The following is a 144,179-nucleotide window of genomic DNA, read 5'->3' on the forward strand; positions in this document are numbered from 1 at the left end:
GGGATTATAAAGCTTGCCATCAGCAGCCAGAGTCAGAGAGAGCACCATTGGTCTTGCTCTCTATGGAGGGGGGTAGATGGCACTCTTTGTCCCATCCATAGACTGTGTATAGCTGGACAGAGCATCGTCTCTCAAAAGTAAAGCCACCACAGGTCGGGCGCCCCCTGCTGTTCAGTTGCAGAAAGCAGTGTAACCCCACCCATCACCATAGGTTTCAATGGCAAAACAGACAACTTTCAATCATTATTTAAATGCAACAGCTAGTGTAACCTCTGCTTATATTGTTACATTTTTATATCCCTACAGAATTTGTATTTTAACACGTTATTCAGCTCTATTCAAAAAGGTGTGGTTATTGTAAAAGTGTTGGTTTGTGCTGGTTTACACCTAGCCGGGGTGGGACCAAAGACTGTATGGGTGGCTTTTTAACAGTCTTTGGTCCCATCACTCCCAATATGATGTTGGTCAGCACAGGCTTCTTTTAACTCATGTATCATAACTGGGGTACAGCGCTTTCCTCCAAGCTAGTTGATCACTATCCAGTGATACTACATCAGCAGCAGTTTGAAAAGAGATGGTGGCTGGCTTCACATGTATCATAGGAGGCATGTTCTAGCCATGTTTAGTAATAGAAAAGAATAATTGGCCTTCCAAATGTAGGAGAAAAGGGGGTAAAGTAACAAATACATTATTTTAAAAATATCATATATACACATATGACTAATAATACAGCTCTACCACCATGAATACTGTATGTTATAATTCTATATTTAATTATATTTAGCAGGACTCCCATCCAGATCTAGTTTTAGTGAATGGAAGTACATTTCAATCTTTTGTTTAAATGTTGTGAACATTTTGTCTATTTTAAGAGATTTGCTCCAGGGATTTTTCCATTCAGCCACTCCAGGCCAATTCTGTATCATGTTCTCCCTGTATCCTGTAACCTTTAGTTTAGGTTGTTTACTGCAAGAGACTGTGAACTTAGCCTCACTGGGCAGATGGCCAGCATGCAACACGTACGCCATCAATGAGCTCAGTTATCCAAATAAGGACGTAACAATTAAGCTGCACTTGACACATTGAAGCACGGTGTGTATAAGCTTATGAGACCATGGCTCGTTTTTTTTTTAATACTGAATTTTCGGTACTTTTATATACCTGAATGTTTAAATAACAATTAAAAGTATAATTATTTTTATTGCATTCTACGAAATGACACAAAGAAAAAATTATATTTAATGAAATGTCATGTTTATTTCCATTATATGCACATCCATTACATATACAATGGAAAATATGGAAAGATTTTATTCCCAAAATATTAACTCTCTTTCAGTCATTAAGGAGTTAAAAGTTTAGTAAAAAAAAAAAAAAAAATCTAAAACACACATCAAATCCAAATACACACACAAAATATGGTCCTTAAAGGCTTGCAAGGTATATGTTGAACAGTACATTCAGTGTATGTGGTTCTTTTCTGAAATAAGAGGCACAGAATTTAAACAATGGAAACAAAATCCATGTTATTTCAATGGATTTAATACATAAATTGAATCATTGCAAGCTGAACAATAAAAGGCTGCTGAAAGCTTACGAAACCTTAAGGCCTTCTAACACCCATCCAAACGCTTGAGAAAAAGGCTAAAGATGGGCGTGCTGCATATTTACATTCTTGCTGAGCAAGAACATTATACAGAATATGGAAGAATAAACTCACAAGCAAGAAACAGCGGTTTTGAAAAAGATCAAACTGTAAATGCCTGAAGTGTTTTCAGTCATGAAAGTAATGAGGTTATGGATAATGAATTACCACATTCAAATCCCCTTCAACAGAGCAATACGCCAGGGATGGCCTGGCTGACTTGGCAACAACGTGTAGTGGAACACCACTCCTGATACACAGTATTACACTGAGGGTTGTTCCAGACACAATATCATTTTCACTCAATACTTCTTACTTATCTGATTTTTCAGTATGAGAACACTGTCAACGCCAATGCCCTTGTATAGGACAACATAACACCATCACCTCACATGAACCCAAGGAGGGTGCTCTGATCTGGCCTCTGAATATGGTCCTCTTTTCTTCTAAGCACTGGTTATAGATAGCTGATCTATTTGTGACTCCGACAGAGTGTGGAGAGGATGAAACGGATACAGTTCCCTTGAACATGACTAGAACGTGACCTAAAACCAAGGTTAATAGCGTCTTAACACACATGGACCAACATCGATTTTGCTTCATATAGTCGTACACATACACAGTCTTTCACAGCTTCTACTGTGAATGATGAAACCTCCTTGTTCCATGTAGGAGTAACTTTAACTGGAACTCTCCTACAAGACAGAAATGCTACTCTGGAAGGTCGGGAGATCCTCACCAACCCAGGAGCTTAGAATCCAAGATGGCTGTACAGCACGTCAACTAATATATGTAAATGTAGTAGTATTGTACAGAATATTAGCACTTCTATCTACTATTGCATTAATAAATCAGTGGTACACACAGCACTCCCCAACTGTCCACTGTCTACATAATAATGTGTCCAATGCTAACAATGATAATTTGCTAGCTAATTTTTTTCATGCTTAACGCCCCTGTTTAACTCTGACATTCGACATCCAAGGTAAATCAAATTCTGGATTATTAAACAATAGCTTAATCTGACCACCCAATTTCAATCACTAAAAAAAGTGATCTAGCTATGTTGCTTCATCCAAAAACAGCACGTTTTGAGCTTTTTCCCAACCGAAGGTGAATCATTTGACACTAATTGCTTAGTCAACATTATTAATTACTAACAACAACAACAAAAGCAATGTTTGCTTTATCTTAACCTGCTGGAACTACTTTTCATGGAGGAAGAATTTAGTAAAATTGAAAAACACACATTTAAACTAGCATTTGCATCGTCTATTGCAAAACTTAGCTGTGAACTCCTTACAAATGACCAAATCACAGCTATGATGCTGCCACAATCTGCTATTACACGTGCCCTCTCCCTTTCTCTCTCTTGTATTCTTCTGGTGGGCTTTTCTTCATATAAATCTCCGATTCTATCTTTGCGTCCCTTTCTTTCCATACTGTCGCAAAGCTGATTTGCACATGGACCTCCTATAATAATACTGACTCTGGTTCCTGCCCTTAAGGGCCCGCTGCTCTCCATCTGCTGTCTAACAAAGTTAGCAGCTCAGTCAGGCTCTTCCTCACACTAACCTCTGCACATCTGGCCCTTTCGTAACGCACTACCGGAGCTTAAAGAGCTTCAAGTGGTCACATTTGGCTTTCTCACACTCCTGAATGCTTGGTCTACAGGTAACACTGTGATACTGAAGGTAGTTTCCTCAATTCTCAAACCAAAACAAAACCTAAAAAAAAAAAGTAAAGGAAAAACTTCATGAGTTGATTATGGTGTGGAGGAAAAAAAGCCATTGCATGCGATAACTAGAGCTACAAGGCTTCACAGTGAGCGTCCGGCTTCACAAGAGCACTGCGTAACTCTCACTGGTCCCAGTGCCAGAGTGCCAGCTCCAGGACTTCTATTCTTCTTAGTTCATCCAGAAGGCTCCAGGCTGCTGATGGCTCTTCACTTGGCCAGTCGGAACACAGCCAGGTCGAGCGGCTCTTTGCTGGGCACGCACCAGTCGTCAGCCCCCTGGCTCACGGTGTAGTTCCGCAGGGCAGTCTTGTTGTACACTGGGAGTCTCTCTACTGAGTCGGTGGATAACGCCTGAGGAAAAAAAAACAACCCCAAGTTATTCATGCAAGGCACAAAAGCAAGCCAACACATTCATAAAAGACTAAGGTTTATGTAATTGCTCTGGTACAATAAGGTAAGAGCACAGCTCTGGTAAGTGATTAACATTTCTTTCTATTCTTTTCTTAGGCCTCCATTCAGATGTTATTTTGCTCTGAGGCTCAGTGAAGTAGCGAATTCTCATATTGCAGTCAATACCACATTTGTGTTTGACAAAATAGAAGAAAAATATATGTTATTATAAGTTAAATTTCATTAAAAAAGTAGTGCTGTGTCTTGTTTTATAAAAAGACTTTTGACGTGTCCATACATTTCTTTACATTAGAACAAAAGGAAAATAAACAAACAATCAAATTCAACACAGAATGAATGTAAAATGATCAGAAATGCGAACCGCATAACTGACTAATAAATAATTAGGGCTGGGGCAACTCTGCATAACGCGTGCTGACATTTCCAAGATGGCCATGAACACAGAAAACAAGGGCTGTGTCCTGAACCACACACTACCACAATAAATGTTGTGTGCACTATTTTTAGAAGTTCATTCATTAAGGTAGTAAGTAAAGTAAAATATTTTGTGTGATTTAGAACACAGGCTTGGATTTCACTGGAGATCAAGCTGTGGCATGTTTAAAAAACCAACCAATCCCACAGTCCCATTTCCACAAGCCTGATTGCCAAGTATAGACAATAGAATGTTAAACAGTATGCAGTAGGCATGGAAACCAGCGAGCTGGCTATTTTTCTGCTGAACAGGTAATCACTGAGCTTCAATAAGGTTGTTAACCATAGCTAGTAATTTACCACCACCACTAGCATAGTAGAGATGGGCATTTTGGACACCGAAGCGTATTTATTCATTGATCAGCCACAGAGTAAGACTTGTGGTTTCTATCTGGCAACCCTAGTAAGCATGATGTCTGGGAAGGAGCGTGTGGGGCAGAAAAATCTATCAATTGTATGGAAGTTAGACTCCTGTAGCCATTTCACACATATGCTTGCATTTACTGCTAATTGTTCCTTTAAAGTCAAAACACTAAGTAAAGCTGCTTTAAGATTTTAGGAGTTATTCTAATCTATGTATTTGAGTTGTTCTAATACACAGTGTTTAAGTAACTAAGGTACATCAAAGCTTATATTATTTTTGTTAAGCCTATAAATCAGTTTTATAAGCCTCAGTTTTATTCATTTAAAACAACTCAAAGCTCAGAGAAGGAATGCATACCTTTAAATGAATGACAGCATCTGTACCATAGCCTTCCATAGAGTAGAGCTGGAGGTCTCCCTGGAAATACTTTGCATAGAGGCGAGAGATAGGCAGCCCGTAACCAAAGCCAGCCTGTTGACAAAACAGGAGAGGCTTTCAATTTTCAAATGACACATGAAAAGCACTGAGAGGTCATAAACAGAATCATTTATCACTGCGATTTTCCTCCTTGCTGCTTAGACAGCTGCAGCCTGAGCGCTGGGTTTATATGACAGGGTGGAGTTTATGTGTGTCAAGTGGAAAGAAAAACGCAAGAAAAATGTTCACGTCAAGCATCTGAACTGAAACACGTCTCAATGTCTCACCAGAGGTGCTCCGTGATTGTCGCCAAGCTGAGGAGTCGGGGCTGTGGAGTACATGTAGCTGAAAAGATTCTCCATCTTTCTGAAAGGCACGCCACCGCCTCTGTCACTCATCTACAGAGACACAGACAAAGAAAGACACAAAAGCTCCAGTCAAAATGGGGAGAGAAACGCAAGGGAAAAAAAACATTGATTGAAGGCACAGATCAGAGCCCTCTGTTACTGGGGTAACAGGCAGTCAGTCAGCAGGTAGGCGTCAAAATGTTCTCTGGCCTCCTCTGGCCAAAGGGTTGAACTGGTTACATTAGACAAGGCTGTGAGTCTGTGTACTATTAAGGTAACCAACAAAACAAGGCCGTAACCATGTGTAGTTTTGTTGTGACAGAGCAGATGAGCATGTTCAAACTGTTCCAGTACCTAGAGAGCTGTTCAGGAGCGGCTCTGTTAAGAATGGGGTTTATTAGAAGAAGTTTATTAGACTCTTAAATGTCAGAGGGTGCATTAAAATGCCCATGAACGATTAGAAATCTGCACAGTTTATTTATTTTAAATCATTCTTTGAGGGATGATATAGAAGCAAGAACAAATCTTTAAATTTGACTTCATAAGAAGTTATCGATGTTTTTAAATGAGTGGCAAGTGTGAAGAACCATTAAATTGGTTTAGATTTAGAATGTTTACATTGACTGCTACAAAACTTCAACAGGTTTGTCTTACACTTCTTTCATAATGACACCGTAAATTGTTCTTCTATGGCATCTGTCAGATCACAGATTGTAACACTTTTATTTTTAAGAGTGCAGAGTTTGATACTACTGCAAAATAAAGCATTTCAGACCCTCGAAAACTTTATGAGAAGTTTTACCAACAGAGTAGTTCCACTTCCTGTATAGTGGGTTGCTACATCTAGTTCTGGACCAAACAGTGCTGTGAATGGAGATTTTTCCACTGAAAGAGATATGTAGCCATGAACTAGGCTTAATCCTTGTCTTGGAGCCCAATACATTAAAAATCTACATAGCAGAACTAGAATTTAAGAGGCTAAGGGCTTTTGCAAAAACACGAAAAAAGCATTCAAAAGACCCAATAGAAGAGATATACATCGCTTTCAATTTTTTGTAAAACTTTAAACTGAACACATTACTTTTACTGACCTTGACAGAAAGGTCCTCTCCTCCAATGGCCACCATCACTTCAATAGGTGGAAGATTGCTGCCTTCACCATGGTTTTCAATAGTTGCCCTCATTGCATTCTGAAGCAAGAAACAAAAGCACGGTCATGGCAACTCTGGGCTCCTTATGTAATAGACATTTTATTTGGGGACAGTGTAAAAAGAGCAAAAAGAGGTCAGGCTCACCTTGAATAACTCAAACAGCATATGGTAGAGGTGGGAAGGCACATAGACTATGCTAATCGGCTGGTTTCTGTTGTTAACTGTAAGACAGAAACATAAAACAATGAACACATAGTTGCATTTGCTTTGTTTTGGATACCAATGCCAGCCCTGTTCTTGCATAAGCTGGAAATCAGCAGTAATGTCAATATTGTCTCAGTCAGTCAACCATATCCACCTAGCGCTACAGCAGAGTGCTTTAGCGGAATGATTATCTGTGAATCGAGTGAGTGTGTGTGTAGACAAGCCCTAATTTAGGAAACTCTGAACTGATTGAACAATCAAATTAAAAGGTACATTGGGTAATGTAGTGCACGAGGTGCAATTATGTAAAAGTGAATTGCTGGAAGGGAAAACAGCTTAAATCTCTCACTCACTGTTGAGCTCTTGCAGCAGCAGGTCAGGAGAGCTGAGGTAGTACTGGTCACACAGCATTTTGGCACTCTCGTAGGCATCTGCATGTGGATAAGAAATTCCATGTAACATCAATTAAATGGTCAAAAACTAATATGAAGCTTACTATAATCTGCACTTAAAATTAGGCCAAAACGAGAAAACTTTTATACCGGACCTTTGACAACTTCTGTGACTTGGCAATGAGGGTCAATACTGCCAATGGTGTTTGGATGAACAGGATTTGTGGCACCATCAAAGACCAGAGCTATAAAACAAATGATAGAAGATCATTACAAATTTCAATTTAGTATTAAAAGTGTTTTAACAGTTGTATATTTACATTACAAACAATACTGCATTTTTCTACTGCATGGAAAAATAAATTAAAATCAGAAACGACAACAATATTTGTAGTTTGAATCAATATAAATCTAAAAACTATTATTTACAATGAAGTTCCTTTGTACAGTGTAGTTTAAGAGGTCAAGTTAAAGTTTGCGAATTAACATTTGCTCCTTACAACTAAAGCCTATCCACCCTTTGGTCAGTTACCGTTTGTGGATACTGGGTGTGTTCTACACCAGTCTGGTCTAAACAGGAATGTTCACTCCCTGCCACATGCTAACTGAGGTAATGTGAGCTACTTAACACTGACATTTGTCTGACCTCACTTCAAAACAGCACGGTTTGAAGATTCACTGAGAACAACACCTCACCTAGAATGACTTTAAAGCTATTAGATATCATTACATTATATTATTATATAAATAAGAAGAAAGCTAACATGTTTGGAGTATAAGAAATAACAAGTACATGCTGCCCGGATTAAACTATTAGTTTAGCTCTTCTGCTCCGACAGACTATATAACGGTCACGTCAAAAGTGTTTACTGTGCTCACAAACAGTAAAATCTTTAGAGCCTCACAGAGTCCAGATGATCTTCATTTATGGAATAAATCAAATTATGTGTTAATTCAGCACGGGGCACTAAAACACACAAAACATGTTTTTTTTTTTACTTACTGTGCTGGTTGATCAGCATGCGGATGGATATCCTGCTCATGTAAAAGCGGTCCAAGAAATACTGTATGTTCTGATTGGTGAGAGGATCTTGACCAAATACTTCTTTGTACTCGATCACACCTTGGGCCATGGTGGGAACAACATCGTTGTGTCGGTTTCTGATATTCACCAGTGTTTCAACAAAACTGGAGATGAGAAAAAGTGTAAAAGAGTATAAGATCATAACACTCAGGCTTCAAGTGCAGAATATCAGCTGGGAGTTAGGAGTTGGGGGCTGGGTGTTGGTATAATTCCAAGTTAAACACACTTACTCTGCTAGAACACTGTGATCTTCGGGACTTTTCTCCAAGAACTCGAGGAGCTCCATTAGACTCTGGACATACCTGAGAGCAGAGGGGACATGTGTTTATTCACAAGGGACAAACAGTTCTGTGGGGATCTTACTTTTGTCTGGAAAGAACTAATGACTGTGGTTGACAGCAGTTTACTCATATTACTGCTGAGACTGAGTTTCAGTTTAGTTAGGATTTGAGTGAATTTTTTTTTCTGTTAAGAATGAACTTGTTAGTGATCTTCAGGACTTTTCTCCAGGACTTCAAGGAGCACCATTAATCTCTAGGCATACCTAAGAGCAGAAGGGATGTTTTTTATTCTCAAAGGACAAACAGTTCTGTGGAGATCTATTTTTTTTTTGTATAAAAAGGAACTAAAACCTGTGGTGGACTGTGGTTTCCTTTGTTCCCAGGTCACTTTCTCATATTACTGCTGAGTCTGAATTTGAGTTTAGTTAGGATTCGGGTGTGATTTCTCCATTCTATCAATTCTTTAACACATGTGAAGCATTTATATAAATGAACTTGGAAGTGCTTTCACTACTACACCAAGAATGCAAGGGTGCACATGAGTTCACAGACAAACTAGAGCAAAGTTCACAGAGCCTGGTCTTGGAGGAGCTGCAGAGCCCAGCCCAGCAGTGCACACACACAAACTAGGGGAAAGTTCATGCACGTGACCTAGGCCAACAGTCGCGTCAGTGTTTGGGCTCATTTCAAGTAAACCAGGGGAGGGGTGAGGGATTACTACGGGTTAGATAGCTATAATGAAATCTGTGCTAATAATAGCAGGCTAGAAAACGTTTGCATTTTGCAAGAGCCAACTAGAAAACAAGGTCACAGCTGAGAGAACTTTAGGACCCCGCTCTAAATGATTTGACACAGTTACTTACCAGCTCTGCACCATCTGAACAGAGGGGGTTGTCCTCAGTCTGTCGGGGAGCAAGTTGATCTCCTTCATGATGTTGGACAGACGGACAGGGAGCTCTTGCCTCAGGAAAACAAATGACGTTTTTTCACATGCATTTGTGGACCCTGGTGAAACGGAATAAAACAGTGCAGTGGCGAAAGTAAATAGTGGGGAAATTACATAAACTGATTAATGGATATTTACAGATTTCCATTATCTCAGCACTTATATATTAATTATTCGCGAAATCAATTAAATAGTTCTAGCTATTTAGCTATCTTGTGTAGTAACTAGCTTTATAACTATCAATCTATTGTCGGTGTTCTGTCGAGTTATGCTACCCATATGTGCTTCTAAATATCATTGCGCATGCGCCGACCCATATTTTTTTGTTTTTGTGTTTTCATGATAATTAATTAGCTAATTAGACAACCTGCTTTAATGTTACAAAAAACTGTAAATGGCAATAAAAATAAAAAACATAAGGTTTATAATCGCTTTAGTTATATGATTATAACTAATTTATTTACCTTATTAGCCTATCCAAATATCCTATTTATCATACCCAACTACACTTTTGCAGCTATTCTGTCGAATTGTGCTACCCTAGAATTATTTACTTTTGAGTTAAGTTAAGTTTTTAAGTTAAAAATACAATAAAAATAGAACATTAGGAACCGTATTAGAAAATACTCTCAACAAAAGCCTAGGTAGGATATATTGATAGGCTAAATCACTGTATCAGGTAAAGTTTTAAAAAATAAGGTCATATACGTGATTAGAAACAGTTTTTTTTTTTTCAAATATATGTTTAAATATATCTAAAATGTTATTTTTAACGGCTGTTTACAGTGTTTTTTTAAACATACAAGCAGGTTGTTTAATGCTACCAACAAAAACTTATTTACTTAATTATCATGACAAACATGATCGGCGCATGCGCACTGTCATCAAGAAGCGCATATCGATGGGAAGCAAAACTTGTCAGAACACCCCGTATTCAGCACTTTACCGAGTCTCGAGTATGTGGGGCTATACCAGCATGATGCAACACTGAATGAGAATGAGTATGGATAATGATCCCTGTTAGATTGCTAATGCACTAGCTAGTTAGCTATCTACAGTAGCTGCAGCCCTGAAGGTATTTGACGTTGGTTAACTATGATATGATAGAAATAATAATACATAAACGTAAATAGCTCATGCATGATATTCAGTCAGTTAGCTAGCTAGCATTTAAAACAGTACCCCTGCAGCCTTAAAAGACACACAGCTGCTGGTAAATGCTACAGAACACGTAGCTTGTGCTAATTTGCATTCACATAAACATCAGTGCACACACAGTTAAGTCTCTCTGAACTAAATAAGCTTGCAAGACATATTAAAATATAAGCTCACTCACCGAAATCCAGAAACTGCTTCATAGACAGAGGAGAAGGTGAGAATTTGGAGAAGTGCTCGATGTGTTTAGGCACGTTGGCCAAAGCAGAACTCTTCATAATAAAGCGAACGAACTTCATTCTGAATCTCTGAATCGTGAGACTGAAATCAAATACTGAATGAAAGGCTCGGTAAAGGCTTGGTTGCCTCTCAGCAACTGCAGCAGTATCTATAGGACAGAATGTTCATGCACACTTTGGGGGCTGGAAAAAGGCACGCGCCCCCGCCCTGCGACCAATGGGAGTGCTTGTTTTGAAGTTCAACTCCAGCTCTGTCCAATAGGACGCGGAGCCTGCAGCCCACCTCATACATATTCACGAGAGCGCGGCAGTAAACAGCAGCAGGCGCGAGCTGTACATCGCTGTGCTTTGTGTCCTCCACGCCCCGCACGTCCATACAGCCAGCTGTTATGCAACAGGGATGTTTATGAAGACGGAGAGTGCTGTGAGCGGGGCGGAACTGTACTCATGTTCATGTTCATGTTCATGAAAAGCCAGGCTGCCTTTCCTAGAAGTTCCCAGGAAAAGCCTGAAGAGGCGAGCTCGACCAAATCAGTGTATACTCTCATGGGAACAGTTTTGTGACGTTCAAGAGAAATACAGTTATTATCCCATATACTTTAAGAAAAGTTTAATTCAAGAAATACAAGTTGTCATTGCTTAAAACGTGTATTGTGACTTGAGTTGTAGTGAAACATGATAACCAGTACAAACTTTTGTTTAATACACTAACGTTACCTCCATTCACTCCCAGCATTCCAAAATACAGCACGTTTAGCCGAAGCTCATAACAGGCTTACCCTACTGTAGCTATATTTAAAAGGTAAAAATAAATAAATTAATTTAAAAAACTACCATATTAGAAAAAAGCTCCCGGCAAAAATGTAGTTAGGTAGGATATTTGTATAGGCTAAATCACGGTATTAGGTAAAGTTATTGTCATATAGCTAGGTGATTAAAACCTTATTTTTTAGATACAGCTCTGAAAAAAAAAACAAGAGACCACTTAATAATAATCAGTTTCTTTGATTTTTACCAAATTGAAAACCTCTGAAATATAATCAAGAGCAGGATGGATGGTCACAAGCCATCAAACCAAGCTGAAGTGCTTGAATTCTTGCACCAGGAGTGCCATAAAGTCCAAAAGCAGTGTAAGACTGGTGGAGGAGAACATGCCAAGATGCATTCAAAACCAGGGTTACTCCATCAAATATTGATTTCTGAACTCTTAAAACTTTAGGAATATAAACTTTTTTTTTTCATTATTTGAGGTCTACAAGCTCTGCGTCTTTTTTGTTACTTTAGCCATTTCTAATTTTCTGCAAATAAATGCTCTAAATAACAATATTTTTATTTGGAATTTGGGAGAAATGTTGTCTGTAGTTTATAAAATAAAAAACAATGTTCATTTTACTCAAACACATACCTTTAAATAGCAAAATCAGAGAAACTGATTCAGAAACTGAAGTGGTCTCTTAATTTTTTTTCAGAGCTGTATAGCGCTTACAATGCTAGGTCAGGGCATAGCGCTGCCCATGCAAAGAAATGGCCATTTTTACACCATATACAAGCTGAAAGTAGCTCCACACTTTATTGGTGGAATTTCGATGGCACTGACATTTAAAACAAGGCACTGCAAACTTTGACAGTGCACAGTAAGTAGGGGTGGGCGATATGGCCCTAAAATAATATCCCAATATTTCATAGTATTTTTTGCAATAACGATACTCTTGGCGATATAACAAAATGCTGAATTAAAAAAAAATCTTTCATTAATACACTACTGCAGCAAAATAAAAATTACTATTTATTTTAGCATACAATATGATATGGCACACCCCTAACTGAGATATTAAAAAATACAAAATAATTATCAGATTTGTAACAGAAGTCTATGATCTAGAATGTCATGATACTAATAATGAACTCCAAATATCTCCATCTATTCAGGACTGAAGTAAATTAAAAGATACTGTAGTAGATATATAATGAGAAATGAGTGTGAAGTTTTCTTTTGCTAAAAACAGCAAAAAAATTTAGACTTAAAGTTGACTTATCGTGAGTTATTTTCAAGATGAAAGTGCAAGGCAGAACTACCTGAAGGTACTGTGTGTATAAACAGTGTGTTTTTAATAAACTGCTTGTACGTGTTCGAAGTTCTTGGTGCCTCATTTTAAATGTCAGGGCCCTGGGAAATTCTACCAGTGAAGTGTGGACAGCTACTTTCAGCTTGTTTATGGTGTAAAAATAGACATTTCTTTCCATGTGATATGTTAATGTTTCTGAATGACTAATGTTTGTCTGGGTATTTTCTCATTTTTTCCGCTCTTTACAGGCTGGGACAAACTAAAGATCTTTAAGATAAGAAGAAGAAACATTGAAACTGTTTAACTCTAATTAAACATCAAATGCTTACAATAAGTTAAGTAGTACTTATTGTAAGCATTTGATAAGCAAAACCTACTTACCATTCAAAATAAAAGGAAAAGAATATATAAAATTAAAATGAAAAAAGAAAAATGAGTGTGGTAAAACCTTAAATGAATTTAAAAATTAGCATTGTACTGATGAAACTGGTGCAGAGTACATTTTTTAAAGATAGTCTGATATTTCATAAACTCAAATATTTAAATTTAACCTGTTGATCTAACTCTGGATTAAATAGTCTAATTCAATGGTTCTTATAGATTTTAGACCATGTACCACCCATACTCAAATTAAAAACTCATAGTACTATCTAAAAGTCATCCGCAGGAACATATGCAAGCAAAATAGGGGTGAATGATATGGACAAATAATGCAATGTTTAATAACCCTTTAGAATATCATGATGTCAATGTGAACCCCAACAGATTAATGCTACAAATTCCAATAGAAACACAGCAAAATGACTTTTATTTTGAAGATCTCGTGATATTTGGAAAAATTATGCTTATTTTAGAGATAATGTTTTTATGCGACAGGGACAATATGTTATTGTCGCCAATAAAACCAGGCAAATTCTAAAAACCCAGGTATTTGGACATCCCCTGGTACCCACATGCATTTGCTTGTATAATCTCTTGTTTTTAATACATTAAATACATGTATTTGGTGGTGTACCACCATGGTGTGCTTTATGTACCACCTGTGGTTCACGTACCCCAGCTTGAGAACCGCTGATCTAATTGGACCAACTTAATATTTTATGCTGGTTCTCCAACTGGATGAAAATGCTGCTCAACTAGTTAATTAGTTCTTTTAACTTTACAGAACTAAAGTAAAGCACACATGTTATACATTACAACACTTATACAGAACAGAATTTATTCAGCTTTTTTTCTGCCTTCAATAATTCAGCCATTAATCTAAACCCTTTTTTTAAAGAAAACATAAAAAAATATGAACGACTGAAACCAAATTCTGACTGTAGATTACCTGAGGCTGCTGGCCTGTATCTGCGTGACTGTATGCACTGCCGCTGCTCAATTTGCTGATCTGATAATTACATGAATGAGTAGGCGTATATGTAGGTGTAGATACGTGGTAGAAATGAGTTTTTGTACAGCTCCAGTGCTACAGAAAAGCAGTCTAAGAGAGAATAATCTTACTCAGGTTCACCTGAAATAAAAATATACTTTAAATTATAAACTAAAATAAAAAGAACAGGCTGAAGTATTTTTCATCATATAAATATGACTGTAAAACCTTTGCTTGGTGTGAAAGATTGCTTTGAGTTTAGCTTTAGTTCTGTAATCTGAGAGAAATGTAAACCTTCATAAAAAACTTTTAATTGTTAAATGTAATGAAGTGCAAAGAGAACATCTAACTGTTATACTTTCACTCCCCACCTCGCTCTGTAATATATCAAGTGTTTCTGCTTCCTTTTATTCCATTTCCACAAAATGTTTCTAAACTATAATGGATAAATAAGAAACCATCACAAAGCTAAACTGCCATAAACAGTTCCTTTGTCTTCATAATTCTGTTTGTTCACTAGTGTTTTTTACAAACCACTAAGTCCTTCTCAGAACTGGTATATTTATACTAAGAATAAATTATACATAGCTGGACTCTATTAGCTAATAAAGTGACTTTTGATTATGCTAAATTTTATTTAGGGATTTCGGAGTAAAGGGGGTTGAATACTTTACAGATTTTTATTTGATTAAAATTTAAAAAATCATGGATCATTTCCTTTCCTCTTTACAATTATGTGCTATTTTGTGTTGGTCTATCACTTAAAATCTCAATAAAATACACTTAAGTTTGAGGTTTTAAGGTGACAAAATGTGAAATATTTTAAGGGGTATGAATACTTTTGCAAGCCATTGTATTGTCAAAAACCCAAATAATGTTTTCTCTCTCTATTTAAAGGTATATGTTTTGTCCCAGTTCTACCCCAGTAAAATTTTGTAAACTTGACCATCTTGACCACAACTATAGGCTAAATAAAAAAAGTTTAATAATTGAAAAATAGCAAATGTACTATATAAACATCAGTGTAATGTTTGGACACGCCTTAATTTCAGTGTGTAGTGTTGATACGAGAGCAGTAAATAATTACGGTAACAGTGAACCTGCCTCTAATGCTCTTGAAACAAACTTGAAACTCAACTTTTGTCACTGTCTTGGCCTTTTTAAGGACGATGGAAACTTTTAATTATGCATAATTCGGTGGCCACCCTTTTCTCTGTTTTGAATAGTGAATTACTGTGAAGGACAAAGTGTTCCATTCAAGTGTGATGAACTAAATCCATGCTTACATAACCAAAGCAGCCTCAATGAGGGGCTGGGCACTATGCATGGTTCACACTCTCCATCCAATCAGCAATCACTCAGGCATGACAGGTACCTAAGGTTCACCTTCAGCTTAGTTCTTACTGGCACTTCAGTGTTTCATGAAGAAAAACAGCAGAACTCAATCAGGCTCAATCAGCAGTGAAATTAGTTACTGTACATGTTTGATAACCATGTCAGATCTCGGCTCCTACTGTTCTTAGATGTGCTGCCAGTATCCTGGGATAAGCTGGGTGACGCAGTTAATCTGTTATTCAATAGGCACTGTTTATGCAGGGTGCTGATCCGTTGAAAAATGATGGTCTGTGTGTATTGATGTGCATCATATCTCAAACTGTGTGTGTCAATGTGAATGTGTCATCCCTCTACACCTTAAAATCAATAGTATGAACAGCTCAAGTGGCATAAAATGATCAAATACTCACACATCCACTACAAAACTCAGCAACCCTATATGAATTATGTATAAATATGCTGCATATTATTTCTGTGAAGCAGTTTTTTATGAGTAAACACCACACTGACAGTGGCAACAGTGGCAAGAAAAAAAGTCCCTTACACTGAGAGAAAGAAAACTTGGGTGGAACCAAGACATAGTAAGAGGAACCCATCCTCCTCTGGTCGACTCGAACAGCACAAACATGTAACGAAACAAAAGATTCAGATTGGTTGATCCAAAAGGAAATTTGAAAGTTTAAAAGAAAAGATTATATCTGACCATAATTATTTAATTTGACTCCAAACCTGGATACACAGAGGACACTATTAACATCACAACATTATGAATAGCTGATTTTTGTGGATTTTCAGTATTTTTCAATATTGCAATGTACATGTATATTCCAGAACAACAAACTATCATATATTACAATATAATGTCTAATTGTGTTGATTGTGTGTCCATAACCATCCCACACATTTTCCTTTTAGATGATAGGTCTAGTGATGCTGGGCATTGCATAACATTTGTGTTTTTAAGGCAAGCTCTTGAGAGCCCATTGGTCACACAGGATGCTTTATGGTAATTCCACCAGAAAGGTTCTGGCACTTGCAGTTGTGGCCTGCAACATATGTTCTTTTAATCACACTATTAATTATATTATTATATGAATTTGTGTCTAAAATTAAAAAATATATAAATGTAAAATATGTGTTGGTTATTTTCCTGCTGTACTAAAACTACAATGAATCATGAAGTCCAATACCTTGATTTTTGATACCCATTACACCCCTTCTAATCATAATCACCTCTAGTGCTTACCGAGACCAACTCCCCTCTGAGTAATCATGATTACGTAAGAAATTTATGGAGGAGAAATTAAGCTCTAAATAATTTAGCTCTGGTCATTTATAACAAATTACATTATATCTCATTCACTGTAATTAAAATGCAAACAGAACTCCAGGACATGCATGGTCATCTCTGTCTTTGTTGTAAGGGTCAGAGAGATAACAGCTGCGTACCAGTACATTTCCCCAACCAAACACACATTCCTGCCCTCAGGCTACCTTACATCTCTATCCTACAAAGTACTGGCCTGCTATGCCAGTCTGAAAGCATTCATACTGGGATTTAGCGATTGTGTAGCCATTAAATCAGTGGAACAGGAAAAAAAGACGGCAAAGCCAGTTCAGTGGAAATTTCCTTTATGTTCAGACTCAGGCCACTGATGTCCTACTTTGTGCTCTTGGCAAATGGAACAGCACCTCTAATGTTATACTCATTAAAACCAGTCTCTCTCTCTCTCTCTCTCTCTCTCTCTCTCTCTCTCATTAACTACAGTATTTTCTTTTTTTTCCTTATCCAGTGAACTCTAAAAATCAAGATGTCAGAAAGGGTTGTTTGGAGCATTTGCCACTATAGAACCATTTTGGTTCTCTAATGTAGTGTTTTTTTAACTCAAGATCTATACTGGCCTATTGCCATACGGATACAGGTGTTCTCTGCCCCAACAGTCTGGTTTGAAACACAAAACTAAATGAACCACTGTCTGCCTCCAATCTTGTCTCTAAATTTGCTATTTATAGGTATATGTTTGAGTAAAACTAACACTGTTGTTTTATTATAAAAACCACATACAACATTTCTCCCAAATTCCAAATAAAAATATTGTCATTTAGAGCATTTATTTTGCAGAAAATGAGAAATGGCTGAAATAACAAAAAAAGATGCTGAGCTTTCAGGCCTTAAATAATGCAAAACAAAAAAGTTAATATTCATGAAACTTTAAGAGTTTAGAAATTAATATTTGGTTGAATAACCCTGTTTTGTAATCACACATTTTATGCATCTTGATATGTTCTCCTCCACCAGTCTTACACACTGCTTTTGGATAACTTTATGCCACTCCTGGTGCAAATTTCAAGCAGTTCAGCTTGGTTTGATGGCTTGTGATCATCCATATTCCTCCTGATCACATTCTAGAGGTTTTCAATTTGGTAAAATCAAGTAAAAACATCATCATTAAGTGGTCTCTTATTGTTTTCCAGAGCTGCATACACTCTAAAAAACAGAGGTACGATATGAGTACTTTTTTGTACTCGAAGGTACACTCTTTATAATTGTACCTTCAAAGGTACAATATTGGTCTTTACGGGGTCAGATTTGTTCCCTCTGAAGTACAAAGTTATTTCTAACAGCAATAAGTACAAATTTGTACCATTTAACCAGCCAAAGGGTACATTCAGTATTTTGCATCACTGTACTAATGAACAATATATATTTAAATTGCACATTTTTTATTTGAAAGCCAGACAGTTTTGTATCATCAAGTTTTTGAGCCATATTTAGTTGATGATAATGTTTATAATCTTTATGATCTTTACTGGCACAAAAACCATGGGTACAAAAAAGGACTTTCACTGAAAGGTACTTTTTTGTGCCTCAATATAAGGTACAGCCCCAGCGACAAGCTTTGTACTCTTTTAAGTACAAATCTGTACTTATATTTCTTAGAGTGTATATGTTTTGAGAAATTATTCAGTATTGTAAGACAAAACACTTCAATATAATATTGATATATTTTTCTACACCCCTGGTTTTACACCCCTGCTAAAACAAAAAAAATGTGTTAGGCAGTGGGTCTGGGACTGGAGTTAAAAAACTGTGCTAAATATATTATTGTTGGTTTTATTAAAAAAAAAAGTTTGATTAACTCTTAGTCAAAAGTTCTCCTCAAAGTTTTAGTTCATAGTTTGATCAACACTATCGATTTGCTCTAAACCAACTGAAAAACATTAGTTAATGGTTTTTAATCAGTTGCCCTCCTCTTCCCTTTATTTACTGTTTATTCCCATAAGTTAAAACTTTGGACTTGCACTGTTTTCAAACTGTTTGTCAAGAGAGATGAGATCAACAGTCTTATTGTTAGTTCTATTGTTTCCTGCCTTTCATAAAGATAAAACAATAAACTTAAATTCTGACTCTAGATTGTATCACTCAATTGGCTTATTAGCTTTTTTCTCTGTGTTTTTTTCTTCCTATCTACCACACACTCCAGTATAATCTGGGATGATCATTTTTTAAGGTCACCCTGATATCAGCAGAGCTCTGCAGTTTTAAGAAGGAGCAAATCTGCCTCAAAATTGGCCTGGTTATCCTGTTTGTTGGGCCAGGTATTAATTAGTACTAAGCAACAGCAGAATGACAGAATGTGCTGTTCTCATATTTGGAGACAAAACACTGCAAAATCCACTGTGTCTGCTCAAGGTTATGAAGTTATTCAAAGAGATTCATTGACAATGGCAAATCCTGGCACCATAAAATATATCTCACCTACAGTATATTTTACTGTGAGTTTAAGCTTTTGTCTTGTCACAGATGGTAAATGTAAGGTCTTCATGTGCATATGAGGCTGTAGGGCTTCTCATTTCTCATTCTGACAATCTAAAGGACGTTCATGAGCGCCCTCTATGTGCCCTTATGAAGCCCTTTGGCAAGGACCTACAAAGCAGACTCAGGAGTGCCCTATTACCCACAATTCAACTTTAACAGCAAGAATGGGGTACTTACTGGCATGCTGGGTACTGAATATTTTATTAGCTATATTAAATTAAGGCAACCACAACAGGTATATGAGCTGCATGACAGAATAAACAATCATTTATGTATAATACATGATACACATAAACATAAATGCAAAATTGTCTAAACAACATCTTTTACCATCACAACAGCACTGAATTCAAAATGGCTGCTGATTATTTCCACTCAATTTCGTTGCCAAATAACCAACTGATGCATCCTTGGTTTTCAGGTTGGCCTAAAGCAATAAAATACCACAAATTTGAGTTTTAATAAATAATTATGCTTCAAAAAATTATTTGAAAATTTACACAATTATTTAACAATATATAGGTAGCAATATATAGGTTTAGAAATCAATATTTGGCGGAATAACCCTGGTTTTCATGCATCTTGGCATGTTCTCCTCCACCAGTCGTACACACTGCTTTGGGATAACTTTATGCCCCTCCTGGTGCAAAAATTGAAGCAGGTTTTTAATTTGGTAAAATCAAAGAAACTCATCTTTTTAAGTGGTTTCTTATTTTCTTTTGTATGTCACACCATTTGTTTGTCATCATTTGGAATTCTTTGTGTTGTATTCTTTGTTTCGCTTTTGTTTCTTATTACAGGGACACTTGTGCTTTATGCTCCTCCACCCGCCCTCAACTCCCCCCCAACACACACACACACACACACGCACACGCGCGCGCGCACACGCAGAAACGAGGCTGATGTGATCTCTGCCCACAGTGAGCGCGATAGAGCAGGGAAAGCAGAAGCAGCAGCGGCGGCGGCGGCAGCATCATCCGGCGCACAGCCTCTCTCAGCTCGCACTGCTGGGGTTCCTGGACCCCCGGACCCCCGTTAAGCCATGGCAGCCGAGGTCCGGTCAATGGGGCGTCGTGAGTATTCATTACTTTGTGTTTAAGACGCGCTGCCTCTAGCGCTGCTTTATGAGCTCAGCCTGAGAGCTCCGTTATGATGCTACAGTGGAGGGCAGCGCTCAGCCATGTTTAACACACTGCTCTACAAAACAGCGCGTAAATAGCGGGAGAACGCCGCGCTGAGGGGCTGCGGGATCCGCGGATCTGCGGGATCGGGGGGTTTGGGGTGTCAGGCAGCCGAGCCTGTACAGAGGTGCTGGTCTCGGGTCTGTTGTGATTCTGAGCGGAAACGGGGTGAATGTGTTGAGTTGTGAAAGCAGAGCAGTTGTTAAAGGCGACGCGGGAGGGTTTTACAGCATCATCATCATCACCAACATCACCAGCATCATCAGCACCAGCCTCAGCAGCAGCTCAAGAGTTCTCCACAGTACACTGATAATAGAACTGAAGAAGATGGGAAGAACGATCCTTATCAACAAATAGACAAAGAAAGACTAAGGTGAATCCACGGGATGGTGGGATGACTTTGCTGGTGATGGTGCTGCTGGTTTGGGCTGGTTTTGTCTTCTTTTTAAAGGGTGTCGGGATGTATGCTCCGGAGAAGCTGAACCAAGTTTTCGGTTGAGTAGCTAAAAAAAGAAGGGATGCACAGAAATGATTGTTGGCCGAACCCAAAAACGAACAAAAATATTTTTAAATACGTTTATTTGTTTTCATTAATTTTCTCACCATTGCGAAATGAAATAGCCGACATGTATTTTGTTTTGCGATTACAAAACAACAATTTAAAATTATTTGTTGAAAACCGGACATTTATAACATCGAGAAGACACACTTAAAAAGCAAATTGACTGAAATTAGTACAAATAAATAAATTCATTAATCATTTATCTGTTAAGAAAAAAAACGTCCGCCTTTTGCTTATACGTTTGCCGAAAATTCAGTGATTTTTTTCTAAAAAGATGATTCGGCTCTGTTGGGCACGATTGAGATTGAGTCACATCAACTTAACTTTTGAAAAAAAAGAAAAATAAATATAAAGCAGTTGTTTTTCTGTAACACAATAGATAATTTTATTAATGTCAGCTAAAATAACTGTTTTTAATTTTTTATATTTTTAACATATTTTCCGTTATTTGTCTAGTTATAAAACAGCTGCTAGAGATCCAGTCGTAGCCTAATGATCCGAAGTAGGCTACTGCTGCTTTTTAACTGCTCTGACATTTATTTCAGTTGTGGTCTTGGGTGGATGGTGTTTGACGTTGTTGACGGAATGAAAAATTGATGTTTGGTGGGAAAGTGCTGGTAGGGAAAATCATTGAGGGTTGCCCTGCTGTCTGTCTCTCTGTCAGCTAACAAGAAACCATCATCCCAAGCCTTTATGGAGACTGAAGTCCGTGTCAGCATTTCATTTTCACCTATGTCCGTCAAAAACCGACACAGTAAAAAATCTCTTGAAAAAAAAACGGAGACACTGTCAACTGGACAGGATTATCAGTTTCAGAATCTGGCGGATAGCCAGGCAGTCCAGGCTTACTTAAGAGTTTGTTATGCAATCCAGATCGTGTTCTAGTCAGCGTGAAGTTTCTGGGACGGTTCTTATTGGCTGGTTTCTCTGGATGTTCAAAAACTTTGTAGACCCCTGCTTCTCCAAAGTTTCTTATGAAAAAATGTGGTTCAGTACTGGGTCTGTTCCCCCTGTGTTGCAGCAAGAGCTGCAAGCTGGAACATTGTTGTGAGGATTTGATTGCATAAACAAGAGCAGTAGTGAGGTCTGATGTGAGGAACTTATCAATTTAATGTGTTGTTCTCTCAAATTCTCCCACATAGCATTGTTTTTTTTCTGTTCCAACTCATTTGTGTAAACAATCTTTGTTTAATCAATTTTCAAGTCATGTACATTATCATAATTCCAGCACTGATTTAATGACTTAATATTTTCTCATAGAAGAATTGTGGTTCATGTCCATTAATATAACAGTGTTATGACAGTTACCAGTAACAGTATATTGTGGTAAATATGATGGTAATTATTTTTGCATAGTAATTTTTATTGTTATGCACAACTGATTTTTCTAATGATACCCATATAAATATCAATATCACTAATACAGCACTGACTGACTACACAATTCATTACAATGAGATTAATTAGTCCTGTTTAATTGGAAAGACTGCAACACATTTCTAATTTACAACGGTTTAAAGCTGAAACTACTGGTGCATTTTGTTCTCGATAAACATTTTATTTAATAATGCTACCAGGAAAATGTCAATTAATATCATAATGTAATATTTCACCATATCGTCCAACCCTAATAGAAAGATATGACATCAATAATATTTCTGTCGCCCAAAAAAACCTTGGATCCCCAAAATGACAACTTACAGTAGATAAACAGCAGATAAAATGTAGCTTTCAGTGGAAGTCAGTGTAAAATGATGTTATTCAAAGTTATTTTGGGTCATTGTTGTTCATCATGACCTTTTGAGACAATGTAAAGAACAATAGCTAGAATTATAGAGCAGATTTAATTATGTAGAGAAGAGGGCTCAAATAAAGTTTTGCATTAGATTGGTGGATATAAGCTGCCTAAGTATGATTTATAACACTTCATACCGCTTGGCATTGGGCATTGTGACCTTAGCCTCATGCGTGGGTGTTCCAGAGCATCTCATTCTACTGGCCTTGCTTTTCTATAGAGTCTATAGAGTCAACTGAATTCCTGTGTCTGCACCCTAAAGCAGATAATGCACAAACTATGCACTAATTGCAAAGAGTGCAAGAACATATTTAGACACATTGGTTTACACAGTTTACAGTAGGTCCTGCTGCTGCCTTTGTGGACAGCTCCTGGTGCTGAATCATGTCCACTGAGTCTCTTTAGCTTTGTGCTACATTGTGTAGTGTGTTGACACTTTTCACTGAGCTGTGAAGAGGGATAAACACACCTCAGCTGTAGTGTTTGGGCCTGTTTGTGGAGGAGCTCTTAAACCGGCGAGAAAGGGACCTGAATGTGACAAATGAGCATGAGTCATTTTACAACACAGTTTTTGTGAAAATAACAGGATTTGATTTTGATGATTAGATTGAAATCTTTGTGATACTGAGTAGAAATTTTTAGTGTGTGTTTTTTCATAATAATAACAATAGAGACAAAAGCTGCTTTAAAGGTTTATAAACCTATTGGCAAAAGATATAGCTTAACTTTGGTTTGTTTGAGGTTCTTAAAAGGAGAACTACGATGTAAAATTAACTTTGGGTGTAGTAAACATGATAAAAAAGTACTTACCTTTGTTAAATACCCCCCACTACTGCTGTCCTACAGCTTTCTGAGATACAGTAATTTTATCCTTTTTTCCCAGCACTCTATACAACGGCCGTTTCAGGGCATATTTTGCCCCCCAAAAATGCTTTTTACACCGTTATCCAGGCTCAAAGTAGCTCCAAACTTCCTTGCTAGAATCTGGAGATGCCTGATATTTAAAACGAGGCGTTAATAACTTAAAAAGTGCACAAGAAGCTTATTAAAAACCACTGTTTACATCCTATAACACTGGCTTTAGCTCCGTGCATCGCTATCATTGTACTGATAATGACATAGACATATATATACATAGACTCCGCATAGCCTGCCTCCTGGCGGTAGGGAACATAATTTTAGCCATTTTGCCCAGCACTCTGTACAATGGCTGTATCAAGGCATATTTTGCACCCCATTTAAAACGAGGCATTAATAACTTAAAAAGTGCACAAGAAGCTAATTAAAAAAAACTCTGTTTACATCCGCTACCTTTCAGATCCGTACGTCGCCATCATTGCACTGAAAATGATATAGACATATATATATATATATATATATATATAGACTCTGCATAGCCTACATAGCTAAAAGCTAGCGACACAGGATGTAAACAGTGTTTTTTAATAAGCTTCTTGTGCTTTTTTTAGTTTTTTGGGGGGCAAAATATGCTCTGATATGGCCGTTGTTCAGAGTGCTGAGCAAAAAGTACTTTTATCATATTTTATTACACCCAAAGTTCATTTTACACTGGAGTTCTCCTTTAAGGAAGTTTTAGGAGTTCTTTAATTTGAAACTGTGGAGGATCCACTTAAAGTGTTTGCTTGTTTTCTTGTTTGTTTGGTGAAAAAAGACATTGGTTTCAGTTTCCAGACAGGACTACCCTTTCACCGCTAGTTGAAAAGAATAAAATTAAAGAGCAGTGTACCGCAGGTTACCTCAGAACACCTTCATGCCTTGTTGATCACAACAGCGGGTAATCATGGGTAAAGTAGTCCTAACTGCTTGACCTTTGCATTCCACTTCATTTAAAGCAGTGAAGCTAAGCTGTGGTGCTGGAAGGCCAGGGTCAGACACAGTTTGGTGCTTTCCTGGCTCTGGCAGCCCTACTAAACCTGGTAATTAAATGATGAGTGTGCATCGAGTGTGTTTGAGTGGGACAGTGGCTGAACCGCGTTCACAGAGTTCACAGAGTTGGGCGCCCCTGATTTGGAGGCTTGACATGATTACTGTGCACTTCATTTGCAGCATTGCTGTTATGTTGCCTGTGGGAATCTGTCCGCGGGAGCTAATTTAAGAGTCTGGTGTCGGGAGATGAATCATGACTTTTGCCCTGCGGCTAATCGCAGTCACATAAGTGGCGTCTAGCGGGACCTGACGTCTTGCTTTGAAACTTTTTTTGTCGGAATTTTCCTTTTAATTGTGATTCATAGTGTTTCGCTGTTATTGCTTGTGAAGTGGCCACACATGCTTATTATCAAATTTAAATTAAGTTAGTCAGCATAGTCTGGGGGAACTTTTCTACACAACTATTTAAGCCTACACTCTTTAACATCTACTTTCATCCTTTTCTCTACTGTGTAGAACATATAGCTATATATAATTAGTTTTAATGCAATTGTTTTCTTTTAAACTGAACGCAGTAGTAAGGTATTGGCTGACTTAAATGGGGAGCAGGGGGGGGATCGCCCCTTCTGGTGACCCCATGGTTGAAAAGCAGTGCTAGAGTGGCAAAAGAGAAGAGACAAATTCCCTGTTGACTACTTCTTCACACTTCTTGTATGTAAAAAGTGATAAAGTGCCTGGTAGGGTGCTGCTTCTTATTTTTATGCCCGCTAGATCAAGAAATGTTTATAATGTGTCTGACTATGTGTCCATCTATGGGTATCATTTTGCCCCTACACTAGAAAAGGGGGCCATTATGAAGTGCCTTCTATGCCAACCCTACAATAAGGTGTTCAAAAGGGTGTCCTTTTTAGTATAGATTATGGAATGCAGTGCTCTATAGTGTGAACTACTCATTACCAATGTTATACGTGCATATATGCTATATATTTATGTTTAGTGCACTAGGCCATGCACTTTTTTCACCCAGTCCTTCATACAGTCTGAGTCTGCCACTGAATAAACTGAACCAAATTTAATAATAATTGCCATCAGTGTGCTTCTGCTACCATGCCTGCAACACAAAATATATCCATTCTAAAAACAGAATGGTCTGATAGGTTTCCCTGGGAGTTTGTCTGGCCATGGCAGGCTTTTCTGATTATCTGAGCAACCGCGAAACAGCTAATGGCACTGATACAAGAGCTACTATCAAACATGGAGATATCAGACTTGCAAGTTCAGTCTTCATCTGCTCATTCACATATTGTTACAGCAAAGAAACACTGAAGAGGATTAGAACTGAAAAGAGCTATAATAGAGAATGAGAAATTTAGAACGAGTCCTTTCTAAAACTCCAAGATTCATCTCCTCTAAAAGAAGACCACACCACAATGCACTTATTAAAAGTACTTTTCCGCATGCTCAGTACTATTTTATATTCTCAGCACAGAAAGAGTGCCAAATCTTAGAAACCTATAGACTGTCACTTTAAAAATTCAAAACACTGAATAATAGAAGTGCACAGTATATAATTTCAGCATTGTTTTCGCAATGTGCACGTGTGCAATAGTTGCATCACTGACTGTGCCCTCTAGTGCAATTTCAAATAAAAAAAATTAGAAATGTCTTTTTTTAGCTGCTTGATACAAAATGAAAGGTCACACCATTCTCCTTTTTTAATGAGTCATATTATACCTGCACAAAATCATTTATCACCGAGTGGATGTTTAATATTGTGACATGTTGATCACTGAACTACAGTGAAAACTTGTAAAAATCCCTAAATCAAATTTGTTTGTATAGAATTTTTCACATCTGACAGTGATGCAAAGCAGCTTTGGAGAAATCAAATGTAAGATGAAAAAAATTAAAAAAACAATAACAATAACACATAAAGCATAAAAACCCCAGTGAGTATCCCCCAGGTGACAGCAGTAGCTGGATGGTGGGCAGCTGGTCTGAACGAGGAAGCCCGAAACCCTGATGGCCAATCTTCCATCAGTGTCAGGCCAGACAGGTGGGCAGTCATGAACTCAGGAGGAATTTATGGAGCACAGAGTGTGCCAAGCGACTCTGGAAGATCTAACTATTAGAGTCTAACTAGAAGGAGAATGCCAGAGGGTAACATAGAGGGTAACATAATAGCAACCTGGAACCCTGGCATCCATTTTCACCTCCAAAAAAACTGAGAGATGGCAAGCAAATGAAAAAATTAAACAAAACAGATTTTAACATTATTTTTTTATAATATTGTGCAGACTTATGTCACATATGTTATAGACTGACAGTATAAACCTTCCATATTTCTTAACCCTTTCAGAATCTAATACTTTAATATAAAGTCCAGTTAAATCCAAATAACTCAAATATTTAATTATTTTTATGTCCATTGTAATGGAACTCTGTGTTTAACATTTTTATTTTAGATTTGAAAATGACCCTTATATGTACCAACCTTTCCTACACAGTAAAATAAATTCTTAATCACATAAAATCAGCAAAAATGAGCTCTTATCACTTTGCCTCGTTGGCTTTAAAGTGCTGCCATGCTCTAATGCCTGAGCTGCTGTTTTTTCCAGTGAAGTGGGTTGGGCTAAGCCACTGTTTCATTGGCTTGTAAATTTACTCATTGGCTGGTTCATGCTCTATTCTGATTTTAATCAGAACACAACATTACATTAAAAAAATGATGTCCATTGTAACGGACGCAGGGTTTAAAAGGGTTAAAGAAGTGTTTTCTAGATTTTCTCTTATCTGGTTGAACTTTTTCTTATATCAAATTTATTAACATAGTATTATAGGTAGCCATTAAATAAATAAAAAAGTTTTTACATTTTAACACAGGCACTGTACTTTACATTGAACGGCAATTTTATGATGAATGAACCAACAGGAATGATCTTTTTCTAGAATTAATTTTGTATAGGTTTTTGTATTTTCCTGTAAAGTTGATGATTTATTGACACATGCTTTTTTGGGACTACTACTTCTACTACTATTACTACTATTACTACTAGTAGTACTATTACTACTACTACTACTACTACTACTAATGCATGCAAAGACAACATTCCTGATCATCAGAAACATGTGACAGCAAATTAAGTGACATGTGTTTGTCTTTTTACTTTGAACTGAAAAAAGACATTCACTAATCCTTGATTTCACTGAAGAATCATAGAAAAGATAGATTAAACAACTAGTGGCCACTTACTATTGACTAATTCTTGTGTCTCCTGAGTGTGGAAAACTGTGTTTGATATGTAGCTGCTGTAAATCAGAGTTTGATGTGGAGTTAGTTGGTGCACAGGGAACACAGGTCATATGGCAGTTTGTGTTAAATAACTCCTCTAATGTATCTGTTCTTACTGAAGCCTCTTTGCTCCGTGATGCATCCAGATGGCACAATTTAGCAACGAGCCTGTCAGAGAAGACTAAGCCAGAGCAGCAAATCTCAAACCACGCATTTTTGATGAGTTAGGCAATTTGAGTGTGCCACCATAGTGCGCTTTGATTACCTCAGCTTGCATCTACAGAGGCAGATACAAATAATGCGTTTGTGCCTTTTAACACATTTCCTTTAAAACACAGCTAGCTGATGAGACCTACTGTTTCTGTGTAGAAATGATTCCGGTTCAGATTTAAGAACTGCGAGACATGGGAGACTCTTACTTCTGCTTGACTGTGGTGCTCTGCTGTGACATTTATGTAATCAGGTTGGCTGTGTCATCTTGTGTAACATTTCACAGAAGTGTTCAGTCTAATTCAGGAAGCTAATTTAACTCCAGTGATTTCACACTAAGACTTTTCACTTCAGCTTAGTATTTGATCTAATCTTTCCTAATAGACATAATAAAGGGTTCTTTAAAATGCCACATAAAATGAACCACCTATGGCTTCCTAATTTTGTTTTATAAGTGAATACATATGTAAAGCAAATTTGTAAGTATAAAAACATTTTTTTAGTTGAAATAATTGTTACAGTACGTATTATATTATGTAAAGACTATGCTACTTTTATTAGAATCGTGTACAGAAGATTTTTTAGCATTTTTAAATGTCCTCTCACTCAATCATCTCTTTGGCAACATGACCTCTGTTACCTCTTACAATTATAGCATCTGAAAATACAGCTCTGGAGAGAAATTAGGAGACCACTTCAGTTTCTCTGATTTTGCTATTTATAGGTATATGTTTGAGTAAAATGAACATTGTTGTTTTATTCTAAAAACTAAGATCAACATTTCTCCCAAATTCCAAATAAAAATATTGTCATTTAGAGCATTTATTCGCAGAAAATGAGAAATGGCTGAAATAACAAAAAAGATGCAAAGTTTTTAGAACTAAAATAATGCTAAACAAGTCCATATTCATAAAGTATTAAGAGTTTTGAAATCAATATTTGGTGGAATATCCCTGGTTTTTAATCACAGTTTTCATGCCTTTTGGCATGTCCTCCTCCACCAGTCTTACACACTGCTTTTGGATAACTTTATGCTGCACACTCCTGGTGCAAAAATTCAAGCAGTTCAGTTTGGTTTGATGGCTTGTGATCATACATCTTCCTCTTGATTATATTATAGAGGTTTTCAATTTGGTAAAATCAAAGAAACTCATTATTTTGAAGTGGTCTCTTCAAAATAGAGAGCTGTATATGTTCTGTGAGGTATCTGCAGTTTTATTTTCTTTTAAGTGCTTGTGCAACATAGAAAAAAATAATACGGCTTCAGTAGAGTGGCACCAGTTAAAGTATAATGATATAGAAAAGAGATCTGAACGTTTGGTAAAGATCCCTTCCTCTTCAGGTTTTCGAGTAGCAAAGGCAAATGCTTGAAATCCTCTTCCCCTAAGATATAAAACAACCCTTCAAGAACCTGATGTGGTATCAGAATAAATTAATGAACAGAAAGCAGCTTTATTACCACATAACTAGTGACAATAAGTTGCAATAGCTGGATTCTCACTGCTGGAGAATTTATTCTATCATATATCTTTATAATATTTATTATTGTCCACCATAAATCCTCAGTGATAGGAAGCTAATTAGCTAGCTATCTAGACGCAGCCTTAGGAGCTAGAATGTAACTTAATGAACAACATTTAAGGTGGAACAGGAAATTTAGCTAGCTATCCAGCGAGGCATACTACTAGATATTTTCTATGCTTGTTATGAAGTAAATCTTGCTGGATTTCTCATGTAACACTTCATTTAGGTTGCGACACTTCACTCTACCTCTTTCCTAAATTTCCTTCGGGATAAATAAAGTATCTATCTATCTATCTATCTATCTATCTATCTATCTATCTATCTATCTATCTATCTATCTATCTATCGATCTATCGATCTATCAGAAGATTCGGGACATCCTACCCCTAGGCATGAACATGCAAGACAGAGGGGTAAGGCATGAAATGCGATTGGGATCAAACAGGTTTTTTTATCCAGTCTTCTGGTTCTGAGCCTATAAGTTGTAAAACTACATATATTGAGTAAAATGTCTGCTTCTGTTGAAGTGTGAAGGATTAAAGAGTAATTGCAGTGAGTAGGAAGTAATTCACCTGACAATATTTTCTAATGGGATTTACACTCCAGTTTCTTATGTAGAATGAGACGCCAGCCAAGAGGTTTTGCATAAGCACTTATAATACACTTACAAAGCACTCTAGGAGTGCCTAGTGGCCTACTGAACACAATGCACTTTCAAACTGCTGAATGTGACACTATTGATGCTGCTCCTTTTTTCTTCTTCTTTTTCTTTTCATTTGTATCATGAACAGAACTGATGGAGATGTATGTATACGCTAGAATTTTATATCTGCTTAAGGTGGCAAAGCTGGAGTAGCTCAGATGCTCTAATGCTCCCGGGGCACTTTACGCCACGCTGGAATATTCATGAACGTCTGGGCAGGTCAAAAAGGGAGCTTTAGGAGAACAGGAGAGTGGATGGAGGAGGGAAAGAAGGACGCGAGCAGAAAAGAGAGAGATGATGAGAAAAAGCCCATCAAGGTACATGTGGCATAAAGGAGCCGTAGAATGCATTTACTGAGCATTTTTAGTTGTTGGTTGTATAAATAGTGTACTGAAATTATTAAACTTCACACATTTTAGCCTGATTTTATCCCCGATTTCCAGTTGTGGTGAATGCTAGTTGGCTGTAGTCTACAGACTTGAATTCGGTGCTAACAGTCGAAGTGAAAGTCTTGTAGTATATGATGGGCTGAAACTCAAAATCACATCCAACATTAGTAACACAAAATTAAACATGTTACTTTTTTTTTACTGTTTTTTTTTGTACCGGATTTTGGGTTGTATCTAGCAGTGTATACTCCTCACCAAGTCGAGTCTGAACCGAATCCATCAGTAGCCAATAAAAATGGACCTTAAAAGGTAAATACATTTTTTGTTCCATCAAATAGCGTTAGCACTATTGCAGCAGCTGGATTTACTCCTGCTGCAACATTTTTAGCCACCAAGTGTTTTGCTTACCTCCAGTTCTTTATGTTGTGTGTAAAACTGAACCAGGATGACCTTTTCTCCCATTGTCGGTTGGTACAGATACTATAAAAAATAGGCTAAACACTGTTGTGTAGTGTATTATGCACAGTCTGTTAATAATCTGCTCTCATTTTAAAAGTTGTGAAGTGTAACAATAGCTTTAGACACTCCTACCTAGGTGCTCCACCTCGTGGATGTGTACTCTTCTGGACACTGGATATTTATCAAGTGTTTAAAAACTCCAGCAGCACTGCTGTGTCTAATCCACGTGTACCAGCACAACACACACTATGAAAACACCCCACCACCATGTCGCCTATAGCACTTTTTCCACCAAAGAACTCTTAATTCTTAAACCAGTTCCATTTAATGCTTCAAGGTTTAGCAAACCAGCACACATTTCCACCAGTTTTAGTGGAACCATCAAAACATCACATCATACATCATACGTCATCAACAGAGGGCGTTACACAGCGGCGGCACTTCTGTACAACCAGACACGCCCACAGATGTCATGGTTCACGCTAAAGAACCTAGTATTCTTCAGTTCCTGTTGTGAACAAATGTTCCCGGTTCTGGAACCTACTTTTGTTGGTGGAAACGCAGTGAACCGATTCAAAATTAGGTTGCGAACCAGATAGTGCCAGATCCACGTCTGTAAAAAAAAAAAAAAAAAAAAAAAAAAAAAAACGCTATTAGAGTCACTACAGGGCTGAGAATAACACAACACCCAAATTATACGGTTCTGCTCTGCTCTCCATTCCTGCCCCCAGCACACACTCACTCAGCATCCTGACCCCTACCCCCCAACAACACAGTACTGAAACTCTGTACTAGAACACACACAGTACTGGAACTTTAAAAAATAAAACATACCTGCATTACTGCTACACTTGCACTGTATCACCTACTTCAACTCCCCATACAACTGTGAACTTAAAGAACTTTACACACTCATTCACTTTACCAGCCTTAAGCTATTATACCTCTATTTGCACTACTGTTATACGGGTTCTATTTATACTGTTTATACTGTCATTCCATCTTAATCACCCCCCAGCACTATTGCACTATTGTCTTCTGTCTACATATGTCTATTTGTGTCCTTGTTGTATTGTACATACATAGTCTCCCATTCTTTTATATTTAAAATCTTATTTTCTGTACTTGCTGTAAGTTTTGGGAAGGAGAGTTACGTAATTTCCAGTACATATGCAGTTTTGACAATAGAAACTCATTGACTTGACTTGACTTGGTGGGCTACTGGGGTCCCGGCCACTAAAAAACAAGATGAAGGAGGATTAAAAAATATGCACAGAAATAAATACCGGACTACAGTTTAGAACTACAAAGTGCTCCCACAATATAAACTCAATAGAGCAGATAAGATGAACAATAAGTGTAGAAACAAAGAAGTGCTCCCATCACGGTGGCTCGACTATGCATATAGAACCTTGCTAAGAGTATGAAGCGGTCCTCTCCTTTCGAGCTTGAAGGTGTCTGCCAGAAATGTCTGAATATTGAACAGTCCACTCCACCCCCACATACTCTTTTGTTCGCCATGTGTTTTCAACCTGATGCGACCCAGCACTGAACAGATGGTAAAATGTTTCTTTTGATCTTCTGCAACCCTTCAAGAGCTTTCATGTTGTTGCATGAGTTTAAAAAAAAAAACGAGCTCTGGACAGTTTCAAAAGATGCTTGAGCTTTTTTTTTTTTGGAAGGCCAGAATGCGAATGGGTATTAAGTGCACTAATGCTTTTGTTTTGTCAGCTTATGCTTCTTCCACAAGCATGTCAGCAGCCGATATGCAAACAAGAACCTTTTCAGGGCTGAATTAATGACAAGGCAGATAAGCAGCTTGGCAGTGTCAAAAAGAGGGGGAAAGGAATTACCTGAGAGAAGAAAAAAAATCGATCTTCTCTATAAAAAAAAAAAAGTACACAAATAGCAATGTTGACTCTGACGCTTTGAATGTGTGAGCCTGGAGCCTCGCAGACCGCAAGGGCACAGAATGCACGCTCGGCTCCTCGAGCAGAGAGCTGCTTTGGCTGGGGGCTTGAAGTGCTTCTGACAAAGCTGATTGATTGCAGGAGTTGCGACTGTTTGGCAGGAAGCTGGCTGCTTTTTTTAATATCTGAGAGCTACGAAAGAGCAGAGCGGAGCGGAGCATAAGGAGCAATTCTTCAAAGATGACATCTCCATCCTGCCCCTGTCCTTATGCCGTTCTCGCGGTTAGCATTCATCACTGTGACACCCGCGCTACGGTTCCGCGTCCACACGCTGAACACCAGTCAATAGCCAGTTGCTGCACAGCAGCTCGGCACGCTGTTTTTGTGTGAGCAGTAATGAATAATGCCTGAGGTCTGAATGCTCTTTACTGTTACAGTGACCTCTGCGTGTCTGATAAGAAATGCCCCCTGATAGGGAGAGGCAGTAAGCTACTCATGCAGAGGAATTTAGAGACCGGGGTTACAGCCAGAGCCAGGCTTTATTTGTCACTAATAGTGATCCATATCATACCATGTATTTAGGGTAAACAACAATCTGCCCTCAGCACTTAATATACAGCATACACTGTCAAAGGTAAATGGGTGTAAGAGCCTAAATTTAGTTTATGTATATAATGTTTATCTGGTTGTTGGATTATTAGAAAGAATAACATATTTCAAGTTCATTATTACGTACAATTATTTTTTATTTGAAGGATTTACAGTTCATATGTTAATATATAGAATTTAGGTATTTATATAGATCATTTATGTATTGTGGAAAGTTAGATTTAGAACAGAGTGGTTGCCTTGCTAGCTGTGGGTAATTGGACTCTACCATGAGAAGGAGGCTGTGGGAGGGGCTAAGAGTTCCAGAGAGAATCAGGAGAGGGAGGGGTATAGGGCAGTTGGTGAACAAGAAGGAGAAGATGGAGCCTTAAAGCCAAACAGTTTTTTGACCTCTCTCTCTCTCTTTCTTTCTTTGTTAAGTTCCCCTTTTTGGTTAGCTTTGGAAGGACTTTGGAAGAATGTAACCTAACTTGGAAGAAGTAAACTGTTCAACTTTAAACCCAATGGTTCTGTGGATTTCTTGTCGTATTTCCTTTTTTTTGTTTTTTGGTGGACTTAACCAAAGGGAGTGTGGTAGAGCGTCAAGCTGAGGCTTATTCTGAAATGGAACCTATAATGGGATTTTTGAGTGATGCTAAGGAAGATTAATTTTTGGTTACATAAAGAAAAAAAAAACATTTTTGTAAAAGAGACATATGTGTCAGAAACCTTAAAGAACTTTTTATAGAAGCCTCTGAAGCCAATCAAATGGAGTAAAACGCAATAGTTAGAACAAATCCTTTTGATATTTTTTTTGTATCATTGGCTTTCATAACAACATGGTCATTCCAAAAGCTTCAGTTCATCTCTTTAGGAAGTCCCAAGTCTGTTTTGTTTAGCAGCATATGATCAGTTCTCTATGAAAGTTTTCTGCGTCTTGTTGATTTGATTTTGACTTCCACAGTTCCCCTGAAGTGTTAATTCTTAATAATAACATTCAGCACAGTTGTAAAAACCACAAGATAAAAACACTTGCCTCTTGGGCATCAACTATTTTCATTTTTAGATCGTTAGACCTGGGGTTTTCAGCATTTTTGGACATGAGGTAAAGATAAATGTCCTGAAGTGTTAACAGAATGTCAAGAGTTAACAGCAAGTCATGAGACATTTAATACACCTGTACCTTCAGCCTTTTGTAGATTTTTTCTGTTCTCTTTCTGCACACGGCCTTCGTGCCTCTTTCTTTACTCTTTTTTTTAGTGTCTGCTCCTCTAAAGCAACAGGATACAGAGGTGTTGACCTCAAGAATCCTCCATGCAGCATGTACCCCTTTCTACAGGAGGGCTAGCTATAAACAAGTCTATGGAGTTGCCGAGTTTCTGTTGGTCTCCTGCTTGGGTCTGGTTTGGAACAGCTTTTAGTGGCTCATATGACTCACAAGCTGAAAGTCTGTAGCGTTTTGTACTCCAGTGCTGATCTGGCGTTGCTTTGTGGAGCTAGCCGTGTGACCTTTAAACTGCTTTAAAGCTCATTCTATTGCTGCTGCCTTAAGACTGCAGAGGGAACAATGGTTGCCAGGTTTCTGCATCTTTGTAATGTTGTACACCCCAGTTGGGGGGAAATATATATATACATAAACAAATTCTTCTACAGATTTCTTTTTTTTTTGCTTTCTTCTAATTATCAAACAACATTTAATATCAAGCTACCTGAGTAAATATAAAAAGCGCTTTTGAATTGATTGAGTTTTGAGTTTTTTTTTTATTAAAGGAATAAAACTTTAATCTAGCCCAAACCAGTCTAGCCCTGTGTGAAAAAGTATTTGCCCCCGAAACCTAATAACCTTGTTGTGCCAATCTTGGCAGCAACAACTGCAATCAAGCTTTACTGATAACTGACAATGAGTCTTTTACATCTCTGTGGAGGAATTTTGTTTCACTCCTTTTTACAGAACTGTTTCAATTCAGCCACACTGGAGGGTTTTTGAATATGAGCTTCCTGTTTAAGATCATACCACAGCATCTCAGACTCAGCATCAGACTTTGATTGGCCACAAACCATTCAGAGGTGGACTTGTTTGTGTTCTTTGGATTATTGTCCTGCTGCAGAACCCAAGTACTCCTGCGCTTGAGGTCAGGAGGTCAAGAACAGATGGCCTGATATTCTCCTTTAGGATTGTCTGATAACAGCAGAATTTGTGGTTCCATCTATTACAGATAAATGGCCAGGTCTCCCTCGAAAAAGAGATATTAATCTCAAGGGATTTCCTGGTTAAATAAAGGTTAAATAAATAAATAAAAAAAGACAGTTTTAGGGCCTGAGCCAGCAAGGCAGCCCCAGACCATCACACTACCACCACCAAGTTTTACATTGAGTATGATGATCTTTTTCTGAAATTATGTGATGTAACAGGGCACACACTGTCAAAAAGGTTCCACTTTTGTCACATCAGTTATTGGGATCATTAAGATGTTTGTTGGTAAATGTGAGAGGGGTCGTTGTGTTGTTTTTGTTCAGCAATGGTTTTTGCCTTGGAACTCTCTCATGGAAAACTTTTTCAACCAGCTTCTTTCATATTATTTAATCATTAACACTGACCTTAACTGAGGCAAGTGAGACCTGCAGTTCTTGAAATGCTGTTCTGGGTTCTTTTGTGACCTCCTGGATGATTTATCCATGCCCTTTTGGCGTAGTTTCTTTCGGTCGGCCAGCCACTCCTGGGAAGGTTCACCAGCGTTCCAAGTTTCCTCCGTTTGTGAATAATAGCTGTCACTGTGGTCCACTGGATTTCTTTAGATTGGGATATGATGTGTTGCTTTTTGGGATCTTTTATCTGCTTCATGTTGCCAGACAGGTTCTATTTAATGAAATTGAACTCCAAAAAGTGTAATTAATCACAGTTAATTTACAAAGGGCTAGATTAGTTAGTTTGTTTTTCACTTATATGTATACATTAGGGGTGTCACGATTCTCTAAATCCTCGATTCGATTTCATTTTCGATTTGAGGGTCACGATTCGATTCGATTCTCGATTTTCTTGTTTTTTTTTCTTGTTATTATTTTATGCCTCATAAAATTTAAATAATATATTTATTATTATTATTATTATTATTATTATTATAAATATTATTATTATTATTTATTAAGATATATATGGTAATGCCATCTAGTGACTTTTTTTGGTAGCAACAGTGTGCACTATTAAAACAAGCAGTTTATCAGAGCTGTGTGTGGATGGCTGGTGAAACTGCTCATTACATGAAGCTGCAGTTCTTCATCCAACCACTAGCAGCAGCAGCACAAGCCCCGCTCTCTTCACTCAGTCACTACTTCAGTACAGCCCAGCCACGGGCTACAGAGCTCAGCCAGTCCGTTTTTACTGTTTCTGTAAACAAATAAAGGTTTTAACCCCACTAACCGGATAATACAGCTCACTACAGTTCATCTTTCAGCCCAAGCAGCTAACAGCAGCAGGTTAGAACAGCCGACACGGAGTCACTGCTCGGATTACATTATAAACAGGTCAGTTAGCGCGCTGCTAACCTCAGGATGTTTATAACTACGGAGTTTAGTGGACACACCACGGCCGCCAGGTAAGTCTTTTAAAGGCTACTGAAGACTATTAAAGGCTATTAGAGTGTAACCCCTGGCTCCCAGGGGTTACAAGAGGTTATTGAAAGCATTATTGGGGGGCAGAAATCAGTACAGGCTGGTTAGATAAGTGATGTGGGTATTGTCTTATAAATATTTACACATAACTTATATCTCTCCTGAAAAGCTTTTATTTTAGTCAGAAACACGCTTGTGTTTACTTTATCTGAGAGAAAGATGTTTTTTTAATTCAATGGAAAGCAACAGGTGTAGTCAATTATAAGTTTAAGATTTTTAATCCACCTCACTGTGATCTATAGTCAGTGTTCTCAAGTCACACTGACACACGCATTTCAGCGAGTTCACACGCTCTCACCTGCGCGCACCCACCCCTCCGTTAGATACAGATACAAAACCTGCGCGCCCAACCCCCGCCCCCCCTCCCCCGTTGGACAGATAAAAACAGTGATCACACTCCCGCCGACTGCGCTCATGCAGTGGCTATCTATATTTAAATGAATAGGATGCGCTGTGTTGGTGCCGCGCCATTTGCGTAGCGCGCTGCGCTATTTGCGTAGCGCGCGCGGGAGGGATCGTCGATCCTCTTTTTGACTTCGATACTCGAGATCGTGACCTCATTTCGATTCGATTTCGATAAAATATCGAGATCGTGACACCCCTAGTATACATATATAGTCTATTCACCAAAAGGGACTAAAAAACGCCATCAAAGACCACCTGGCTCATCAGGAATAGCGCATGAAAATGATGTAACTGTCGTGTAATGTGATGGCTCCTGTAGCCCACACACGGCACTGTGCCTACTATGGAGGCGTAATGAAATCTAATCTATAAACGAGGGACAGAGGAGGAGAGAGGGAAGGGAGGGTGGTGAAGTTTATGAGTGTGAATGCTGGGAAGATTATGACGTAAAACGAGGACTACAGAGGGATAGAGAGAGAAGCAGGCTGGATATGTAACAGCGTGAGAGCGGAGCATGAATAGACGGGAAATGAGATGCACTGAAAGAAAAGGGAAGAGAAAGAAAGGACTACATTGTGGAGATGGAGATTTCTGCCCCATGCTGGAGCTTTTTACATAGTGCTCCTTATTGTATTTCATAGTCAAGGAAAACCAGGTTACCCAGTTGCCTTGCACTGAGTGCCGGACCACGATAATTCCCTCAGGTTGCCCTAAAAATAACCATCTCTCTCTCTTTCTCTCTCTCTCTCTCTCTCTCTCTCTCTCTCTCTCTCTCTTTCTTTCTCTCTCACTATTTGCCGACAGATACATAAGTATTTGGACAGTAAGAGTTTCTTCTTCTTTCTTCTTAGCTTTTATCAGAAGTCAGTTTTGGAGCATTTCTATAGCTCTATTCATTAAGAATGTTTAACATAATTTGATGGACAGCTACTGTGTTCAGACTAAAATTGACAAAAATGGAGATACATCTTTTTTTTCCGATCGCTACAATATGATCATTTCCACTGAAGCAAGTAGGATTTTATTGAAACTAAGACTTTTTAACTTTTTATACATTTTGTTCCTGGGCTCCCCCTACAGTAACAAATTGTGCATCACGTTTTGAGCAAGAATTATTTATATATATTATGCTTTAGAATTATCATAATATTGATCTGTATCAACAATCCCTGCGTACAGCTACCCCATTAGAACATGCTTTACACATGCATTTCTAGACAAGCTGAGAGATCCCGAACCCTTACTAGAAGTGAAAGAAGCATGTAAACTTTTGTATTTAATTTTAGAGGAATATTGTAGGATTTTGCACAATTTTACAATTATGTACATAACAAGGCATTTATGGACAATTCTATACAATAATACAGTGTTATGCAGTTTTCATAGTGCAGTTAACAGTGTGCCAAGCCCAGCGTAGCAACGATAGAGATTATATTTTGCCTTCAATTGATCTTCGATTAAAGTGTGATTTTAAAGCTGTTATTTAGGGGTGAAAATGCTTCATGGTGTTGCTATAATTTAAGGCATTTAACAAGAATATTACATTAGTAAAGCGTGTTGAATCTTCTCTCATTATGCCATAGCAAATTAAGTATATAAAGGGTCTGAAATTGAGTTTATGGTTTGAATTTGATTTTGGAAGCTGTTCACGGGAAATCTTAATATGAGGTTCAAAGAAGTATTGATGCAAGTGAAGGAGGCTATTTTTGAGCCTCTTAAAAAAAACTAAATATTAGAAGTGGCAAAATTAACAATTTGATATGTTCAGAATATATATATATGCTCAAAAACAAAACAGTTTATTTATTTTTGAGTCTGTAAATTGGAAGTACTATGTACTAAAATGACTCATTTCTAAACAGTTAATGCAATATTTTTGTTAATTCACAAGAATTCAAAATAATAGTCTAAAATCTAACTGCTTCATATTTTAACCACATTGTAACAAAATTACCTTTACAATCTTTTTTCATTGTTTTTTCCTCTCTTATTGTCTCTATTGCTCTCATTTTTCTCCCTCTCCTTTTTATTACCTTTTTTCTTCTTCTTCTTCCCATCAACCTCTGTTAATCCATCTCTCTTTCTCTCTTTTTTTCTCTCTCTTTTTTCTCTCATTGTTGGCAGAGCTGCCATCAGATGGATGATGGGTATTGTTAACATGCTCGGCATTTCCACTAATAAACCAGTGCGGTCTGTATGCGATTGGTGTATAATGGGCTGAAAAGGGATGAGCGTGTTATCAGGCTGTAGCATCAGACAGCACCGCCTCTCCGTGCTGCTGAGATGAGAATGCAGCAGAGGGAAATTGCCTTAGCACAACAAAAGAGGCTGATATCTGTGGAAATCATTACTCAGGCAGCAGAGCAAGAACATTGGACATATTTCCACTGAACGTGGCCGTGAAGCCGAGCACAAAGGAGGAGGTACAAGGTGCTGAACTTGTGCTTTCATAGACAACAACAAAGCACAAGAGGAGGAGCTGCTGTAGACACTAGCATTACAGGCAGACCTCTCATATAAATCCCACCCTGTGTGTTTCTGAACTGAATATTCAGAGGAAAGGTGTGTAATAGTAACTGTGTGTTTGTGAATTCTTTGAAATGAGCAGTACTACACCATCCAATCAGAATATAATGATATCTCTTTGTTTATACACTTATTAGCCTTATCCGGACGGGATTAGTTTTTTAGGGGGTCCTGGGGTATTCTTCTCTTTTATGGGGGGGTCCTCTGTGATTTTATTCCTATCCGGAATGAGCATGTATGTGTTTTTCTCAGACGTCCTCTTAAGAAAATTACAGGATGAATTACCTCCTGTTTTTGATGACTCTGTGGTCGTCCAGTAATTTTAGCCCTGTCTGGATGTAATAAAATAGCTATTTGTCGACTGCTATGTACCATAATTTCACTTTGGCTGCATGTTTGCATGGAGATCCAAGAATGCCAAAAACTCACTGGTTCTCCTGTTTTTTAAATTCTGGACAGGGCTATTGTCCATGTTTTTAGCTCCACTGACCATGTTGGAGCGTTTCTTAGTTCTATAATTACAGACTGTTGTCCTGAGATCTGTTTCTCTGTGTATGTTATATCCTCCTTTCACCCTGTTCTCCAGTGGTCAGGTGGTGTGTTAGTGTGTGTAATGTGTTGGTTGTATGAGTGGATCGAACACAGCAGTGCTGCTGGAGTTTTTAAACACTCTGTCTACTTTCTGTTCACTCTTTGAAGTTAGACATGAAGTCAGACAGACCAAAGCTCATCTGTTGCTGCACAGTTTGTGTTGGTCATCCTCTAACCCTTCATCAGTAGCCAGAGGTTAATGCATACAGAATGCTGCTGGCTGGATATTCCTGGTTGGTGGTCTGCTTATAATCCAGCAGTGACACTGAGATGTTTAAAAACTCCAGCAGCACTACTGTGTCTGATCCACTCACACCAGCACACACCATGTCACTCAGTGTCACTGCAGTGCCAAAAATGACCCATCACCCAAATAATACCTGCTCTGTGGTGGTCCTGTGGGGTCCTGACCATTGAAAACGGAGAATGTATTTGCATAATTTCTATCAAATTACCATTAAAATTAAAACCTAAATAAAGAACAAGATAACATCTATAAAAATAATAAAACCTATTATAAAAAACTGTAGTAAATAATCACATTACAATAATATCAAATATCACATTTACATGTCATTGCTCTGCTGTATGTAAAGCACAGAAATTGCCCACCATGTTAAAGTGTTTGGAACCAATCACATGACCTTCTTTGCCTCAATGTTAAATGAGCAATCAAAGCACGGGCAATCAAAGTACTCTTGGTGAGTCTGTACAGAAACCATAATTTTTTTATCAAGAGGTACTTATTCAAATCAACATTATTCAGAGTCCGAGCTTTCCTGAGCAGCCGTGAATTATCACAGGACCACAGCCAGAACAGGAGGTTCAGACATTAAATTAACAAAGGGTTTTGTAAAAAGAACACAACTGATTTTAAGGAAACAATTTAAAAGAATAAACTGATACTACATACCGTGTTTACATCTGGTCAGTTCATGGATCTTAAGTATCAGGATTATTTATGGATGAGGCCAAACCACATGCATGAAAATATAAATGTAAACGTACATAAGTTGATTTTAGGAGAGATACTACAGAATACTTCAGTAGATGAACACATTTGCATCATGTTATAGCAATTTAGATATTTGTTTGTTAAGTAGGTATTCATTTTTTTGGGGAGGATTTGGATATTCTTTTCTTTTTTTAAAGGCAGTCTTACTTGCAAATTTACATGCACTGCTAAAATGTGAAAATATATACAATCTCAGCTCAGTCTCAGCTCAGTTCTCATGCAATGCGCAAAATACTGAACCTTACATACCATGGTCACATGACTTTTTAAAAAAGTCATCTAATTGTCATCTAAGTATTATTATTTAATAGTGTAAAAATGAGACCACTCCTAATTGGGAGTCAAACACTGCCTGTGCCTTTCAGTCACTTCTGCCTCATCTGAGCACAGGCTGTTCTGTACACAAGACCATTATTAGAAGAAACCAATTACCAAGAACTGCATGAGAAATGTGTCAAACTGTCAGTTTTTGTGTAACAGATTGAAAACTAATTTGTTTAAATGTGTGCTGTACATGGATGAGACTCTGGCGATGGCTCGGAGACCACGGTTTTCCTGTACGTGTACAAAAGGAGGAGAAACTGGTTGAGCTGTGGAGTGAGCTAGAGTGTCTCTCACATTTATAATATTAATAATAAAAATCAACAAAATATCCCAAGAACGAATCTAGTTGCAAATCTTAGTCTTGCAAATAGTGACCATGCAAAGTCCCCAGTCTTTGTAAAATATTAGCCTCTGACTAAAAAGTCTGTGACTCGTCTTTAGATGTGAGAGGCTGCCAGACTTTAGTCTATTTAAAAAGGTCTTTTTTTAGAGTCTTGCTAAAGTGTTTTTACACTTGCAGTTTTTAGTTCTGTTAAACCGGATTCTGGTTCGTTTCTATACTTGGTGTAGTTGATTTTGGCAGGTGTGAATATTGTAATTGCCTGAGAGAGGAGGTGTTCTCGGCCCAGTCCCAAAAGAGCACATATTCTGTATATTCTGTATCACACAGCTATCAGATTTCTGTCCATCACTGAAGACAAATTTGACTGGCAAGTGTAAATTCAAGTATTTCAAATTTTATCAAGATACATCAGATGCTACAAGAAGTCAACAGGTGTAAACAGGTACTATTTGTGCTGCATCATCAAAATGCTGCTGACTAAACTCGAGTCCTCAGAAGAAGAGCAGCTGCCATCTCCTCAGTCCACTCACTAATGACCACAAAGCTGAACTGACGGAGGAAATCCACACTGAATATGATCTCTCAGATCACGCCATTGTTGCTACAGTAACAGACAATATCTTCAACTTCAGGGAGGCATTTGAAGAGTACAGCAGTTGTCATTACTCAGGAACATGATGACAAACAAGATGAGGAGAAAGATCTCATTTCCATAAATCTGCATGATGTTGTGTTGAAAGGTGCTGTCATTGTGCCGCTGAGTCTCAGATGTGCGGCACTCGGGTAACAAGACAATTATGGACAATTTCCCTTTTCTCCTCCCAGAGATCAAACCTGAATCTGGCAGAATCTCTGCCATCTTTCCGACAGGCTAAAATAAGCAGCTGAAACGCTCTATAGTTTAGGGTTGCCTCTTCATGTGGCCACTTATCCTTCCTCCAAGAGCTATGAGATGTTCAATGATGTTGCATTAGCAGCAGTGTGAAAAGAGGCAGTGGCTGGCTTCCTCTTCTCAGTGCTGGTAGCATTCTGTGATATGGAGAGTCTGGAGTAGCTACTGTGTGGGAATAGAAAAAAAAATAACTTAGAGATAGAAGTAACATACTTTCTGAACAATAATGTACTGCATGGGATCAATATTAACTGCTCAGACTTGCAGATGTGTTTTGTGTTACATCCAGTGGGACTGCATGGATGGTAGACATCTTCAAAAATAAGATTAAAATGAGATTTAATAAGAGCAGCTCAGCAGAATAAGATGCTGTAAGACTGTATGAATCAGGAATTGGGAGTTCAAACACAAGGTCATGCTGCTTCACCATTAGCAACTGTCTGAGTCTGAGGGAGCACACATAACCATGCTCTCAGGGTGGGTAGATGGTAGGTAGCCTTCACCCTCCTATTGATAGAAGCATTTTGTAATAGAGGGAGTCTAAGCTAGTGATTGGGTATTGAAATTTGAGTTCATCTTTTTGAATAATAATGTTTGTAAATAATAATAGTGAAATACTTGAGGAAAGTGTGAGTCAGTGATCATAACTGCTGTGACTTGCAGACGTATTTTGTTGTTACTTCAACTTGTTCCACTTAACCGCTTGTGAAGGTGAAGGGTCTGAACGCCCTATAAAAAATATTTACTAACTGTGTTCTGGGCTTAGTATTGAGAATTTCATTCATTCATATCAGCACGGTGTGCAGAGTGTCTGAGAATAGACAGCAGCCTAAGGATTGCCTTCAATGATCTAATCTCCATGTCCCAAAAATAAAACTTGGAAATGATGAGCACTGGGTGGGTTGCAGCAAAACTGATTTCTGGCTCTCTGAGATTTTCCTTTTTTGTGTCTTGATCTGATAAAAGCTCATAAAAGATTTCTCTGTGAGAAATGAATCACCTTAAGGCCACCAGGAAGAAATAATAATAAAAAATCATATTGTGTTTGAGATATAAACATTATGGGCAAAAATATTGGGACACCTGCTTATTTAAGGTTTCTTCTGAAAAAAAGTTTAACTGTCCAAGAAAAGTTTTAAAGCACCACAGTGAGGATTTAATTGCATTGAGTGTTAGTAAGGTCAAGATATTGGATGATCTCCATCCTACTTTAACTCATCCTAAACTCCCCAACTCATCCCAAACTCCCCAACTCATCTCAAACTCCCCAACTCACCCCAAACTCCCCAACTATTCACAAACTCCGCAACTTATCCCAAACTCCCCAACTAATCACAAACTCCCTAACTCATCCCAAACTCTCCTACTCATCCCAAACTCACCAACTCATCCCAAACTCCCCAACTAATCACAAACTCCCCAACTCATCACAAACTCCCCAACTAATCACAAACTCCCCAACTAATCACAAACTCCCCAAATCATCCTAAACTCCCCAACTCATCCCAAACTCCCCAACTAATCACAAACTCCCCAATCCACCCCAAACTCCCCAACTTATCACAAACTATCCAACTCATTCAAATCTCCTCAACTTATATCAAACTCCCCAACTCATCCCAAACTCTCCAACTCATTCAAAACTCCTCACCTTATATCAAACTCCCCAACTCATCCCAAACTCTCCAACTCATTCAAAACTCCTCACCTTATATCAAACTCCCCAACTCATCCCAAACTCTCCAACTCATTCAAAACTCCTCAACTTATATCAAACTCCCCAACTCATTCCAAACTTCTTAGCTCATCCGAAACTCCTTAACTCAGCCCAAACTTGTATGGTGTATGCCCCACACCTAATACTAAATGTAAGTTTGTCAAATCATGTTTTTATGCGGAAGCCCTGTTTCTACTATAGTGAGTTCTAGTCTAGGCAGAAATATTTTGCTTCCTGGGGCTTGTTCACACTTAGTCATTTAACAAGAGTGTAAATTGGGAACATTTTCCTCTTGGTTTGGTTTGTAGTCATACAGGGCAAAATCTAAGCAGAGACACATCACAAAAAAGTAAAAACATTATTAACCTCTTACTGGTCAGACATGTCTTGGGGATGGGATTAAAAAAAGTAAAGGAAGAAGGTCTTGCGCTCTGTACTAGTGCATATTTCTGTGCAATTTTCCATGCAGCACCAGCAGAAATCCTGTTTGTTCATAGCTGTAGTAAGTATTTGCACAGTATACCATGTGAAACCTGGCTACAGGAATAATTAAGCGCAAACTTGTGTGTGTTTATTATATTTTAAATTGTGTTCTTACCACACACAAACTGCTGCAAAATTACCACCTACTTTCAAGGGTCTTGGTGCGGTCATTTTGATATGCATTCGTGTGCAATTACTGCACTCACACCTGCCCAAATTAACTGCATCCATGGTGAAGACAAAGCAGATTCCAGATTAACCAGACTAAAAAGTGCAGGTCAGTTAACCAGACTCCAAGGTATCATATGCAATTTCTTCTTTTTGTTTTGGTAAAGTAATATAATGATGACAGCTGTTGTAGAGGAAAGTCCGGGTCATCGCATTCTTTTGTCTTCAGCCCAGAGATCCTTTCGCAACACTTTTACGTTGGCTTTTGTGTTGAAAGGCAGAATATAACCCAGTGGGTCACACTGGCTAGCGAGCACGCTGCAGATGGTATGCACTGTTGGCTCCAGGGTCACTGGGTTGGCTACCTGACGGTGATGATAGGGCCAAATATCTGAAAGTAAGTGTCAGGTCTGCCCTAGAGTCAGTTTCTGTGGGTCAGCCGGGGAATGGGAAATCTGTCTCTTACTGTAGTCTGCTGTGGGTCTTTAGGAAGGTGTGTCCTCTTATCTAAAGCCCTCTGCTTTTAGGACAGGCCTCGGTTGACCTTCTGTGGCAGAAAGACTCTGTAGGCAGTTATCCACATAGAAATGTTGCTCAGCACTGCGATGGACATCGTTATCTTTATAGATGTGGTCTTTGACATGTTTTTGAAAGGTTACCTAGCAGGAGCCAGAGCCTACCTTTAGATCACGGCACAGAAAGAAGAGGGTTCAGTCTCTGTCTCTCAGCTGGATCTGGTGAAACAAGCCTTTGATGTCCCTGGGTATTGCCAGCCTTTCTTCTCAGTACCCATATTCAGTGGTCCGATTATCAGAATTTGAATAGCGTGCTTGGCTGGCTCCTGGTCAGGATTATTCTACAGCTTATGAACTAGAATTGCAAAAGTGTAAATGTACGCAACTTTTCAGCTAAAACCACTTAGATGCAAGTTATAAATGCTGTATGGTTCATGATGTGCTAAGAAAGATGTGTGTGCAAAATGCAGACAAAAATACTTCTTGACAGATGTTCAAGGTTTAATACTTAGCAGGAAAGGCTAATTTAACTATGGATGCAGACAGAGCCCTCTGTCTATACTCTGCAAGCTTACAGATATGGGCAGAATGGACCAGTACCACAATAAATCATGGAGGCAATGTGGAGCCAGTATTTAAAACAAACCACTGCCAAATGGACAAATCAAAAAAGACTATCTGGCAAAATATAAACTTCTATCTGAACCTTTCTGCACTTTTTTTGTCTTCTGTCCCTTCCTTGTTTTGTAGAAGACACATTTTCACACCCTCATCATGTGTGTTGTCAGAAACTCTTGACTCTGAACTGCGCCTTTAGTTATTGGTATATGGGCTCAATTTGAGCCTAGTGAAAATTTGAATGGTAAGAGCTTTGTATGCTTTTTGGTTGTGTGTGTGTGTTACACCATATTGCCCAGTTAGATGCTCTGTGTTGATGGTTCTGTGTTGTTTCTGATTTAACAATTTATAAAACTGTGTTCTATAGGCTGTAGAGTGTGATTGTACATTAGCACTTTTATGAGATTCAAATGGCCATTCTAGCTGTAGTATAATTCCAACATGACCACCATAAACCTTTATCTGACTCTACCATTTACAGCCAGGCTGTATTTGCACTCTTATCTTGTCTTGTCTTCTTAACTCTTGACACATTTTTTATTTTCTTTTTTATTTTTTTTTTTATTTCTCACTTCTGCTCTTCTTTATTTCTGTATTGTCTTTGGTGACACTTTACTTGGATGGTCCATTTGATGGCCTCGTTGATGCTCAACTGACATTCAACTAACATTCAACTGAATGTCTTTTAACTGCAATTTAACCATATGTTGAATGCAAATGATTCAAAATAGAACATAACCCTACACCTAACCCTAACCTTAACCCTTAATCAACACTAAAATCTAACCCTAACCCTAACCTAAACTTTAAATCTAACTCTAAACCCAATGTTAAAATGTTAAGATTAGAGTTTGGGTTAAAGTTGGATGTCAAGTTACATTCAGTAGAGAATCATTTCTTTTATCTTTCAGTTCAGTTGCATTTAACAGACATGCAGTTGAATGTTAGTTGAATATCAGTTAAGCATCATCAACTGGACCATCCAAGTAAAGTGTTACCTTGTCTTTTTTATTGTTTCTTGTCTGTTTCCTCCTTTACCTCATGATTACTCTACTCTCTATTCTTCTATTGTATTGTCTCTGTTTTGTCATATTTGCTTCATCTTTAAATATTTTTCTGTTCTGTTTTCATCTTTTCTTTACTTCTCTCATCTGCTCTTCTTTTTTCCTTTTTGTTTCTCTTGTCCCTTTTTTAACATCTCTTCTTTTTCTCTTCTATTCCTTTCTCTTTTCTTTTCTTTTTCTTTTTTTCATCAGTTCTTCCCTTCCCTCTACTCCTTTTTTCTTTTTTCGTTTTCTCTTCTCTTCATTGCTATTCTAATCCCCTTCATTGTGCTCTCCTCTCCTCTCCTCTATATATTTCTCCGAGTGCTGTGTGATGGACCATCCCCTCAGGCCCCTCCTACAGAATTTTCTTTTCTTTCTCTCTCCGTCATGTAGCAGCTGCACATCACTCTCTCGCTCTCTTTCTCCCTCGCTCTTACTCACGCTGTCTCTCTCTCTCTCTCTGCTTGTGTGTGCTGTGACGTCAGCCGGATGTCTATCACATGAGCTGCGGAGTGAGTGTGTTTATTTCATAAACATTCAACTTGTGCTCATATGAAACCACATCATACACTCAGGCTCGTTCAGTCAATTTATGGGTAAAGCAGCAATAAAAGCACGTTTTCCCCTTCGGCACGGATCTCTCTCTCTCTCTCTCTCTGTAGCTATTTCTCTCCCTCTCTCTGCCTCTTTCTGTGTCTCTCTTTCTCTCTCTCAGTGGCCCTGTGTGGCATCACTAAATGTCCTTGCCAAGGACACTTCAGACCATTCATTTGAGTAATGGAGCAATGCATCAAAACACACACATCTCTCTACTGCTCTCTCTCTTTTCTATATGTCTCTTTCTCACACTTTTGCATTCTCTACATCTACCTCCTTCCCTTTTCTCTATCTTTCTTTGTTTCACTCACTTTGTGTCTCTTTCCCTTTCATTTTGTCATGTATTTTACTCTCCCTAGGCGTGTCACAAAAATTATATACTTATCGTGCAATATATATATATATATATATATATATATATATATATATATACATGACTTTAATCATTTTTGCAGATCTTAGTATTGCAAATGAGAGGTGATATTAATTGCCAAATAAAATCCCAAATCAAAAAAAATATATCCCTAACTATTATTAACTATTAATAGCAGTTTATTGCTCTTTAAAAGAGTATAATTGCATATTTTGTTATTAAATCATTAGAATATTGGTTGCATACTTTGGTTTCAAAATCACAATAATATACACTGTAACAAATATGCAATTGTTTAGGGAAATTCTAACAGTAAAAAGTACTTTTTCAATCAAATAGAGAACAGTGCTGCAAATACATGTTCAAAAACATGTCTTTTTAAATAAAGAGGTAGTTTTAATTATAGTTATAAATATAGTTAATTTTAGAGTTATTTTAACATTTCTTAGTACTTTACTGCAATAATTAATTTGCATAATGAACTCACCATTAGTGTGTACTCATGCCCACCAGGTCTATTCCTTCCCTAGGTGTTTCAGTTATATGTTATATAATGGTTGACTGCCTGGCTATGATGTTGAAGGCCATTAGAACAAGTTACCATTTTCCTCACTGCAAAGTTCATGCTGGCTGAGAACTGCAATATACTACTGTAATAGGAAATATTGTTTGATTTTATTAAGCATATAATTACTCAAAATATGGGGTGAACTCTACCCACATAAGTTGAATACAAATTGTTATCTCTATTTAAATGTATTGATTAGATTCTGTTGGTTGTTTTTACAGCTATCATTTTAGCACACCAGTTTTCCAGTAACATGCTAACATTCTACAGTGTGGGTTTTCACAATTATTTTTGGCTCGTTTGTGAAAGAATCGTTATTGTGGCAGGTCTAACTCAGACCCCACTCTGCTGGTGACTCTAGTACATCCACAGAATTGTTCTCAGAAAGCTGAACTTTAGAAATCTCTTGTGCCTGTGTCTTTTTTTTCTCTGGATGAGATCAGTTCAGCGCATGATGGCTTTCTGTATGTGCAGACTGGCCTTGAAGTGAGGAGTCTTGTACATCACGCTGTCAAACCCTTCATCTTCTACAACGCTCTTCCTTTGAGGAACCAGCACCAGCCAGCTTAAGTGGATCCATGTATGTGGGGGTGGGGTATAAATATGGGAGTCTCAGTGTGTGTGTGTGTGTGTGTGTGTGTGTGTGTGTGTGTGTGCGCACACCTCTTTGCACCCAATTTAATGAGATTACATAAATTGGTTCGCTTTATTTGCGGAGGATTTTTTCAGTGGTTTTAATTTTGGCACGTCTAATAACGGCACTAAACAGATGGTGAACATTCCTTCTTGTTGTTTTAAATATAGTCATTGTTAGTGCATCATTACAACACACTGCTAGAAGCTCGAATGCTCATTTGTTGAATGGCAATACGACAAAACTGAACTGATGTCCATAAAAATCCAGTTCGCACAGAAAACATGCTTCTTTTTCTTATACAATTTAAGGACCCTTAAACTGAACTACGTTTTGTAGTTTAGATCAGTTTAGCAAGTGTGTTTTGGCATGCTGATTACCTGCTGATGATTTGTGAGATTTAATATAAAATAATCTAATCTAATGCAGTTTACTATACTGTGTATTTAGCACATTTGAAGTAAAAGTACTGCTACAACTTGTTTTGTGTATTTTTGTTTCATTTTGGCTGGAAATAGGACCATTTTATATTTTCTTTTTCATAATAAAACCAATACATTTAGTCTGACATTATGCTTAACCTGTTTTGGCATGCTTGTTCTAATCTGTAAAGAGAAGATGAAACATGGAAAATACACTTTTATTAGTTTTACTCATTTTTAACTAGCTTATTCAGCTACAGAACAATGGAAGCATTAAAACATTATAGTTAGCCAAAGCCAAAAGAGATTTACCACTATAATAATAGTAATCAGTGACACTTTAGCAACTATAAAACTACCTATATTTTAAAAACCTTTCAGGAAAAACTATTTATCTGTATTCAGATGCCACTGATGAACAGTGAATAGTAAATATACAAATATACAAACAGTGCAGATGGTGCTATTGGCCAATAGGTTAATTGGGATGCAAATTACATTAATTATAAAAAGCGATCATACTCATTCATGAGTAAACGTCCATGTAATGTGGTTGAGAATATGTAGTGTGTTGACTGTGTTTGTCTCCCAGTTAAAAGGCCTAATGGCTATAGGGATAAAGGATCTCCTTAGTCTGTCCATTGAGCCGCTCTGTGACAGCAGTCTGCCAGTAATCACACTCCTCTGCTTCATGATGAAGCTGCTTTAGAAAGTCCAGCTTCACCCCACCACTAACCCGGCCTGCCTGACTAGCATGTCCAGCTACATCGCATCTCTTTTCCAAATGTTGCTTCCCCTGCTCCTCCCCTTCTACCGCCGTTTAAGTGTGCCTTATAGTGTGAAAAATATGCTTCACTCAGGCCACATTTCACTATCCAAAGTATCCAGAATAATGTACCAGGTAAAAAGACTGAAACTTGATAGATGGGTGGAATAAGTGCAGTTCATGGCATTACTAAAGTGCTGCAGTGGGGTGATCCATTGCTACAGTGCACTACAGTGCATTTTTGCTTCCCAGTATCTCAGTTTTCATAGACCACTAACATTAAAAGCATTTTTAAAAAAGCTACTTTTCTACAGACATTTGACAGGAAGTGCACTTACAGTACACTCGCTGCTTGTGGAGCCTTTATCATTTTGAGAATGTAGTTTGATACTGTATTTTGTTTGAACCCTCTCTATGTGTCCTTAGTTGGATGCAGACTAGACTAGAATGGGCTTTGTGATCCAGAGTGTGTGTACATGCAGTATATACAGGGGTTGGACAATGAAACTGAAACACCTGGTTTTAGACCACGATAAGTTCTAATTTGAGAAGCCGTGGTTTTATGTTTTTTGGATACAATCCGGGTTAGCACCCAAACATCCCTTTCAGACAGCTTCCTCTTGCGTCCACAGTTAATCCTGTTGGATGTGGTTTGTCCTTCTTGGTGGTATGCTGACACTACCCTGGATACCGTGGCTCTTGATACATCACAAAGACTTGCTGTCTTGGTCACAGATGCGCCAGCAAGACGTGCACCAACAGTTTGTCCTCTTTTGAACTCTGGTATGTCACCCATAATGTTGTGTGCAGTGCAATATTTTGAGCAAAACTGTGCTCTTACCCTGCTAATTGAACCTTCACACTCTGCTCTTACTGGTGCAAGGTGCAGTTAATGAAGATTGGCCACCAGGCTGCTCCAATTTAGCCATGAAACGTCCCACACTAAAAAGACAGGTTTTTCAGTTTCATTGTCCAACCCCTGTATGTGTGTGTTTAATGGATCTTTGAGGTGGTCTGGTTAGAAGGAAGTTAGTGCAGTGAATCTGATTAAAAGCTGAGTGATTTGAGAGGCATTAGGGAGCTACACAGCCACACAATGAGCTGGCCTCTAATAACTAGACAGATTAATGACTTATGTAAATGTTCACACAGCTGCACTGGAACAAAAAAGTAAGTCTATACTCTTTTAAGGGCCGTGGTGAACTTTTAATTCCAGCTGGGAGAGCAGCTCCGGAGCTGTAGATGGAGGGATGGATGGAGGAGAGACACAAATGAGAGTTAATCAAGGTGAGAGGGAAAATAAGACCTTGAAAAGATTAGAGAGAAAGAGAGGTAGGAGCAAATAGATGAGAGGTGGCTGAGTAGGAGTTAGAACCTGAATAGGTTGATGAGGAAAGAGAGAGAGAGGAAAAAAAGAGACAGACAAAGATCCCTCCTTCTTCTATCAGTTGTCAGTGGCAACATACAAAAGTATCATTCCAGTACTTTTTATTCACATATAGTGTGGAAATTAATAAATAATGCTAATAAGTCATTCCTGAATTACCTTTGTTTAAAACTTCAGGTCTAAATGACACTGATTTATTTATTCATGGTTTCCTCAAATGCCTACTCTTTTAATTTAGCTTATCATTTTTATCCTAACTATTTAGCTCTTCCAGCAACCCACCCATCCAGCAACCCACCCATCCAGCAACCCACCTACCCACCCACCCACCCACCCACCTACCCACCCACCTACCCACCTACCCACCCACCTACCCACCCACCTACCTACCTACCCACCCACCCACCCACCTACCTACCTTTATTCTTTGTAACTTTGTCACTCCTTGGTTTAAAGCATTAAACAGCAGCTATAATTCATGCATAATGATCCATTAGAATATTTAAATAAATATATCTATGTTTGAATGCAGTTTTTTGTGGTTTAGAGTTGTAGTTAATTAGTAGACTACAAGCTTCTATTACCTGGTATCTCCAGGGGAATAGTGTTCAGTGTCCTCTTTTTAAAATGTGGAAATTTCTAAACGCTGTAAAATATCTGGGATTTCATATCTGCAGCTACATTAACAACTGATCCAACTGCAAATATAAAACACAGATCAGTTCTAGATAAATGCTGTGGTCATGCCTCTGTGGACCCAAATGAACCTGAAAGATCTAAAAGCACTGGGTTTCAAATCAATCATAAAATCAATCTCACTCGGTTACAGCCTGTCAGATACAACAGGATAACTGATTAGCATCCAGTGAAACAGTGAACTTTTTTAATGTAGACTTTTTATCAGTCTTGGTAAATGAGTAATTGTTTGTATATGTTTCATGATAATTAAAAAAAGTGCATCGTAGAATAGTTTTTTTAATATGTCATATCATTTTATGACAAAAATATACAGGTTAGCTTTTTTTAGGGCAGCAGACTTAAAAAATGGTAATTTTCCTTTAATGGTAAATTATCTCTACTTATGAAATATTTCACCATCGGCTAGACTTTTTTATGGCTGATTTGAAGATAATGTTTAAATCATAATCATTGGCTATAGGGCTGGTTGGCTGGTAGAAATGAAATATGGTACTGTACACTACCAAAAGCATTCATTCACCTATTAAAATCACTGAACTCAGGTTCGAATCACTTCCACAGGTGACCACAGGTGTTTAAAAGCAATCACCTAGGCATGCAGATGCTTCTACAACATTAGTGAAAGAATGGGTCGCTCTCAAGAGCTCAGTGAATTCCAGCATGGTACTGTAAAAGTTCAGTTGTAAAATTTCCTCACTATTAAATATTCCACAGCCAACTGTCAGTGATATTACTACAAGTGTAAAGTGGTAGGTCAAATAAAATGACGGCCACCAACATTCTGCAGCAGAGTTGATCCCTACAGGCCTCCAAATTTCATGTGGTCTTCTGATCAGCTCAAGAACAGTGTGGTGCCCAGTTGCCAATAAAGACCTGTCATGGTCCTACCATGTCCTATCCAACTTAGGAATGTTTGGAAGCCACCCGGCTACAACATCCTAACCACCATGGATGCTTGTGTGTCCCTATGTCCTCTTTAAAATGTATATACCTATATATATGGTAACTCTTAGCAAAAGCAAACATGCCTTAAATTAGAACATTTGAGGTAATGATAAAATTGCATACATGGGCTCAGAGTAGCAATGAGAGAGATGCCATTTTCTCCATTTAAATCTGTTGTCTTTAAAGGGGACATGAAACACTTCAAGTATTTAGTATAATTCACAAGATGTATTTTCACTCTAACTAATTTTAGAAGTTTAACAGTTGTCAGTGAAGCGGAATTAAAATAATAAGCAATCTAAATGTCATTTGTTTAAGTAAGGGCAGCGCCATCTTGTCCCAGCGCTGAACGTGACGTCACGAGGTTGGTTCTCGAACGCCTCACTACTATAATCTATGAGAATACCGTAATTTAGATCCTCAATAGATCATAAAATCCAAACCAAAACTCAATGCAGAGCGGGGGAGCACTTTTGTATTGCCCCTGTGTGTAGTAATACTGGGAGTAGTGAAATTTAATAGGGTGAGGAATGAGAAATATTCACTTTCACTTTCATACCTTCAGCGGGAGCTCGCAGCGCTGAAGCGTGAGAATCCTCCGGTTAGCCGCAATGCTAGGGGTTAGTGGCGAGCACTTTCTAGACCAGGACTATGTGAAGGAGAGGGGTTTGAGTCAGGAGCATTAGCGCCGGATAAATAAGCTGCAGTCCGAGGCTTTTTTCCTCCGTTTTTTATTTTTCCTCTGATCAGCTGAGATGTACAGACCGTCCGAATGGGTAACGTTACTATGAGAGCAGCAGCTGTACGAGCCGCACGGAACGAGAACACCGCGCTCACCCAGCAGAGCAGCGAGAGGTACCGTTACCGAAAATCTAGATAAAATGACAATTTAAAGAGAACATAGCTAGCGTTAGCTACTTAGCTAGCTATCTTATTATAGCTAGCCAACGCTAGCTAACACTAACTAGATGAAGCTAAGTACCCAGTAAGCTTTCTAACTTCTAAACTGAACGGTTTATCAACCAAACAGTGCCTTGGTGTTTCAATATCCACTTAAATCATGTTCGTTTCATTCAGTCTTAATAGACTCTGGACTTTACATGTTGAATAGCTAAATGTATATAAATTAGCTGGTTAACGGGATGGTAGTACCTGCTTTGGACGCGCTGCAGGGTTCTGCACGGCTCCACGTAGAGAGAGAATAAACACTCCCAAAACCCCTCGCTCTCAGAAAAGCATCTGAAAAGTCCTGCTCAGGTTTATACAGGAAAGATCTCTGAGTATGCTCCATGTTAGCCTAGTTCAGCTTCATCTTCATCCATAATCTCGACAAACAATAAGCGCTTTTCCTCTAGCTATATGCCTGGGATCTTAAACCAACCAACCTCGTGACGTCACCAGCGCTGCACGGGCAACATGGCGGCGCCCTAGCTCAAACGTAACAAAAATAAATATATTATAATTTAGTGTGTAAACATTTTATATAAAAAAATCCCCCCCAAATAAATTCCATTATATATAATCCCTTAGAAAACTTGTACAAACTGAAATGTTTCATGTCCCCTTTAAAGATACATTTGCTGCATAATGTTGCTGTAACACATAGAAGTGCTAAATGAATCAAGCCCTGATCTGATGAGATCCGCACATCACTCCTCTTACCGCACATATTTATGTAAATGAGCCTGGCTGCTTTGCACCGCTGATGACCTGGCCTTTACCGCTGAATGCATATGGCTGTGTGAAAGTGTTTGTTCTGTAACTGTGATGGTGTTAGCAGGCAGCTGTAGTATCAGTGCCTGCTTCACTCCCACTCTCGGGTAAAAATACTCTATAATGCTCATCTCTGCCCACCAGACTCAGCACACTTTCACTCAGCGCTGCTCCCTGCAGCCTGTCCCTGCTCGGCCAGCCTGCGTGAACCCCATCTGCCCACACACACTGCACCATGCGGGCTGGAGAGAGGATGGAGTAACGGGGACATCATAGTCAAAACAAGCACCTAATGAATAGTGGTCTCCTACTGCGCATTGAGTGAGTCATTTCCCAGCTCCGATGGAGTAAGTCTAGTGAGATAAGAGAAGTTAATCACGTGTCACTATAATGTCATTAACACTCAATAAAAAAGCCTGGAGAAATATTTCTCCATTAGCTGGATCTGGCTGGACTTTCTTTTATTGCTGATTCGAGGATAAAGTTTGAATCTATCATCATTGGCTGTAGTGTAGGGTAGTGGGCAGTAGATATGAAATATAGTACTGTATACTGCTAAAAGTATTCGTTCACCCATACAAATCATTGAACTCAGAGTCCACAGCCATCACAATTCCATGACCACAGGTGTATAAAACCAAGAACGTGCACATGCAGACTGCTTCTACAAAGGAGCACAGTGACTTCCAGAGTGGTATTGTCCAGTCCTGAAATGTCCTCATTACTAAATATTCCAAAGTCAGCTGTCAGTGATATTATAACGAAGTGAAATCGACTTGGAATAAAAGCAACTCAGAGACAAAGCAGTCGCAAACTTCCTGCAGCAGAGTCAACCACTATAAAGGCCTCCAAACGGGATCACATGACCTTATGATCAGCTCAGGAATGTATTTCCATGGCCGACCAGCTTCATCCAATGCTTGCATCACCAAGCGCAATGCAGACGAGCTGATACTTTTGTTAATATATAATAAGTGTATTTTTCACAGTACTTGTATAAAATCAATCCCTCCACCTGTCTTTCCTATATGGACAAAGGTACTAGTGCATATGAAAAAATATATATTTTATCCTGCTTTTCTTTGAGTCACTGTTTCAACTTTCCAGTGAAGACTTTCTTCTAGATTTTGAAGCATTTCCGTCAGGATTCACTTGCAGTAAGCAGTAAGGCATTACACCACTCCAGCCCAGTTCAGGCATTATGTATGCTGCCGAAAGTTTCATGTTTATCTGATCCAGAGAGTCCTGTTCTACTGGCACTACTTTTCCCCAGGGACTAGACGAGCTTTGGTTGTACATTGGAACATCTACTGTATATCAGCCCTAAGGAGCTGCATCTACTTTCTTTCTTTACTGTGTAAAAACAACATGTACTATAGTTCCCTTCCCGTGTAGCATCTCAATACTTCTGTTAACTGATCTTATCATTTCTCTCTGGTACATTGCTGCTGTTCTCTAAAATAATACTTCAGTTTGCTATATCTAAAAAAGGCAGCTTTCTGTTCCAGACTCGCTAATTTAACAGCCGGGTGGTTTCTGAGCTGATCTCTCCAAGAAAACAGTTTGCAGTGTTTCTCATTCTAGTAGCTGGGTGCACATGGCCAGTAGCCAAAAGCAGATGTGCTTGTGTGTGAGCCTGCTGTTGCACTGCTTGCCACATGTGGTCAGTAAAGAATGCAACAGTGATTAACATCAGGACTGTGGTTTTGGTTTTGTTTTTTGTTTTTTTGTAATTGAGTCTAGTATATAATCCATGATATGGTTAAATTCATACCATGGAGACAATGACAGACTGGTTTGCACTCAGGTAAATCCAATTTAATTTCATTTATATAGTTAAATATTGTTTATATTGTTGTCACAATGTAGCTTTACAGAGATATGAGTCCAAGTCTATTGTGAGTAACCACCACAGTGATATTGCCAACAGTGGCAAGGAAAAACTCCCTTATACTAAGAGGAAGAAATCTTGGAAAGAACCAAGAACCCAAATGTATACAATATGATAAACTGTATCTCTAGAGGGGTCTTAACTTCCAGGCAGGCTTGGGCTTTTTCAACATGGAAGGCCATAAATAGCTTCACATAAAATCTGGAGCTGTAGAGTTTGTGGGGGAATACTACTTTAATAATAAAGGTTCTTAAATGGTTCTTGGCTTGGATGTGCAATCTGGGAAAAGTATCATCATACAGAATTTAGTTCTTCATATCTTATTGATGGAAAATACTTTATATAGAACCAAACCGTAAAGATCTTTTGTAACCCAAAAGTGGAAACGTTTGGTTGTGTTTTTTTGTTCCTTGTATTATTTGACTCTATGTCTGTGGAACACTTTTATTAGGTATTATTGGTGGTGGACTAGAGGTAGGCAATATGGCTCTAAAATAATATCACGATATTTCAGGGTATTTTTGCGATAACGATATACTTGGCGATATAGGAAAACTAAAATAATTTATTCATTTTAGGAATATAATATAATAGTATAACAGTATAATCATAATGTGGCAAAATAAATAATATAGCATAAAATAATATAATGCAGCAAAAAATATTGCAGAATATTTAGTGCATGCATATAAACTGCAAACTAAAACAATTATACAATAAATACACCTAAAACTTCACAGTAAATTATAGACTAGTTTTAAGACAAAACATCTCTATTATCACGATATGGATTTTTAATATCATGATATTTCTGTGTCACGATATATTGTCTACGATATAATATTGCCCACCACTATGGTGGACTACTCTTAATCCAGCAGTGACACAGATGTGTTTAAATCCTCCAGCAGCACTGCTGTGCTTCTACTTCTACCAGTACAACACACTCTAATACACACCACCATGCCAATGGGAACAACCCACTATCATAATGATATCTGGTCTGTGGTGGTCCTGTGAGGACCTATTCATTGAAGAACATTACTACTGGCAGTTAACACTATTAAAGCAAGTATGTGTGGCACACTAGACATTAAGCAGTGATTCATGTATTGCATATTGTTTTGTATTGGTTGATGGTGGAGTTTATTTGCATATATTGTATAGGTGCATAGGTGATGCTTGGCCCTACAAAGCTAAATGACCATAAACAGACCTAGCATGTGTTAAGAATGCTTTATTATTACAGTCTCAGTAGTGTCCATTCTGTCAGTTATCTCCAGTTAGACACATACAAAACTTTTGTTTTTTAAAAAATGACCTCTAATGCACCTAAGATTCTCCATGCTGTAGCTTTGATCTAACAACTTTCCAGCGTACAGGTCTCCAGTCCACTCACTTTAGCATCTGAACAGCAGTAATTTTGTTAATGTTTGCCCTAAATGACTCATTTTGCATTGCACTACCATGGCCAGACTGAGAATCTACATTCCTCTATCATAGTAATGGTCACTTTGTCACCGCCAGTGATGTCACACCTTGCCTGCAGTTCTGTTAATGGTTAGCACAGTGTCTGTTATCACCTGTGCACACGGCCCACTAAGGGAACAGGTGCAGGTGTGATTGTTTCAAAACAACTGTGAAAGCCTGCTGTTCAGTTTTATCTTTTAAAAGAGCCGCAGGAGTGAAATGTGTGTAAATGTGTGATAAAGGCCAGGCCAACATGAAAAGAGAGCAAGTTCTGAATTTGTATGTTACTCTTGTAATAGTAAGTGAGGAAGTCAGAGAAAAACTTTTCTTTTTCTTTTTAGAAATTATATTATATATGATTTTTGTATATACAGTAATATTTTTAACAGAAAGTACTGCTGTATATAAGGAGGTCACCCTTTATTCACTCAATATCCAGCCAAAATGCTTTTTAAGTTATGTATTTTCAGGAGATGTGTGCAAAGAGATTATATACAAGATGAGTAAAACAAAACAAAAAAACAACAACTCTGTAACACAACAGAAACTGAAATCTTTAATCACCATGGCTTTAGTCATAAGAAATGTCTATAAAACAGTCAAGGTCAGAAACAGGAAGAATCATGTTAACAGCAAGGGTAAATGTGAAGGGCAAAAAATGAGCAAAAAAGGTAAAAAAAAAAAATAAAATTAATCAACCAAATCCAGAAAGAGCAATTCAAAACAGCTTCACACTTCACAAATTGATCAGCGAACTAGCTGTCTATATAGATACTAGTAGTAACAAGTCACTGGTTAAAGGAATCAGTATTCAGGTGAGTGAGACTAGCTAGCTATTAAAGAGATTAGAGAATTTGGGAGTCATGTGAGAATTTGAGAGTTCATGGAAAATTTTACTGGGAAAGATGAGTGACAAATTTTGCTTTCACAAGTAATTTAAAAGAAAAAGGGGTTCTCAACATCCCCATAAGATCTGATACACCACTAAACCCCTTATATACAGTATTTCATCTGTCAGATCTAAATAAATCCACAGGTGATCTTGTTCATCCTTCTACTATGAAAAAGCAAATCTATGATGTGCTTCTGAGGAAGGATGCGAACCTGATGAATCAGCACTGAGAAAATATTTGAACCTCAACATCATTGATTTTTTTTTTTATTAATTCATTGGATAATGATTAAAAAAAAATAATAACAGGGAAAAAAAGGAAAGAAAATACTGTTCCTCCTGCAGATCTCTGAAAGAGAGTAAAATAAAAAAATGGAACGTATAATAAAGTATGGACTCACTCAATATAATTTCCTCTTAAATGCTTGTTTGCAGCTTCCTGACATGTAAAAACTGTTTTGAGCTTAAGTTTGTAACTTTACATACTAAAGTAGATACAGTGGCAGATTAATACAGTATTTACTTTGTAAAGAAATTGTTTCTTTTCTTAATGAGTTTTATGCTATATATGAGTATGCTATAATGTATATCAGAGAAAGAAATGTGTGTGTGTGTGTGTGTGTGTATGCACATTGCCGAACAGGCATATCTGTGTCACGATGTGTCACTGCCTTAAAGCGTTTGAATCCGCTGGTGGGTTGTAAGATGTGAGCAGGGCTGTGGATGAGAGCAGATTTAACACGCAGCGCTGCTAGAATGACACTTTTGTGCTTTGGCCACATTAACGAGATTACAGAGGGGATATATTCTGTGTGCCTGTGGAGATCATTATTAATTCATCCGCTGTGTGTGACTGTTTGGAGATATAGCCTTGGAGGAACAGAATCACCTCTGACAGATATCTGCTCATTTAAATTCAGGCATGTTTCAGGGAACGGGGACACGCTGTGTGACTTTTTCTAATGTGTGCTAGTGAAGTTAGGAGAGTACAAATGATGGTTAATTACACTGATTTATACGGTACTGCTGGGGAGGTGTTTTTTAGTTAGAGTATTGAAAATAAATAGATAGATAGATAGATAGATAGACAGACAGACAGACAGACAGACAGACAGACAGACAGACAGACAGACAGACAGACAGACAGACAGATAGATAGATAGATACTTTATTTATCCCGAAGTGAATTTAGGCATCCAGCAGCAACAACACAATACAATAAGAAACATACTCACCCACACACCCAACGATGGCAGTGTCATCCGAGAATTTCTGCAGGTGGCACATCTCAGAGTTGTACTGGAAGTCTGATGTGTAGAGAGTGAAGAGGAAGGGGGAGAGCACAGTCCCCTGTGGTGCTCCAGTGCTACTGACCACAGTCTCCGATGTGCCGTCAGTGAGCCTCACGTACTGTGGTCTGCAGGTGAGGTAGTCTGTGATCCAGGACACCAGGTGAGGATGCACATTCATCTTCACCAGCTTGTCTCTGAGAAGTGGAGGCTGGATGGTGTTAAAAGCACTGGAGAAATCAAAAAACATGATTCTCACAGCACTACTCCACTTGTCAAGATGAGAGTAGGTTCGGTGGAGGAGGTAGATGACTGCATCCTCAACACCAATCTTCTCCCGATATGCAAACTGGAGAGGGTCCAGTGCATGCTGTACCTGCATGCACTGCTGTATGAGATTTGAAATATTAACTATACCTTATAAGATAAGATACCTTCACTCCAGTTTCATCCACTGCACTCTGTAGTTCTTTCAAATTGATTGTTGTCCAGAAAGGAATGGCATCCCCTGGACACCTGTTTGTTTGTAGCCCCGCCCCCTTGTTACCCAGTCCCACGTGTTTCCTGTTTCCTGTCCCCTTCTGTGTGTATAAATAGTCCTCCTTGTTCTTGTGTTCCTTGTCTGTGGTTTTATGTTCTACCGTCAGTCAAGTTATGTGTTTTCATGTTTTTACTGTGTCTCTTGGTTCTTTTGTTTGTTTATTTTGTTAATAACTCACACATTTGCAGGTGCGTTCGCTTTCCTCGTCTCCTTCTTGCTCCCTACCTGACACTGACTTTCTGTTTGGACAATGAGTTGCATTGTTAAGGAAAATTATTTTCAGTTAATTTTTCATTTTTCATCTTTATAAATATCATAGTTACTTTTATCAGAAATGTATCAGAAAGGTGGTGATTGTAAAACATATCGTTCTTATTGTATATTTCTATGATTCAGATCTGCCGGCACTGATATTAACAACAAGAGAATCACACTGAAGACTTTCCTCTCTACACTGTAATTAACTGCTTAATTGCTTTGTTTCTAATTGTGTGTTTACACACAGTTACATCTTCACACAACAGTGTGGAACAGTCTATTATTGAGACTGGGGAGGGGCGGCAAGTTAATATAAACAACATAGCAGAAAAAAAAAGATTTTAAATGTGTACAGAAATTTAACATCAACATATACAGTAGCAGTGAAAGGTTTGGACACACCTTCTCATTTAATAATGAACTTATCCTGTGCAAAAGAGGTAATTCTGGGTCTTCCTTTCCTGGGGCAGTCCTGATTAGAGCCAGTTTCATCATAACATTTTTCGGACTTACTAAACTTCAAACACATTCTGGTTTAACACTTTTTTGTTGACTAAATAATTCCAAAAAATATAGTTTGGATGACTTTAGTATTAATTTACAATACAGAACATTTTAAAATAACGAAAATCCACTGAACTAAAAATGTGTCTGGAAATTTGACTGGTACTATGAATGCCTAAATGAAAGCATGTCATATGATATTTTTATTTGTAAAAGTTTCATTAAGGTTACAGTAAATGTAATTGTTTGAACAGAACCCATAGTGTCACCGCTATCAAGGATTACAAAAACAAGTTCCAGATATGAAGATTCTGCTAAAGAATAATCACTTTTAGACGCATTGAAACCCAGTTTATAATGGAGATGTGTAAGTAAAAAGAGCCTTTTAATTGGAAAAGTGAATGATCTTTAGAGCTATAAAAGTGTACATAAATCTATTTCATTTTTATTGGGCCCTGGATAGCTGCCTTTTTTCTCTAGTACTCTAATTTCCTAAGAACACTACTGTTTAATCTTAATTTTCATCGTTTTCAGAAACAGTAGTATAATGCACAGTTCACTCAGGGATGCTTAAGTTCAAAAGGAAACTTTTAGTTTGTTGTTTGTTTACTTCAATCCTACAATTTTAAACCACATTTTCTGCCAGTGCTGGGAGAGTTAAATACTAGCACATGCCTCCTTTCTCATAAAGGCAGCCAAACTCAACTTTCTGAACTGCTGCTAATGAAACATCACGATGCTAGCGCTGACTAGCAGCCTGCTGAGTAATGGAGGGTGAGGGAGTGCCATCCTTCCCACTCAGTGAGAGAGAAGCCAATTATCCTTTCTGGAACTCCTGGCCACAGATGGCTGTGGCATCACCAGGGATCAAGCAAGTGATCTCTTGATGATAGAGCCAGTGCTTAGATGGCTACATGTCTCAGGTGCCCCTGATTCATTAAATAAGTTTCCCTCAGGGGCACCAATTCTAAGCCAATTGTGTCCTTGTTAAGACAGTATCTTTTGTCTGGGTATACTTGGAGTGTCTGCAGCACGGAAGAGTTTATATGTTTTTTTATATCTCACCTGTCTACACTATTAGTTCAGTTTACGATAGTTCTAGCAGTACAGGCCCTGTTTTAGCGTTCTTTAGGCGAGCTGCTAAGCACGTAGCTTGATTTAGGGCATTTTGGTGTTTCTTTGCTATCATAACGATGGGAAAAGTATGCCTTAGACTGCTTGTAAACCACAAAAAGTATCTACTAATTCTCTTAGTTAATCATGGCTGTGTTTTGGGTGTAACTTGCAATAAACCAATCAGAGTGTCACTTGTCATTCCCTTTAGAAGCCAGGTGTTCTCTGACTTGCTATTTCTGAGACTGCTATTTCAATGGCGTAGCTACCTGGATGTATCCACCACTTCCGTAACAAGCAGAGTGTATAGATGTTGGGCAGGTGCCTTTGTTGACAATTTACTGCCAAGATAGCAATGAACGTCTGTCGGTTGACGTCTGTTTAGGTTGTTATCATTCAGTCAGTGGCACAGCTGTGTTTTCAGTTGGCAAGAAAGCAATATGCCAGAAATATAGTTCATGTTTTTTTTTCATTCAGTATAATAAAGAAGAAAAGGGTTTTCATCCAAATTTTCAATTATCTAGTTTTTCATTAAACAAACAAAAAAAAAGTTGAATCTTCTCTTGATTTTTTTTTTTAGATTTGTCCATTTGATCCCATTTGATGGTATTATCCAACTTGCAAAATGCAAAAATGAAAAAATTCCAAAAATTTCGATTGTGAGGGGCAGAGATGAAAAAAATTTAATTGGAAAAATGGATGAAAAGAAAAAACAATTTTCTAATTTTGCATTTAGCCTCTGTCAGAAAATGAAATTAATAAATGTTACACTGACCCACCACACCCATCAGCATAGATATATTCACAATCTGTGTTGCTATTTAAACGAAGCATGCAGAAAGCATGAAAATAGACTTTTGGTGGAGTGTATTGTGGAGTGCATTGCGACACGGCTTGGGCAGGGTGAATAGACTGTAGACTGTAGTCGCTCTACACAATCCTGACAGGAGAATGACAAACACAAACTGTGCAGCAACAGATGACCTTCTGTTTCTGAATGTACCTCTACTGTTACATCGACTAGGTAGGAGTGTCTATTTGAGAGAATATTGAGTGGAGGCAGTGTTTAAAAACTACAGCAGCATTGCTGTGTCTGATCCACTCATAACCGCAGAACACACACTACTAACACACCACCACCAGTCTCAGTGTCACTGCAGTGCTGAGATTAAATTACCCATCACTCAAATAATACCTGTCCTGTGGTGGTCCTGTGGGGTCATGACCATTAAAAGACAGAGTGAAAACTACAAAACTACTAAAGTGCTCCTTTATGGTAAAATGGAGGTGGTTTTAATGATGTGGCTGGATATTGCCTCTGTTCTTAGGGAAACAAGGCACATCACCTTCAGTCCAGCTGAAATCTATTAAACATACTGGTAAGTTTAGACTGAAATCTTCAGGGATGTTGACAGAAAATCAATTTCAGATGCTCCTTTTGGGCCTGTGGATCCTTCAGAAGGCCTCGGTGATGCATTTGCTTCCTGACAGCGAGAAACAACATTTAATAGCACGTTCCTTCCACTCCAAAAGCTCTTAAGACCGTCTGCAATAACACTCCAATAACACTGATGCCTTCAATGTGAATGGGCAGTCATATGGAAATTGTGTTCATTGTTGGGACACTATAACATCCAAATCTAGGTTAAACTGTGAATCACTCTTGCAGTGATTATAATATTCAATAAAATATGTATTAGGTGCTAAGTGAGTCCTACACAGGGATGAAAGCACTGAATTATGAACTTCTTACAGTGAATATGCATAAACCACTCTTCTGCTGTTAAACCACACAGCTGGCAGTGAGCATAAGTGACTATTAGACATGTTTTAGCACTTTATAATGTGTTTACCTTCATCGTCACAGATTAGTAGTGCTTTATTATAGTGTTGTTTTATATTTGCATATTCTCCATGTCATTTTACCACATTGTGGACAAAACGTTAAAATAAGTCACTACCAAATACAGTAAATCACTACCTAATTTTACAACTTTAAAACAAACATTGTGATGCTGCCTTACTATGCAATATTTGCAATATTTTATCCAGTAACAGAGTTGACATTTCCTCTATTTTGTGCTTTAACTCCCTGTGCTACCCTCAACCTTGATTCCACATGTCTAAAACAGAATGTCATGAATTTTCACAGATAGTGGTGAATAAAAGGGGAACCTGCTGCATAATGCTATGATGCACTATGTATAATTTGTAATTAAGATTACATTATTCAGATAAACACTGTAGGGAGACACTCTAGGGCATCTACTATGGCATTTCTTGGAGTTTACAAATCTAAGACAGCACATCATGAGTTCTTTATATAAAGGCACATTAATGGAATGTAGAGTTTATCCCATTGTGAGGGCTGGGAACCTGAACCTTTTGTGCAGACCCACAATGCACATTCAGGAACCTGAATAAAGTTGAGTCAAGTATCAGAAGAGTCGAATAGAACAGTGAATGAGCAGTTCTGATTCAGTGAAATATCAGCTCTAGAAATTTTGGACATATGCATATTTTTTGGAGAAAACTCCCCTAATTAGCATCATTCTCATGACCCCCAGTGATTAAGTTATAATCCTGTTATGGGTTGTGACCCCAGGTTAAGAACCTCTAATATAATATAATATAATATATATATATATATATATATATATATATATATATATATATATATATATATATATATATATATATATATATATATATATATAATAGTACTACTAGTGCTGGGCAGTATTTTTCAAGATTCTGGCGGTTTCACGGTATATCACAGTATTTTTACTGTTAGGGGTACACATAATATAAAACACTAAGGCTTTAAATTAAGGCTTTGATTAGAATTGGATTTACTTTGTCCCACACAATTACACAATATATAAAGAAATCAGACTTTATTAGCAGAAAAATAGCTAAAGAATGTAAACAATAGGCCTTAAAAATAGATACGCTAACAAATTATATTATATTTTTACACGTCTCCCTTTAAAATATTAAATATTTTAATAAATAGTTCCATAAACACTATAAACAAACCTAAAATACTCAATGCACTCAAAGAATTTAAAGAGACATTTCTTAAAAGTCCTAATGATACAAGTTAGATACAAGTTTAATATAAATTTACTATATGTTATTCCTGAAGCCATTATAGGCATTACAATATTTAAATCAGCTACAATTTCCTTTTTTCTCCAGTCAAAAAATAACTAAGAGTACGGTATATTGTACACTTCAGTATTCCGTACAGTCGACCTTTTCCCATGATTTAAACAATAGACTACTTTATTATAAACTATTGTTATGTGTAAAATATAGTCTGAGGTCATTATCAATCATTCTTCTTTCCATCAAAACAGGTCAGTGACCATCCAAAAACTTTATCGACTAGTTCAAGTAAGGTTTTACCAACTTTTAACATCACATTTCACCCAAAATGCAACTCTAAACATCCAACTAACAGCATCTATTGTAATATTTGATTGAGGAATTAATAATCATAGTTTATAACTTACTTTAAAAACAATGGTGACATTGTCACAATGGTGCACAATGGTGACAGGACCGAAACTGTGTACGGAATACCATTCTCTTATGTTACATTCAAATCATCCTTCAAGCTAGTATTAATATATTTAAAGGGCTGTAGTTACTGCTCTATTTTACTGAGATAAAAACACTCATACAGTAGAAACAGCAGCAGGTGGTGTTATGATTTCTATGCAGGACGTAGCTAGACCAGCGTTTGACTCTCTTCTTTGGCTCTGCAGCACCCTCTAGCGGTATGGCGGTATGAGAGAAATGCATACTGGTTCAAGTTCACCCCGCAGTATACCGAATAAAGCAGTACTGCCCAGCACTGAGTACTACTGTTTAAAAAGGTTTAATAGAAATAAGAGATATATCTGGGAGATGTGAAATGTACATCCAGTTCTACAATTTACTGTACAGTATTTGGTAAGAATTAAGTGTTACTATGCTGTAATGACACGTTTATAGGGTCTAATGCCTGTAAAATAAACTTTTACAAAGTGCTTATTTGCTTTCACTGGTTCACCCAGTTTGACTTTAGTAACAGCTTATACCACTTTAGTCTGGGTGTGTATGTAAATGTGTGTGTGTGCATGTGAGTGTTAGTCTATCGCCTCCATCTCAGCCCTACAGGTAACAGATAATTTCCTGCGGTCATTGGTCTAATGAAGCTGGAGAGGATGGTGGAATTTCTAATGGGCGTGCAGTGAACCTGAGAGCAGAGTAAATGAGGAGGGAGAGAGAAAGAGAGAGAGAGAGAGAGAGAGAGAGAGAGAGTGAGTTCGAAGTGCCTGTTGAATTTGCTGCCAGGCACTGGCCGAATGAAGGATGTCCTCCTGTCCAACTATCTGTGCTCATATCCTGCCAGCATTTCAGAGCTGTGACAAGATATCAGTCCTGTATTTTAATTACCATACTTATGCCGGTGCGCTCACTCTCAGATACCACAGCACTGGTGAGAGAGATGATTTACTTTCTCCCTCTGTTATGCTACACTGTAGAAATATATCAATGCTGCATGAGGCCTTTATCAAATATATATAGTTTGCTGTGTGTCATGACTGTTTGAGTCAACGGGTTCAAATGATGTAAAAAAAAAAAAAAAGTCATTCACTTATATTTCACGCCTTTTTTTTAAAAGTTATAATGGAAAAAGTGTTTCACATAAAACTGATGATTTTGGTAAATAAATTAACAGAAGCCCAAAGATATTTTGCCATCTGGTAGAAGCATTCCTGGAAAATCCTTGCTTTGTGTGGACGGGCATTATCCTCCTGAAAAATAGCAGTCAGTGGCTATAAAATGTCCTACAAACATTTCTAGCTGTTAATAATCCTTGTATTACCACTAGGGGTAACCGACACAGCAAAGGCAGGTTTAAAGCTCTAATCATGAGGCCTCCAAACTCAAATTTGACCATCGATTTGATTTGTCACTGAACAGTACAGTTGACCGTACAGTTCTGATGATACAAATCCAACTATAAGGTACCGATAATACGGTTGAGATAATATGGTTCCAATGGTAGTTGGCTGACATTCAGCCTAGATGTCTATATGTCTATGCAATTCACTAAAACAACCATCCTGCTTCTATCAGTCTAATGATATCTTTTAAAGTGGGAAAAATGTCTTTGAGTGCATCCAACATGCATATTAAGCATTCGCTGACCTCTCACCAAGAGGTACACTACCCAAAAGTAGCCTCTGAGAACATTTTTCAAGGATACAAGGATATTTTATTGTCACATGATCCAGTTTACACCCAAGAGCTGTTGTTAAAATAGATAATATAGATAAAATAAGATAACAAAATCAAAGAATACAATAAAAATAGAATAGAACAAGATAGATAAAGATAACTACACAAAAAAATATAAATAAATAGGGAGAGTAGACAGGTAGCAGCAACATGATAATGGAATTAAGAGCAGTTTTTATAAGACAGTGAGGGAATCATTTTATGCCCTCTTGTTTTGAGACCTTGTGTCCATTAACACACCTTCCTGAGACATATGCCTGCTAATTTCCGCAACAATCTAGGTTGTATTTGTTTGTTAATGAGTGCTATTCACAATAGTAGTAAAGTGTGGGCCTACATTGATTGATTAACAGGTTTAAAAGGTTACAGAACAAACAACCCATTTAAAGGTTCTATGAAGAACCAAGAGTGTTTTTTTTTCTCTTGCCATTAAAAAAACCTTTTCAGCACCTGTATTTGTGCTGGCTTCTCTTGTATGTGAGGACCACAATAAAAGCAGGCCAAGCGTCAACCACACACCTGGCCCTTACAGAAATAGAAGCTCAGGGCAGGGACTGAAGACATGCACAGGTTAATAGCTGAGGTTCCAAATGTCCCAGAAATTACTTTAATGTCCTCCACCTCCACACATTCCTTCTCATCAGAGCGGCAATCGCACCGTCTTTCTCTCCGTGTCCACGCTGCTAACCCATGAGCAAGTGTATCAGTATGTGTGTGGGTGTTCTTTTGGATTACCCCTGAAGGAGAGAGAGAGAGAGAAAGAGAGAGAGAGAGAGAAAGAAAGAAAAAGAGAAGGATCTCTGCCAAGGCTTTTTTTTTACATATAAAGTATGGTACACATGCAAGCAGTTGAAAATAGCTCAGTAAGCAAGGAGTGGCTGACTCATTTTGTGTGCAGTGAATTCTCCTCACACCTCCGTACCACATCAGATGGATAGCCTGATGCTACATGCATCTCCATCTCATCTTACATGCACTGTGCGGTCTATTTTATGGCCTTTTTCTTCCTCCTGCCATTGTTTTGACTTCAGCTTGCATCTGGTGTTATCCACGGCCTGCCCTGGGCTGGGGCAGTCGTGTTGTCAGTAAACAGGTGTTACTGATATCACTCCGCCAATGGATCACGATCTGACAGACGCACACACACACAGAGACTGAAGGGCACGGATGGAGGCAGCACACAGGAGGCTGATTTACAACACTGGATTCTGCATAAAAGGATTCAGTCTGCTTCATCACAGCTCCATGATGTTTTTATTTTAATTAAGTTGTACAGGTGTTTTTTTAACCCCTTAACAGCCTGGGATTTTTGTCAATTGTTATGATATTACACCACTAAATCTTGAGGATTTCTACTCAAGCATTACATATAAGATTTCATGTTTGATAAGGACCATTACTGAAAAGCATAATTGTAATTGTAATAGAAAATATAAAAAAAAATATTTAAGTAAATCTGCTTATGTCAAAATAAAATGAATAAAATCATAAAATTGACTTCATCCTAGTGATGTCAAACTCGAAACGCGGAATCGAACTGAATCGATTCATTTGAATCACGGTGTTTCGAAACACTGTTTCGAAGTCTGTATCAAAAGAGGAAAGCCACGTGACTGTTCCAAAAAACGGGGTTAAAACGTTTCGAATCTTTTCACGCGTTTTAGTCCACGCTTATGTTCAAGCAGCTGGTCTGAGATCAGAATGCTTAGTCTCATATCTGCCCAGAGGAAAAGACCCTATGGATTACTGGCTCAGACACTCTGTCGTCTTTCCTCATTTGTTTCAATAAAAAAAATATCTCTCAATTCCAGCAACTCAGCAGTCCAAGCACTGTGGAACAGATCCTGTTAATTAATAAAAACAACTGATTAATTGTAATGTTTAATAAATAAAGTATTACACAAGCATTTCCCTACCTTGCAATGTAAAATGAATAATGTCAGCTATACAAATCCACTGACTGTGTATCATAATGAAAAATACATCTTAATGACATCATTAAAACAACCCTGTTCTCTACAAAATGATATGTTTTCATGACTCAAATTTATTTAGGGACAAAATGTGCTATGGGGGAATATTTCTTTAATTTTTGATAAAAACACATCACTTCTGTTTCTGTTAAGAAAAAGTTGTGGATTAAGGCCCTGGTTGCCCACTAGATGTCACTGTGGCGTGTGATGATTAGACATTTCAATTTTCCAAATCAATTGGTTCATTTGATTCGATCTCCCAAAAGCCCCACTTTTGCCATCACTACTTTATCCTGGACGAGGAGAGCGGACGCACGCGCAAGTAATACAATTTATTAAACAGAAAACAAACAAACAATAAACCAACCAGGAACTTGTAGAACAAACTGAATCACAAACAGAACAAAAACGCAGCTAAGACAGACGTATACAAGCACAAGAACCGACAAACTAACACTGAACAAACAGGAGCTTAAATACAAACACACAAGGCGGGAAAGGGAACAGGTAACACCTGGGGACTGATTAATGAGGGGCGGAGCTACAAATGATGGGTTGATTCCTTGTACTGATATGGAATTCATAAGTGGAGCAGGCAAGGTCCAGCCCAAGTGTCCTGTACACTTAACTTAATTAAATAATTTAGTTGCACACCCTTTTGGGAAAATAAAAATCTGAAAACAATTCCTTGCTTTAACCATCAACACAAGCTTCACAAGCTCATCTAAATTTTTTCCCCATTTCTCCCCAATTTACACGACCAATTACCCAACCCACTCATTAGGACTCCCCCTATCACCAGCGATGCCCCAACACACCAGGAGGGCGAAGACTAACACATGCTTCCTCCGATACATGTGAAGTCAGCCACCGCTTCTTTTCGAGCTGCTGCTGATGCAGCATTTCCGAGCAGCCAGCGCGCCAAGAGGAAAGCGCAGCGGCTCGGCTCCGGTACATCAGCTCACAGACGCCCTGTGCTGCAGACATCACCCTAAGAGTGATGTGGGGAGAGAGCACCATCTACCCACCCGGAGGGAGCAGGGACAATTTTGCTCCTTCTGAGCGCCGGCAGCTTGATGGCAAAGCTGCATGAGCTGGGGTTTGAGTGGCAGCGCTTTTACTCCGCTGGACCACTCGGTGCAAGGATTACTCTTCTTTTTGCCTTTTTCTCTGCTTTTTTGTCTTGTTCCAATACACACAAAGGTAATAAATGTGTATAACAAAATGCATGCATCCTGCTTGTTATGCACACAGACCCACAGTAGTGCACAACCCCCCTACTGTATGGTTTATTAAACATTAAGCCCAAAACAACAGTTGCAACAGTTTTCCCGTTGTTATAACTGCAAAGACATACTGACACACCCTAAATCAGGCTACGCACTGCCTGGAAGTGTTTGAGGTTATCAGGTATCTGTGTACATAACATCAGAAATCATATATCAGGCTGGAGAAAGCTGGAGTATTTCTTTAAAAACATTTCTACCTCTTTGTTGGGTGATGATGTCATCTCTCTCTCTCTCTAATGGCATCCTCAGCAGCATGTACTAGACGGAGGTCATGCAGCTCATCTATTTTAACTAAGCCCTGGCTTTTGTCTTTACTAAATATTTGATGCCCTTTTTCTCAAGCCCGAGCAGCTCAGTACAGCAGCCACTCACAACACTCACAGGAGGGCAAGGGTCTGAAAGATTTCTGCAGCACCCGGGAACACCAGGGGGTGGTTTGCATGGATATTAGCCTAGCCGCTGATGCTAATGAAGTGTGGCAGAGACAGAAAACAATTTTCTGCAGTGGAATGCAGGAGCTGATCAGACACAGCATCCCTGGGGAACTGAACGCTAGTTAGCTTGCATCCCAGATTCATATAAGCAAATTAAAGGCAGAATTTGGTGAAAAATCTCATTTGAACAATTTACTTTTGTCCCCAAATGTCATAAATTAAGAAGAAAGTACTTGGGGTACTACTAATTTTGTCCACACAGTTCACTGTGTCCCAGTTGCTACACCCTAATACTATAGAGTGTATAGCATATACTAAACTTTATATTGAAGGTTTAGCAACTAAGTGGCAGAATGTTAATGTACATTGTATCATTTTGTACTAAAAGTAAGTGACGAAATGTCAATGTTATATCAGAAAATACATGGTCGTTATCTTGTTATCTTGCCGCTGTATTTTCATGGTTATCCAGTTGTTCCAGACATTAGTGGCTCCTCCCCTTCTGTGTTGCATAGTATGATGGGATTAGAGACAATCTTAACCACCTTCAACTGTAGTTAAGTATTTGGGTATTATCAATTTTGACACTTTTATCTGTACTTCAGACTTCATACTTCAGCAATAGTTATTAGATAGGTTTTAGGTATTAGATATTGCAACTTTCCGAAGTATTGCCAACTTTTCACTGTTGTGTACTGAGCAGTTTTGTTCTGTCTGCTGAATCTGCTGCTGATCTTTGTCTTGCAATTTAACTTACTTTGTTTTTGGCTTTTGGGTTGCCTCTTGGTGTACTGCTTTTCAGGTCTTAACCTTAAACGTTTTTGCTTGGTTTTTTTGGGGGGGTACATTCTAATTACAGTTGTAATTACATTTGTTGCTCTCATTTCTTTTGTATTTGACCAAACACACAGTTTTACATCAGCAAACATTTGTTTTGTTTCAGTAACAGTATTATGATCAAACATATATTATAATATAATATAATATAACATTCTTGGCATGTTCTAATGCAGTCTTAACATATAACATGTATGAATGTTTGGACATTGCAACAGTTGCAAATGTTTCATATAAATGAAATATTTTGTTTCAATCATTTCAGACCTTGATTAGGAAATTAGGCATAATGCACGCAACTGAATGTAATGAGGAACTGTCAACTGAATCAGATTTCTAAGAAGACACAACCATGGCTTTCTCTGAGAAGCATCAAAAGAGCTTAAAAAAGAGTAATTAACGTCCACAGGGCAAAGCGTATATGATTTTTTTTATTATTAATGAATGGAATGGATGGAATGTTTGTTAAAAATGGTAGTTCAGGGGAACTGTGGAGGTCACAGTAAGAAATACAGTTGTGAGAGAAAAAAAAACATTTCAGAGAAATCAGCCTGTATCAACTCAAAACCACAATATTAGTGCCAAGAATCTGCCAGAAGACTTTACTTAGTCAAGAGTGGGGGTGGGGGGGTGGGGGGGGCAACATCCAGTTGGAAAGTATTACATGGCTGTTGAGAAGAATGAAAGTAATGACCCTATGAGATGTCCAAAAATGTGTACAGATTCCACAGATTTTTTATTATATGTATTTTTAATATTTGATTGATTTTATTAAGTAAAGATTGCTTTTGATGTGCAGTCTGCCCAATGCTTATCTGTGGGGTCTACTCTTTGTCACAGCGTAATTAAATAGGTTGTGTGCACATGATTGTTCACATATTAACATCATTTTTGATCAAATGCTCTTTCTAATGGGACATTTTTTTTTTACTTTTGTCTTTCCGTCTCTCAGGCTGAGGAAGGGGAGTGAGTGATGGAGTCTCTGTTTGGGGGGGAGCTGGGCCTGCTGGGGGGCAGTGAGGGACTGAAAGAGGATGGCTGTGGAGTGGGCTGGTCCGGATCGCCCTCTCCGGAGGACATGTACTCAGCCTCCCACTTCGCCCTCATCAGCGCTTACCAGGACATCAAGACCAGGCTGGTGGGGCTGGAAAGAGAGAACACCGACATCAAGAGGAAACTGAAGATCTACGAGATAAAGGTAATGCTCAGGGCTCAGGAGGAAGAGCTGTCTGTGTAAACGGATGCGAGACGTTATCATTAAGGGAGAGCTGGAATTGAGAGGATTCGGGCCTCTGCTTCTCAGATTGACAGAGTAAAAAGGCAGTGATCAATACGCAGTTTGAGCGGCGGAATAAATGACAAGGCGTATTGATACTGAGAAGTTTCTCTCCACGGGTGGCATTCATAATAACATCTGGGATCAGATAGGGCTCTTTAAGAGCACTGCTCAGGCCCTGACGTGCTGTTTGAAAGAGTTTTATTTATAACCCAGCTGGCATGTGAGCTCAGCGGTGTATAAACAACTCTGCTGCCTCTCTGCATGTCTGGGAGCATGAACCCCCGTATAAACAAACGTCATACTGAAAATAATGCATTGTGTTTTATTTAGATTATGGAATGCAGTGCAGTCACCTTGCAGTAGTATACTGTATGCAAATGAATATACATTGACCACGTGTTTTATAAATTTTTTTTTGAAAGTCTGTTCAGCTACTCGTTCAGGCGGTTATGTAATCAGCCAATAGTGTGGTAAAAGAACAGTGCATCAAATAAGCAGATGATGGCTCGCAACTTCAGGTTACATTCATATCAACAGAAAAAAAAAATTTGATCCTTAAGTTTGATTTGATTGTTGGTACTAGACAGACTGGTACCAGAGTGTGAGTGTGTTTAAACTGCTGATCATCTGAGATTTTTATATAGAACTGTCTCTAGAGTTTACTCACAGTTGGCGACATTTATATTTGTTGTATATTCTTACTTTTATTGTCAACTATATAGGTGTCTCTCATTTTTGTTTTTAATAATATGTTATTTTGCTTTGTGCTTTATGCCTGTTTGGCTTTGTATGTAAAGTGCCTTTGAGAATCTTGAAAAGTGCTATATATATATATGTATAAAAATGTATTATGCAGATTCATATATTTTGTTGCTAAAGATCTGATAACCACACTGTACAGCTGCAGTGAGCAGAAAACTGCAGCTCCAACAACAAAAGACTAAATCAGATTCTACTTCGACCAGCTAAGAACAGAAAGCTGAGGCTGCAGGTGCCAAAGATTCACCAAAACCCAGAATACTCTGAATTTGGAGCTGACGATTCGTGAGCTTTAAAGGGAATGGTTTTAGAAGTAGGATGGATTACTGTAGGTTGATCTGCTGAATGTCAATTTCAAATCCGGGCTGGTAAAGGTAAAGGTGATGTAAGGGTGAGGGAAATATTTTCTTGGGTCTTTTAATACTAGTACATCATGGCATCACACATCCAGACAGACCCCTGTGTAAAAGCTCTGCATGTCTGATGATCACTAAAATGTTCCATTCCCACAATAAATTACTACTAAAACTACATGGCAGTGTGAACATAGATGTGTTTGCTGTCCTCTTCCTCTTTCTACTGTTCAAATTGTTCAAACAGAGAGAAGAATATCGACGCACTTTGATATGTGCCACAGTTGAGCAAAAATGCATTTTCATTGCGAGATACACATACCTTCTACCTCATTCTTTGCACAACATTTGATGCAGAAAGTAAAACCCTTTCTTTATTCCAGATGTCTAGATATGTGTAAAAACTGAGATTTTCCTTTTTCCTCTGTTAAAATATTTGGCTGTTGGCTTATAAATAGACTATTTACCTAGTCTAACTGTAAAACAGAGCATTAAATATTTGGAACAGACCAGCATTATATATGTATTCATATGTTTAAATCTGAAATCAAGTGCTATCTGCGTGTAGATGTTAATTTTATAGTATGATATAAGAGATCATTGAGATTCAACCAGAAATATCCACACATTGTGATATTAAGTTCCATCCAAACTTCGTTGTTCTCCAACAGGATTTTTATAATCTTCACTTTGGAGTGTTTTTTGAAATGTTCTGTTTTCAGTGACCAAAAATGGTATTATCATGTGGATAAAAAGTCAAAACTCAGACAAAAACCTCAATTTTAAAAAAAATATCTGCTATAGTTATGGACAATGCCCAAGTACTATTACTAACCATGCACATCTCTTTATTATAAGTAAAAATGCACAGTTTACCTACTTTTTTAATGCAATATCATCTCCCTACTTAAAGTCCTAATCTTGGGTAAAAGTTACATAAGCAATACTCTCACTGACCACAAGCCTGCTGTATTTGTTGTATTTTGTGCAATCAAAAAGCTTTAACAACACAACATAGTATATGGTCAGTAATTCTCTCCTGGACTCCCAGCCACAGATGGCTATGGCACTGACGAGGACTAAAGCTTAAAGTAATGACATTTTGATATTACACAAGGTATAGAAGATATACAATATATACATGGATGTTCAGAAACAGACAGGGGCAAATAATATTGTAGTTCTAAGGGAAGTGCATCCCCAATACTGCTGCCAAGCGATTATTCATTTGTATTTAATTACATACACCTAACATGCCTGGCATCCTTCCAGAACAGCCTTTCCTGTGTGTTCCCAGAAGAAACGAGCATCTTCCTTGCTGTGTCTGTAATTGAATCATTAATCTTCTTCATGCTGTGGAAGCACTAGACTGAGTAAGACTGCTGTACTCAGCAGCGCTGGATGGCCATGATCCACTATAACCTCTTCCCTGGAGCTTTAAACCTGCTCTGCCTGTGAGATCCCTCAGAATCACCCAACAGCTGCAGCAACTGCTAGGATCTGCGCAGGGTAAATTACAAGCACTAACCACTGAAAATATTATGATGCAATTTTTATAAATATAGTTGATTTTGGTATAATATACAGCTCTGGAAAAAATTAAAAGACCAATTCTGTTTCTAAATCAATTTCTCTGATTTTGCTATTTATATGAATATGTTTGAATAAAATGAACATTGTTGTTTTATGCTGTAAATTACGGACAACATTTCTCCCAAATTCCATTTCCATTTCATTTATTTGCAGTTTTAAGAGTTCAGAAGACATTATTTAGTGGATAACCCTGTTTTGGTCAATTTGAATTTGGTAAAATCAAAGAAACTCATAATTTTAAGTGGTCTCTGTCAAATGTTTACATCATAAAAATACATACATATTATATCCACATAATGTTACTTTTCAGTTGACTTACAATCTGCAATTGCTATGTGGATGTAATAAAGAACTGTGGCTAATAAAACAGCAGGACACACTTGGAGGAGTAAAATAATTGCCTATTCTTACTATTTTGTTGTTGAGCAATGGAGTGGAAGGTCCATGTAAAGAAATGAGAGGCCCACACTGTATATTCATGGTCACTCTACCGTACCAGTTTGGACACATCTTCTCATTTAATGCTTTTATTATTATTTTTTGTTTAAAAGTGTTAAACAAACGAAAATTCTCTGTGAACCATTTAGGTGCTCTTATCTGGGGCGCTGTTAACCTTGAGGTTTCTGAGGCTGGTACTTCTGATAAAGCATTTCCTGGGCAACATAGGTAACTCTTGCTCTTCCTTTCTTGGGGTAGTCTTGTAGTTTTTTTTTTCTTTAATTAGTTGAGTAGCTCTTGCCATAATATGGATTAGAACAGTATTCAAATACAGTTATTCACTGTTTACCAACACTAACTCCTCACAACACAACACAAGTAATTAAGTCTTGATAAGTTCAGCACAGCTGTTAACTGAAAGCTGTGATTCCAGGTGACTCTACCTCATGAAGCTGACTGAGAAAATCCAGCCAAGGTTTGCAATGCTGTCCCTATCTATGCAAGCTACACTGAATAATCTAAAATATAAAATATATTCTGGTTAGTTTAGTACTTTTCTTTTTACTAAATAATTCCATATGTTGTTTTTTATAGTTTGGATGACTTTATTATTAACCTACAAGGCGGAATATTTAAATTAATGACAAACACTGGATTTAAGATGTGTCCAAACTTTTGACTGGTACTGTATGTCTAGTGTAAAACTGACCAATGGACAATCTTTCTATCACTATTGACTTACTCCATTTAGAAGGCAAGTTTATCAGTAGTGCTGTATTATTACACATATATAATAGAAGCATCAATAAACATCTAACACACTATTAATAAACATATAACACACCATCAATAAACACTTAACATCCCTTGATCAGTGAGTGAAGGATGGGTTAGGTGGGGGGAAATTAGGGTTACTTTCAGAGTCTGTGGAAAGATTGCTTGTCGGAGATCACAAGTTGAAGACCACAAATGTTCTGAATTAATCATGGGTGTGATGTCACAACTTTTATTATGTTAACAGATGACACACCTTTTCACATAGAGTTGAACATAGAGCTATTAGAGAACAGGGCCTTTTATCGCTGTAAGTTGTATAAAGAGTCGGTTAGGGCCTCTGAGCCACTAGGGGGCCCTGTGAGCATATCAAATATGATGTATTTATTTTAGATGGTAAGAATATTATAACTGCCTCCTTGTTTCTGCACTCATTGTCTATCTCTTCAGCTCGGTTGGCCACATAGGAGCATTTTGTAGTATTATATAATTACAGACTGTAGAGCTTTTGTTTTTCTGCATACATTATTATATTCCTTTATATTTCCTTTTCTTCAGTGATCAGGACCCCAGTGGACCACCATAGAGCAGTTATTATTCATTCTCAGCACTGCAGTAATGCTGAATGGCATGGTAAAAGTTAGTAGTAGTGTGTGTTGGGTAGTGTGTGGTACAGTACGCTGATCAGATACAGCAGTGCTGCTGGAGTTTTTAAACACAGTGTCCACTCACTGTCCTCCACTCTTTTAGAAACTTTGACCCAACTGGTACACCATGCATGATCAGTGGAGCTGATAAGATGGACAGAGTGTGTAGACACAAGGTGGTTATAATATTCTGAATTAACTGTATGTGAATATATATTAATATATCTAAACTATTCCTGAAAGAAAATACATTAGAATTCATTTTAGTTCAGCATTAGAAGCAAAAGTAGATGTTCCTAATCATCATCATCCTTCCGGACTCACGATACGGTGTTCACACTCTCCGAGCTTCTGATTGCCAACACCTGGTCTGTGTTAGTATAAATACCCCTCTGTTTCATTTGCTCTTTGCAGAGTATTGAATCTAGTTTGCTAGCTTTTCTACAATGTGTTGTTTACAATTGCTGCATTTCTGTTACTGACCCTGCCTGTCTCTACTGTAACTACCCCTGTAAGCCTAATTCTTTTAATAATACATGTATTAATTGATTGGTGTCAGTGAGTGTCTGTCCTTGGTTTGCCTCTCATGACATGATTTTTAAATCTTAAGGGTGGTGTTGTAGTTGTTTGGGTGTTAACCCTTAAAACCCTACAGACGTATTTTACGTCTAAAATCGCGCCTTGTGTTCTCTACTTAATTACTCAGGAATCCCTTCACACGTCAGCATAATCCTTACATGGGTTAAAGGGTGGAATGAACTCTTTCTAACAATAGCAGCTACATCCCAGTACAGTAAAGCATCTGCAAGAAATCCATTGAGAAATCACCTAAAAAATAAGATCTCCTTCAAAGTTCCTTTGTTTTATTCTTCCATTATAACTCATTATAACTAAAATTTATATGCTGAAAACATGTGATCAGTTGTATTTATATTCACTCTTGGGTCTCTGAGTAAATCACAAGACGTCATCATTACCACTGATTCCTCAAAGTGTTGAAAAAAGAGACTTTCACCAATTAATTAATATCAGTAAATTACCCAATAATGTCCACAGAAAAAGTATGAAACTACCTGCGCTTAAACTGAAACTTAGTATGGTGTGCGCACTATTTTATATAGTTTTTATTTTACTTGCACATTTTTACTAAGTACTTATTTTGCACTAAACATTTTTATTTATTTAGACTAAAACGCTTGCAATTTTAATATCTAGTTTTTATTGTGTGTCCTAAATGTGTCTCGTCATTTTGTGGAATAACTCTTATATTATAATATTTGTTGTTATTATGAGCAACTGAAAATACATATTGAGTATAGTAAATCAGTTTTGTTATTAGTTGGAATATTATTGGCCATATTGGTCCTGATCAAAATACTATAGGCTGCTCTGACTGTCAGGTTTTAGCCTGTTTAATCTACATGTTTCCCAGAGGTTTGATTATCAAGAAAAATAAGTCCGCCTGATGCTCTTCATGTATTTTGTCAAAGTAATAATAAGCCATGTAATGAACTATCATCAATATTCTTATGCTTTCATCTTATATACATATACTCTAGTCTAACCATTTTTGAAAAGATATCTTAGGTGTGAATATATTTATATAAGTCTATACATTCAAAAATAAGTAAAAAAAAAAAAAAACTTGGTAAAATTTTGACCAAAACATGGCCAGTTCCAGGAAAATTTAACAGTTCTGCTTCCTTTTACATTTTAAATGATTACAATTTTGAGAAGCTATATAGCTTCTGAAGTAAAAGAGCTCATATCATGTGGCTGTCTGATATTATTACTGTGTTATAAGACCTGAAAGAGGAACTGACAAAAACGGAGAAAAAACACACCAAAACAGGCTTGGGTTCTAAGGGTTAAAATGAATCACAACTTTTTTTTGACATAGGAAAAAAATATATAAATAAGACAATGAAAAATATATGTTCTTTGACTCATGCCTGCCACAGCAGATCAATGTAGCGAGACTATTCCCAGCAGCTGCTTTCAGAGAGAGAGAGAGAGTGGGGTTGCAGATAGCCCGGGGGGCTCAGCACTTGTGCACAGCTCAGTGCTCAGCACAAGGCTAAACTTGGGGAACAAATTACCCCAGCTCGCACTTCAAAGCTCTGCGGGGGGGGGGCTGAAAAATATATCAGGTGCACCAGGTTGTGACACAGCATCCCCTGACACGCTCAGCCGCGGCTGAACGACGCTAAGTGTGATGGACGAGCTTTGCTGCTGCTTTATCTGGTCTCTTCTTAGTTTTTCCGGTGCAGAAGCACCTAGCTAATTTATTCATGTGAAAAGATGTCTAAATGAAGAAAGAACATTTTGGCCCTGATCTGATATGTTGTGTACAGTAAGTGAGTCTTCCAAAGTTAAAGCTGTCCAAAAATCCTATTTCATAAGATGCTGCGATATTAAATCCTCCCACATCCTTATATAACATCACTGTTGATGTTTCTGTGCAATCCATCTCCGACATTTCGTGCAAAACACTCATAATGTAAATATTTGTCGTCAAAGGTGTTCTGCCTCCTGAGGGGTTTGTTGTTTGTTCGTCTAAATCAGTGCGGAAGTGTCTTCCCTCTATGGAGCACAGAATTGGTGCAGCAAGTGATTATAACCCTGGAATGCAAATGACTGTTTCAATTACGGGTTCACAAAAATCAGAGCTGAACCTTCTAAGATGGGGGGAGTGTTAATAATTTTAGGGTTTAATTTGAATGTTCATCTTTTACATTTATTTAAATACATTATTTTTAATTCTGAGGAAAAATCCTCACTTAAATGTACTCCCCCGAACACTCCCAAACAGTCCCAAACACTGGGAGGGTGCCAGTGCATTTATTTATTTATTTATTTTATAATTTTATTTCAAATTTCTTCCCATTTTCTCCCCAATTTACACAGCCTATCACTAGTAATGCCCCAACACACAAAGAAAGGTGAAGACTAACACATGCTTCCTCCGATACATGTGAAGTCAGCCACCACTTCTTTTCGAGCTGCTGCTGCCGAGCAGCCAGCGCACCTAGAGGAAAGCGCAGCGGCTCGGTTCCAGTACATCAGCTCACAGACGCCCTGTGCTGCGGACATCACCCTAGAAGTGATATGGGGAGAGAGTGCCATCTACCCACCCAGAGGGAGTAGGGCCAATTGTGCTCCCTCTGAGCGCCGGCCTCCCGCTCAGAGTGGCAGCGCTTTAGACAGCTGGTCCACTCGGCGCCCCAGTGCATTTATAATAAATGGCAGTACCTCTCTCTGATATATCAGTGCCTAACAATGCTTGTGCTGACCAACATCACACTAGGAGTAATATGAGGAAAGAGTGCCATCTACCCACCCCTGAGACTATTGGTCTCTATGACTGATTGTGCTCTCTCTGACTCTGGCTGCTGATGGCCAGCATAAGGGATTATCAAGGACTTAAACCAGCAATCCTCAGATCATAGTGGCAGTGCCTTAATCTACAGGACAATTCAGAGCCTCATCGTTTAAAGGAATATTCAAACATTTTAATACCATATTCTTTATACTACAATATTCTCTTGAAATCTGAAGAATACCGTCAGCTATACCCCTAAGCCATATTATATCATCATGGATTATTGATTTGAGACTATGCATTAAATCTCCAGTGATATGTGTTTTTGTGTGTGTGTGCAGTTTCCTATGATCGGTGACTTCGGCGATGACAGAAATTCCTACTGCTCCTTTGAGCCCAAAGACACAGCTCTGCTCCAATCAGAGAACGGCAATCTACAGCAACGAATCAACATCCTTACTCATGAGGTAAGAGCAAAACATTACACAACTTAACACACCAATGCACAACTCAACTGCACACAGTGATATTTACCACAGTTCAACACAACATAACTTCACAAAGCGATGTTTAACAAAATGTAACAGCACAACACAACTCAACTGTACACAGTAATATTTAACACAATTTAACACAACACATCTTCACAAAGCGAAGTTTAACAAAATGTAACACAACACAGCACAACTCAACTGCACACGGTGATATTTACCACAATTCAAGACAACCCAACTTTACACAGTGATGTTTAACACAACTCAGCACAGCACAACTCAACTGCACACAGTGATATTTAACACAATGCAAGACAACCCAACTTCACACAGTGATGTTTAACACAAACCGGCACAAGTCAACCACTCACAGTGCTGTTTAAAACAATTTAAGACAGCACAGTACAACTCATCTATACACAGTGATATTGACTGCAAGTCAGTACAACACAACTTCAAAAAGTGATGTTTAACACAATTCAACACAGCACAACTTAAATTCACACAGTGCTGTTTCATTCACCTTAGTACGACAGCACAACTCAACTGCACACAGTGCTGTTTCACACAGTTCAACACAACACAACTTCACACAGTGCTGTTTCACACAATTCAACACAACACAACTTCACATAGTGATTTTTAACACAATTAAGCACAGCACAGCTCTACTCAACTTCACTCAGTGCTTTTTAATACCTGAGGGAGAAATGCTTAATAGAAATATGTAAAAATGCACCTCCAACAGTTTTATCTTCTGAACAACACAAGTTAAACACAAAGCAGCAAAGCACATCTCAACACAACTCAATACAGCACAGCTTGAACACAACTCAGCTTAAAATAGTGCTATTCTCAGCACAACACAGCCCAAAAACATCTCCCAACAGCACACCTTAGCACACCATCACCCTGTGCTATTTAAACCAGCTTAACACAGTTTAGCACAGCTCAGCAGATTTCACTATTGTACATCTCAGCACAATTCAACTCAGCACATCTCGGGAACAACACCAGTTAACACAACTCAACACAACAAAAATCAGCAGTACACAGCACATCTTATCACAATTCATTGTTTTTTTTTTTTGGCACATGCAGTTATTGTGGAACATTACTTTCTGCTGATATCAGATTTGTGTCTTTTGGGCCAATTTTAGAGATAAAGGAGCTGCTGCTGTAGTGTGTGATGCCGTAATGAGATGATCACAGCACTGCTCTTTCACTGCACCTCAGCTCGCTGTCTTCTGAAGCCCCACATCAATTAATGATGGCAGTTACGTGTTTCCATAGCCACCTAGCAGCTTCCCCTGCTCCTGTCTTAACCCCCTTCCTCACCCCTCTCTCTCTCTCTCTTTGTCATCTTCTTTTCTCCTCCTGCCATTCCCGCCACACTTTCTCTGATGTTCATTACTGCATGGTTACGTCTCTCGTTCCTAACCCCTCTGCCTGACTGCCTATGCTCTAGTGGCCTTCTTCCTTTCTTTGTGTCTTAACCAGCTCTTCTTCTTCCTCCTGTCTTTCTTGTTTCTAGCTCTTTCTATCAGTCAGAGCTTTACTGCGAAGCTTTAGTTGGATTCTGATGTTGGAGCGCTTTTAAGATAAATTGCCTTTATGTGATTTAGTGGAGCTGGATACGAAACATCATTATCTGTAAGGGCAGGAGATCAGCGCTGAGAGCTTTACAATGGGATAATCACTGTGGATGCTTGGGTGTCTGCACTGAAGCAAAGTTCAGGCAGCAGCATGAGGCTGGCTGTCATTTTATTTCTACATTTTTTATTTATTTACTTGTGTTACGTATTAAACTTACTTGTATTTGGCTAAAAGGAAAGGGAAGACTTTAGCTGATAATATTTAACAAGTTCAACACATTTTGTTGCCATATTCCCTGGTGATTTTTTTTGGTTGTTTTTTTTTTTTTTTTTTTTTTTTTTGCCCCATTTTCTCCTTAAATTTAGAAGGCCAATTACCCAGCCCCCATTCATATAAATCACTAATCACTATCCCCCATCACCATTTTTTCTACTTTTCCACTCCAGCTCCTATGCATCAACCAGCAGATGCCTGTGCAGTGATGAGGAGAATGTGGAGCTAGAATTTCTATCTTTTAAAAGGAACTTTTCAGTTGACGTGATTGGCTCCTACAGCTTTTTACAATTGTCACGTCTTGGTCACAAGAAACTCCTATGTCAGTGATAAATGAGGAGAAGCTGATCAACAAACTGAACTTATTGGATCATTAGATCATTAGATCTACTCTCTAGTCATGAAATGTTTGATTGCATCAGATTGCAAATTGTGCTCTCTCAGACTCTGGCTGCTGAGGCCAAGCAGCTTGATCTGGGATTTCAACTAGCAGTTTTAGGATAATACTGATATTCATTGAACATTATTTAAAGTTTTTCAATGCACAGCTGATTCAAATATAGAATCTTTATGGATCGAGAAATGGTTCTTCTGCAGCACCATCCCCATATTCACACCTTTTTATTGTTTATTTTTAAGACTGTATGTGCATTTGAGTTCATTTCCAAAAACAGTTGAAGGTATGTTTAAAGAATACGTAGCGCCTTGAACTCTTCGTGTGTTTGTGTGTCATTCAGCTTCAGAAGAGTAAGGAGCGTGAGGAACAGCTGGAAGATGTGATTCAGGCCTATGAGAAGATCCACATGGAGAAGAGCAATCTCCAAAGAGACTTGGACAAGATGGTGAGTGTGAGCTATGGAGCTCGCTGAAACATTCATACAAAAGTCTAGCCTGTACTCTGACAGCATGCTAAGTTTGGCTCGAGAAACCACAGGCAGGAGTTATAAGTAGCCCAAGCATCTGCTCGGGGCTTAATCTAGCCAGGTGTCCATTTGATTAATCTGGACTATTCACATCTACAAAACAGGTACAGGACTAAGAGATGCCAAATGATTTCCCTCTCATACGACTACAGCTACTCTACTGCTGCTTTAGAAAGCTGAGGCTCCTCGATTGTACAGGTGCTGGTCAACGAATTAGAATAATTTGAAATAGTGCAATCATGAAATTCTTTGAATGCATTTTTTGTGCAGAAAGCAAATCAGGTGTTCACCGCACCTGTCCTACTCGATAGACTAATCACAGAACTCGTTACCTGGAAAAAAATTTGCTCAGCTGAGCTTTCCAAAAGGCCCATTTAGGCCATTTAACTGTGACACTGTTGTTTTATTGAATTAGAATAATGGAGAAACCGTTTCATTGAATTAGAATAATTTTTATTATAATTACAATCATCACTTTCTCAGTATTTTGTGGCTGCCCCCTTGACGATGGCCCAAAGGTTTTCAACGACATTGAGGTCAGGCGAGTTGGCCGGCCATGCCAAAACTTCAAGCTGTTTTTTAGTGAACCAATCTTTGGTCGACTTTGCCGCATGAGCCGGTGCAAGATCCTGTTGAAATATGAAGTCTTCTTCGCCGAACTGTTCCTCAACAGTCGGAATCAGGAACGTTTCCAGAACATCTTGATATAGGGCAGCATTGACAGTCTTCTTGAGGAAGCAGAGTTTCCCTACACCTCGAGCGGACATGCATCCCCAGACCATAACGCTCTGGGGAAACTTGACGGATCTTTTCACGCACTCGTGGTTGTAGGTTTCGCCACCACGACGCCAGACACGAGGACCTTGGTCACCGAAGGAGATGCAGAAGCGTGATTCGTCACTGAAGACCACTTTCTGCCAGTCTTCAGCAGTCCACTCGCCGTGTTCTTTGGCCCACTTCAGCCGTTTCTCCATTTGTTTCTTGTTCAGCATCGGTTTTACTGCTGGAACGCGAGATTTGAAGCCGAGTTCGCGCAGACGACGGTAAGTGGTTGATCAGGAGACGTCAGCGCCGGTCTGCTTGTTCCACAAGTCGGTGAGCTCGGAAGTGGACTTGAACCGGTTGCTGACTGCGATCTTTCTCAGCTGCTTGTTGTCGCGAGCAGAAGTTTTTCGGACGCCGGAACAGTTGGTGCGCTTGCTGCAGTTTTTCTTGAGAGCTTTGCAGACGGAAGACTGGCTGATGCCGAGCTGCTCAGCAATTTTAGTTTGGGTCAAGCCTTGTTGGCGAAGGGCTTGAATTTGAGCCACTATTCCGGTTGAGAGGTCGCGCTGCTTACCCATGATTGATTTTACAACTTAGAAATTCTACTCAACCCTGACTTTATACTGCACAGTGAACACTCTTCACAGAAAACAAAAATTCCAGCATTTATTCTAATTCAATGAAACGGTTTCTCCATTATTCTAATTCAATAAAACAACAGTGTCACAGTTAAATGGCCTAAATGGGCCTTTTGGAAAGCTCAGCTGGGCAAATTTTTTTCCAGGTAACGAGTTCTGTGATTAGTCTATCGAGTAGGACAGGTGCGGTGAACACCTGATTTGCTTTCTGCACAAAAAATGCATTCAAAGAATTTCATGATTGCACTATTTCAAATTATTCTAATTCGTTGACCAGCACCTGTATATGGATAATTACCCTGTCAGTATTACTCATGCTTTCCAAATGGCTATAGAGGTAGCCCTGGCCAAAAAACTGGGCTTTTGTAAATGACATGATGCAAGCGTCAGAGCATCTGTGCCTCTCTCGCTACACTCACACACTCAGCTAGCCATCAGCTGTTGAGTTTACACATTCTCCTCTTTGGCTGTTGGCACAGAGTTGTTAGGCATTCTCGCAAAGTGTAAAAACAATGTCCTTTCTCTCTGCCCATTCTGTCCTGCCTTGGTAATTCCGTGACTATCTCAGAACTTTGAGATGCTCTTATTGTTTGCTGATACTTCTCTTTAACTGCGCTCTAGACGTCTCTGGTGGAGAAGCACGTGGAGCGGATCCACAGTCTGGAGTCTGCGCTGAGGCAACGAGAGAGCTCACTCCACAAACTGAACACACAACTGCACAGCAAAGACATGCAGTACCTGCAGCTGCATGCCAGCCCAGATACACACAGTGAGTCCTGTTTGGCTGTTTCTCTGCGTGTGTGTTTGTGTTTGTGTGTGTGTTCAGCAGATTTTCTGATAATAAAAAAATAGATACAGGATACAAGATATACACAGTACCGTGCAAAGGTTTTAGGCACCAAAGCAAATTACACTAATCCATTTATCTCAGCAATACGAGTGTTTTTACCTAAAAAATAAAGCACCACATATGATTTAAACAGATGCAAATAAACATAAATACAGTAAAATATAACGAGGAATTCTCATTTTTAACTAAGTATGTTATATCCTGTGAGCCAAGCTGAAGAACAAAGTAGTTCCAGATTTCTCCTGGATGCTCCTCAGCCAGCATGTGTACAGTATATGGTCAGTTCCGTCAGCAGCTCACCTGATTTACCAAATGTACAAATTTACCAAACCAGTTATGTTTGATATGATGAAAACTAGAAATAGAGTAACTCTATTAAACTCAGATAAGGAGAGATTAGGAGATGTTTTAAGGAAAACAAAAACATTGCTGTAAAAGCAATGCTTTTTGTAAAATTGTTGTTTGTATTTATTGTAATGCTGGTGTTTTACTGAGCTAATAAACACTTACTTCACAGATAAAACACTTATTCTTTACTAAAATTCCCACAGGTGCCTAAAACTTTTGCACAAAACTGTACATTTATACAACTACATAACTATATGGCTTGTATAAGTTTAGAGGTATTTATCAATGCTACATGATTCACAGAGTTCAAGCAAGGCCTGCTAGCGGTTGCCAGATAGATAGGACATTTTATTTGACGTATTATGTCCTAAAGGGCATTTAAGGCCCACAGTGGACCCCACCCATCCCTCACACGGACTCTTCGTTCTGATGCCGTCCGGCAGAAGATACAGGAGCATCCGAGCCTCCACCACTAGACTCTGCAACAGCTTCATCCACCAGGCCGTCAGACTCCTCAACACACAGTGACAGAGCTGAACCCCCCCACCCACCACACACCCAACACACTCACACAAAACTGAACTGAACCCCCCACCACCCTTTACACACACAAAGACTGAACTTCACCCACCCACACACACACACACACACACACACCCACTCATCACACAGAGACTGAAAAGTCTTAATTCCTATCAGCAATATTTGCTGCTACTCTCTAAAACTATAAACTATCTACCTACCACACAACACATATTAACTTATCCCCACAAATAACTTGCAACTTTTTTCCCAGCATGCTGGAAGCCCCCCCATGCCACAATATTAGCACTGTCACTGTACAGTACAGTATATAGACATTTCCTTTGGGTTGGGTGCTGTAGGTATTAAAAAAATGCTTGTAAATAGGTTTTATTTCTGAGTAAAATCTACGATAACAATCTTCAAGTGTGAAAGTGGGTGTGTGCAAGTATGCATGTACAGTAAATGGAGAAGAAGAAAAAGCAGCTAAAGAAGGTGTTTCTCAGTTTTTGGCAAACGTAGCTTTAAAAGCACCATCACTCTACACTACCCTCTCACCCAGGACTAACATGTATAAAAACGAACATGGGTGGGTGGGTGGGTGTGGGGATGTTCTCTCCAAGTGTATTTCCGTGCACGGCCTGTACAGAAGAGACACGTCTCAGAAAGAGCTACGAAAATAGCGTCCCCGTGGCCAGAGAAGCTCATTTAAATGTTCACAATTGTAGTGTAGACGCCTAATTAACAACCAATTTTCAGCGCTTTTCTTTTTCTTCGTCAAAATGAAGTAGCGCTGCATAATTGTGAGTTATTGCAGGATTTTTTTTCCAGCTGCATTAATTTACATCACTGAGTCCATCTAACTTTCTAACCCCTAGAAAGAGCAAAATAGCTCCTTCTCAACGGCTTTACTGAAAGGAACAGAACTACGTGTTTAAAACATTGTTTTTCTCTTTGTCGTAGCTTTTTCTTTCTGTTTTTTTTTGGCTTTCCCCTGTAATTCCATAATCAGACACAAATGGGGGCTCCACCGGCAGAAACTCTTATCCACCATTTACCCCAAACTCGGGAGGGCGAAAAACGCTTTAACACCAGAACCACCACATTAAAATTAAATTCACACACACATTTTACATATTAATTTCAGTTTTGTATCAAGTCCATCATACATATTCTAAACTCTAAACAACTACTTCCTAATGACTTTGCTGGAGAAACAGAACAGCTTTTTTCCAACTCATTGTTTTTTTCTCTCTTTTGATTGCTTCCCCTCCACCCCAAAGTCGGGAGGGTAAATATCACTCTGCCACTGATGAAATGGCCACAAAAAAATTAAACTCACACACAACATATTTTAATGATCAACTGTACATGATTAGTTCAGTCTAGCTAATTTCATCCTCTAGAACAGCGTTTCTCAACCTTTTTTCTATCACGACACCCTTTAAAAGTATGCAAAATCTCAAGGCACCCCAGTTTACAAATGGGGGGGGGGGGGGGGGGGGGGGGACGAGGAGAGTTGCTGGCGGAATATTTTATTTCAGGTGAGAAGGGGGGGTGGGGGGGGTTATTTACAATTAGCGCGAAACCTGCAGACTTTTCAAACGAGTGAAATACTCTGCTACACTCACTGCTGAACTACCACTGGATGAAGAAGTTAATGGCTCCGATTCAGAGTTATCTGAACCTGCAGTCTTCTTTAAAAAAAAAAAACGTTCCATGCGAGCTTGAGCGCTTCACACTACTCTCGCAGTGCATCGCGTGGGGGAAAAACTTTACAGTGTGTCCCAATTTAGGGGCCGCATCCTTCGGAGGCTGTATTCGAAGACAGATTGCGTCACAGCTGCGCAGTAATACACCGCCTATCTCTGTGGGTCGCATCCTTCAGAGTATGCTGCCTGTGAATTGGGACACACACCGACACGCGCTGACTCTGGAAAGGAAAAATGCACGTGATGCGCAATATTTTGACGGCACCCCCGATGAAGCCAGACGGCACCCCAGGGTGCCGCGGCACCCTGGTTGAGAAACACTGCTCTAGAAAGATCAAAACAGCTTCTAGCTAACAACTTCCCTGTTTTTTTATTCTTCCATGTTGTTTTTTGGTTTGATTTCGATGATGCTTCCCACTCAAATCAGCCACAGGTCCAGAATCAGCCACAAATGGTGGCTCTACTGGCAGAAACTCTTATCCACCATTTACCCCAAACTCAGGAAGATGAATAACACTTCCACACTGGAACCACCACATTAAAATTAAACTCACACACATTTCACATATTAATTTCAGTTTTGAATCAAGTCCATCATACATATTCTAAATTCTAGAAAGAGCAAAACAGCTCCTTCCTAATGACTTCACTAAAGAAACAGAACAGCTTGTTTCCAACTCATTGTTTTTTTCTCTATTTTGTTGCTTTTCTCTTTTCATGTTGCTTTTTTTTTGTTTTTTTTTTTATTGCTTCCCCTCCACCCCATATCATTCTGCCACTACAATGGCCACAATAAAATTAAACTCACACACTAACATTAACATGTTTTAAAGATTAACTAAACATCATTAATTCAGTCTAGCTTATTTTATCCTTTAGGAAGATCAAAACAGCTTCTAGCTAACAACCTCCCTGAAGAAACAGAAAACTTTGTTTTTTTAATTTTTAAATGTAGTTTTTTGGTTAGATTTCAGTTGCTTCCCACTCGCTTTTCAGATCCAGGATCAGCCACAAATGGTGGCTCCACTGGCAGAAACTCTTATCCACAATTTACCTCAAACCGGACCCACCACATTAAAATTAAACTCACACACACGTCAGTTTTTGTATCAAGTCTATCATACATATTCTAAACTCTAGAAAGAGCAAAACAGCTCCTTCCTAATGACTTTGCTGAAGAAACAGAACAGCTTGTTTCCAACTCATTGTTTTTTTCTATTTTGTTGTTTTTTTCTTTTTCCATGATGTCTTTTTGTTTGTTTAATATTTTTACAATTAACTGAACATCATTGATTCCACCTAGCTAATTTTATCTTCTAGAAAGAGCAAAACAGCTTCTAGCTAACAGCATCCCTGAAGAAACAGAAAAGTTTGTTTTTTAATTCTTTCCATGTTGTTTTCTGTTTTGATTTTGATTGCTTCCCACTCGCTTTTCAGATCCAGAAAAGTATGCCTTACTGGTCAGCTCAACCCCTGGTGGTCCTACCCTTCGACCCCTGGCCTGTACACTGGATAAGTGAATATTCTGTGAAAAGCTGACTCATGCGGAGCGTTTTAGAATCCAGTTCAATCGGTTTACGCAACAGGAGGAAGAGCGCGGTTGGCTCTGAGACGAGAGATTAGATTTTGGCTGGGAGCGTATGAACTGGAGTCTAGAGTGTGGAAAAGCTGCGGAATGTAGGTGTGCGTGGGCGTGTGGTGGTTCATGCTTGCTTATTGCTGAACCATCACAATAGGTGCCTGCTCAAGGACTGTTTCTTTATGAGCAGCTGAATCACAGTGCCCACACTGGGGGAGAAGTGCAGTCTCCTATCCGCCATCATCAAGGCGTCATTGCTGGCAGGCTGAAATGTGGAGGCAGTGGGAGCTGAGCCCAGCCCTGCTGGCCTGCTGCTCTCCGCACGGCACATGCCTCTGGCTCTGCTGCTTGTAATGTGCATTTGTGGAAGACAACGGGTTTTTGATTGGGCAAAAGATTGAAGAGCAAATTTTCTATTTTTCTCCTTTTCTCTTCTCCTTTTCTCTTCTCCTTTCATTTTCTCCCCTAGGGTCTATTAATGATGTTTGGGTTTTAAATTCATTTCTACATGACTAATTCTCTGACCTACCACCATGCACCATGCAGAATTAAACACCATGCGGAATTAAACACGCTGTTTTTGTTACTGTGTCTTTAAGGTTAATGTACAGAGGCATGCAAATTCCAAAATATGTTTTACTGTGAATAACTAGACCTTTGAGTAAGATTTTATCTCTATTCCTCTATTCTATCTTTTACTATTTAAAATTAACAAAAAACCTAAATGTTTGAGATCCTTGCATGGTCTCCTTTAAGCTTTATCTACAGATTTTCAATAATGTGTAGATTAGTGGTTGTAAAAAGGCCAAGGGAAAACCTTTGACTTGACTGTTAAGTTAGTTTATTGTAGATATGTATCATGCAACTCCAGATTCTCAACAGATAATGTGATTCTAGATTTGTTTGGCAGTAAATCCTCATGTTAACAGTTGTTTAAGTGTTTTTATGAAGTAATCTAGCAATCATATGAGCAGTTCTTTTCTTGGTCTTCCAGATCTCAGCTATGCTCTACCAATTGCCATTTCGTTATTACACCATGAACTGAAGAAACAGACAGGGTGAAACCCAGCTGGCTTAAGTAGATTCTGTATGGGTTGGGCAGTTTCACTCAGCCTGAGATGCATCAGAGCTGTGAAGCATTGATTGTATTCAGTGGAAGAGTCTCCAGCTTTGCTTCTGGTCCTTTAGGCTGTGCTGTGGACTTGGTAAAGTCAGTCTAAAACACTTTGTCTGGGAGAAGAGTGTGGGTCAAGCACATGTGAATATGAGCTTGAATCCGTCTTTACTGCATGTTTTCTGCTCAGAATCTGGTTGCAAAATTGACAATATGGTGGCCACTTCCAGCTTCATTTCTATTGCAAAGTAAAACCACTTTGGAGCCCTGGACAAAAAGTTAGATTCAATAAAATTATATAATGCTATAATATCCTCAAAGCTTATTTTATGTTAATTTTTGTAAAAAGAAGAAAAAAAGGATGCGTGATTTTGTCCAGTCATTATTTTCATTGTTTGTCAGCTGCTTAACACTTATTCAGAACGGCAGCTGCAAGCTGCAAAGGAACAAAGCCTGTTTCGCCTCAAAGCTTTTCGATGATCAGATGGACATCAGAAAGGATACTTCAGGATAACATGCAGAGGATGCTTTGAGGATCAACTGTGTGTTTTGCATCAGCAGTGTGTGTGTGTGTGTGATGTATGTATAAAATACATCTTTAATATTCAGGTCTGATGTTGTGTGTCCACTAATACACTGTAATCCCAGTGTCTGTGGGCACAATTTCTAATGTATCTATGCAGCCATTTAAAGTCACAAGTAACAGGAGTTGAACTGTATTTTCTTCTTTTGGAAATTATGATATGAGGTGAGGATCATCCAGCTTCCTGACCTGACTAATACTCTCATCACTGAAAGCAACCAAAATATCACAGCAATGCTCCAAAATCTAATTGTCATCAAAAGCATTATATATTTTTTTAATACTATTAATTTTAGGAGAAACATTAATTGTCAGGTGTCCCAATTTTTTTGTCCATATAGTCTAATTTCCTAGTATTTCCCCACATCCTTAACTGAAAGAGAAGGAAAAGAGAAGGGGAATTGGGCAGGAGTTTGGGACAGCTTTGCTGGAAAAGTGTGAAGCAGAAGCCCACCCCCCCCCACACACACACACAAAGAGAAACAGGAAGAGAAAGGGAGAAAATAAATGAAGGAGGAAGATGGGGAGGAGGTGGGTGTGAGGTGGGGGTGAGAGAGGAAGTGACGGTTTATGTAGGGAGGTGAGTGGGAGGAGTAAGGGCCTGGATCAAACTCCCAAAATTAATTTATATAACTCCACTAAGTAAGAGGTTAATATGTGTACATGTTCTGTTGTGTCTGTAGAGATAGGTTGGCTAAATTAATGGGTGACCTTGACCTTGTTTTGTGTGTGTGTGTGTTCTCTGCACCAGGACTGGACTGTCCAGCTTTGACCCTTCAGAGCTCCCGCAGTCTGGACACTCTGTCCGATCTCAAACTGCAACAGTTGGAGGCGGAGCTAGAAGGGGCGCGGCACGAGGCTCAGGGGGCGTGCCAAAGGGAGGAGGAGCTAAAGGCTGAGTGTGAGAGACTGCAGGAAGAGTTAAGAGAGCTTCAGAATAACCAGAGGCAACGGGTCAGTTCTCATACACACACATACAAACAAACACACACACAGACGCATGTTAAATTCTACAATTCAGGCCCATAAAAGGACCTATATGTAAATATGATTGACACAAAAGTAACACACCCTGGGTTGCTCCAAAAATGATCATGCAGTTATTGTCCCAGACAGATATGTAAACAATTACAGGTGTGGACTAGATAGACAATGCTGCTTTGTACAAAGATTATAGAGGATGCTTTTTGGTAGTCCACCTCTTGGTGAGAGACAGCCCTCAAATCTACACTGCCTGGCCAAAAAAAAACAAAAAAAAATCGCCACCTGGATTTAAATAAGTAAATGATGTGGTGTTGATGCTGCAGTTGGTCAGGTCTAGGTTCAGCAACATTATGTGCTGAAAGAATGAGGTCAGCTGACTACCTGAATATACTGAATATAGAGCAGGTTATTCCATCAATGGATTTTTTCTTCCCTGATATCGGCACGAGCATTTTCCAAGATGACAATGCCATGACTCATGGGGCTGGAATTGTAAAAGAGTTTTCACATGGATTAAGAGTTCACCACAGAGTCCAGACCTTAACCTCTTCGAGAATCTTTGGGATGTGCTGGATGGAGAAGGCTTTGTGCAGTGGTCAGACTCTACCATCATCAATGCTGCTGCAAGATCTTGGTGACAAATTAATGCAACACTGGATTGAATTAAATCTTGTGACATTGCAGAAGGTAATGGAAACTTTTTTTTTTGGCCAGACAGTGTATTTCACTTAGTTGAAGAACTTTGGGCAGGGGCAAGTGTCAGGTAAAAGTATGGACTTTTGTCCCCAATAAGCATAGTTTTTACTCTAATATTGTAACACGTACATATAGTACATCATTATTTCAATAAAACTCTCACTATTTTTTTTTTTTTACTTTTTTCCATCTGTGCCGTGTGTGTTTCTTGTGTTTGTGTGTGGAGCAGGAGGTGAACTCCACCTGTGCCCAGTGTGACGTGGAGTGGATAAAGAAGGTGGGAGACGAACAGTAAGTCCCAGAGCGTCCACTCTCTATAACACTCTCTATTTCAATTGATGATGCCGTGTTCAGACGCACAGCACTGGAGTTAGACTGATGATCGTAGAACTGAGCAGCAGAGGGCAGTATGGCTTCTGGAAAAAAGAGAGATCTTAGAGAAAGAGTATCTTCTAACCACTAAGCCACTGTCACTCTTTCAGAGCAGTGCTTTGAAAATTCTTCTTCTTCCGCGAGGTTCACGTACACACCACATACACACACATGCTACATAAAATCACCCCCCAGATGCCCCTTCAGCTCCTCACCTCCCCTCAACCTGCATCCCCCACCCCCCACCCCGGCCTCAGCTCTTCCACTCTGCTTCCTCCTCTGCCTACTGGTTTACAACCCAACCTTCACTCAGTGTAGAGAGAGAAATAAGAGAGAATTGAAAGTACACTGCGAGCGGAGATGTGTGTACCTAGAAGCCTACTCCTTTTCCACCGTGCTCGCCTCAGAGTTTCACAGGCGGCTCCCCCCCGTCTTCACATTCTCTTTCTGAATCGCAGCAGCAGTTCTTGTAAGCACTGGCATTTAATGGAAATGGCCAAAACTCACAGCAAAAATCCCTAGTAATTCGCCTGGCTGCTGACATTAGAGGTTTTCTTTTACGTGGCCTTGATTTATTGAAATGTTTGAGATTGTGAAAGGAAAAAAAAAAAAAATCAAAACATCAAGGTTTTCCTGTCACGAAAGCCACTGAATTCTGATGAACATTTATCACACCAAAAAAGAAGATCAACCGATTAGGTTGTAACTCTTCCATCGTGATTTATTTCACAACTGGCTACGCTGCTGATTTTTATCATTTTCTTTTTTTATTTTTAGCTAATAAATACAGGGACAGCCCGCAATACCGCATGTACATTCATCAACATGACTAAACTAACTGACTAATATTATAAAATCATTTAATTTCAGTGAATAATAAATAATTATATGGCTGTACATAGCACTAATAGTGAATTAGATAAGCTGAGATATTCATTCATTAACCTCAGAGTGGAGAAATATGTAGATCAGTAGTTTTGTGTAGGAGCAATAAGTAGACAAGCATTATATAAAATGAAATATATTAGATTTATATATATATAGACCTAGATTTATGTATATGAAATAATTATAATGTTTTTTATTGGAATGTTAGTAAATAGATATGAATGGAAATGGGACAATATTGCAGTACAAAACAAGACTAATCACTTGGTCTCTGACCATTTAGAGGACTGGGTTCATAATGACTGGGTTGTAGGGCGATGTTGGGCCCTCGAAAAAGGCCCTTAAACTTTATGGATAGTATAGTGTGTGTGTGTGTGTGTGTGTGTGTGTGTGTGTGTACTACAAGGATGGCAGAGGCAGAGGCCACATTCAATCTAAGTATGTCATATAGAGTATGGTTTGCCTTGATTTTGTCTTGTCTAAAAGAAATATATTTTAAAGTAAAAATGTGTAATTACGTAAGTATGTAAGGACAAAAACTATGCATGTAAATACAGATGATGTGATTAGGCCAGAAAAAAAATAACTCCCACCAAAGCCTACCAGACCCCTGTGTTTTTGAAGTTAATATATTAAACATTGCAACGATGGTTGTTCCAAGACACTGATAACATTAATACGAATATTTTGAGGCTTTATCACTTTAACCAGGACTGCAAGATGTCATTCTTTCTCAACTACGCCAACACTGAAGAGGTCATTCTCACTCAGCTACGCCAACACTCACTAACTCAGCTAACATCACATCACGTAGTGCAAGTGTCACATTCATTTTGTTTCACACTTTAACATCTGGGGAATTTGGTGGGCAGGGCCACAGCTTGAACTCTGTTCATGTTCCTCAAAGCATTTTTCATCATTGTGTGTGGTCTGGCAGGAAGGGTGCATTATCCTGCTGAAAAAGGCCACTGCCATCGGGAATTTCAGGGAATACATTAGCCACGATAGAGTTTTCCTGGTGCCCAATGATGATTAACCGTAGAACACTAACGTTAAATCACAAACATTGGGTATACACTGTATACACTGTGTAGTTTTGGAACCTTTTTATTTAATTTCACAATATACAAAAACACACAAACTAAAAAACAAAGGTATCATGGATGACCCTATAAAGAAAAGCAGAATTTATTTTGGAAAATCAGGTAATCCTTAACAAGTAATGTCCTAACAAAAAAAAAATAATGCTGCTGGGAACTTGGTCTTTGATCCACCTATTCCTGGGACATGTGAGCACCTGATTTAAACAGGTAAATTACACCCATAAAATATGTTACTCTCTATCACTAACAAAAAAATCACCCGAACGCATGCCTCTTCAAAAGAAATCATAGATAGGAAGAGGGAATCAGCCATTATATTAATGACATCAATGAGTCATTACCCAAAGTCCTACGCAACTCAAACACAATGAAAATCACATGAAAATATTGTGTGGGTGAAAATGACCTGCCGTTAAAATTGGTCTCTAGAAGACTCATGGAACTAGCACTGGAACTAGACCTTGGAGCAATGGAAGAAGGACATCTGATCAGGTCTAGTTCCAGTGCTCACTACCCAACCCATTGTTGCCAATCTACAACCACTGCTTATGTTTACTTAACATCTATTATAACCCAGACCTTTTCATGCACTGTTCCAAAGTTCTTAGTTTTTAGCAAATATTTAATGCAATTCTCTTAATCTGTGGGTTGTCATAATGTTTTGGCTCATCAGGTGCTCTTCCACTGTTTGCCTGCATGCCACACTACTTGACTCAAATCTACTCAGGCAAAACTTGTACCTAGTACCTGAAACCCCTGGTTACTTTTTTAATCTCTGTTTGCTCATAGTTCCAAACGAGCAGAGTAGGGGGAAAAAAACTTGACATGTAAACCTTGCACTGATAATCAAGGCTCAAATCGAGAATATAAAGTGTGATCCCTTCAGCCTCAGTCTCCCATCTCCAGTATTGCTATTACTCTAAAGATGACATAGATCTACCTTTTAAGGGGAAGCAAACCAGGTACCAAGTACTCACAGAGTTGAGTTAATATTGATATTGTTGATCTTTGAACTCCTTTTAGTAGAAAAGTAAAATAAATATCTTAAATTTGTCCCTAAAATGCAGTGTAACGTTTAAAAGGCTTTCTTAGAAGTGTGATAATGCCTGAATATCTTTAAATAAAATTTAAAAAACTTTAATCAGTGTGCAAAATGCACAATTATTGTAAAAAGGTTTTATTTTTATTGTTCCTCATCATAAAATTGGAAAAACAATGTTGAGAACAAGCGTCAGGTTCCAATTATTTCAAAAGTGTAGGAACTGGAACTGCTGTCTTTTTGCAAGCAAAAAAAGTAAATACTTAATTCAAACCCACATGATACACCTACCATAGGAAACAGCGGGTTATTTTTTCCAGAGTTTGAGCGTAATGTATTTAGATGGCTGTGTTAAGCGAAGTGCATTCAGATAAAAGTGCTATTAACAAGTTATTTGAGCAATGCCGTAAAATAATATAACATTTCCATAATAGGAACAGTGTTTGTAGTAGAAATGTGTCATTTTTTTTTAGGCAACTACTACTTAATTCCACTTAATTCTACTTAATTATAATCATGTGTTCACACCAGCAAGCGACAGTGTGACAAGAAACAAGAAACCAGCAATTTTCTATGGTAGGACGTGACTTACACATTTATACTTCTCTGTTACAAGCAAATAGAACCAAAAGTGGTTCTTCTTCAGCTCAAAGAACCATATCTTATGTAGAACCTTTATTTTTTAGTGTGCTCTCAGCCTCTCAGTTTACTAAACGTAGATTTTTAAAACTGAGCACTGCGCTCTTCTCCTGAAGGGTGGCCATGAAAGTTGGTTCTTTGAAGTGTATAAGTAGGCTGTGTCCCTCTTTCCCCATCAGTTTTATTGTATTCATTTTACTCCAGCACTGTTCAGTTATTATCATCCAACTGTCCTGTTTTTTTTTTCCCTCTCTCTCTCTCTCTTTCTCTCTGTTTTGGATAATAGCAGCCAGCCTGTCGTGGTTGCTGGTAGAGAGAATGTATAGTGTGAAGTGTGGGCCGTGCTAAGTGAGTTTGTTGGAATAATTTGGTATTCATGTTTTATTCAGCAATATGTAAGATATGCAGCCTGTGAGGCAACATTTGTCAGTGTCAAGTAAACAGATATTCTAACTGCAGTGTGTGAGCAAAGGTCAGATACAGCTCATACAGCCCACTCAGCTGCCTTCCCACACACATACACACTCTGTACAATCATCAATATTCTTTCGAAGGTGCCTCAACACACAGGCACGCATGCCTACACATACCACACACACATACCACACACACACACACACACACACACACACACACACACACACACACACACACACACACACAAGCGCATGCAGCCATGCACTTCTAAGGTGATCCAAAACATCGTAACTCTGTACAGCTTTTACGTTTGCTGCATTTAAACAGCTGCTGCTTTTTTTTGCAGTGGGTAAAGAGTTCATAATGAATGGGCCAATAGAAATGTTTAAAACAGAAATAGAAAAAAAAATGATATTACATTGATGTAGATTTTACTTGTTTCTTAATACAGTGATATTCTGCTCAAGTTTCTATTTAAGAAATAGCTCATCATCCTTAAAATTTCTCACACACAGTTTTCAAGAACTCATAAAAGTGACATAAAGCATAAAGGGTTTTATGCACAGCTCTGGAAAAAATAAAGAGACTTTACCACTTTATTTTCTAAATCAAATTCTCTGATTTTGCTATTTATAGGTATATGTTTGAGTAAAATGAATTTATAGAATTGTTCATTCTTTAAACTACGGACAACATTTCTCCCAAATGTCTCCCAGCATTTTTTTGCAGAAAATGAGAAATTACTTATATAAAAAAAAGGTGCAGAGCTTTCAGACCTTAAATAATGCAAAGAAAACAAGGTCAAATTCATAAAGTTTTGTTTCAGTTCAGAAATCAATATTTGGTGCAATAACCCTGGTTTTTATTTCACAGTTTTTTTATGCATCTTGGCATGTTCTCCTCCACCAGTCTTACACACTGCTTTTGGATAACTTTATGCCTTTACTCCTGGTGCAAAAAGTAAGCAGTTCAATTTGGTTTGATGGCTTGTGATCGTCCATCTTACTTTTGATTATATTCCAGAGGATTTCAATTTGGTAAAATAAAAAAAGAAACTCATCATTTTTAAGTGGTCTCTTATTGTATATACTTCTACATTGTGGCCTTGTCTTTCCCAGTTTCTACCACTGAGTAATCACTGACTATTCATTCACTACTCATCTGAAATCAGACAATCGTTCTTCCTCAGCAGTATTAGAGAGAAATCCTCTTGCCCTGTCATCATACCAGCTTCCTCTGCAGCTCACTATTTTGCACTTTTATCGGAAGGAGTTCACACTTTCAGAGACTTCAAGGTGCTCTAAGCTAAAGGTGATGCCTTCAAAGTGGTGCTTTTAGAAGACTGTCAGTAGGTGTAAATGTGTATGTCTGTGTGTGTGTGTGTCTGTGAGTGTGTGTGTGTGTGTGCAGAGTGAGTATGTGGAGAAGTGTGAAGAGAAAAATCACACGTTGTCTAAAACATTAAGCAATAAGCTCTGGAGATCCAGAGAGAGAGAGAGAGTGTGTGAAGACAGCAGAGGTTGATAGAATGAGTCTGGGCCGGGTACCTGTAACGACAGGAGATACAGAGCCCTATTAGCATTCACGCTGTGTATGATGAGGGCATAGGCTTGTGTGAGGAGGATGTGCAGATGGCCAGGTCAGCCAGTGGGGGGACATCATGAGCGGCATGGTAAGAATATCTAATGCTACAACTTGCTGGCAGACGGTATACAGGAAGTGGATAGGAAAGGTCGCTTAGTGCCTGGTTTGGCCTGCCTTTAACCTTTACTGGGGCTGTGAATCTGAACACGGCTGTGAAATACTTGTTGAATCACGGCAAGAAAAAAAAATATATATATATAAATATATATTATAATGTTTAATGATGACTAAGTGTTAGAAAGTGGGAAAGAGTAGGTTTGGGTGTCACAAAAAATATAGATAATATATTGTCATATATTTAGTTGTACTGTATATGTAACCACATGTACTTACTGTACAGTATGCATTTTACCCGATGAACTGAGGTTTTTTTAAATAGCTGTAATTTGTGTAAATGTTGTACTCTTCTGACTGTGCTCTCAAAGTTCAACTTTAGCTCTGAACGTTTATGACTCATTTTGGTGTTTTATGAACTTCAGCATTAACCCTATGAAATCCACGTTGCCCGTTTTGCCTTTTTTGTCTCCTTTCAGCACAAAAAAAGTACAATGCTTAAATAAATCACAGCCCCAATTCCAAAAAGATTAGGACATTGTGGAACATGGAAATGGAAATTTCATGAAATAATTAATTTGTTTTGAACTTGATGGCTGCAAAGCATCTCATAAAGTTAGTAAATTTCATATTTTCATCCTGTGAAGCATCTCTTCTTATTTAAACATCAGTCTGGAAGGTGAGTTCTCTAGATTATGTGAGTCTCATATGTTTTTCATAGAATGGTCTCAATTTCTTCTTCTATGTTCTATTGTGAATAAAATTTGCAAATTATTGCATTCTGATTTTGATTGCATTTATTTACAATAATAATAATAATAATAAAAAATCCCACAGCAATTAAAATAATAATATATTTATTTTTCGTTATGCAACGACAAACCTAATAATACTAATAGCATCGTCTTTTTTGCTTAAAGACAATAACATAAATAACATATAGCACTAATGCACAGTCCTTTTCTGTATTTCACTGGAAATCTGCCATCACTTTATTTTAACGGGCTGCTATTATTGATAATGAGAACGCTCATGAATATTCGCAGCAGGGGTTAGTTGGAAATCTTGCGCTTATTGAGGTGAGCGCTCTGTAGGAAAATGCTGACAGCTAGTTACAGGGCCTTAATAAGTAGCTGCTCGCCCGCTCTAATTAACCTCCTGTGAAAATACATGTTTGTAAAGGGGAAAAAGAGCATGTTGTTTTGCGTGCTTGCACTTGCTTACGCACCAAGTCAGTCTATATTTCTCCCCAGTGCTCCTTATCTGACACCATCACGCAGCGATGAGTGGAGAAGCGTCTTTTTAGAGTTAAGCAGTGGTGGTTTGTGTGAAATTGGTTTGGAGGAGATCAGATAAAGGTGATCTGATGACAGACGGAGTTTCAGTTTACCACAGCTTTTCACACCTATCTCCCCTTTTCTTACCCGTATTTTTGATTAGTGGCCGTCATCTGGCCCTAATCTCCAGTACATCTCTAGTTTAAGATAGAGGTGAGTGGCAGACAGTGGTTCGTGTCACTATCAGGGAACACTGTACTAGTAGACATATATACATATATTTGTGTGTGTGTGTGTGTGTGTGTGTGTGTTTGTGCATGTGTGCGTGAGTACAGTCTAGTTTTATTTAAAGCTATAGAGAAAAAAAAAACAGTAATACAGAAACAAGAGATTTAGTTGCCTTTCGGTTAACCTTCCAACAAGGCAATTATGCACGATTGCTTTATCAGATTCAGACAGAAACTGCATAATGTGGAGGCTAAGTGGAAAAGTGGAGTGTAATCTGAATAATGTTGTTAAACATAGTGTGATGTGCTGAAGTATCGAAGAGGACTGAGGCTCTGTATACAAATTGAATACGGTTGTGTTCCTTTGTTGTTGCCACGGTGTAGGACCGCAGAGTAAGTTAGTTGGCTTGTTAAAAGTTAAAAGAAAAACTGTGTGCTCTCCAGTTATACTGGAATGTTGTCTGGCTGAGTAATGTTTACAAGTATAAAATGCTCCCCTTACAGTCAGTATAAATTGGAAACATGTGGGAGAAGTACTGTAGAAGTATGTAAATATATAAATTGATCATCAAGTGTTAGCTCAGGGCACAGCTTGACACAAGTTGTCATGTACTTTGAATACTGTAGTACTGTACATCAAGGGTTTTTTCACTGTGAAACCCCTTTTTAGCTCAAGCTCTGAGCTTCACTGGTATTTCTTTGCAATGTCACCTGTTCTTATGGCAACGCAATATGTCAAATATAAACAGCCATAGTGCGTGACACTCCCAAATGAACGCTTCTTAGTAAGCGTTAAGTGTGATTCTGTTACAAGATAACTCTCAAAAAAGTTCTCTATTATTGCTCATTGAACGTTAGACATTAGACTGGTGGTAATGAATTTTAGAAATTTGCCTTGCAAACAGATAAGCAACTTTGCTAGAAATTGCATTAGGTTTAATTTAAAAGGCCCTACATGGATATCCTGCATTCAGTGCAGCTTTCTTTATGGCAAAAGTTCTAATCTACAAGCATACTGACCTGCACTCATCTATTTGTATTTTTTTCATCCCCCTGTTCCTTCTTATCCACTCCGATTCAATTTCCAATATGCCCTAAACCTACCACTACACTTTATGCACTCAGATAACTGACCACTAACCCGCAGCCATGCTGACCAACACTCGTCTATTTGTGTTTTTCTTATCCCTTATTCTTCCCGTTCTCTCCTATTTTATCTCCATTTTCCTTTCCATAACCTAGAATTCCAAATACTCAGGGCAGCTAACTGACATTCAAATCCAAAGATTTACTGACCCACGCTTATCTTTCATTCCTCCCACTTTAGCTACACAACCATATTGCATTTCTCTATGGTGATGCACTTTTCAAGTTTTCTTTTCTATTGTAACTTTGTAAATTCAGAGAGTTTCAATGAAGCGTTTTTTTTTTTATGTAAAAACGTTTTATAAATGTAAAAGACAAACTAAATAACTGATTTTTCCTAAAAAGAATACATACTTGATAGATGATTGTCTATTGAAAAGGTTCATTTAGTGATATGTCACTCTCTCATTTCTTTCTCTCTCTTTCTCTCTTATATAGGGTGAACCTGGCCCTGGCCTACACTGAGCTAACCGAGGAACTTGGCAAGCTGCAGGCACTCAGCGCCAAACAGACAGAGATCCTGAGGAAAGCCTCGCAGGAGCAGGCCAGTCCAGGTACAGGAACAGGCACCAGCATTCACTGGCATTCTAGCCTTAATGTATACAGTCATTTAGTCAAACTGAGAACGGATGAATGATGCATTGACTCATTAGAGCACCTCATTGCATCGAGTGGATCTCCACCAGCTGTGTACTTCTAATGAGCGTCTCTGTTCGAGAGGAGAAGTTGCCCTAATGATGCTTTCGACTGCACCCATCAGTGTGCTGCATAATGGAGCCTGTCTATTATATCTATACACAAAACTTAACATAGTGCAAACTCTCGTCTGAGCTCGATTCCTACGAGATTTTATTTTCTACACACACACACACCAGTTTACTCTTGCTTTAAGAGCCACTGCCTGAGGCATGGACAGCATAAACAGCCTAGCCCTTATCTCTAACACTTCTGCGCCCAACCGCACAACCATAAATGGTGTTTCCCCTTTGATATAGGAAACCAGACCAAAAGCAGAAGCAGATTCATAGATGAAGGGGATGAATTTTTATAAATGGCTGATTGCTATCTCACTATTGCAGGAAGCCCTACACACACGCTACTGCTAGACGGTAGACTGAGTTTGAATTGTCACTTTTTTGGCCGTAGCAAAGTGAATACACATTAGTTTCTTATTTAGCTGCTACACTTTGTTAAAGTTCATGTTCAGAAGCAAGGAAGTGAATGGTGGTGGGGCGGTTCACCCACACATGACTTGGAAAAACAATAAAGACTAAAGGAGGAAACACAGTAGGAAAGGGGAAGTCAATAGAGATGTCAGTGTATCTTTGGTGGGCCCTGTGTGTTCAGAGTCACAGTAATGATATAATAACCTATAATGAAGGTTATATTTTTGATTATATTTCAGCCCTGACATTTGAAACACTTCTTGCTCTTTGTAGGAAATTGAAGAATATGTAGTAAGGGCCATGGCTTTCTAATAGTACACAACCAGATGTAGTTTAAAGATAGGTAAATCCTAGAGACGTCCACCACCGTGTTCTCCAAGCAATACAATGTTAAATAAATAACGTCTAATGTTTAGGACTTAGCTTTATAAAGTTTCAGAATAAGACCTGCTCTCTAAAAATAAACAAGCCATACATTTTGATTCTCTAAAGAATTTTATCAGCTGTGTGAATGGGAAGAACCTTGTTTCCCCAAAGTTTCTCCTTTGTCCATTTACCATATATTTTAACTATTATTGAACAAATAGATGTTAGAAACTAAATTAACAGCTGTAAATAAGGTGAAATTCTAATACTCACACTCAGATATGAAACACCAATTCAGTATTTAAGTTTGCTGAAGAGAATGGAGGGTAAGTGTAGTCTGGACTTCGACCATAAATTGAATTAATTAATGAAATAAAAGAAAACCCCTATAGAGATGTATTGCCAATAGGAATATGATTCTCTAGAGCAAACACACACACACACACATCAACTTAGTTGCATCATGCTTAATGCTAGGTGTGGTCTAGAGGTGTATAAAGCCCCCATAATTGAACTGATGAGGGGATGAGCTGGTCTGGTGATCATCCAACATCCTGACTTCACTATTGCTTATGTCACTGAATTCAAGCAAATCCTCAGAGCGATGCTCTAGAGTCTAGCAGAAAGCTTTCCCTGGATGGTTGAGACAATAAGTCCAACAAAAGGAGAATAAGCTCCCAATACTCCCAATACTTTTGTCCATATAGTGCCTCGTGCTTTCAGTTCTTATCTACAGATGCATAATTTGGATACTGTTAATTACAACACCGTGAGCAATTAGAACATTTTCTAAATATGTTTTTTGAACAATCCATTTCTTTTGAATTGTGTCGTGTTTACTGTGCACGGATATGGTAATAGGTTCGACTGAGATCGTTGTTTTCTCTGTGTTTTATGTTTCAGTTCAGCGTCATTCTCCTGTGCCTCTCCAGAGGCATTCACCTGTTCCTCAGCGCCACTCCCCCATCCAGCAACGCCACTCCCCCATCCAGCAGAGGCACTCCCCTGTGCCCCAGAGACGCAGCCCAGTGCTGCAGCGCCTTTCCCCAGACATGCACCGCCGCTCACCCCTGCCTGAAATCAGCGATGGCCCCGCCTCCTACTCCTGCAGGCCAACCAGCCACCACCTGAGAGCCAGCTTTCAAGGGCGCCGGAGCTACTCGGAAGTAGCAGACCCATCGGCCTACCAGCGGCCTCCTCGCTTCACCCTGGACCCCGTCTCCACCCTCCCCAAACCCCGGCCCTATGTGGAAAGCTACCACAAGCAGCAGTCCCCGCAACAATCACAGCAGCAGCAGCAGCAGCAACACGGAGGCAGCCCTCACATTCTATCTCAGAGACGAGGCTCGCAGCCCGGGCTTCAGGTCGTGGGAGGTGAAGGGAGTCTAGCTGAATCCCCGAGACACTCCAGAGAGCTCTCTTTCCAGCACCAGGAGTTGTCCCATCTGCATTACGAGCCCCAGCCAGGCCCGGCGCCACTCCATTCCTCCCCCCAGCCACCCCATTCCTCAGAGGACGAGGAGGAGTGGACCTGCCCCCATCCTATCAGTCCCCCGCGGACACTGGGCGCTTCTGGCCCTGCCTCCAGCATGAGAGGCCCCGCCTCCTGCTCCGCCTTCCCAATACCAGCACGCCCCAACACACTAAGCTGCCATCCACCTGGGTACCTGCATGCAGAACATGCCCAGTCCTGGCCTTCCATTAATGTGAGTAAACAGGGAGTAATGCATCTTAATAACCCTATTAATAGTGTGATTTGATACAAAAATTCAAGATTCAACATTTCAATATTCCTCATTCACAATCCTCGTTCCGGTAGAGTCGATAAACAGGAACTAAGCTATAAAACAGCCTGTTTTTAATGAATCATAGTTACTGTATAAGGTCACGACCATAAATACCCTCATATAAAGGCCCAACTATCAGTAGATACCAACTACTCAGTAAAACTATTAAGTAACCAGACAATTAAGATATGATGTGTTTATTTTCCTGAATAGGGATTTAGGTCCCACATTTTAGTCTTAGTTAATTACTTTAACATGTTTAGACATTTTTGAATCCCAGTAAACAAAACATGTGAGCTTGGGAAGTAGAAAAATGTCAGTGGCAAAAAATGTGCAAATATATTCTCTTTGCTTTGCATAAAAATTATATCTGGAATCACATTTTACTCTTTACTATGTACAGTAACTATGGGGGCTTTCACATAAATCTTGTTTAGTCTGGAAAACAGGACCAAAATTTGGTCAGACCAACTCCGGTCCAACTTGGTTCGAATCAATTGAACCATAGTGTGGTTCATTTGCAGTATGAAAGCCCTTTTTAGTTTGTTCTGGATTTCAGACTAATAACAGGAAGTTGATGCAGTCTACTGTTATTCATTCAACAACAGAAATGGAAGAAAAACCTGGTGTTGTGCTGAAATGCAAACTTTTCTTAGCATAGTTCTGCATCATTCTGTGGCAGCACTTACAGTAACAGCAGCTGTGTCTACTGTAACTGTAGATTAAATCTTATATACGCAGCCCACGTAGATGATGACGATAGAACTTAGCAAAGCTCTTTAGTGCTACAAAATGAAACAAAACTGAATCAGACCAAATGTATACAATGTAACAAATGCAATAACCATGCTTTTTATGAGTAAAAAATATCCTTAAAAATGTGCATTATAATACTGAATAGCAATAACTGAATAAAGCAATTTAAGGTGATTTATGAGGTTTAATATTTTAATGTATAACACGGAACAAGTGAGGTACAGCTACATTACCGTTTATGATACAGTATTAAGAGGAAGTATGGCGTTCACCACTGTTGTCATAACTCTGAATTGTGTGTGTGGCCTGTATGTAGCTGTGGATGGAGACAGAGGAGGAGAGTGATGTCAGGAGCTGCCCGCTGTGCCAAGTGATCTTCCCCGTTGGTTACCCTGATGACGCCCTGATCAAGCACATCGACTCGCACCTGGAGAACAGCAAGATCTAACACCCCCCGCCCCCCCTCACACCCCTCACACCCCCCCCTCTCTTTTAGACTTTCACTAAAGTCTCATTAGCAGCTCTTATGCGCTTAGCTGGATGCCTTGAAAGTGAGAGGAGAGCCAGCATGCTGAGGTAAGATAAAGCGAGGCCTTATAAAGTGGGGCTGATTGTGATTCTGTAATATCATAGCAGATGTATATGCAGTGTTTATATGGTGTTACGTTATGAATGCCACCGAGAGATGAAAAAGGCTTTTAAGGCTCCTTCCGAGCGCAATGTAATCACGACCCTATTTATTTATTTATTTATTTATTTATCTATTTATTCATTTGTTTATGTATTCGAGATGTTGGACTCTTTTTCAGTGTCATATCTCCCTGCACACAGACTGACTGTCCTTGGAGTTAAAAGAGCAGTCATAATCCAAATAAACCACTCCCATAAACACGCATTACTTCTCCTGACAGAGTAAATTCAAATGTTTGGGATGTAACTATTGTTTCTGTACCACTGCAAACCTCTCAGAGTTTAAATGAGCTGTTAGCAATCCTTTTGTTGACTGTTATGAATTGGGGTACAGCAAGAGGTGGGTAGCGACTAGTTACAATTATGCAGTTATATATATTTACAGGTGCCAAAGAGTCAGTTTATTGAGCATTTCAAACAGTTCTTCCATTTACCTCAGAAGTCGGATGTCAGAGCTAATAATGACGTCACAGCGGAGTTGACAGTTTTCACAAACAATACTTATCAAGGTTTGTCATTAATTTACCAGTGTTTTTTGGTGAATCCAACTAAAAAAATCACCCAGTTTTTATTTTATGTGCAATGATTGTTAGCATAGTCCCAGAGTAGCTTTGTTGTTGCAGTATTTTGCACAACAGAATACTATAAAAACATGTCCACAGATAGAGGTTGGAAAGTATTGTGGATGACCGAACTCAAGAGACTCAAATACATAGATAGAAGTACTAATAAACTGTGTAATACCACTGCTTTTACTACTGTTGATGTGCAGTCTTCTTGGATTCTAATTTAGACGTTGAGGAAGCTCTTCTTTCCAAATTGGAAATCTGAAAGTGGGAGCGTTCAAGTTGAAATTTCCAACTGGGAAATAATGAAATTCAAATATTACATACATTTATTTAAGACGGAGATTCTCAGATGCTGCTGAACAAGACTATTTACAACCCTTCCATTTCCTTTTACTGAGAAATTGCAGGAAAATAATGATAAGTTCGGCTTTCATCAAACCAGCCAGTTTATAAAACTAGAGCAATATTTTAACATTGTAACAGAAAGGCTATAAATATTCATGAGTCTTACCGGATGGTATTGCTTTAGCTCAGTATGATGTGCTGTTAGCAAGCTAAACAGAGTTGAATCAGGTCAGCTTTTAGCCTTTCCCCTGCTACCTTCCCCTGGTTTGCCTTTCTATAGTCTTACAGCTAAATAACATAAGCCAGCACTTTCCTGATTCTTACTGATGTGTGTTTAACTCCAGTTTTGTAATCATGTGAGATAGACCAGTTTTTTTTTTTTTTTTTTTTTTTAACGCTACTGTTAGCGCTTTTAGCACAGTGCGATTCCCTACTTCCTCATGTGCAAACTTTGAGCTTCTCACCTGGAGACACTGGCGACGAGAAAGGCCAGTAATATGCCAAGGAAAATACATTTTGTCATTCAAAAATCCAAAGTCTAATTTTGAATGATTGCCTGCAATTGTTTCCTGAATTTAATTTCATTAGGTTGTGTGAGATGACAGCAGCTTTGTAATCAGTTATGCACCTGCTGTTTGAGCTTAATCGTCTTATTTAAATCCAAAATGTTCACTAAAAGAGAAGAATATAGTCTAATTGTTTTAGTGATAAATGCATTAAGAGTTTCCACTGCAGGTACTTCAGTTGTTTTGTTGTTTTTAATATTTCAGTGAAGTAAATGTTTACCTGAGTATGGATTTATGCTACTCTGCCCACCTCTGGAAACAATTCAGCTCAACACTGAGACATTTCTAAAGTGCTACAGAAAAGGGTTAAGAACCTAAACATTTGAATTTACAGTGCAAACATGGCCGTACAGACGAATGCCATGTACATTTTCATTGTCTGAAGAGTGATTGTTTGATTGTTGTAAAGAGGGTGTCCTGCAGGGCGGGGCATCGCGGCCTTGGTAAAAGAGGGGATATGAGGTACCTGGCCAATGGCTGCATTTGTAATGCATATAATATAAATATCATTTGAATTTCAGCACTTTATACAGACCCTTAATATCCAGTTTACCTTTACAAGTATGACTAACACTGAGGCAAAAAATAACCGAAGAGATATCATTTATTTTTAATATTCCCAACCGTCTATCTTAATTACTCCTTAGCTTGGTAGAACTTCCCTTTAACACTTTAACTTTAACTATACACACACGTGTACCTATATGTAAACTCACTATTACATCTCCACTGTTCGTCTTCCTCTGTGAGAAAGGAAAGTCCTTGGATGAAGAAGTATCTTAACAGGGTATCAACCACATGGTTCCAATCATCCAAACTCACAGATGCTTAAGCAAAACACAGATGCTAATGTCTTAAATGGATCAAATGTATTATACAAATGTATCTTCAAATGAGATTGGGTTGGAGGACAATGTGGGTATTTATCTTAAATTTGATAAAGCTCTTTATTACTATAAAATCTTCAGATTATCCAACTTCTCCACAAACTTGGATGGATTTTCTTTCTCCCAGGTTGATACCGTGGATTTGTCTGAGATGCACATCATGAAATGATAAGAGATTCATTCTTCTGACCAAATCACTAAACACTTTAAGCAAAAATGCTTCACTGTATGTACTGTAAATGTACCGGACCTGTATTTAAAGCCAGTTACGTGTATTAACCTGTAAAATCTGTGTACATAAATAGACATTTTGTGAGCTCAAAAGAGAGTGAAGAACGAAAGAAAGGAAAATATTGGAGATCGCAAATTAATATCCCATACACTTACTACAGTAATAAGACACTGGAGGCCAGTATGGCAAGAACGAAGTGAAACATTTTAATTAGCTACCTTCCCAGCTACTCTTTCCTGTGTTTGCCCTGTACTGCATTGCGAACTCTCCCTGCTAGCGACTCGCTGTCCGATATTCATGGCCCTTGTAAAAGTCAGGCCACTTAACATCCCAGTGACCCAATTAACGAGCTACCAAAGAGGGAAAGTAGCACAAAATGATCACATCATTACTGCCCCAAGTGCTAAATTACATGGCCAAATATAGCTGGGAGCAGACAAACCCTTTACACTGGCTGTCAAATAAGTGGAGAGGATTTTCAAAACTGGATAAAGAGAAAAAAATCAAATACTAAAAATGGTAAGAGGGGAATGCTAGCCTTCAGAGTAATTAGTATTAAGATTAAGACTCAATATTAACACAAATATTTTAATCCAGTATTATATAAATATTATAATCCAGTACTTAATAAAAGCAGTACAGTATGATCAACCTTAAGACTTAAAAGTTAAAAAAGTTTTGGAAATATGGTCTAAAATTAGTTAAATAAAAGTACCAATTAAGCATATCAACCTCACATTTTGAAACATTTTGAGTGCAACCTTTTAAAGGCCTGAGCTACATTTAGTATATATATATATATATATATATATATATATATATATATATATATATATATATATATATATAGAGATGATGTGATACTAATGTGCAGACCAGTGCAAACACAGTGATTCTACTGCATAATCAAATCACACACAGCACATGTACATTCAGTCAGACCGGCATCCTTCTCCACTGAGCTACAGCGTAGAGACAAAACAACACTTACGCCACTATTCACAAAGAGTTCACTCAGGAGTTATTTAAAGAGCTATTGCTGATGTTTCTCTTCCTCAGCCCGCACTTCTTAAAAAAAAAAGCAGATCACCTGTCTCTGAATCTTCTTCTAGTGGTTTCTCTTTCAGCCTGTAGTTTGGTGTGTGACTACCTTGTGATATTCTTAAATAACTCAGGGGACAAAGCTTTGTGAATATGGCTCCTGTACCGCACTTCTTTAAACCTCCACAGAGACAGTGTGATAACTCGCCAAATCTGTGACACTGCAGAGAGAACATTAATGAGGTGTAATTATAGAAATATTTTGTGATAGTAATGAGGGACTTGTAAAAAAAAAAAAGAAAAAAAATACAAATATTATAAAAAGATAGATTAAATAAATGCATAATGTGTCATTTTTTTTCTTTCTGTAAATACTATGGTAAATAAACGGGAACTTGCACTGATTTTGGTGTGATTGTTTTTGTTTATAAAGTATATTGATGTAGATTATTTTAGATTTCTTGACAGTTTCTTGACAACTACTGACAACTTTACAGAAGAGAGAAGAAGAATTTTCGCCCCAGTTTGCACGGCCAATAACCCAAATCACTTATTAGGCCTCCGCCTATCACTAGTGACGCCCCAACACCAGGTAGGTAAAGACAGTGGCGGACTTAGCAATTTGGGGGCTCCAGGCAAATTTAGCTAGGGGGCCCATCAACATTAATATGCAAGAAATAAGTTTCAGATATAACACCATTGTATGTCAAAATGGAAACAAATTATTTAAAAAAAAATAGTTAAAAAAGGAAATTGAAGCTTTCAATGCTAATTGTACTTTTTATATGTGCAATCAATAAACATATATTTAAATAAAATATACATCCGAATGCCAAAAAAAACTAAAACAGTGTGACTGAGAGCATTTGTGTGAGTGAGTCAATCAGTATTTTTTATCTAGAATTGTAACTGAACTTAATGATAAAGAATAATTATCAATCACAGCAACATGTAGAGTGAGAATATGAGAGAGAGAGAGAGAGAGAGAGAGAGAGAGAGGGAGGAGGCAGAGTTTGTGTAAGTGCATGTGTGAAAGAAAGAGAATGAGTATGTGAGAGAGACATCTGAGTGAGTGATGAAGAGTGTCCCTGTGTGTAGGTGAATGTGAGTGAATGAGAGAGAGAGAGATATAGAGAGAGATAATGCATGTGTATGAGAGGGAACATATGTGGGGCGAAAGAGAGAGAAAAGGGGTATGTAACTGAATGAGGAGAGATTGGGGGGAGTGAGTGTGTGTGTGTGTTTGATTGTTGCTGCACGGGCCCTCTTTTAACCAATTCGCACCGTTTCTTGTCACTAACTACTGTGGGCCACAATGCCGGGTTATCACCAAGAACAACATCACTTTCTTCTGGTTGGTCAGAAACGGCACCACTAGGCCTACTCACTGCATCCTCCACTGCATTTTCGTCATCTTTGTTGTTGTTTGATGCGTTTAGCTCCTCTCCCCCTCCACAGTGTGCTCATTTGAGCTGCGCAGACATGGGCAGGCATGTTATTGTGTGAACGTGGCGAATGTTTTGGAACTGTGATCTAGCGCACATGGCATGGACGGAATATTCCATTTTAACGTGAAAGAGGGGGTGTGGACGCAATCTGAATTTTTTATTTATTTATTGTGTTATCTTTGTTTCCATTTTAAACATACAAGAATCACCATTTATGAACGCACTGTGAATCTGTGAATTACTGTCCAAAGGGCCCCAATTACCAGTTGTAGGCCTATGGGAAGTTTGCACCTAGTCAGGGGGCCCCTACAGTGGGCTGCAGTTGGAGGGGCCCAAGGCAGTTGCCTAGCAATGCCTCTATGCAAAGACCGCCTCTGGGTAAAGACAAGCACATGCTTTCTCTGATACATGTGAAGTCAACCACCACTTTACCGCCTCTTTGATGCAGCATTGCAGAGTAGCATCAAAGCGCACTCGGAGGAAAGCACAGCAACCCGATTCAAATACATCAGCTCACAGACGTCTCATGCTGAGTGACATCACCCTTTGGGGAGAGAGAGAGCAAGGCCAATTCTGCTCTCTCAGAACTGGCAAGCTACATGAACAGGATTCGAACCGGCGATCTCCTGGTCATAGTGGCAGCGCTTAGCCTGCTGGACCACTCGGAGCCCCTGCTTTTACATCTTTTAATGGAAGACGATGTAAAATGATCAGTTCTAGTCAGCATATGCAGTATTTGCAGTTCTATTGGTCTATTCTTCATTTTGTTAAGGAACCCCATCTCCCCATCAGACTGGCTTTAGGTTGGTGTTGATTGGATGACGCTAGTGAACCGCACATATTAAATCGTGTCACAGACTCCTAAACCTTAATTTTTCTTGTGTTCACTCTCTCCTGTTCTGCTCTGGCTTGGTACCTAGGATTATTGTCAAAATGAAAGAGTTGAAAGTTTTTTCCCAAGCTGGTGCACCTTCACTCCAGTCTCAGTCACTGAGCTCTGCAGCTCCTTCAAAGTGCTTGCTGAGCTCTCTGTGGCTTCACTCCAAAGTCTCATTCTTGCTCTGATGCTGAGAGACTGTTTTCCTGTTTTCTATTTCCTCACAGTTAACATTATTAACATTATTCACTGGGATATGTAAACTTTACTTAATTTTGGTTTGCATCCTTTCATTCAGATTCACAGTGCAATTAATCATCTAGCCATGCAAAAATGCCAAAAAACAGGCATTTCATGTTAACTCCAAAGTTAAAACATGGTGGTGGGAGCATCTAGCCACTGGGAATGCTTCTCGGTGACAGGGACATGGAGCATATACATATACATTTGATGGAGCTTCTGCAAAGTAATAATTATGATTAAAACAAGATTTAAATTCTGATATATAAATATCAGTCAACATGAGCAGTATGTTAATTGTTTAGCAGTACGAGGTATTGTTTACTTACCAAACAAACACTATGCTTTTTATAAAGCGATTTTCCTGAAAACTCCACCCCCCACCCACCCGCGCTTACCTGCTGAACTCTTTCTTTTTATGCTTTTTGTCTTTATTTCTCTACAGACATACACACAGGCTTAATTTCCTCACAGGATGAACCGCCCATCCGCTCAAAAACCACATGATTCTCTACTGAAGCCTCTTTCTCTCTCTTTCTCTCTTTCTCGCTCTCTCAGTCTCTCGCTCTGTCGGACATACACTGCGCACACACCCATCCCCAGTCGTTCAAAGATCAAAACACGAGCCCATAAATAAGATAAAATGCATTCACTTTCTAAGAAAGACGGAGGTTAAACCTTGTTCTCACTCTTCTCCACCCGTTTATACAGTTTATACACTTTCCTGCATAAAATACTAAAATATAGATGTAAATAGTATGATATTTCCTAAAACCTCTTCACTCTAACAGTAATTTTTAAGAATGAAATCTTTACAGTTGAAAATAATTTGTATGTTATATTATTTAGTAGAACCTCTCCTAATGATGAGGTATTTTAAAAATACAGCTCTTGAAAAACAATAAGAGACTACTTAAAAATGATGAGATTCTTTGATTTTACCAAATTGAGAACCTCTAGAATATAATCGAGAGGAAGATGGATGATCATGAGCCATCAAACCAAGCTGAACTGCTTCAGCAGTGTGTAAGACTGGTGGAGAAGAACATGATGCCAAGATGCATAAAAACTATGATTAAAAACCAGGGTTATTCCAACAAATATTGATTTCTGAACTCTTAAAACTTTATGAATATGAACTTGCTTGTTTTCTTTGTATTATTTGAGGTCTGAAAGCTCTGCATCTTTTTTGTTATTTCAGACATTTTTCATTTTCTGCAAATAAATGCTCTAAATGACATATAATAAATCAACAATGTACATTTTACTTAAACATATACCTATAAATAGCAAAATCAGAAAAAAAATCAAAAATCAAAAACTGAAGTAGTCCTTTATTTTTTTCCAGAGCTGTATATGAAAAATGATTTATGGATCATTATCTTCATCATAGTCTCAGTTTGCTTTTATCTGGTTCCTTGATTTTGCCTTGGAAAAAAAAAACTCAACTTAATGTTTTGACTAAACCTGTCTATTAATGCAAGTGAAGCAGTTTTTATGCCATTTCTAAATATAACTTTATATACAATGGAAAGAAATTAAATTTTTAATTTTAAGCTCTAATTGTGCAGCACACACCAGCAGCACATTACACAGGGTTACACAGAGTTCCCATATAAAACACAGTGTACATACCAGGGCGGATAGAAAATAGCACATGGGACAAGACAAAAACTCATTTTGGATACTTTTAAAAAACACAAATTATGCTATACATACTGTACATTATCACACTGTTTAAGTGAGCAAGATATACATATCCATACTCTGAATGCACAAATGCATACATACCATTTACATGCATATGTGTGAAACCAGATGTAATACGTGATAAGCAGGGTATAAGAAAGTGGGTGCAGTGTTATTGTAAGGGTGCAGATGAAGTTTGTACAGTGTAAGAAAGTATTGGTGGGTGCAGTGTGACTGTAGGTTGCAGAGTGCAGGGTGCAGGGTGAAGATGTATGTGGTGGAGATGTGATATCTTGTATAGTGAGACAGATGAGGTGAGTTTTGATGGACTGTGGCCTGATTCACTGCTACTGGTTGTTCAGCAGCCTGATGACTTGGGGGAAAAAACTGTTTCTGAACCTTTTACAAGTAAAAACTAGACAGTAAGCAAACATTAAAAGTATGTGGATTGTGTTGTTTTGGCAATGAGGCCCGACCTGGCCTGAGCCTGTGCACGGTTTGCCTAAGCCTGCCCCTTTTTAAAGTAAGTAAAGCATTAAAACTGAGCTTTTTAAAAACATTTTTGGGCTCTCTGAATGTGTCAAATCTGTTCAAAATGATGGTTATTAACACTGCAACACTGAAGAAGCATAGACCTGTTATTTAATAAAAATGTTTAGAAAGAACCGACCTCCCCACCTACTCTAATATAATTAACAATGTTTAACGATAAATAATACTTTCTAAACAAGATGTTTAAATTTTTTTTTAAACATATAGCCTTAGTTCAACACACATAAAACAACAATAAGGCTACTCGCGCTGAAGCGGAGGAGCTCAGGTGTGCACAGTGCTCACTGCACAGTTCCAATACAAAATTCAAACTTGTGCAACTTATTTTAAAATAGAGTTTGATTTGTTACTTTACTATATTGTGATTGTCATGCTGTAGGTTTATATAAAATAAATATAGCATTAACAAACAAAGCCAGACCCGGGTTGGGCTCAGGCAGAGAATCTAAGCTCTACTAGGAAAGTCAAAAAATCTGTAGAGTGTTTGGAAGGTGTTGTTGATGGTGGGTGAAAAGACAATCAATCTACTTTAGGTTGCATTTGTAGCATCAGAGTATGAGACAGTAAGTCAGGGCCCTCTCTAATCGTCACTGTCCCTTTGCAGAGAGGTCATCCTCCACAGAAATTCACTTCCTGGGCTTTCTTGGTTTGGCAGGTGGATTTAAGTGTCCCCATTGAGGTTGTTGGTAATGTGTACACCAAGGATTTTAGAGCTTTAGTTTAATTCTAGAGCTCTGTGATGAGCCTAAACTCTTAAATACTTGTTTAATTTATAGTAGAATAAAATTAAATAAAAAAAAACACCACAAGTATAATCATATAAATATATATATTTTTATATAACATTAATAAAGAGATTATTATCTCTGCACATTGTTGCTGAGGAGTCTTATCATTGTAGTATTCTAGGTGAAAACAGTTTATTAGCAATAAATGTTCTAATCAGCCCATTAAAAGTGCTTAATTTTCAGATTTAAATAGGGTTGTGTGATTATTGCAATGCTTTATATTGATTGACTTTCATTTTCACAGAACTGGCATATTCAGCATTGGTTTCCACTTAAATCTCGGCTTGGCTGAGTTTTGGTTTGAGTGTTTGTCTCCAGTAGTGTGTCTTTGATTCAGCAGTCTTGACTAATCGGATACTTTACAAGTAAACCAAAAGTCCACTGAGCTAATAATGTTTAACACAACACATAGAGTATCTGTTTCTCATTCTTATATCTGTTTTTAGCAATCAGCAAACACTCTCTCTGGAAAAAAAAAAACTTTTTTCTAGCATCAAAGGTTTTCCTTTGGCACAAGATAACATTTTAATTAAATCACAAAAATCAGAAACTTCTTTTTATTCAAAGTTTCATTTAAATTATTTCAACTGCTTGTTACACCAATCAACAATTTTAGGTTTCATTTGTATTGTATAGCAGTTGTAGAGTGACTTCATCAATTTCTGCACCACTTTAACTTCAAGATCATCTGAATCTGGATTCACTAAAAAAAAATGTGTTAACCACATCAAACCCACTGCAGATTCTTCACAGTCCCTTTAACTGAATTTAACTGAATTTAACTGTCTTTAAATCTTCCTTTACGATCCAGGAAACACTCTCCGCTCCAGACTGCACACAGAAATACTGCAAGGTGTTAATGTGTTGGAGGTTAACACCATCAACTTCCCAAGTAGTGTTGTGGTTTTTAATTTCACACGTCTTCAGGATATTCGAAAGCTATAAAGAAACACAATAAGTATGTTTTATTTTTTCAGTTTAATTTGAATTTGAGAATTTTGTAGTCTTTCCTTGTTTAGGAAACCCAGTACAAAAATATGATAATGTTGAATTACATTAAAGTGGACTTGTTGGACTTGGTAAATGATAAATTAACATGCTTGAGAGCAAAGATAAGTAATTTAAGAAGCTCATAAAATGATATATACTGCAGTTCCCATCTTGATGTTTCTTCTTCTAAGTTCAGCAAAGTTATGGATGCTTGTGAAAGTCACACCATGCACTGCAGGGAGAGCCTGTACCACTCAGAATGTTCCTTTGCAACTTTTCACCTTTACTGGGGAATTATTCAGCGCTAGGCTAACTAAAAAAAGAGTTCCAGGGTAGTTTGGGTGAACTGCAGGCTGCACAGACCACCAGAATTGTTTTATATGGCACTAAAGATTCCCTAAAGAACAAAAGAAATGTTTTGTGACTGTCTCTTTTCATAAAAAGCTGATAAAAATGAGAGATATATATGGTTTTAGAATGGCTTCTGCTATACTGAGTAACCATATAAACCAGATGCAGGACTAAATACATTTTTATTTTTTATTTATTCATTTACATGTACTACAGTAAAATGTACAATTATATGCCATCTGTAGTTGTGAAATTATGCTACATGCTACAAACTATTTAAAACGTACTTTTCCATTCCAGGGTGGAGCAACTGTCTAACTGGCACCCCGTTAACAGAGAGTAGATCTTATCAAAACCACAGCCCTACATAGTCAGGAGTCGACGAATACGAATGCAGAAAAAATGCACCTAGTGCACGACATGTGCCCCTGCACGCGTGCAAAAAGCTATGATGTGCCGTGCATGATAAAATAATCTTCATCCTTATATTAGCATACCTAATATCATTAATAACTTTATTTCTTATTACGGTATCTTAGTCTTTACAGCTACAAAGAAAGCTTGCAGTATTGCCTCCTCTAGACCCACTACCTCCACTAACCCCCCTAGTAACTGGAAGGGCAAACACTTACATGGATAGATAAATGCACATTTAACAACTGGAATTAATAATAAAAATAAAAAAAAAGTTATGTCTTTTACCATCAAATGCAGTTAATGTCGTAGTGAGGGTGTCTATAGGGCAGTGATAATGTGGGTTTGGAATGATCCCTAACATTTTTATAATTGTAAAGAGTAACGATGCAGCAGATAAAAATGTATGGGAGTAAAAGTAATAAACTCATTGAAAATATGTAGTTAAGTAGCTACATAAGGTAAAAAAGAGAAAATAATAATAATAATAATACTCCAGTAGAGCACAAACACAGTATTTTGGTACTAAAGTTCAGTAGTGAAGGGGTGAGTGGGCGGTTGAGTGGGTGGGAAGATAAGTGGGTGGGAGGGTAGATGGGAAGATGGTTGTTTGTATGCAAAGTTGTAAAATTAAAAAAAAAAAAAAAGGTCAGTAGTGAACTAGTTCTATTTTGTTACTGTACATCTCCATACAGAAGACACTTAATAATGGCACAGTATTCTATTTGAAGAACAGGCAGAAGGGCACCTATATGTTACGGCACTGATTATCACACACTATCACTAGATCACTATTTTCATGATCTAGAGGGCACCCCCTAATAATTTGTTACAAGGCACTTTTAACCCCCCCCCCCCCCCCCCCCCCCCCCCCCCAAAAAAAAAAAACGGCAGTTAATAGGGCACCTTATTTCTTACTGGTCACTATAGAGGGCACATTAGGGCATGGAGGCACAAAGGCAGTGCCATGTGAATAATAAAAAAAATTCCTTGTTGTTAGTTATTGTGGTGTCCAGTATTGGGTGACTTGCCCTAAGTGAGTTTTGTAAGGAGCTCTATATAAAATAACTTAGAAATGAATTTAATTGGAATTTTAGCTGCAGCTGAAGTTGATTTTGCTTAATTTAAAATATGTTAGATAAAAGATGTGTTCATTTAACTTAAAACAAACTGAATGTAGAGGACAATTATATAAAAAAATACAAATAAATGCATCTGCAGCACAATATAGAACTAAAACTAATGTGAGTTAAGAAAAATCCCTGAAATAACTTTAATTAATACTCTTTAAAACAAACTTCTGCAAATTCTGCAAGCTTGAAAATAGACATAAAAACTAGACAATTGTAACAAAACAAAAGGTTTGAAGGACATAAAAAGTTTGTATTTAGAAAAATACAGTTTTTTTTAGCAAAGTGCCATTTTATGATTGTTTTTCATTATATTTTTAAAGTTACAGATTTACTTAATTTTTTAAAAATAATTTCTAATTTCTATTAATATTACAATTAGAATTTGTAGTAACGTTTACTATCAAACATGAAACCTTTGTATGGAATGCTTAAACAGAATTTTTGTCAAAATGCTGATATTTTATTATTATTATTATTATTATTATATTATTATTTTTTTTTTGATTTCTTGAAGAGGACAGACATTCTTAATCCCCTAAACCCTCCCCAGAACTATTCCAGCATGTAATGCATTTTGCCATTGAAAAATGCTGGTCTGTTAAAGGGTTAACCACACCAATAGATGAAGGCTAGTTTTACATTAGAAACATGATTTAAACCTTTAAATTTTGATTTCTGCTATGGATGAAAATATAAAAAGCTAATTTTCCTGAGGATAGCTCCTTTCTGGCGGTGGTCTGTTTTTTCCATTTGTCTTTTCCTCTTATCGCCTTTATTTACTGACCACCAGCTACTATCTCTCTCACAATCTCCTGCTCCACCACAGAGACTAATAACATGAAACAGAAATAACAACACATTCAATGCTATTTCTGTACCTGGATACTTACCATCCATGCTTCCCATGCTGAAGCAGTTTAATATTAATATTGAATAGTAATGCCAATAATCAGATACTCCAGATTGTCCATATTTGTCCTGGACTGTTTATTATCCATCTACTGTACATCCCAAGCACTCCACTAGATGGCCAGCCAGACCACAAGAAAATCATCCAGGGATCCATTTCCACAATCTCTCTCACACACACACACACAAACACACTCACACACACTTACACACATAGCAGTGAACAAACTACTTGTTTCCTAAAGATACTGTTATACTGTGCATGGCTTTATTCCATTAACTCAACACATTAAAATACCTTCTAAACATAAACAGAAAATATGATCAAAAATCAGTGCTCATTTAAACCTGATCGTTTAAAAGCCTTATTAACCCTTTTAGACCTGAATTATGTTCCACCGATGGGAAAATATAAGAATATAAGAATGCTGTTTTTTTTCTGTGATGGACACATGGACTGTAATATTTTCATATAAACTCTATGTAAAAAAAGAAATCCAAATAACTAAAATATGAATTGCTTTTTAATGTCCCTTGCACTGTTTAGCATTATTTCACAAATATTAAGAGTACTAAATGGTAAAATAAACATTTTAAAATGTGTTCTAAACCATATAAAATGAGTACAAATGAGCTCTTACTCTGCACTCTGAGTGCTGTTTTCCATTGCAGTGGTAAACCTTTGGTACACTTTTTAATTGGCTGGTTCATGGTCTATTCATATGGACAACAGGCCTCAATTGCTGTTATGTGCAACAAAACTTAAAAAAAAAAGAGAGAGAAGAAAATACGTGATGTCCAAGGTCTGAAAGGGTTAACCTATTCATGTCCAGCAAATGAAAACTCAAGTTTAAACAATGTTTCTTTAACAATGTGTTTCTGAACCCTGGCAAGATCAGAAAACACATAAAACTTGTATGATATGGATTAATCTATTTAATGAGTCACTATTTAAATGCAATGCTATTTATCTTTTCACAATTTTTTTTACATTTTTTAGAAGTTACTTTTAACGACAATGTACTAAATAAGCAGGGTTGAGTTTTTAAAGCAATGTATCCCAGCAGGCTAAAGACAAACCCTCAGTAAAATGATGTCAGCTGTAGTCTGAACATTGATGTTTTAACTCAATTTGAATTAAAGTAATGTTAACTTATTTGATATAGTCGTTATTCTCGTTTTATTAGCACTTTATCATATTCTGATCGTAAGACCTCTTCACACATCTTAATGTTGGTGTTAAAATAGAAAACTACAACTCGACTTCTTACTAAAGCCTCTTACTTCTGCTTCAGTCTGAAGACATTTTTTCAGCATGCAAATGTTTTTTTTTTTTTTTTTTTTTTTAAATGTGTTGTTGAGTCTATGTAGAACCATAGAACCATAGGACCTACTAAACCCTCAAAAAATCATACTTTTCTGAGAGAGTACAATGTATATTTAAAAGGGTACTTAATCTAAAGTGTATTAAATGTTAAAAAAAAAGTAAGATATTGCGTTACTTGCTGGGGTATTCAGATGTGATTTTCCATTTTGTTTCCTTTCACTTGCTTTTCTCTCTGCAATTTTTGATTTATCCTGGCTGGACACTTTATAAAACACAACTCCCTGTTTTTACACCCATTGTCCATTTTTTAGCCCCTGCACTGCAATGACACTGACATGATGGTGTGCTAGTATGTGTTGTGCTGGTACACTGAAAAAAAAACAACTGTACCTAAAAATAATGGTAATAAAAGGTAACAATTTACACTCATTTTATTTTATTAGAGTTTGCACCATATTTTGAGTAAATATTAACAAAGCTTAACAGCTGAGACACTAAAAGAGTGACTTACTCTTACGGCCTACAACACTGTATATATATATATATATATAAAACTCAACATTCAAGGGAAGGAAGCTCCACTATAGTCAATACTATACAATTATGGTGAGTGATAGTTGTGGTGCACACCCATTATTCAAATTAATGATGCCAGGAGCCAATAGAGAACATGTACGTTTTGTGTAATGTACTAAGTAAACTCTACCTTATTTTTTATGTGTGTGTTTAATGTAGTCAATATTTACTTCAAATACATATTGTCTAAACTCTACCCAAACGAAATGGGGGCACTTTAGTTGTTTTTCAGAACATAAGGAGCACAATATTTATTAATATTTAATGAAATAAGTATTCCTGTAGTATGTTTTACTGCTGAAAATTAAGTAAATTAAGTTACAGTGTAAATTAAGGTACACGCTGGAGTTTTAAAAGTGTTTTTTTTTATGTTCTGGGAATAAAATGGTGTGAAAGGAGATAATAAAGTAGGAGCAGAAAAGGCAGAAAAACAGATATACTGACTGCTCCTTAAAGTATGACATGTTAAAAGTATATATATACTAATAATTACATTTTTTAAATATTTAGACAACAAAGATAAAGAAGATTAAAAAGGCAGACCTGCCTATTTAAAATAGCTAAAATCTAAAAGTATTTTATAGTTGTAAAATCTGAGCACCTGAGCTAAAGCGGAAGCCTGAACTACAACAGCGTGGCACAGAGAACTGAGAGCATCACGTTTCTCATAATGAGAAAAGACAAACTGAGACCTGACAAACTGAGAATTACATTACAATTGAGTACTCTTTCTGTACTGCTTAAGATGATCTACAGGACCTTTGGGGAACCCCAGCACAAGACTGTGTTGCACCGGTTATGCATACATTTATAGTTTGTGCATAAAATGTTCAATAAACCCTTAGTTAACGTGAGCAAGTTGTAAATATTTGTTTTACTAAATTACGTTGCTCAATTTATTAGTACTAACCTGTAAAATAGCAGGTACAAAAGCAATCAATTTAAATAGGATCTTAAACACACACACATACACACATATCTTTGAATTTTTATGTATTCAGTACATTTTTTTTTTTTACGTTTTTATGAAGTGAATAGAAATAAATTAAATTAGGCTCTGATGGATAGTACTAGTATTTTTTTGCATCACAAACTTATTTAAAATAAGTTTAGTTTTTGACCAAACAACACAACCAGAGCTTCAGTGTAAAATGTCTGCCTCAGCTCACTGTCTCACTGCGCTGTGGATGCGAGCATCATGTTTGAAGCTAAAAGTTTAAAGATTATCATAATTAGCAATAATTAATAAAAAACAATAAATCTTTTTAATAATAGTCACATTTATCAATATTGTTTTAAACATGTCTTCAGTTTCTAAACTTATGCAACAGCAAACTGCAGCCTGTGGTTTTATTAGATACTAAAATGTCCTTATTTATGAAGATTTCAGCAGTTATATCTAGTCAGTTAAAGGAGTTCAGGCTTTTGTCCTAGTTATGTTCTAGTTATTCGCAACACTTACACCCACTCTAAGAGCTGTGACTCTGTGCTGTGTGATGTAAACCCTTTTAGTTTAGTAATGCAAAAACCCATCCTTTAATTATATCCAGTCTACATTTAAACTTATGTACAGAGCGTAAAAAAAAACTAATCTCTTAATTAAAAAACAAACAACCAATAATATAAACTAATCTAAAACATGAGCTGGCACCAAAATGGACATCTATGGCCATTTGTAGCTTACCTCTGATTCACATTCCACAACTGAAATATTGAAATAGTGAGCAGCAGCGGTTGCAAGAGCAAGGTGTTTGAATCTAAAAAAAAAAAAACTATAATAATAACTAAAACATTCTCTAATAAAAATAAAATTCGTTTTTTTTATTTCCTGTCAAGCATGTTTCAATTTGATCAAATACTGACATTTAAACATACTAAATTGTTCATGATGACCCTTGTCTGTCATAATTCGATTTTCCAAAATTATTTTAATTACTTTTAATTAATTAATTAACTTCTCTGTATCACCCGGGTTCCCGGTTGTCCTTACTTCTTTATTTGGACGTACATTTAAAAACCAGTAAAACCCAGTAAGTATTTTGTAAGTAGTAGTTCATACAGAAAAGTTACATAATAAATTAACTTATTAATAACTTACACTCTAAAACATGGGTTGTATTGTACAATGTTATTAAAATATTAAGTAAAATTAGTATGACTAATTATTAATAATAACTAAAAACATTCTCTATTAAAATAACATTTGAAATTTCAACAATATCTCCAGCAAACTCGTTGCATATTCTTTTAAAGGAGTGCTCGGGAAGCTAAACGTAGGACTCAGTTTGGTTGCTGGTCCTTGCACAGGTGGAAAATGGTCAACAGACCAAGATAATGTATTATAATTTATTGTTTATTATTATAATTTCTATTCTTATAATTAACAGTATCATGTTATTACTATGTTACTACAATGTCATTACCACAATACTACCATAATTACAATGTTATTGCTATTGTGTTATTATCATGTTAATGCCATTGTGTTATAGCAAACTTTTTTTTATATAATTATTAGATGTAAAAGTTACAATGTATTTGTAGAACTCTGAATTCTTTTTTTGGCCAAAGAGATTTTGTTTGGAATTTTATGTCCCTTTAAAGAAACATTTGTCTGTTTTTTACTTTTTTAACTGTTCTATATCAAGCTTTTTTCTTAGAATTCTGCATCTAGATCATAAAGCTTTGTTTTTGAGTGTAGCAGTGATAGAGTAGTTGCAGCAACTGTAGTAACTATTGTATTGGATTGATAGTAGTAAGAGTGGCAGCCAAAACAGCAGTGTTAACACATTTCTGTACTGTTACCGCCGTGCTCATGCGTGGCCCTGACCTTAAAAAGGAAACAAGATATAAAACACCATGTACTGAACTCTGAATTATTTTTGCCGAGGAAATTTTGTTTGAAATTTTATGACCCTTTAAAGAAAATTTTACCTAAATGAAAGGTAAAGAACTTTTTGAATCTGGCAATGCCTTAAAGGATAACTTAGAACTGTGCATCTAGAACATGAAGCTTGGTTTCCGAGTGTAGCAGTGATTGAGTAGTTGCAGCAACTGTAGTAACTATTGTATTGAATTGATAGTAGTGAGAGTAGCAGCCAAAACAGCAGTGTTAACACATTTCTGTACTGTTACCGCCGTGCTCATGCGTGGCCCTGACCAAAAAAAAAGGAAAAAAGAAACAGTGTCGCCCTGTGGTGATGGTCGATTGGATTTGCCTCGTGCCCCTGCCCGTGTCTATTGCATGTTAAACACAGTGAGGTTGGGAGCGTGCTGCAGAGTTCAGCAGGGATCGAAGTGCCGGGTGCAGGATCTACTCTGTAAACAGGCGAGTGCCAGCGTCACGAGCCAATCACGCAGAGCGTGGAGCTATGACCCATGTTTGAACCGCTGACCTGTGTAACTCACCCCTGTTGATGGTGGGACATGCACTCTTACACACACACACTCGCAGCAGAGTGCTTCACCAAGCACAACAAGGCCCAAGGCGAGAAGGGTGGGAAGGGCGGAGGGGTTGGAGGGGGGCCAGAGAGACGAGAAAGAGAGAGAGAGAGAGAGAGAGAGAGAGAGTGGGGCATCAGGCATCAGGCAGAGGAGTGCCAGGCACGGCGAGTAGAGTGCAGAGTTGGAGCAGGGTCTATTTGGTGAGATTTTACACCAGAATAATTACCCAGGACAGCAGAAGAGCGAGAGAGCATCAGAAAACAAACATCAGGCTGTGCCTTTAGGCTAACTTTACTGAGAGAGCGAACTGAAGAAGCTCAGAGTTGAAACCCTGCCCTAACCTGAAAGTGCACGCTGCTGTCAGCCTGAAACTTACACACTTCCAGCTCCAGCACTTAGTGCTTATCTGCACAAGTACTTTCAAAACTGCTGCAGAAACTTCAGGAGTTTCACCTATTCTACTACTGTACTAAACTTCTTTATTAAGCAATAATGTCACTACATGGGTCACTAGCAATATACTGTAATTACTGACCCTCAAGACATGAGTAAAGACAAACAATGACCCAAGACTTCAGACTAGACAGGAATCTAAATTTTTCTAGCTTAATTACTTTTTACTTTCACTTTTTATTTCCTGTCATGCATGTGTCAATCTGGTCAAAAACTGGCTTATGTTGTACAAAAAGATCTAGAGTTGCATATACAGTATACTGAACTGTTAATGATGACCCTGTTCTGTTTTAAAGCTACATTTTCTAAAAATAAAATTTCTAAAAATTTTAATTACTGTGATATTTTACTACAACAGGTTGGACAGTTTATGTTTTACCTCAACTAAATATGAAAACAATAGGATAAATACAATAGGATAATTACAATAGGATAAATATTGGTGGTAACACTTTATACTTTATTTTTTCATGTTTAAGAATTTAAGTGCCTTTATCTTATGGTGTAACTTCTCTAAATCTGGTTCCTGTCCTCATTTCTTTATTTGTACACACATTTAAGTAGAAGTAAGACCCGGTAACCCGGTTTTGTATGTAGTGGTTCATACAGAAAAAGTTATGTAATAAGTTAAGGGAACTTACACTCTAAAACATGGGCTGTATTATTTGTTAATGTTACCTATATATTAAGTTAAATTAAAATGATTAACTGCTGAACATGCAGCGTGTGTCTTTAGTCCATTAACAATAAAACATCGTGAAGGTTGTGATGTCACTGAAATCACTGTTACTTTTATAAAGGGATGGAAAGACAGAAAATTCCTAGACATGAGTAAATAGCATGATATTTCTAAAAAAAAAAAAAAAATATATATATATATATATATATATATATATATATATATATATATATATATATATATATATATATATATATATATATATATATATAAACATCCTCAAAACTTTCAGAAAATATGCTTTCTTTGAAGAAAAAAAAAAACTCCCCACATCAACAAAAATAGTATAAAATGTACAAAAAGTACTTTAAAGTAAATGTTAACATTCTATTTAATTTGTAATAATGTGTCCTTTTAGAGTAAATCTTTAAAAAATGTTTAACCGGGTTTGTATGAAATTTAAACAACTATTCTGCAGATTTACACTGATTGTACACTTGCATTGTATATTTGATTAATTGCTATTTAATTAAACAGCAATGCCAATGGTCTTCACATATAACAGACAACCAAAATATAAAAAAATGTACGCTAAGGTAGGACTGCAAAAACATAAAATACAAAATTTAGAATAAAGTGTATAAAATAAAGAATATAAAACCCCTCTATGTAAAGCCGTTGGTTAAAACTTGAATACTGGATACACCCCTGAGATATAGAGAAGTTGCACATATTCCGGAAACGCTAAAGACAGTAGTTGTACAAATGGATAATAAATAGATTATATATAAGAAGATACAGCATATATGTAGCAGCTGTGAGTATTCACAGATACAGGATTAAGCATTTTTAATAGTGATGAGAATATTTATATATAATTAATGTGCCACTGGTATGAAACCAAGTTTAAATGAGAAGGCTGATAAGCTGATAAGTGTGATGTTGTGTGTAAATACATGCAGAGCTCAAACAGGCGGTCAGTGCGTTTAGGACAGGCAGTGTATTTTAAACAGGCAGTGTGGGAGTTCAGTGGTAGTGTTCAGTTCATGTATGACTCTATGTCCAGTCTCATAAAGCCACATATGTTCTGTGTTCTTGACCTCTACTTTAGAGAAAGCAGAATGTAAGCATGAAATGTTCTATATACTACTATCAAATGCGTTTTTTGACTCTTAATAATGGTAAACTCCTATCAACTCTCTGACCAGGCAACAACCCATGAAAACATCCATACAATTCTGCACAACCTCATTAGCGTTTCTAAGAAATCCATAAAGAACTCTGCTTATTATAAGTGTAGTTTCACTACTTTTTAAGTAGCAGTGTAGTTCTTTTCACCAAAAGATAGTGGTTTGACCTGCTACTTGCAAAATGACAGAAAAAGGGAATGTTACTCTTTTGTGACTCACTTTCTCCAGACATGGTAACTTCAAGGCAAACACTGATTTAATCATTTAATCAATGTTTTTTTTGCATTTGAATCAAATGTGTTAGTCATATTCAACATATTTTGCTATGTTTCATTTTTGCTATGTTTTGGCGATTTTGTATTATTCTAATAATTTCTCTTTTCTATCTTACACAAAATCAGCTCTGTAAATTTGGTTCTTTGAGTCACAGCACTTATTTATTCTTTCATAAGTAACACTTTATGGTCATGATTAACAGTAATTACTACAGTAATAAACATTGTTATTGGTTAAGTAATGTCTTAGCTAATTATTAATTGAAATAATATATAATATATTTATAATAATAATAATTATATATTTTTTATCTTTTCTACACAAACTCTTCCACATGCCATTGTTGACTTGTTTTTTTGGGAATCTGTTTCAAATTAATAAGATTTTTTTATTAAACTTTTGCCTATTTATCTCATTCAGGCAGATGTACTGATGAACTATTTTATTGTTCCAGTGAAGACAATGGTGGCAATGTGTGATTTTGCATTAGAAAACATTGGTGTAAATTATTTGTGGCTTGCAGGAACCTCTTGTAGACCTTCTTAATTTACCAAAAAAATCCACTTAGTCATTTTGATCTATATATATATACATATATATATACTCAAAAAGTGAATGGCATTTTTTCTCCAGCTATTAACAATATTAACATTTAAATATGGATGTAGGGGTGTTTCCTTATGATCCAGAATCAATGCATGGGGTCAGTGCATAGGACAAAAAAAGACAAGGTAAAATGTGACCAGCACCATTCACATACAATACATGCACAGGCATGCATTTTTTTCTGCATGTCACAGGGTGACAAGAAGATGTAGTTGTTCTGACCTCCTACAAATTCCTACAATAAATAAGCACTGCAAAAAAAGCAACAGGTATCATGTGTGCCATTCAAAGTATCAGATTTACTAATAAAAACATATTATTTTATATATTATTTATATAGTGGGGTTAGCAAAAAAATAGCCAAAACATTATGAAGAGGCTCATAACTCTGCATTAACCCTCTTACAGTTGGTTATCTTAAAAATCTGTCTTTGCTGCTCAGATCCACTTTTTAAATAGAAGCAAAACATTGAGGATAAAAGTGCAAGATGAGGCTCCAATGACAATGGGATTCATTAAAAAAACAGTAGTAGTAAGGAAAGAGGCTAAGGTCGAACCCAAGAATGGGAGCAAATCAAATGGTACAAAACAAAGGTTCAAATAGAGTTCAAAAACAAAGCCAGGTCAAAGAGTCAGAACAGCTAACAAAGACCAAAAACAGAAAAGTCAAAAACGGAAGTCCAACCACAAACAGGTCAAAACAGCTAACTCTGACAGCACACTAGACCAGTATTTATACCCAGAAACATCTCTAAAGAACAGCCAGATCATGCTTATAATACAGTATATACTGTATTTTATTAGGTCACAATGCTGCAGGTGTATATAATTATGCACTTACTACTGCAATCTGCCATTACAAACGTAAGTAGGCTCTTTACTGCAGCTGTAAATGGTATTATAGAAAAGTGGAAGGTTTTAAGAACTACAGTAACTCAACTTTACAATTTCAGACCATTTAAATTTACAAAGCAGGGTCAGCCAGAGCTGGGGCACAAAACGCATCAAAGCTACCAAAGCTCTGTCGAGTTGGCTGAGTTCCAAATCTTCTCGGACAATATATACAGTCATATGAAAAAGTTTGAGCACCTCTATTAATCTTAATCATTTTAGTTCTAAATATTTGGGTGTTTGCAACAGCCATTTCAGTTTGATATATCTAATAACTGATGGACACAGTAATATTTCAGGATTGAAATGAGGTTTATTGTACTAACAGAAAATGTCTCATCAAAACAACTCTCAAATTATCTAAAAACAAAGACTGTTCAACATAGTTGTTCAGGGGAAGGATACAAAAAGTTGTTTCAGAGATTTAACCTGTCAGTTTCCACTATGAGGAACATAGTAAGGAGATGGAAGACCACAGGGACAGTTCTTGTTAAGCCCAGAAGTGGCTGGCCAAGAAAGATATCAGAAAGGCAGAGAAGAAGAATGGTGAGAACAGTCAAGGACAATCCACAGACCACCTCCAAAGAGCTGCAGCATCATCTTGCTGCAGATGGTGTCACTGTGCATCGGTCAACAATACAGCGCACTTTGCACAAGGAGAAGCTGTATGGGAGAGTGATGCGAAAGAAGCCATTTCTACAAGCACGCCACAAACAGAGTCGCCTGAGGTATGCAAAAGCAATCAATCAACCAACCTTGTGAATACAACAGGCCTCTATGAGATTTGCAAATCATTGCAAAAAAAAAAACAGTTTTTATTTACATTTATTAAAATTTTACATAGTGCCTCATCTTTTGGCATTGGAATTGGGGTTGTATATGGAGTTGTTGATTGACTATTCCTTAGGGATAAATAATCTTCATTTAATATACATGAAACAATATGCAATTAATGATTATCAGATTCACAACTAATTGTACCAGTTACATCAGTTCCCCTTTTTTTTTAAATTAAACCTAAATATCTAGAACTGTGTCTGCCTGTATCAGTGCAGCGGTTGGTGGCTGTGTGCTGTAGTTTAGCAGCGCTCATCATTAGCCCAGGCCGCATGGCGAGCGGGTGGTGCGTCCCTTTTTTCCACACAGCAGTATCACAGTTCCGATCTGTCACCCTTCACTCGCCTTAATGTGCGAAAGCAAGACGTGTTGCGCCTATTATCACTTCCTGGCAAGGCTGGCACGCTGATCCCCTTTCCCCGGGGAGCCAGGCAATATGGTGGCGCACGCTGCCAGCCAGGGCACCCGCTGTCACAACGTATCAGTGCTTTATCCACCACCCAGTCACACATACATACATGCACACACACACATGTACTTAAAACACACACATTCATCCATATTCTTGTGTAAGTACATAGATATGGTATGAATGTAAAAAAAAAGAATGATACAAGATGCACAGAGGTATACAAACATTTTGTCACGTGATATGTCCGTTGGGAATTAACAGCCCATCTTATTCAAATGTGGTCTTTGAATGATCACATACATTTGCTCATAACTCATAATAAAAATATTAAAAAAAAAATAGAACATCTATACATATCTTGCAATGTTACCAATTAGGATTTTTTTTGTTAATAAATACATTTACAATAGAGATAAAAATGTCTTCTGAGAGCCCAGCATAGCTGCATAGCTGTTAGAATACTTTTTCCAGACTTACGTTGAATAAAGAAATTATTACAAATATAGAAAAATGTTAACTTTCACATTTTATACAGTTTCCTTTGATGTGGGGCTTATTTTTGCCATGTCTCTAGTAGGTTAACTTAAACAATTTAATTTTGTTTCCTTTTCTGTAGGGTTTTAAGTTGTTTTTTAACTTAACCATATCCTTTTTTAACTAAGCTATTTTTAAAAAAGCTTTTCAATTTATATATTTTCATATGATCTGATTGACGTTTTACACATATGTCATACTTTGTTGAGGTTCTGTAATGGTAAAATATCAAGGTAATTAAAATAATTACAGTAGATTAAAATGTGTCTTTTGAAACTATTTAAAACTATTCAAAAAATTTCCATCTCTAGATAAACTATGTTTTCATCAAATGCCATTTTTTCCTAAAACTTTACACCCTGTCACAAAACTTGTTGTGATGCATGGAGGCATGACAGGGAAACAAATTTAAAATAAAAGTAATTAAGCTGAGAAAAAATGATTAGTATGAAGTCTTATAAATGTAGTCAAAAGATTTGAAAAGTTTTTGGGGAAAAAAACCAAAGTATTCTTTTAATAAATCTCATAGAATCTGGCTTTCTAATGTCAAAGGAAATTATGAATGATTAACTTAATTATATTTATTATATAAACTCATTTCTATTCAAGTTTACCTACAGGACATACCCATAGTGCATCATGCTTAAACATGTGGCATGTGGAAAGATCTACTTCAGCTTCTTCACCATGATTTCAGTTTGCCAGACCTGAAAATGAACTGCTACTGAGAGTACGCTCACTGCTCACTGTGGACACAGCTCCCACAGCTTCAGTGGAAAGGTCAAGAGGGAAATGTGTCAGGTGGAACCTTCTAACAGCCCTGCTTGACCCAAGTGCACTAGGAGTCACTTGCAAAGGCTGTTAAATATTTAGTATTTGTTGACAATGTTGTAGCTGTCATGTATCGGGTTTCTCTATTAATCACAGAATAACACAGGTCACAAACCAAACACGGGGAAATCACATGGGAGAACGTGACGGAAAGTGATGGAAACGAACTCTATTGCCTGTTTGCCGCATCATTCTGACATAGTTTCTGCCAGAGGCATAAATACCAGCAGCACAGGTGAATCTACTGCATAGGAGCCCTAAGTCTTTATTGGACCCTTTGTATACAAGATTATATCCCGTGGCATAGGTACAATTTAATGGGGCCACTAAATAAATCAGTTATTGTACCAAGTTTAATGTACCCAGATTAAACATAATAACTGATTTATTTTGTGGCCCCATTAAATTGTACCTATGCCACCAGATATAATTTGTTACAACAAATTATATCTGGTGGCACCAAATACAAATTGTTACAACATTATGACCACATCCTTGTTTCTATACTCATAAAGCATTTTTTCAGCTCCACTGACTATTTAGGACACTTTGTAGTTCTACAATTACATGCTGTAGTCCATAATTAATCTATAGTATCTGTATACTTTATTATACTTCTTTTACCATGCTCTTTAATCGACAGGACCCCACATGACCATGATAGAGCAGCTATTATTTAGGTGTTAGGTCACTGTTTGACATGATAGTGGTGTTTTAGAGTGTTTTGCAGTGAGCAAGTATGAGTGGATTAGACACAGCAGTGCTGCTGGAGTTTTTAAACACCTGAGTGTCACTGCTGAAGTGAGAGTACACCTTCCCAACAGCGTCATGTGGGCAATGTGCAGATGAGTATCTGAGCATCTGTGTTAGACTTTACATCTACAAGGAGGACTATCTAGATTGGAGTGTCTAATGGAGTGGACAGTAAGTGAGCACAGTACCACCGCCCATCATCATGCCAATCAATGTGACTGCAGTGCTGAGAATGAATGACCTACCATCCAATTATTACCTGTTCTGTGTGGTCCTGATCATTAAAGAACACAGTGAAAGAAGGATAAAAAATATATAGAGATAAAGAATATATATTTAAAGTATACAAAGAATATAGATTATTTACTACAGCCTGTAATTATAGTGTCCTATAGAATCAGTGGTGTTGAATAAGTTAATTAAACTTATTTTATAAATATTTTATATTGAGGACCCATAAAATCGTACTTACGCCACCGGTCCGAACCTTGCTGCTTGTGCCCACTGGGCACATCAGACACAGCGTGGGTGGTGAGGTTTCGTAGCCCTGCACCACAAATCAGTAGGTTCTGACCTGAAATTAATTTAAGATTAAGAGCGCCAGAGGTGGTGGGGGTGAGAGTCAGGGTAGGGCTTTGCTGGGGGGAGAAGTGTAAGGAGGGAGAAGGGTAGGTGGGGGGTTTATGTGTCTGATCTGTCACAGCCCCCACGCCTGGCTGCTCAAACTCCTATTAGCTGTGACGAGACAAAGGGGTGACACATCCCAGCCCTCAGGGGCCAGTGCAGATTTACACACATGCATGAGCGCTTACTGCACTCTCTCTCTCTCTCTCTCTCTGTCTCTGTGTGTCTCTCTCTCTCTCTCTCTCTCACAGACACACACACAGACACACACACACACAAAATAGATTGACATAGATATCAACAGATCTACACACACACACACACACACACTGTTGTAGTTGTGATATGAGAATATATACTTAACATTTAGGAAAGACCTTATTAAACCAAAATGTTGTAGAAATGCAACAAATTAAACTTTACAAGTATAATAAATTACTTGGATTTTTGCATAAATCAGTCATTAAATATGTCCTGATCTTCAACATAAAAGTAAATCAACAACCGAATGGCTTCAACAGAAGAAAACACGCCTTCTAGAGTGGTCCAGTCAGAGTCCGGACCTCAGCCCAATTGAGATGCTGAGGCATGACCTCAAGAGAGCGATTCACACCAGATATTCCAACAATAATGCTGAACTGAAATGGTCCAAAATTCGTTTTGATCGTTGTGCAGGTCTGATCTGAACTACAGGAAACGTTTGGTTGAGGTTATTGCTGCTGCTAAAGGAGAATCAACCAGTTATTAAATCCAAAGATTCACATACTTTTCCCCCTGCACTGTGAATGTTAACATGTTGTGTTCAATACAACCATGCAAACATATCTTTTTTTGTGTGGCACTAGTTTAAGCAGACTGTGTTTGTCTATTGTTGTGACTTAAAAGAAGATCGGAACACATTTAATGACCAATTTATGCAGAAATCCAAGAAATCCCAAAGGGTTCATATACATTCTCTTCCAACTGTGAAAACAGTAGGCAAGTGACTAAAATATTTAGTGGAGCAAAAAAAAATAGATCATATCATTGGGAAGAACTCTACATTTAAAAGGAGACTCTACTTACATGTTGGATGGCCATACGGCACCCTGCAACACATTTGCCCACAGATGTTACAGCTGGATCTGTACACCCAGAACACTTTTATCTGCTAAATCTGGCATCCCAAATATAAATACATATTTTCATTGTGTAGGTCAAGGAACTGTTGCATTCATGGGAATTCCTTACTGTGTGTGGGCAAGCATTATCCTGCTGGAAAAAAAATGAATGTTGGAAGCCCTGCCATGAGAAGTAATGTATGTGCCTGCAGGATATGTGACCTGCACACATTGCTGAACTGTTAAACATGTGTTTCTTTTGTGTATCACTACTATTGGTGACCGGATGTTGTATGTAAAGGCTCCCCACGTCACATCATCATCATTTGGGGCAGTATGATGCTCCACAGCAAAGGTAAGATTGAATACTTAAACCCGACCATCTTCAACAGAACATGGATTCATTGCTACTGTAAATATAATTAGGTTCTAGTCTATAGCGCATTCTGAGTTTCTCAGTCACAACACCACTGCAAACAAACAATGCTGATGTATGTTTCCTACAAAACAGACTAGATGGTGGGAAGTTCATTAAAACTATCTTGTAATCCTAATAGAAATTGTCTAGCAGTCAACAATCTCTCACCAAGAGGTACACTACCCAAAAGTGTATTCTTTGTGTTTAATCAGTGTTTAATCAGATAAGTGTTTTATAGTGTTACAGTAATTCTTAAGAACCTATGCTAATATAATTACACGTACTGCATAGATAACTATTTTGACATTAATATACATGTATATACACTCACAAACACAAAAGTTGTTTATACAGCTCTGGAAAAAATTAAGTGACCACTTCAGTTACTGAATCAGTTTCTCTGATTTTCCTTTTTTAAAGGTATATGTTTAAAAATGAACATGTTTTATTCTATAAACTACGGACAACTTTTCTCCCAAATTCCAAATAAAACTATTGACATTTAGAGCAATTATTTGCAGAAATAATGACTGAAATAATGAAAAGAAAATAACTTTATATTCATTAAGTTCAGAAATCAATATTTGGTGGAATAACCGAGTTTTTTAATCACAGTTTTCATGCATCTTGGCATGTTCTCCTCCACCAGTCTTACACACTGCTTTTGAATATCTTTGTGCCACACCTGGTGCAGAAATTCAAACAGTTCAGCTTGCTTTGATGGTTTGTGATCATCCATCCTTCTCTTGATTAAATTCCAGAGGTTTTCAATTTGGTAAAATCAAAGAAACTCATCATATTTAAGTGGCCTCTTTTTTCCAGAGCTTCCAATTTTTCTGTTTTAATCCAGTTTTCAATTTCATTTGGATTAAATTGTACTTGAGTGTTATAGCAACATTCCAAAACACTGCAAATACTCTTACAGTACACTCCCTACATGCATATGTGTGTGTCCAGGTGGGAGAGGGAGAGTGCAATGAACATAGCTGGCACACACACACACACACACACACACACACACACATCATGATGATTCACAAACAGCTCGGCTGATGGATGGGGGGTGGCAGAAAGCGATGCCGAAGCATGACAAGATTGAACTTTGGGACATCTCTCCACTCGACAGCTTAAACAAGCAGAGGGCAGCGGGCGGTCACCGGGGGCATGGCTGCGGTCACCCAGGGATTGCACAGTGTCGGAGAGGGGGGGTGGGAGGGGTGGTAGAGGTGGGGAGGGAGACGGAGGGGAGATATGAGGCGTCACAGCATCACTGTAATGTCAGCCCATGTCAACTGCAATCAGCATTGGTTGTAATTTTCTGAGCAATTAGAGCGCTTATATTGAGAGAGCCGGCTGACAAACGGGGGCTTCTTAAAACCATGCAGGCGGTCACACATCTCTCTCTCTCTCTCTTTCTCTCTTTCTCTCGCTCTCTCTTTCTCTTAGTCCATCTCTCTTTCACACATACATATAAACAGAGGTTTGTTTTTTTCATACACTGGAAGAGCAGTGGTCATCTCTACACTTTATGTCCAAATATTTGTAAACACCTTTCCTGATAAATAAATTCACATCCACTACACTACTAATCACTTCTGATAAAGATGTGCAAATGCACATGATATGAATGTGGTAATGCTGTGATAATCCAACACTGTGATCTTACTAAAGCTTTTTTTTGTGTTGGAATGCAATCATATTCTCCCAGCAATGCTACAAAATCTACTTTTTTTCTATATGACATTTTAAATGTACTCTAGTTGGACCATTTTTTTAATAAAATATTTTTTTCTGTCCACTATTTATGATACACTTATTATAAAGCACAACCTGACATTCTACGTCTTACATACTTATAAATTCCACGAGCAGAAATGTATGAGTTATAATTCCCGTTGTTCTAAATGCGATTGTTTATGGTCAGATGAAGGTAAAATGAATCACGGCTGGGGGGAGTAACTGGAACGAGTGAGTAAGGCAGAGTGCTGTTTTTTGGCAGAGATATCGAGCTTTGTCACAGCGCTAATAGAGCCATGTGGTCTCTTTCCTCCCACTGAGGTGCTGGGGGCTGACGGAGCCCCCCACCACTTTACCCTGGCTTCCTGCCCACAACTCGCTCTTCGGTTGGGGCTGATGATACATGAACAGTGACGGTTTAACAGGTTCATCTTCTCTTAACTTTTCTCAATATTACTTTTTCTCAATCATCACAATTCATTATTCCTTTATTATATAGAATTATATAGTAATATAAAATTACCATTATTGTGGGCATAAACAGGAAATGATTGAAATTGTTGTTTGATTTGTTTGTATTGTTTCTGTACATCCTGTACATTTGTGAAACACAAGCCAGTGGAATCTTCAGTCATTTACAACATGATTATTTGTATTAAAAATATTGGACACAGAGTGTTTTAAAAAATATATCAGGTGTGCTGTCTGTCTATTTTGACCCTGTGCTCATTCAGTACAAAAGTAGGTCAAAGTTAACCACTGAGAAAACCAGCTGATGCCTTCAGTTCACATTAGCTGTCTATATGTAATCAGTATGGTTGTAACCCAGGTATTGCTTCAAAAAAAATGTCCTTAAAAAAAGCCTTTTATTATGTGTTATGTACAGTTACAATTTGGCCATTTGGCTCAAAAATAGAAACAGCAAGTATTTTACAGAGTAAGATGAACATAGTGTCAGGGCTCTTCATTGAGCCGTAATCTTTCACTGCATTTTACCAAACAAACAAAGGTAATAAATAAATAAATAAATAAATAAAAGTATAATGTAATACATTCATTTATAACAGTTACAACTTAGGAAAATGGCATGTCTGAATGCCTTTTTGCATAACCTTGAAGCAAATGAACCTTTGGCAGTTCAGAAACAAGTGCTAGATGTTTAAGTCAACATGGTAAATAAATTCATTTTAATTTATTATTTACCTGTCTGCAAACCTGTGCAAACACAATTACACTTATAGTTCTGGAGAATACACTGAGGATCCACTATGCTAAAATGATTACATTTGTTTTTTTTAACCTCCTCACATTACAGTTTTGTTTAATATTTAGTATACAGTTCCATATATAGATCCCCTATATTGTTTCTGCACATTTCTATACATTTTTTTATTTCTACAAATGTAGGACCTTTAATTCTGTATAACAGTGTAATATTGTAATACGAGTCATTTTATGAAATTCAGCACAATTACAATGTAAGATAGTGTCTTGTACAGCACTCACTCAGAAACATTGAACATATTTTACATAGTGTTTTTAGAAAATATCTAGCATTGAAACTCCACGCAAATTGTCTTATAATTTTCAAACAATTCAAACAATTTAAGCTACTTTTCTTTCACAAAACATTTTTTATGTTCTGATTTTTTGTAGTTTAAACTAAATTTATGACAAGAACTGGGCGGAGTTCTGTTAAAGTTGTTGAACTGATCACAGTCACAATATAAATGGGTTTATGTAACCTGTGCTCCACTTCTTTACACTGAAAAAAGAGAAATTACTCCGGTAAAAGTTTGTGGATAAGAGAAATAAGAAACAAAAGTAAGTTTGGGGGAAAAGGAAAAGGAGGAGAGGGCAATGGTAAATGAAAGTGAAACAAGGAAAGAAGCTGAAAGCATGTGGGAGAGAAAGAGAGAGTGAAAGAGTGAAGGTTTATGAAGTAAGAGTATCCACCTACACTCTTTTAGGGGGACTTTTGGGTTAAAAACAACTCAATATGGGTAGTTAACACCTGCATGTAGAGGAGCAAACATCTGATAATAATAGAATACACACTGCTCTGATTAGTTACTTATCAGTGGTTATTAGTAGGAGTTGATGATTAAGAATGTAATGTTTAAATAAAAATGCCAAAGCTGAGAAGCAGCATTACAAAGAGGAATAAAATAAGCTATAAAGCATAAGGACAGTAAACATAAATTAACTCTTTTTGGCTTGTAGTTGACGTAGCTTGAGAAAGATTGAATTTTGAAATTTCTTAGTCTTTTTTAAGTTTGTCTTGGAAGGTTTTTTGTTAATTAAACCCCTAACGGGACAGAATTTTTGTCAATTTGTCAATTGTCATTTTAAAATCACTACAAATCCTGAATAAAAATCTATCAGTTCATGGCCTCTAAACCTTTAGTTTAATTATGGTTTTCCAGTTTTTATGTCTATTTTCCAACTTTCAACATCTGGGTTGATTCCTGTTACTGATCTGGAATTATTAAGAGAAGTAGAGAGAAAACAGGCAGCTTCTCCAAGTGTCCTGTACACAGCAAAACTGACAGTGTCAAATTAACCCTGTAAGAATTTAATTTAATACTGTCCTAGATAACATATGGTCCGACTCATATACTCCTATAGTGTTAAAATAACTCTACCACAAGAGTTAAAATTTTTAAATTTAAGAGTTAATTCAACACTGTATGGAATCATATATTAACTCTATTTAACATCTCATGTTAATATTTTAGAGTTAACTCAACACTGTAGAGTTGTAAAACAGGGTACAATTGTGATTCTTTTTTTTTTAAGTTGGTTTAAATTTATTTTTGTGTATTTTCTGACTTGCACACAAAAAAAACTATATACCAGAGTATCTATAAAACATTATAAAATGTGAGCTCTACCATAGAATAAATCACCTTTTTACACGATCAAAGCTTTATTTAGAACAAGAGATACCATCAAAAACGAAAGAAAAAAGCAGTGGTTCTCCCAGAACACCATAACTCATGGATGGAGGCCCTTATCCACCATCCAACCCAACAACACCAAGAGGGTGAATAACGCCCCATCAGGGGGATCACCACAACTAAGATAAACCACATACACACACACACACATACACACAGAGTCAAGAGGCGGAGCCTGTTAGAGTTGAATTTTAACTCTGTGGATTGTTTATCACTGAGGGTTGTTAGAAAAACTCCCAGAGAGTTAAAACATGTTTACACTGTGATTTTAACACTGTGGATTTTACTATGTAAGAGATTTTAAATCCCTCTATTTTTTATAGTGTAAATAAGTAATTTTACTGCAGAGAATTGGTTTTACTGCAGGGTTTTGTTTCACCTACACCTGTAGCTCATATACGGGTCAAGGCATATTAATAGGTTAAGCTTTTTGACAATTCAATATTTTGTATTTGTATGTATTTTCATCATACCTTAATGCTGTTGTGATGTGACTCAGCTGGCCACCATATTTAATCCTTTATTTTAGGAATGGGGAAAAAATTCAGTGCATGTAGGTTGCACTCTGCTTCCTGGGCACACTTGACTAAAACCTGACAGAGCTCATATCGGTGTTGCCATCATGGCTGCTACATGCATGGATGAGTCAGAAAACACCAGCAGGAGCAGATCAGGAGATGTCTGCCACTATCAGCCTGATCACCCAAAGACCTCTCGCCCCCACCCTCCAACCCCCGTCCCTCCATGCTCAGACCTTCACAAACACTTATCATCTGCCCGGCCAGGGTGTCTCATCACGTCGCCCCCCGCGTTACTGACACATGTCTGTTCCAGGCCTGGCCGCGCTTCCCCCTGCGCCGCCTCTGTCCGCTCATGTTGGTGCAGCCCACGTCAGCTACCAGCCCATCGCCATACAGCTCGGCCAAGAGGGGTTTGTCACCAACGCAGCACTAACACTCTCCTGCACAGCAACGCAGAGATGAGATGACACAAACAAATTCAACTCGTCCATCTCGCTAATGCACACATGCAGACGCAAAGCTCCCACTGACATGAGGATGAGTAGGGCAGATATGCATCACTGCAACCAATGGAAGGAAAGGATCACTGAGGGGGAAAAAAAATAAAAAAAACTTTTTAAAGATGGGAATTTTACAAATCTGTTGTTTGCATATTCTAAAAAACATTAAAAAAATTAAAGGTGTTTTAAATGGTTCGTTGAGTAGTGAGCCACTTGAGTTTTATATAAAAAAAAGACATTAGTTGTAAATGAGATTTTTAAGTGTCTGATTAGAGGTCTGATTAACATTCACTTAATACAAAAGGTTTATTTTATCCAATCTCACAAAGCTCTAAAGATGTTTATTTTCTAACATTTTGCAAATGTTTTGAGAAATTACAATAGTGTGGCAGAATAAAAGAAACGTTGCAAAATAAGCAGTGTTTTAATCCACTACAACTGAGCAAAGAAACTTTAGATGCCGTTGGTTACTGTGGTTAGGTGAAGCATCAAATCAAGCCTGTTTTTAGCAGAATCATATTTA

General features: G+C 37.9%; 2 protein-coding genes across 2 annotated transcripts; one reads left to right on the plus strand and one right to left on the minus strand.

Annotated features, from left to right (window-relative positions):
- Nucleotides 1–1,232: 1,232 nt before the first annotated feature.
- pdk2a (pyruvate dehydrogenase kinase 2a) lies at nt 1,233–11,019 on the minus strand. The gene is made up of 11 exons (XM_007259172.4): nt 10,791–11,019; nt 9,372–9,513; nt 8,458–8,529; nt 8,147–8,331; nt 7,299–7,388; nt 7,105–7,182; nt 6,692–6,768; nt 6,488–6,586; nt 5,337–5,447; nt 4,990–5,103; nt 1,233–3,734 (listed from the first exon to the last, which is right to left on the minus strand). The coding sequence occupies exons 1-11, from the start codon at nt 10,906–10,908 to the stop codon at nt 3,591–3,593; spliced, it is 1,230 nt and encodes a 409-aa protein (XP_007259234.1). The 5' UTR covers nt 10,909–11,019; the 3' UTR covers nt 1,233–3,590.
- A 9,327-nt stretch (nt 11,020–20,346) lies between these two features.
- tbkbp1 (TBK1 binding protein 1) lies at nt 20,347–114,000 on the plus strand. Its single transcript, XM_007259170.4, has 10 exons — nt 20,347–20,514; nt 75,096–75,341; nt 83,650–83,775; nt 86,409–86,513; nt 88,619–88,766; nt 95,457–95,659; nt 96,615–96,676; nt 105,630–105,745; nt 107,627–108,429; nt 109,583–114,000. The coding sequence occupies exons 2-10, from the start codon at nt 75,117–75,119 to the stop codon at nt 109,712–109,714; spliced, it is 1,920 nt and encodes a 639-aa protein (XP_007259232.3). The 5' UTR covers nt 20,347–20,514; nt 75,096–75,116; the 3' UTR covers nt 109,715–114,000.
- The last annotated feature ends 30,179 nt before the right edge of the window (nt 114,001–144,179 follow it).

Source organism: Astyanax mexicanus, chromosome 15 (assembly GCF_023375975.1).
Source record: "Astyanax mexicanus isolate ESR-SI-001 chromosome 15, AstMex3_surface, whole genome shotgun sequence".
Classification (NCBI taxonomy): domain Eukaryota; kingdom Metazoa; phylum Chordata; class Actinopteri; order Characiformes; family Acestrorhamphidae; genus Astyanax; species Astyanax mexicanus.

What these genes read in the sequence shown, in the direction of transcription:
- tbkbp1 (XM_007259170.4), top strand. Translation starts at nt 75,117, where the DNA reads ATGGAGTCTCTGTTTGGGGGGGAGCTGGGCCTGCTGGGGGGCAGTGAG. An exon ending in TCAACATCCTTACTCATGAG is followed by an intron (nt 83,776 to 86,408) that starts GTAAGAGCAAAA and finishes TGTGTCATTCAG; the next exon opens with CTTCAGAAGAGTAAGGAGCG. An exon ending in AGAATAACCAGAGGCAACGG is followed by an intron (nt 95,660 to 96,614) that starts GTCAGTTCTCAT and finishes TGTGTGGAGCAG; the next exon opens with GAGGTGAACTCCACCTGTGC.
- pdk2a (XM_007259172.4), bottom strand. Translation starts at nt 10,908, where the DNA reads ATGAAGTTCGTTCGCTTTATTATGAAGAGTTCTGCTTTGGCCAACGTG. An exon ending in GAAGCAGTTTCTGGATTTCG is followed by an intron (nt 9,514 to 10,790) that starts GTGAGTGAGCTT and finishes CCGTTTCACCAG; the next exon opens with GGTCCACAAATGCATGTGAA. An exon ending in ATGCTGTCATTCATTTAAAG is followed by an intron (nt 3,735 to 4,989) that starts GTATGCATTCCT and finishes TTTTTTCCTCAG; the next exon opens with GCGTTATCCACCGACTCAGT.